General features: G+C 37.3%; 5 protein-coding genes across 10 annotated transcripts in view; 3 read left to right on the forward strand and 2 right to left on the reverse strand.

Annotated features, from left to right (window-relative positions):
• Window positions 1-12,757, reverse strand: part of LOC130081777 (NLR family CARD domain-containing protein 3) — an 18,825-nt gene extending 6,068 nt beyond the window's left edge. The window contains exons 1-3 of the mRNA XM_056246481.1: window positions 12,708-12,757; window positions 8,562-8,669; window positions 6,973-7,055 (exon numbers count right to left, since the gene is read on the reverse strand). Of these exons, the coding sequence (XP_056102456.1) occupies window positions 6,973-7,055; window positions 8,562-8,669; window positions 12,708-12,757 (241 nt within the window). The remainder of the gene's footprint in view (window positions 1-6,972; window positions 7,056-8,561; window positions 8,670-12,707) is intronic.
• A 6,990-nt stretch (window positions 12,758-19,747) lies between these two features.
• On the forward strand, window positions 19,748-25,074 carry tprg1l (tumor protein p63 regulated 1-like). The gene is made up of 6 exons (XM_056246522.1): window positions 19,748-20,072; window positions 22,550-22,641; window positions 23,123-23,173; window positions 23,259-23,384; window positions 24,055-24,208; window positions 24,718-25,074. Exons 1-6 carry the CDS (start codon window positions 19,872-19,874, stop codon window positions 24,910-24,912), a joined length of 819 nt encoding a protein of 272 aa, XP_056102497.1. The 5' UTR covers window positions 19,748-19,871; the 3' UTR covers window positions 24,913-25,074.
• Window positions 25,075-31,273: 6,199 nt separating this feature from the next.
• On the reverse strand, window positions 31,274-49,870 carry wrap73 (WD repeat containing, antisense to TP73). Its single transcript, XM_056246802.1, has 13 exons — window positions 49,737-49,870; window positions 48,686-48,755; window positions 48,375-48,527; window positions 46,833-46,949; window positions 41,972-42,044; window positions 40,110-40,213; window positions 39,459-39,545; window positions 38,932-39,066; window positions 38,762-38,839; window positions 36,711-36,813; window positions 34,461-34,586; window positions 32,813-33,004; window positions 31,274-31,647 (listed from the first exon to the last, which is right to left on the reverse strand). Exons 2-13 carry the CDS (start codon window positions 48,752-48,754, stop codon window positions 31,538-31,540), a joined length of 1,347 nt encoding a protein of 448 aa, XP_056102777.1. The 5' UTR covers window position 48,755; window positions 49,737-49,870; the 3' UTR covers window positions 31,274-31,537.
• Window positions 49,871-50,497: 627 nt separating this feature from the next.
• On the forward strand, window positions 50,498-102,995 carry tp73 (tumor protein p73). 3 transcript variants are annotated; one of them, XM_056246799.1, is made up of 14 exons: window positions 50,498-50,650; window positions 54,666-54,761; window positions 56,834-56,969; window positions 62,389-62,634; window positions 78,703-78,889; window positions 84,593-84,708; window positions 89,194-89,303; window positions 89,571-89,713; window positions 90,557-90,666; window positions 90,771-90,895; window positions 92,154-92,302; window positions 93,285-93,417; window positions 99,858-99,951; window positions 102,084-102,995. In XM_056246799.1, the coding sequence occupies exons 2-14, from the start codon at window positions 54,703-54,705 to the stop codon at window positions 102,396-102,398; spliced, it is 1,923 nt and encodes a 640-aa protein (XP_056102774.1). In that variant the 5' UTR covers window positions 50,498-50,650; window positions 54,666-54,702; the 3' UTR covers window positions 102,399-102,995. The 3 variants fall into 3 exon arrangements, with proteins under 3 accessions (XP_056102774.1, XP_056102775.1, XP_056102776.1); XM_056246800.1 differs by lacking the exon at window positions 50,498-50,650 and adding an exon at window positions 51,989-52,080 and having other exon boundaries at window positions 90,578-90,666; XM_056246801.1 differs by lacking the exons at window positions 50,498-50,650; window positions 54,666-54,761; window positions 56,834-56,969 and adding an exon at window positions 58,614-58,853.
• Window positions 102,996-109,037: 6,042 nt separating this feature from the next.
• Window positions 109,038-120,897, forward strand: rer1 (retention in endoplasmic reticulum sorting receptor 1). 4 transcript variants are annotated; one of them, XM_056246817.1, is made up of 8 exons: window positions 109,038-109,187; window positions 111,982-112,067; window positions 113,676-113,780; window positions 114,010-114,109; window positions 114,216-114,294; window positions 119,029-119,164; window positions 119,307-119,435; window positions 120,430-120,897. In XM_056246817.1, the coding sequence occupies exons 2-7, from the start codon at window positions 111,987-111,989 to the stop codon at window positions 119,394-119,396; spliced, it is 591 nt and encodes a 196-aa protein (XP_056102792.1). In that variant the 5' UTR covers window positions 109,038-109,187; window positions 111,982-111,986; the 3' UTR covers window positions 119,397-119,435; window positions 120,430-120,897. The 4 variants fall into 4 exon arrangements, with proteins under 4 accessions (XP_056102792.1, XP_056102794.1, XP_056102791.1 ...); XM_056246819.1 differs by having other exon boundaries at window positions 119,307-119,361; XM_056246816.1 differs by having other exon boundaries at window positions 119,307-120,897.
• The last annotated feature ends 999 nt before the right edge of the window (window positions 120,898-121,896 follow it).

Below are 121,896 nucleotides of genomic sequence, written 5' to 3' on the forward strand. Positions count from 1 at the left end.
ACAGAGTAGTTTTTGCCATGCCTTATATTTAAAGTGACTTACAATGCAAGGGGTACATTTAAAATCCTAAAAATCAAACACATGAACTTAGCATTTTTAGCAGCATGCTCTAACAGTCAGACTACTGCATTACTAAAAATCTAACTATGAGCCTACTTCTGAGGGGTATTCTAGAAAGCGAATCGGTTACCTAACGTAACCTCGGTTCTCTCTAGATGAGGGAACGAGTATTGCGTAAGCTAGCTTACGCTACAGGAAAGATTCATCTTTTCTGAAATATTGAAGCCAAAAAATTATCCTTAATTTTGTATCTATTGTCAACGCAGTGCAGCAGCTGCAGACCTTGAGCGGGCTAGCTAGCGAGCTCATTGGTCGCTCTGCGGCAACTGCTGCAGCCTATAGACCAGGGGTGCCCAACCCTGCTCCTGCCGATCGACTGTCCTGCACAGTTTATCTCTAACCCTAATTAAACACACCTGCCTTTAATTTTCAAGTGATCCTGAAGACCTTAATTGGTTGCTTCAGATCCTGAAGACCTTAATTGGTTGCTTCAGGTGTGTTTGATTAGGGTTGGAGATGAACTGTGCAGGACAGTCGATCGGCAGGAGCAGGGTTGGGCACACCTGCTATAGACGAACTGAATGAACTCGCGTCCAATGAGAGGCGCTCGCGCCTTCATCGCGTCACAGCCCGCCAAACTGGGCGTGGCTAGAGTGTATATTAGCGAGGTTTGAAGGCTGCATCCCTGGTTTTCATAGAATGAAGCGAAAAACGCTCGTGGCGCGAGCACGGCCGGCTACGCAATACTCGTTCCCTCATCTAGAGAGAACCGAGGTTACGTTAGGTAACCGATTCGTTCTCTTACGAGAGGTTCTCTCGTATTGCGTAAGCTAGCTTACGCTACGGGAACCCATTGTCAACGCCGTGCGCGCCAAGCATCCACAGCATGAGCCCAGGGGGAGAAAACCCAGAGGAGCCCTATGAGTGGGGAAAGCATTTTGGCCAGCAAGAGTGCGGGCCAGTGTGTATGTAATACATAAGCACATAGTGGGAAGAGAGACAGAGCGGCAGTGTCGGCCTGTGGAAAGTTTCCCATCAGTGCAGCTCACCAGGAGAGCTGTAGCGTATTAGACCGCTAGTAATTTTGCCTGCAGAGCGGGTACTTCCAGATTGTAAAATCTGACAAAGGTGGAGGGGGAAGCCCAGCCCGCTGCCACACATATGTCGTGAATGGAAAACCCGCTGGACCACGCCCACGAGGAGGCATGCCTCTAGTAGAGTGAGCCCTAATGCCTAACGGGCATGGCAGGTCTTTTGACGCGTACGCAGCAGCAATAGCGTCCACTATCCATCTAGACAGTGTCTGTTTCGAGACATGTGGACATGTGGTGCTGACAGACAGCGCATGAAGGTCTCCCACACGTTTAACTGATGACAAGGCAGTCAGAAAAACAGTTTTGAGTGAGAGGTATTTCACATCCACGGATTGAAGCGGTTCGAAAGGAGGGGCTTTCATAGCTTCGGGAACTATAGAAAGATCCCAGATAGGAACCGATGGGGGGCGCGGGGGGTTCATCCTTCTAGCTCCCCTGAGGAAGCGGATGACCAGCTCGTTTTTTTTTTTTTTTTAGTGACTGGCCGTGCAGGGGTTCAGCGAACGCCACGACGGCCGCCACGTATACTTTGAGCGTGGATGGGGACCTGCCCTTATCCAATAGCTCTTGTAGAAACACGAGCAGCGTTGAAACCCCACATGTCCGTGGGTCCAGATCTCTGTCGGTGCACCATTTTAAAAACACAGACCATTTGGACGCGTAGAGTCTTCTTGTGGAAGGAGCTCTAGAGTGTCTGATAGTGTTCATAACTTCCTCTGGCAAAGCGACGGGTAGTCATTGATCACCCACGCGTGCAGCGCCCAGCGCCCAGCGCTCTGGGTGGGGATGCCAGATCGTGCCGCGAGCTTGAGAGAGGAGATCTGATCTCACTGGAATGGGCCACGGGGCTGTCAGTGACAGCTGCGTAAGCTCCGGAAACCATGTCTGATTCTCCCAGCGCGGGGCTATGAGGAGCACCGAGCAGCGCGTTTCCCTGATCCTCTGCATTACCTGTGGCAATAGCGAGACGGGAGGGAAGGCGTAAAGCGGGCGGTTGGGCCAGTCCTGGGCCAGCGCGTCCTCGCTTTTCGAGAAAAATACTGGGCAGTGAGAGTTCTCCTCTGACGCAAAGAGGTCTTTCTCTGCTCTGTCGAATAGGTGCCATAACATCTGGACTGATAGAGCATGCAGGGACCATTCCCCTGGGGGAATATTGTCTCTGGACAGTCTGTCTGGGCCGTCGTTCAGGTGGCCTGGCACATGCGTCGCTCTCAGCGAGCGCAGATGGCGCTGGGACCAACTCAGTATGCGTTCTGTCAGATGGAAGAGGTTCCTGGACCTGACATCACCTTGACGGTTTAGATAGGATCCCACAGATCTGTTGTCCGAACGGACCAGGACGTGGTGACCCTGAATGACCGGGAGGAAGCGCACGAGCACGTACTCGACCGCTATCATTTCCAGACAATTTATGTGAAGGAGCTTTTCCTGCACTGACCATAGGCCAAACACCGGTAAGCCCTCGCAGACCGCGCCCCAACCCGTGTTGGACGCGTCTGTCGAGATGACTCTTCGGCAAGATACAGCTCCCATCATCACTCCCCGTTGATACCATTCGGCCACTGTCCAGGGCTGCAGAGCTCAGATACAGGTCTGAGTCACTCTGATCGGCTGGCGGCCTGTGGCCCAAGCCCGGCGAAACGCGCGGGTGTTTAGCCAATGTTGAAGCGGGCGCATGCGCAGTGAACCCAGCTGGAGTACTGCTGAGGCTGAGGCCATGTAACCTAGCATTTTCTAAAATTGTTTTAGAGGCGTGAGGTTGTTCATCTGAAAAGATGCGGCTAGTCGCTGAACACGGCGCGCGCGCTGTGTTGATAAGCGAGCCGTCATAGCCACGGAGTCCAGCTCTATTCCAAGGAAGGAAATCGCTCGACTGGGCTGAAGTGAGCTCTTGGTCCAATTGATTGTGAGACCCAAGCTGTTCAGATGACTGAGGAAAAACTGTCCTGTGAGACAGCAGCTCCGTGTGTGATTGTGCCAAAATCAGCCAATCGTCCAAATAGTTCAATATTCGCAAGCCCTGGCTCCGCAGGGGTGCGAGCGCCGCGTCCATGCACTTTGTGAAAGTACGGGGTGCTAGGGACAGGCCGAACGGAAGGACGGTGTATTGATAAACCTGACCGTCGAAGGTGAATCTCAAGAATGGCCTGTGACGGGGATTTATCTGAATCTGAAAATAGGCATCTTTCAGATCGAGAGAAATAAACCAGTCCCCCTGGCGCATGTGCGCGAGGAGTTTCCTGACTGTAAGAATTTTGAACGGTCTTTTCACAAGCACCCTGTTCAAAAAACTGAGATCCAAAATCGGTATGAGGCCGCCTTCTTTCTTGGGAACAAGAAAATAAAGGCTGTAAAACCCCGACTCGCTCAGAGAAGGCGGCACTCTCTCTATGGCCCTTTTGCACAGAAGGTTTGCTATTTCTGAACGAAGCATGCAGGCTGCTGCCGTGTTCACAGTCGTTTCGAGCCGCGCTCGGAAGCTGGGAGGGCGGTGATCGAGCTGTAGCAAATAACCTTGTTTTATCGTGCTTAACACCCATTTGGATATTCCTGGGATAGCTTACCACGCTTTGAAGTATAGTGCCAGAGGGTGGATGGCCAAATCGCCCTGATTGCCGCACACAGCGAGCTGAACAGAATGTGTGAGCGCGCTTACTGTGCTTATGCATGACGGCTCGCAAACAGCAGGAACAGGCTGTTCTGTGAGTGAATTCCCGATTGAGGTGAATGGGGAAAGAGTCACATCTGTTTAGTGATGCGCGAGCATAGTCACGGGCACGGGACTTACATACAGAGAAGTGATGGCTGGCCGTGTGACAGAGCGGGCAGAGAGGGGGGGGCTCGTTTATTGACTCTAACACTCGAGCGGGCTGTGCCCGCTTTATGGGAGTGGGCTCTGATAGGGACACGGGGAGCGTAATTGTCTATTAGTAAGCGTGAGCGCTTGTGTGCGGGCACGAGGCTTACATATGAGTGTGACGCCCCGATCGCTTTGGACGGGGAGCGTTTTTTTTTTTTTTTTTATCGTCTTGAGACACGAGCGCAGCGCTATGGGCAGAGTGTTTATTAGTAAGCATGAGTGCTTCTGAGCGGGCACAGGACTTACAGTTATAAGTGACGCCCCGATCGCTTGGGATGGGCGGCGTTTTATAGTCACTCTTAGATGCGTGGGCGGCGCTCGGGGAGAGGTATGTGCTAGTAAGCGTGAACGCTCGTGGGCGGGCACGTGACTTACATTCATAACCTGACTGATATGAGTCTTTAATGGCCGTGTGAGCGTTGCCAGTAAGCGTGTGCGCTCGTGAGCGGGCAGGTGACTTACATTCACAGCCCGACCAGTAATGAGCACTTGAGTACGGCGGCTCGCTGACAGCGACAGCTGGCTATTCTGCATGTGACGTCCCGGTTGCTTGAACGGGAAACGTTTTGTGAAAACATTGTAATGTGCGAGCAGCGCCGGAGGCGGTGTGTCTGCTTAGTAAGCGTGAGCGCTCGTGGGCGGGCACGTAACTTTCATTCATAGCCTTACCAATATGAGTACTCAAATACGGCGGCTCGCTGACAGCGACAGCTGGCTGTTCTGGCCGTGTGACAGAGCGGGCAGAAAATAGGCGTGAGCACAGAGTTGTGGGCACGTTTTCTACATCTAGCACTTGGACTCTGCGAGAGACACAAGGGGGGGGGGGGGGGGGGTGCTTGTGTGTAGGGGTGAACACCGAGATGTGGGCACATTTTCTACACTCAAGACACCAACGGCGTGAGCCGGATAACCAGACATTGTACTCACTTTGAGATTTTTCTGGGTCGCCGCGAGAACGGCGGATGTGTGCAGGCGAGCGGGTTGCATTACCGGCACGTTGGCTGCCGAATACACCGCTGCAGTAGCCTTTTCTAAGGGGACTGACAGGGCGAGACGAGACATTTCGACGGCGGCGCGCAAGCCCGTCCGGGTCATGCAGAGAGCTCGAGAGGGCTCTGCATGACGCGCGAAACGGGGACGCGAGGGTGGGGTAGCTCTCTTGTAACGTAAAGAGAGCTAGCCGCGTGCTCGTTGGTCGAGCAGTTACCGGGAATAGTGTTTGTATGAGGGCGCGTGCACTAGTAGTGGGCACGGGACCTACATGCGACATAGCTGATGCCCGTCCGGGTCATGCAGAGAGCTCGAGAGGGCTCTGCATGACGCGCAAAATGGGGGCGCGAGGGCGGGGTAGCTCTCTTGTAACGTAAAGAGAGCTAGCCGCGCGGGCGCTATGGTTAAAGACTTCGATTCGAGCCCGCAGGGTCGACATCGGAAGTTCCTCGCAGTGCTCGCATCCTCCACGAGAGGGTGTGTTCCTGGCCCAGGCAGAGAGCGCAGGTGACGGTCTCCAACGCTGAGCGGCTCTGCACGAGCCACAGGAAGTGCGAGACATCTTGAAAAAGACGTCTCGCTGCTCTTTTAGGAAGTGTAGAACACAGAATACAGAATATTTAGCTTAAAAGGATATGTCGCCGGATGGCGTAGCTCGCCCGATGGCTGAAGGTGGCGAAGACGGCCGGCTTCTTCAAGCGCTGTCCAAGCTCGCTAAAATGCCCCTCGGACGGCGACACGGCTTCTGCAGTTCAGAGATGCGAAGAGTTTCGCTGAAGAGATGAAAATCAGGGATGCAGCCTTCAAACCTCGCTAATATACACTCTAGCCACGCCCAGTTTGGCGGGCTGTGACGTGATGAAGGCACGAGCGCCTCTCATTGGACGCAAGTTCATTCAGTTCGTCTATAATAGGCTGCAGCAGTAGCCGCAGAGCGACCAATGAGCTCGCTAGCTAGCCCGCTCAAGGTCTGCAGCTGCTGCACTGCGTTGACAATGGATACAAAATTAAGGATAATTTTTTGGCTTCAATATTTCAGAAAAGATTAATCTTTCCCGTAGCGTAAGCTAGCTTACGCAATACGAGAGAACCTCTCGTAAGAGAACAGGTTATGTGATTTACCTGGGTAAGTTTGCACAGAGTAGGTGGATAAGGCAAGGCAAGTTTATTTATATAGCACATTTCATACACTATGGTAATTCAAAGTGCTTTACACAGAAAGGAATTAAAATAATCACAAAATAAAAGCAAGGAAAATTAAAAGAGTTTTAAAAGGAATTAAAAGAGTAAAAATATGATAAATAGATAAACTTCTCATCCGGCAAAACACTGGTGAATCATATTTTTACAGCTGCTTGTTTTACTTGATAACCTAACCTCATCATTTGGTTACAAAAAGTTTTGGGTTAATCAATCGAGAGAGTTTATGTGACATAAGTTATCCCTGCTTTCTGTAAATACCCCCTGACAAAATGTGTCTTTAATGTCAAACCAGCTCCGCCTTTTCTTCATTGATTATTATATACTATTAAATCACACTATGCTGTCTATAAATTGGTTGTTTCCAAGTTGCTATCAGCTCTAAGTTTGATCCCACTTATAGTAGATGTCTTTACCTACTATGTACTTACGTCAAAATAAAATCAATTGTTAACTACAATGTTGTTGTTGATGCTGAATTACAAAACACTTTTGCTGCTATTGAGGTGGGATAAGGATAGGTTTAAGGGTGGGTTAAGGTGTAAGGGAAGGGTCAAGAGTGTATTAGATGTAATTACAGAAATCAATTAAATGTGTAATTATATGCAGGTATTATTTAAATATAATTACAGTTTAAAAACATGCATGTACACAGCAAAGTGCATTGTTTCAAATAATTAATTTAAATGGTTGTACAATGTACTTAAAGACACTTAATATAAAGGGGTCTGTGAGGTTTTATATTATTTAACAGTTCCAAGCTCTTACTTGTCTGTAGCGTACTGCCGAGATCTGTCGGGTTCGTCTTCCTCTGGACAAGCAATTGAACCTCTTCCTTCTCATTGAGTTTTCTGGTAAAAAATAAATATATTAAGTTCACAACATCCATACCATTGATGAATGTCAATGTGAATGTGTGTATTTTTCAATAGTCCCATGGTTTTACAAGACACTTTAAAAAATTTTTTTTTAGCAGTGCACCAGTAGGCTATACCTTAAGTTTGATATCTTAAATCAGGATCTCAATATCCAACTCAACATTGTTTATTATGCAAAAATACATCGGGCCCTATCATACACCCGGCGCAATGCAGCACCAAGCGCGTTGCAAGTGTGTTTTGCTAGTTTCCGCCTGCATGACGCAGAGTGGAGCTCAGTCTTTCCCCTTGCAAAGTCTGTCATGCAAATAGCAATCTGCCATGGAGCGAGCGCAACTGGCCTTTAAAGGGAATGGGAGATGAGACTCTGGTTGGTTTATTTCACGTTACGCAAAACACACCCATTACTCATTAAGAGAAAATGGACAGCTCTTTCAGACCATGCGCCGCGCGCGCCGACCATTTTTCCCGACCACTTGCGCCCTGTGCTTTAGACCACGTGCTTAGATCGTTAAAATAGGGCCCATAATGTCTATAAACCATACATTAAAATGTATTTATAGCAGTTTCTCCTCATTAAAGTTGATAATCCCTTTTTCCTCTACTAACTATGCAGCATAATAGAAGTCTAAATCTAGTTGAATTGTAAAGAATTGTTTTCTTATGTTATCCCACGGGCTAAGGAAAAAGTAAACATTTTTGACCTTGGCCAACCTTTTGGATTCCAGAGTGATTTTAATTAATTAGTGTGTCTATGGTCGATTGCATTGGCTATAGAGCTCAGATCTTATGCCATTAGGCAAAGTTCTGGCTACACAAGGCTAGACTAGGTTGCACGTCTCTTTTATCCAATTGTGACGAGCAGGACGGGTGTGGTGGAGCGAGTGTTAATTGGCGATTCTTTTAACATACATTTTTTATTTTAAACTTTATTTTTTTAACCTAAAGAACCACATTGCAAACCAATAAAATATAGTCTCAAGCTAGCTAAGACCTATGGACCGTTGGCTGAATGTCTGATTTATAAGGCACACAAAATTGGAAACACTTTGGGAGCTTTTTGTCATCTGATTGGTTGAATTTTACAGATTTCCGGGAGACATTCTTTAACGGTACGTTGGAAACAAAGCTGTCATGAAGCCAAATCATCTCAAAGAAGAAGAAAGCGCTGTGTAACTGTGACAATGAGCACTTATCAGGATCAACGAAACGCTGGATTTTAGTGTGAAGTATGTGAAGTTCACGGCATAAACTCTTTAAAAGACATCCAAGATTTTTACACGCCGGTCTGTTATTGTAGGGACATCAACTTTTTCATGACGCTGAACAACACAAACTGCCATTGGTTGCTTTACATGTCAGTCAGACAGCCTCTTGGGAAGTCATTGGCCAATGAAAGCTGCTAGGGAGTCCAGACCTTCTGTTGTCAGTCTGAAGGTCTGGTTACACAAGACTAATGAACCATAACATTGTCCTTACCTCAGATCAGTAGAAGAGTCTCCTGAACTGAAGTTGATTACATCATCTCTTGACTGGTCACTCTTCATGGACACACAGCTGGGTTCAAGAGATTCTCCCTTATTTAGACTAAAACATAGCAGCAGTTAAACGCTGTTCGTAATGAAAAAATCCTCAAAACTCTGAGGAAAACACTCTTTTTGTCACTGTCACTCCACTTAAACTGTTTAAAGTTAAGTGGATGTTTCATGGAATCAATACTTTTCATTGACACGCAGTTTGTGGCCATTCTTTATGAATCAGAGGATGATTTTTCCATTTATTCATTTTCACAGCTTATAAAATGAACTTTACAGTTGGTTCAATCTACAGCATTTGTATCATAATGTTGATTACCACAAATATGCATTTCGACTCATCCCTCGTCTTTAAATAAAGCAAAATAGACATTACACTGACAATATTTACATGCACTGAAGAAAATGGCTTTTGGAGAAAGCTGTGTTATGAAATGTGTTATGAAATTCTTTTTTGTAAAATTATAGCCAAATTTCCATCCTGGTGACGTTAAGATGTCCACAAGAATATGTAGAAGGAGACTTGAATTTTTATGTTTGCATGAACAGGTAGTTTGTTGTTTTATGTCCATTATCTGCATAAATCAATATGTCTGACAACCAAATCCAGTTAGAAAAATAAGCTAGGCTATATTTACACTGGGGTCTGATTCCAAAAAACATTGTCAAATTACTGTAAAAACTGTTTCTGCCACAGAATAAGAAAAAAAAGGAAATAGCATTTTTTTTAAACTTTATTTCTTGAAATTTGGAATTTCTCTCACAATTTTAAGTAATTTTTCCCCACGGATTTGCAAGTTTACTGATGGTGGCTATTGGCCAACCAGGGGTGTGTTTCCCGAACAATGATGTAACTCGCTATACCATAGCACGATGCATCGTTGGAGAAACAAACCATGACTGTTTCCCGAAATCGTAGTAACATCGTCACACCTCTGTCGTTTGAATCATTATGGCTGCATCCGAAATCGGATACTTTCCTAGTACCTGTATATAATAGGTATAAGCAGTAGTATGTCCGAATTCACAGTACTCATAAAAAGTACCCGGATGACCTACTTCTTCTGGCGAGTGTGCATTCGATGGACTGCACACATTCCTACTACAGGTCCTTCTCAAAAAATTAGCATATTGTGATAAAGTTCATTATTTTCCATAATGTAATGATAAAAATTAAACTTTCATATATTTTAGATTCATTGCACACCAACTGAAATATTTCAGGTCTTTTATTGTTTTAATACTGATGATTTTGGCATACAGCTCATGAAAACCCAAAATTCCTGTCTAAAAAAATTAGCATATTTCATCTGACCAATAAAAGAGGTGTTTTTAATACAAAAAAAAAAGTCAACCTTCAAATAATTATGTTCAGTTATGCACTCAATAGTCAATACTTGGTCGGGAATCCTTTTGCAGAAATGACTGCTTCAATGCGGCGTGGCATGGAGGCAATCAGCCTGTGGCACTGCTGAGGTGTTATGGAGGCCCAGGATGCTTCGATAGCGGCCTTAAGAGTGTTGGGTCTTGCGTCTCTCAACTTTCTCTTCACAATATCCCACAGATTCTCTATGGGGTTCAGGTCAGGAGAGTTGGCAGGCCAATTGAGCACAGTAATACCATGGTCAGTAAACCATTTACCAGTGGTTTTGGCACTGTGAGCAGGTGCCAGGTCGTGCTGAAAAATGAAATCTTCATCTCCATAAAGCTTTTCAGCAGATGGAAGCATGAAGTGCTCCAAAATCTCCTGATAGCTAGCTACATTGACCCTGCCCTTGATAAAACACAGTGCACCAACACCAGCAGCTGACATGGCACCCCAGACCATAACTGACTGTGGGTACTTGACACTGGACTTCAGGCATTTTGGCATTTCCTTCTCCCCAGTCTTCCTCCAGACTCTGGCACCTTGATTTCCGAATGACATGCAAAACTGAGCAACAGTCCAGTGCTGCTTCTCTGTAGCCCAGGTCAGGCGCTTCTGCCGCTGTTTCTGGTTCAAAAGTGGCTTGACCTGGGGAATGTGGCGCCTGTAGCCCATTTCCTGCACACGCCTGTGCACAGTGGCTCTGGATGTTTCTACTCCAGACTCAGTCCACTGCTTCCGCAGGTCCCCCAAGGTCTGGAATCGGTCCTTCTCCACAATCTTCCTCAGGGTCCGGTCACCTCTTCTCGTTGTGCAGCGTTTTTTGCCACACTTTTTCCTTCCCACAGACTTCCCACTGAGGTGCCTTGATACAGCACTCTGGGAACAGCCTATTTGTTCAGAAATTTCTTTCTGTCTTACTCTCTTGCTTGAGGGTGTCAATGATGGCCTTCTGGACAGCAGTCAGGTCGGCAGTCTTACCCATGATTGTGGTTTTGAGTAATGAAACAGGCTGGGAGTTTTTAAAAGCCTCAGGAATCTTTTGCAGGTGTTTAGAGTTAATTAGTTGATTCAGATGATTAGGTTAATAGCTCGTTTAGAGACCCTTTTCATTATATGCAAATTTTTTGAGACAGGAATTTTGGGTTTTCATGAGCTGTATGCCAATATCATCAGTAATAAAACAATAAAAGACCTGAAATATTTCAGTTGGTGTGCAATGAATCTAAAATATATGAAAGTTTAATTTTTATCATTACATTATGTAAAATAATGAACTATCACAATATGCTAATTTTTTGAGAAGGACCTGTATATAGAACATACTTTTTTAGCGGTCATGGAGTAATTACACATTTAAAATAAGTAGAGTATATGCGATTTCAGATGCAGCCATTGGTTCAACAATATTAGACTGTCGGCAATGACGTCACGCACTTGTGTGGAGGAGTAATACATTCTAATAATTAATCTATTCAAGATCTCTGAGATGCTATACTGTAACAAACATGGCAGTGAGTAGCCTACTTCACTGTTTTTTTCCCCATGTCATTTTGCTTTATTTGATTTTTGATTCATCGCGGGTTCCTTCATACGGCATATTCTGGAGTACCCTTGCGGTTTATGCACATGCACACTTTTCAAAAAAGGCGCTGGTTGTTAACTTGACATGTAAAAATATATAGATTAAAAGTATATATATTAAATAGGATAAAAGATATAGAATGTGCTGAATGTTAGCTTGCTTACTGTGCCCAAGAGCACAATCTATTTAAGTCCACACATGAAATTTAACAGGAAACTATACTTCTAACCACAGTTCAAGCTGTTTGCGAATGTTCGTTTGAACTACGGTTTCCGGAAACGTCAAATTTGGTAACGACAGAACTTGCGACCATAGTTGGCTAGCGATGCTTTCGGGATACACATCCCTGAATACGTTATTTGCTTCTGCGAATAACACTGCAGTTGAGGCAGCAAATTTAGACCTTATGTAGCCCCGCCCCTTTCATTGATGCGCTCGTTGTGTTCTGTCTTCCGGTAAGTATTTCCACAGCATGAAGGTAAGATCTAACAGAATGAACCGCTCATTTAAAAATTTTCCCAGTCTACTGACATTTGTTAGAACATCTGCTTCAAACATTACAATGCTCATGATAACTTTCGCTAACTTTACAATAAGTAAATCCACTTCACCAGCGAATTACTCCTTGATGTTGATGCCAGAAATATACAGGGCTACCGCTAAAACGGAAGTTCAAACACAAAATTATAAAGCTGGCTGCGTGCTTGTTTCTCTGGCGCATAAGATCATGGATTTCCACAAGTTGACGTATCACAACTAATTTTCACAAACAGCAGTCAATGGCGCCTTGCCAGTGCGCTAGATCTGACTGTTGAAGTCAGTGGAGATTACAAGAAATCTACAAGATAATAAATACTGCAATGTTCCATAAAAAAAAAAAAAAAAAGATTTGTCAGTTTTGATTTTAAGGGGACTATAAATGCACACAAGTGACCCATGACTGTTGCTGCCGGTGATTAAACACTTGATAAGGTGTGTGACATTGTTGCTCTGGCAAACCCAATGCACACAAATATTACATAAGTGACAAATAACTAACAAATTAGTGAATGTGTTTTAAAGTAGTCCGCTGCCAAAACAACTGTACAGTTTAAACAACACAAATTTTAACATAATAAAAATTTGAGTTTTATTCTCACCTCTTGTCCATTATTTCATGCTCTCTATAGTGACTCTTTCTGGAGGTCATGACGGATATCTGTGATCAAACTGCAATTTTTTCAGTCATCTAAGAAGAGAACCTTTCTGTTACACAGTCCTTTGTCAAAACAGTCTTTATAAAGCAATTATCTCCACACTTATATTCACTTGGAAGATTAATTTGGTTTATTTTATGATTGATCGAACTGCAGTCAACCTGTCTGTCGACCACAGCATCACTCTTCAATTGGGTTCTATGACAGCAACAACAAGGATCTTTGGGATAGTGTTTGATGACCAGTTGAGCTTTATTATCCACATTGCAACAACAGCCTGGTCATTTGTACCGATTGTATGTTCACCATTTATAGTGCTTATATGATGGTTTCTAGAACCTTAAACCCTCCCTGTTTCAGTTCCTGGAACGAGCTGCCAACCTTTACCCAATCTGCTGATACCAACTTTCTGGAAAAACATACCCCGCCATAAACACTAATAACTTCCTACAAAAATGTTCTCTTTTACTTTTCTTTTCTAAATTTCACATCTGCTTTAGATTGTATACTAGAATACTTTTACTTGACATAGTGTACTGCAAATATTAAGGCTGCTAAATGAATGTAAATACATTAACAAATGTATTAGTCAAGACATTAAGGAATAATTTCATCTGTTGATTTCAAATAAAATGAGTCAGAGTCCAATGTTTTGCAGGCTGTACTGTTTTGTTCCTTGTTCTCCCTGATAGTGATTTTATTGCTAGGTTATATGTTTACTTTACTGCAGCTTGCTATACAGGCAATTTGAGTACTTTTCACTGAGAACAGAATCTTTTAAATATTTCTGATCTTTCTCTGTGCATCACTTTAACAAAGCATAAAAACAATCAAAATAAATCAATAAATCCTTACAATATGTGATCCAATGTTACCAAGTCTTGCTATTTTTACCATCAGAGTATTAAAACACACAATAAAATACACTTTCTGTTCCCAGAATTATGTGCTTTAAAGAGCATATAATAATCTGTTTTACATCAAATGAAATTAAAATAAATACATTAAAATACATTGTTTTACATTTAAGATGTTATAAATATTGTTAGTACATAGTGTACTAAATAGGGCTTTCTGTATTTTTTTGTACACCTTTGATAAACAGGAGAAAATAATTTAATCAATTGTGATACTTACTTTCTGAATGTGATTTATATTCCTCTCATGAGTAAATGAGTAAAATCCTGACTTCACTTCAGTATTTTCACGTGCACTGTCTAAAGACAAATGGCATTTTATGATCAAACAACTAGGAGGTGCCAAGGTATGTTTCAAAAGTCAAGCTCCACCTCTGTGGACCTAATGAATGGATCTTAATGTAATTAGATTTAGGGATATGTTTATAGGGTTAGGTTAGGGTTGGCTCAGCTGGATCTTCAAGTTCCACCCATTATGTCCAGAGAGGGAGGTCAAGCTAAATATCGAAACATTCTTAAATCAAGAAGCATTTCCTAGATGAGTAAAATGACATAAGAAATTCTATCTTGCTTTCCGATAAAAAAAAAAATCTAAATTAAGTGAGTTTTTGCTTAAAATAAGCAAAATTATCTGCCAATGGGGTAAAAAAAAAACTTAATTCAAATGGAAAACAAGAAAAATAATCTTAATTCAAATGGAAATAAGATTGTTTTTCTTAAAGCTGCAGTCCGTAGCTTTTTTAAGTTAAAAATAATCCCAAAAAAATATATTAAAAAAAACTTATTCTGCCAGTGGTCAAAACTATCTGCTTGCTTGCCATAGCTAGATTCAAAACGGTTAGCTTGAAATAATCTATCTATAAATTACAGGAACGTATGTCTGTCTGTGTGTGTGTGTGTGTGTGTCTGTGTGTGTGTCTGTCTGTCTGTTAATCGCATATCTCTCGAACCGTTAGTCCGATGGATCTCAAACTTGACAGGTGTCTTGCTACGGGCACGAGTAAGTGCAGTGCCGAGTTTGACGTTGTTTGGATTAGAAAAAATCTATAAATTACAGGAACGTATGTCTGTGTGTGTGTGTGTGTGTGTGTGTGTGTCTGTCTGTCTGTTAATCGCATATCTCTCGAACCGTTAGTCCGATGGATCTCAAACTTGACAGGTGTCTTGCTACGGGCACGAGTAAGTGCAGTGCCGAGTTTGACGTTGTTTGGATTAGAAATGCAAAAGATATCGCTAAATATATATGTTTTTACGGCTCTAGCCGCTGGCCACTCCCCCTCTCACACTGCACACTGAGTGAGCACAGCGCAGGACCAGGGACGAAGAAAGCAGATTTGCTCCCTGAATCGTCGCGCTTATTCATTTGTTAATCTGTCAGTCAGCTACGCTGTTTACTTCTTAATATTATATTTAATGCGTTCGCAGTCTCTTTCACGGCCATCATTTGTAGTAAATGCTATTAACATTATCTGTCATGCGCGCTGAAGTTAGCATGTATATGTTAACTATGTGATGTTTAATATGCTATGGTAAATAGTTGCCCTGTCTATTCAACAGTATATAGCAGGCTTTAACGAGCTTAACGAGTATAGTAATCCTCTTACCGATCATGTGACAGCATGTGCTATGTTAACTATGTGATGTTTAATATGCTATGGTAAATAGTTGCCCTGCCTATTCAACAGTATATAGCAGGCTTTAACGAGCTTAACGAGTATAGTAATCCTCTTACCGATCGTGTGACAGCATGTGCTATGTTAACTATGTGATGTTTAATATGCTATGGTAAATAGTTGCCCTGCCTATTCAACAGTATATAGCAGGCTTTAACGAGCTTAACGAGTATAGTAATCCTCTTACCGATCGTGTGACAGCAAATCTATGAAGGTAAAATTATGACATAAAGAATCGCATGCACAGGGTAAGATTTGTGAAAGCGTACATAAGATTGCAGGCGTAAATTAAATTTGCATGTGCAAGAGAAGATTTGTAAAGGTGTAAATCGCCCTTCAAGTGTAAGAAAAAAATATTTGCAGCATTTAACTCTTATTCGTAAGTGTAATTCATGCATTTTTAAGCTGCAGCTTCATGCGAATGCAAAATAAATAGGATCTGTATTCTTCAAACTTTCATTTTTCTGCTTAATATATTATTTAAGTCTGGTGCGCTTAACATTATCGCTATCTTTCACGGCCATGTAAATATATTACTGTGTCATGCTTAACATTATCACTATCTTTCACGGGCATGTATCTGTATCCACTCTAAATATATCCTCCAATGCATCATTATGTCAGTAGTATGCTTTCTACCATGCACAAATAAAAATGTCACTGAACTTTTGCTGTGTAATTGTAACAATGAGCACTCAAATACACCAAACCAACAATTGCTAAAAACACACACAAAAAAATTATTTTGCACTGCCATTTTGCACTAGTGATTTTAATTCCAGTGGTACTGGTGGGTTTCCGCGGGAAATTCGAGCATGTCTTTGAGTCATGACGTCACACCCGTACACATAAAGAAGGAGTTTCAGCTAGCCGGCTATACTGCGCGTGACGAGATGTTTAGATGTATAGGCTTTTCTGCAGCACTTTACATAATTAAACTTATGGCATCCAGAAAGATCCAAACAACAATCATCAGTATCAACTGGAGATTCAGCAGTTATAAAACCCAAAAGACTTCGTACTTCGGATTTAAGGTGGCTAGAGAAAGAGAAAGAAACCGTCTCATGCGAACACAAGGATTTAAACATCGGCGGGGCTTTTGAAAAGTGCGTGAACTCCGTGTTTTGAAGGGGTTCAAAACGGAAGAAGAGACGGCTTTTTTCTGCTGAACAAGTAAGACATTTCAATAGTTCAATCGTGTAACAGTACGTTTTCTTAATTCACACAGTTATGGAGTTTCCTTGGTTGTGCCTTTCTCGTTTTGCTATTATGGAGAATATGAATTCTGAACTACACAGGTAACCATAAAACACATTAAATTTAACATTAGTCACGCAATGCTGATGTTGTTAACATGAACAATTTGTGAACAAAGTAGGCTATAATTTGCACGGTTGCTGTAAATCGCGTTGATTAAATCTAACGAAGCTTATCATGTCGAATGCTTTTTCCCCCTTAGTTGGTCAGAACAAAAATGGATGTTACTTACTTGTTCAGAAGACATTTTCTTATGAAAATTCTTATGTTGGTCAAACTTTCAAAAAGTGAATCTGTGATTCTGAATGACAGTATCCACACAGCGCGGTGACTGACAGCAGCACTCGCCTCAAAGCACTGTGTTCATCCGCGCTGTTTCATGCCGATTTACAACCCACGTAAAGATGATAATTCCGCGAATCACTGCAGTTACAGATTTCGAAAAGAGAGATGGCGACAAAGAGGAAAAGCTACGGACTGTAGCTTTAACTTTAGTAAGATAAAGATTTAAACCAATTAAATGTTTTTTTATTTTATTTGTATCATTAGATATATAAGTCGAAACCCAATAATTTCATTTAAAAGTGCAATTTAACAATTTCTCTCTTAAAAAAAAAAATCCGGTACTTTCCTGTTATCCGGACCCCCACGATGGCCTACCTTACCCCTAACCCCGCCCCTAAACCTACCCGTCACCAGAGCCATATAGAGAGACGCAACTCTCTCTCTATATGGCTCTGATGCATAGACAGTAAAAGAAATGGACAGAGCGATCTCATTGGAACTCAGTTGAGACAGTTGAAGCCCACTTTTAGCGATTTTTGAGAACTTCCGTTCCTGACGCGCAGACTCAGACCGACTCAAACTAAGCTTGATGACGTGAGCAACCTGTCTGACAGACGTTAATCTTCTAGTAGCTGTGCGTGAAAACTGCCAACGTTAATCTTGCAGAGACGGGGAACTTGAGCAAAGAGTTCTTTGGCGTGAGTGAGCAGGAGTAAGAATTCCGTTGCTTTTATGGACTCATTATCTATGGGCTTCTCCCTTGACGGGACGTCCCCCCGATTGCCTGCGAGCTTCTCCTCTTGTCTGTACGGTAACTTCTGAACAGCGCGACAGAGAGTCGAGTGGTTATGACGCAATCGTTAGCCTATTTTTACTAAATCTGTTTCTACGGGGCCATAGTGTAACATAGAAGGTAATGGAGCCCTTTATACATTGTCGTGTTTCTTTAGAAATAAATAATGGACAAATGGAGTCTTTAAACGCCTCAGATGTAAAGTTATTCGCTGTCAAAGTGACGCAAAAATGAATGGGAGTCAATGGAAATGCTAACGCAAGTGAAGTTCTGCTACAACATGGCGGCACCCGGCCGGCTTCAACTTCCGGTCGATGGATTACCCCCTTGCTCTGGTGACGGGTAGGTTTAGGGGCGGGGTTAGGGGTAAGGTAGGCCATCGTGGGGGTCCGGATTTTACTGGGTGAGTGTCACTCTATATGGAGTGTCACTCTATATGGCTCTGCCCGTCACTAGGGTTAAGACCAATCAGGATATAGTTCCGAAATGGTATATGGTGGGGTCCGGAGAAGCACCTGGCTGCAGCCTGCAGATTTGGGCGGGGGTGCACCTGGGGCGGGGCTGCACGTGCAGCCCCGCGCACAATGCTTCTCATTGGTTAGTGGCAAAGTGATGACGTCGATCGAGGTGGGGCCGCGCCCGTGAACTCTTGACGTCGTTTTTTAACATGTTTGCATTTCCGCTGTTCATCGCTGCAAGGTAAATACAGGCTAACTACTCTTCTTCTTCTTCCTCTAATTTTATTTACAATTTTTAATTCTGAAGTGGCGTTTAGTGTGATGATAAAATGAAGTGGTGTAAAAATAAGATCGTGTAACTTTACTCACCATATCACACAAATAACTAGGGCAGGGTTTCCCAAAAGCATCGTAGGCCTGTGTGTGTGTGTGTGTGTGTGTATATATAGTGTGGTTTTGGTGCTTTTAGGATATAGTGTTAAAACAAGGCCCTTAAAAAGAAATACAGTGGCAAAACTGAACCAGGAGAAGAAAAATAGGATTTAAGAGTTAATACAATATACAAAGTTATATTGTAGGACTTTTTTTCTATAAATAAATTGGTTAAATGTAAACTATTTTGATATTATTGTTATTAATAAGTATACATTTATTTAATTGAACATAAAAACATTGGCATTGTCATCCCCATTTATATTCCCTGGGTACCACTTTTGCTATTTTAGCCTACTTTGTATATTTGTTAGTTTTGCTGTGTTAATTATTCTCTTACTCTAGTCCTCCATCTCTCTCACCTATTTTTGTTGTTGTTTACTTTATAACTCAAAGGCTCTTTTAAGAGCCATTCCCCCCTGCAAAAATGCACACAACTGTGTTAAGCCAGGGTAGTTATGAGCAGTATTTAAAGGGGTCATATAATGGTACATGCACTTTTACAAGTTGATTGTACTGAAATGTGTGTTGGCAGTGCCTGTACACAAACATCATATAATGATAAAAATCCATCCAGTGGTTTTGTTTTAATCTCCTTATATGTTTTCCCCTGCCTCAAATCAAGCCGTTCGTTTTTGTGACGTCAATAAAACGGACGCCCCTCCCACGATTGTTGATTGACGGGAGCGTTTCAACACAGACCCGCCCTCGCACATGAGGTAGCTGTCAATCATAGTCTGCGCGGCGCGGACCGGACCGGCCTCGTGCCAAACCAGTGTTTGGTTGTTGAAATAGTTGACAGGATATCTGCAGACATAAATTTAAAATAGAAATTAAATATTTTCTTATTTGAAAGAATTACATTTAAACTCAATCTATTTTATTCAGTATTTTGAACTCAAGACCCACTCACTTAAAAAAACACTGTAAAAAACGTAATTTAAGGGACATAAAGACAATTTAAAGCAAACTGGGAAAAAAAGTTGCATTACAAATATTGGTGTGAGAATTCTTTTAATGGATAAAATATATTTCTGAAGGCAATTGTTAGAAAAAATATATTATCAATGGACATGAAATGTACCCTAAATTATAGAACGACCCCCTGAACTGATTATTTAAACATCGTGATGACGCTGCTAACTCATAAACGGAACGGGTCCCTTTAAATCCGCTGAATAGTGGAGTAGGTGGGCGTTCCCCTGCGCAACACAGCGCTGCTGGAACTAAGCGGAATCTCTTCACTTCTCACAGATACTTTCAGCTTGTGCTCTGCTCGACGCTTTAGTGAAATGCTGCAGCTGAATGACAGTGTAGATCCAGAGAGCCCGGGTGCGGCTGTCTTACACCCGGGGGACTGTGATGATGGGCTGGAGGTGGTGGCCCGTGCTGGAGCTTCAGTGGCCTGCTGCACCCCGCTTCAGACCCTCACGCCTTTCCATGTTCACAACCCAACCATGCGAGCTAAAGTCAAAGACTACTTCGTCTTTAGGGTGAGCAAGTAAACCAGTATTTGCTATAAAACGTCCAAGGTTGTAATCTGTGGAAATGATTTGTTTGTTAGTGTGTTGATTTGACAGGGTTGTATGTCAAAACCTAGGAAGCTGCCTAACTAGACAGCATGGATGTGCGTCATACGCACGTCGATTGCGTTTATCGGGAGTGCAGTGACAAAATTCATAGTTTAAACGTTCAATTTTTTTTTAATTTGACACGTGTTGTAAGAACGCAAGAACGTGTCCTATATGGCCATAATGCCTATAATACACCTTCTTTGCCCGAAAATGCGATCTACGTAGGGAGAACGGCATGTTTTGTGACACCACCATTGATTTATGACTGTAGTCTCGTTTTAGCTGGAATGAAGTGCAGTGAAAATGCTGTACATACAGGGACATTATAACATATGAAACTAACTTTAATTATGACGCCCACCTAACATAACAAAACTCACTAGCTTTCACATAAAGTTTAAATTTTTTAACCAAAAAAAAGGCAAAGACAGTTTCTTAGGCTAGCTATACACAAGTTTATGAGCCGTTTCCGCTCTACATCCTAAACTCCTCCCGTCGATGCAACCCACTTCCGTTCTGGCGGGCTGGGTTTGTTTTGCTAGCTAGCTCCGACAAAGCGCTGATATCGCAGTGACATAACAATTACAACATGAAGAAATGTGGTTCGGGAACGATGTGTGTGATAGTTGGTTGTAAACACTCGAGAAAGCACCTGAACGAGTGGTTAGATAGAGAGTTCTACGACCGCAAACCAGCTACGAAGAGGTCCATGCGCTCCATTGTTTACACACAAACACACTCACACAGTATCGCGCCCGCGCCTCTCTCTCACACACAGTTCGATCGCCTAATTATTATCATCATGGCTCACACACACACACACACACTTTGCACTCTAGCTAAGAAGCCTATGATATAGTTCGGATCGTCAGGAGGACATTCACTGACAGCGCGTTCTCTTTTGTCTTGTCGCGCATGAGTGGTTAAAGCATTTGCGTGAATAAGAGAATGGTCATAACCCTAGCAAAAGGATGACAGAAAGAACAGATGTTGCGTTTGCATTAAATATTTTAACACGTTAAAGCTGGACAAAAATGAATCGGGAAAATATTTTTCTCACGGCCGCACGCCGGAGATCCGGCACGGTGCCGAAAAGTGATTGCATTATTTATTGCAATAAGTAGAGGCTTCAATCGTTTTGTTGTAAGTAGAATAGGCTACTGCATTTTAAGGGGTTAGTTTCGACATTTAAAGGTATTTTAACCGGTAAAATGGTTGGTTGGTACACAGCAGGTAAAACAATGCAGAGTCATAAGGATAATTGCAAAAGAGATCATGTCTTTATTTATAGCTCAGCAGTAAGTCATGTTATAGGTTACAGTCCGTTTTCCAAATACAAACACGTATTCCATCCGCAACAACATGCTTCTTTTATTTCCTATAATCATGTAAATGTCTTCCCTGATTAAGCTATAAACTGCAAACACTTATTTAGCCACAATTGTTGTTATTATGTTAAAAGAAACATTAAAGTAACACACAGATACATTTGCTATTACCACGGACATAAACTGATAGTTATTTGCACGTTATGTCTGTTTTATCTAGCTGTGTATGACATGACACAACCGACTTTGTTGCTGTGCAGATATTGATATGCCTCGACGGCTTTCAGTTTGTCCAATTGCTTTTCCATCTATTGCCATGGATTGCACGAAGTAGGAGCAAATCTCGCTGTACGTTATGCTGGGCCACGTCGTCATGTTAGTGTTCTGCACTGAATTCGGGTGGGGGATAGTAACGCCATCTCCAGTCGTGGAACCGTCGCTGTGTACACCGGCAGACGCTGTGTGCAAACCTCTTCCGGCGGAAATGAAGTGCATTTAAGTAGAGTTATGGCGGCGCCCATGATTTGGCGCGTAAACTTGTGTATACTATTTAATTTTTGGTAGACTTTCAGAATGAGAATTACCCCTTGATGAAAACTGACATTACTATGCTCATTGGATTATCGCTTCATCATCCTTGGACAGGACACTAAACGTCACACTAGGATTCACTAGGAACTAGGATTCCACTGTCTTAGAAAACATGAATTTATGCGGTAGCCCAATTAGAAAGGTGAGATTTTGAAACCTGGAAGAGTTATAAAATAAATTTTCCTAGAAATGCAAAGCTCTAAAATATTTTAACAGGTAGAAATTGAGGTTAAAAAATGCTTATCATTTAACCTTGCTCAGTAAACACACACAACAAGTCTTGGGGCTTTGAATATTGTTGTGGACAATGGGGGACCTTGAAGTCAAAAAGGTTGAGAACCCCTTTTAACTACATGGTAGACAATGTATGAGTTGTATCTTTCTTATAAGACTGTTGATGTATATTTTTTGACACCCATGCTAATTTGATGTTGTTTCAAGCATCTAAAATAGTTGCTCTGTTTGTTCTCGTCCCAGCCAGGAACCATAGAGCAGGCAGTCAATGATATCCGCACGGTTGCCTTGCCTTCAGAAGACGGAGAGGTTCTTAGTGTGTGGCTGCTCGCAGAGTGAGTCTATTGCTGCCCTTTCTTAGGACATCTACAGATTGAAGCATAATATCAACACCGCAAAAGCGGCACTAACCCTGTTTAGGAACCATATTTCATAACCCTGGGTAAAAAGTGGTGCAAACCCCACTTCTAAATTACAAGTGTGAAACGTCACTTTACCCAGGGTTATAAGCAGGGTTTAGAGCGACGATAACCCGGGGTTATGAGTATAAGTGCAGTGTGAAATGTAAATGTAATTAACGCAGTATTATGTAAGTACAATGGAATATCAATAATTGCCAGTACTATAACATACATCAAAATACTGTGATATCACCATCTAATAACATCATTGTTCCATGGTACCACTACACTATGGCATGTAGCAGAATTTGAGCTTGACAGTTGTATTGGGCTTTCAGAATGAGAATTACCCCTTGATGAAATCTGAGAGATATCCGTTCAACCAGATCCATGTCCTTTTTATATTTTACCACAGAATTGATTACTGGAACAATGAAAAAGAAAGATTGGTTCTTATAACAGAGAGGTAAGTATGTCATCATTGAAAATGATGTTTAATAGATTTGTAGCTGGAAACCAGTCATGAAAGAGCTGCTTCTGTTATGTCTTAGGTCTTTGTTGGTGTGCAAATATGACTTCATAAACCTCCAGTGTCACCAGGTCATCAGAATTTCCTTGAACGCTGTGGACACGATCTCTGTCGGCGAGTTTGAGTTTCCTCCAAAATCCCTCAACAAGTAAGAGGCTTTCATTCTCAAGCATTTTTGGCCCAGTATAGCTGCTCAACATCTAGACGCATATCTGAGGGTTTTCTCCACATTTTGTTAATTACCCAAAACATTGTTACATACTATACTGCCCGGACAAAAAAAAAAGTTGGATTTAAATAGGCAAATGCTTAAGAGTCTATGATTTGAACATTATTGCAGTGATTATTATGTTTCTAGCATGTTATATGTTTGGCACTGAGTCTAGACCAGTCTTTGAGAGACTTTACAGAGAGCTGGACTCTTGCATTGTCAATACAAGATCTTGACCAAAAATGTATGCACCTCTTGATGGAAATAACATCACAACATTTATTTCCATCAAGAGCTGCATCAATTTTTGGTGGAATATGGCCATGATGTGTCTTCCTACATGGTTGTTTGAGAAATGAAAAGCTACACACTCCATTAATTAGGGTTGGAAGAACTGTTGCCAAACATATAACATGCTAGAAACACAATAACCACTAGAAAAATGATCCAATCATTTATTTTTTGACAAATAAGCATTTGCCTATTTAAATCCAAACAGTGACTTTTTTTTTGGCCGGGCAGTGTGTAACAAACATGAAAAAAAGAAGAGAGATTTAGGTAGTATTATACGGTACGATCAGATGTGTGTGTGTGTGTGTGTGTGAAGGAGAGAGGGAACGGGAATCCGTGTCCAGTGGGATAAGCGACCAAGACCTTCGTTCATAAATCGCTGGAACCCCTGGTCCACTGACATACCCTTCGCCACCTTCACTAAACACCCCATGGCACACGCAGATGAAAAGGTGGCTTCCCTTTGCCAGGTAAATGTGTTTTAGTACTAGTGCTGTCAAAAATTTCATTTCCCCCCCCCTATATCATCAATACTGAAATGTTTGAAACGGTTTTAATACTCCTGTTCCGCATTATTGATACACTGATATCAGCTGTGTTCTCACTTTCTCTTCTCACCAATATCGAGCTGACACACACCTCAGTGTATTTTAAATTAATTAGAGGTTGACCGATTGTGAATTTTACCGATAACTCGATTGGCCCACCACGCTGGCCGATTAATAAACCGATAGTTTGTAGAAGGGATACTGAATGAAAACAAACATACCACATACAATAGTGCTGCACTTTATTACAAAAGCAATGTTGACAATGTTGTCATCTGTACGCAAAGGAAAAATGTTTCCGTTTTTAGTACATCATTGTCGAGTAAATGTACCCTTAATCTCAGAGGCTAAAATCGTTCAGTGTGCTCTTCATACTCCATACAGACTATATGCATAAGAAGTCAGATAAAGATTTATTTTCTCCATTTCAGCTTGAGAATTTCAAGACCCAGCTCATCCAGGCTGTGAAAAAAGCCCATAAAGAATTCCCCATCCCGGGACGAGCCAATGGCGTGCTGATACTGGAGCGGCCACTCCTTATCGAGACTTACCTGGGCATCATGTCCTTCATCAACAATGAAGCCAAACTGGGCTACGCCATGACAAGGGGAAAAATCGGCTTTTAACTACTGAAATCTCTCTCCATCTCTGTCATCTTCCAGTCAAGTGCTGTTTTTGAGTGATACTGCTTCACTTGAGTATGTGAGTTGAGTACATACTTGTTTTATTGTTTGGATGTATATAGCGTGTGAAATGTGCCAGGCAGCAAGACATGGTCACTGCGACAGGATGAACCTGATGCCAATCTACGTGCCCTCTTCTCTATTCACATTCAGTAAAGCAGCCTTTCTAATGTGGTCGAATGGTTTGGAGAGGCTGTTTCTGTTTTATGGGATGCTTTGATGACCATATAATATTTTCAACAAATATTGTGGCAGCCGATTAGTTTGTAGGTTGATTGAATGACTTACGGAAGTCTTTTTCAATTTAGATACGCTGAGGGTTCACCTTAACCCGCTCTGCTGACTTTCTTAGGGGGAAAGACACCTAGACTGTGTGCACTGGAATGAAATGCAATACCCATAGAAGTATGCTAAAAAAAAACACAAGATGTGAACGAAGACATCCATGCATGTGAATGACTATAGCGCAGTTTGAATAAAAAAAAATAAACTTCCAAAAGCGTTTTACCAAGCGAACAGTTAAAGCACAGTTTGCTAATTAAAGCATTGTCGCCAAAAATATAAACAATAAATTATAAAACCTTTCTGACCTCAGGGTTAGGGCTAAGACCTGTTGCGTTCATGATGTTGCAATTCTGAACATTTACTTTTAAATATAGGATTTCCAGTTGCGATGAAATGGGAGATCTTTTCTTTCATATTGTGACGTACATGGATATGGATTACCGAAAAGAAAAAATGTAAGGAGGGGACTTGCGTTCTATGCATAGGTTGTTGATTGGATGTTGAGATGTGGGTGTGGCAGATGAATTCGAGTTTGAGGGGGGCGGACTGACGCTGCGTCCGAAATGGCATACTGTATAGTAGACTACATCTGGTTTGAAACTTACTTTGCAAGCATAAAAAAGTACATTCAATATAATATGAATGTGCTTATTATGAATGAACTCGGATGTTTTCCGCCCTGTTTTCACTGTCATGTGACCTACGGCGTCAGTTGCGTCGCTTCACTGCCATTCATAAATCCTCTCCCGTGGCCTCATGGGACAGTAAAGGGTCCATCGAATGCGCTCTTCAGAATCTCAGCGGAAGTAGTAGGTCGTCTGTGTTATTTTCGCCTACTGTTTTTTGAATACTATGTATTTGGACATACTACTCTGTTGGGGTACTGTTTTTCGCATACTATGTAATATTGTTGTCAAAAATCGAGATATTCCGTTATGTATTGATGCTGCGATACCTCTCGCTCTCTCTCTTCTCTTAGTTGGTGACACACAGCCACCTACCCTCACTGACTCATCTCATTCGCTCCGGTTATATAGTTCTTGTATAGCACATAATTTGACTTATTCCAGCAGGTTTTGCGCTTACACCAAAAGCAGTGCATCACTGATCTATATAAGTGGCCCTCTCAAACGGCTCGCCAATACCAAATGGACTTCAACGGTCAAAGACATCTTGCTGGGTATTCAGGTAAACAGTCAGTTTTTGGAGAGAACGAGAAACCGCGTTGTGTAACAGTATATTGGACCTGTGCATTAGCTCCTAAAGTGACAGCAGCCTAATAAACCTGCTGTTTTCTGTCATGTTAATAAAAAGGAAAAAAGAAAAAGAAAATTACTCGCTGATCTTGACTGAATAACTTTTGTAACTTTAATTTGTAAGCATTAATTTGTCTTTAATTTTTACAATGAAAACTATCCAGTGTTGTTTGACATTTGATTAGTTTCATTTCTGAAATTTCTTACCTGAATACTGTTAGACCCACCTGAAAACGTAAAGCCATGTTTATTTCATTTCTCGTAATTCTATTGTCTTTATTTGTGCTATAGCTTGCAGTTTTCTTTTGTTTACTTGTCTTTTTTCCCCATAAATCTAGTTCAGCGATTCAAATAAAGCCTCCCTGTGCTGTGTGTAATCTATTACAACAAAATTATCACAACATTTAGAAATATTATCTGTATGGGGGTATGGCAGTTTTCCACGTGGTATCGAACTTTGATATTTTTCAAGGTATTGTATCGAAGTTGGAAATTCCAGTATCGTGACAACACTATTATATAATAGCAAAGTATTCGATTTCGGACGCAGTGTAAATGATCCGAGAATCCGGCATACGTTTTCACTTGAAGGTCCAGTTGTATATTTTTTTTGACATTGCATAGATGGATTGTTTACAATAAGGTTTGTAACATTAGAGAATAGGGTGAATTTTCATTTCAAATTTAAATACTATTGGAGTTTGGAGATTCGTCAATTTTAAAATGGTTTACTTCATTCATGAAACACAACCAGAATGAATTTTGTGATTTTTGTTTTCACTTTAATGTAACTTAACACATTTAATTAAAAGTTTACAATTTATCATAAATAGTTTTTACGAATCATTTAGACGGAAATTCATTGTTTATTTCATGAATGGGGTCCAGTGTGACTAAACAGGTTTCAAAGCTTTTCATAGAAAAACTGCATGCCTTCTGAACAGCACTAACCTGACTCCGCCAGATGGATTTGCTCCGCATATCCATCTGGAAACCTTCCGTTGAAGTAGTTTTGGTAAGGGGCGAAAATACTGGTTAGCTGATTGGCCTATGTTGGTGATAGACGGGCCAAATCAACCAATCAGATCAACGAAGCATATGACGTACTAACAGAGCGTATCTTTTCCTCTGAGAAAAGCCTCCAGAGCAGTGTTTTGCTCTTCTTTCAGTGAAGAAATACTCTGTAATTCCGATAAAACTTGCTCGATAGCCACGCTGATGCTAGTTTCATCCGCTGAAGCCGACATGTTCTTTAGACTGAACTGACGCGCTTCTCGTTGCGTCACACCTCAGCCCGCCTCAAAGCCAACGCTGATTGGACGTTCGTTTGGTGAACTGCTCCCAAATTTTCTTTAACGGAAAGTATCCAGGCTGATCTGCGAGTGAAACCTTGAAAGCTCGCGAGATCAGGATGGTCTCACGAGGCTAGAACAGCACTACTATCAAATTAAAATTAAGGCTTGAATTATGTAAAATGGATTTATTTTATTCTGTACTGCAGTGCTATGATAAGGTGCGAAACTCTTTGAATAAAGGTGATTTGGGGATCACCCATATATAGGGTGACCAGACGTCCCGAAATCTAAGCTGTTGTCCCGAATCCCGAATCCGGCCCTAATTGTCCCGAAAATTATACTTAAAGGAGAACTCCGGCGCAAAATGAACCTTTGGTCTAATTACACATTGTTACCTAGTCAACCGTTATCTGAGATTTGTTTTCATGATTATCGAATGTAAATAGTTTCATTTCTACAAACAGTTTAGCCTATAAAGCTAGTATATTGGGCATAGAGTAATGACAAATAAAAATCGCTTGTTAATACCACTAACAAGGCTCAAAATAGCCCCACACTAACACGGTATTATGCTACCGTGTTAGTGTGGGGCTATTTTCAGCCTTGTTAGTGGTATTAACAAGCGATTTTTATTTGTCATTACTCTATGCCCAATATACTAGCGTTATACTAGCTTTATAGGCTAAACTGTTTGTAGAAATAAAACTATTTACATTCGATAATCATGAAAACAAATCTCAGATAACGGTTGACTAGGTAACAATGTGTAATTAGACCAAAGGTTCATTTTGCGCCTGAGTTCTCCTTTAAGCAAAACCTTGAGTAGTTATTGTCTGATAAAACATTAAAAACTGTCCGTGGAGGTTGAGTCGTCCTGCAGCCCCCGCCGGCTGCTCATTGGCTGCAGCATCTTTTTTTTCTCTTTTTTTTTAAGTTCTACAAAGATACCGTAGGCGTGAATTTAGATTTAGACATTGATAAGCTCATTTTCATTCAAAATATGAATGACTATAGCCTGAAAGGTCTGATTTACACATTGTTACAACAGTCATTGTTTTTGTTTTTTCACAATGACATGTGAGTTCACGATTTTAATGTTGTTTTTTTGTGGCAGACTAAAGACTAATGGTTCAGGTTTGAAATTCATATTTTATTATAGGCTATGTAGTCTAATATCATAGTAGGCCTACCCCCCGTCCCCGTCCTGAATTTCAGCCAATCTCATCTGGTCACCCTACCCATATATATATATATATTCTTTAATATAATTTTTTTTTTTTTTTGGTCTAGACCCATATACCTTTTAAAATTCACATTCAGTAGCATTTGCTATGCCGTCTTGGCTAAATGTATTTTCACAAAGAAATGCCTGGGTCATATTTCACCTGCAAATCAAGTAAAAAACAAACAAAATGTTTTGCATACAGACAGTTAAGCGCAGTTCTCACTAATGTAATGTGTAACAAATTATTGAAAATAATTCTATGTGGACAATAATTAAAAATCAGACAGAATGGTCACTTCAGAAAAGTCTGATTTAATTCTGCTTGGAAAACCATGTTCTATCTGATTTTTAATGATTGTGTCCACACAGAATTATTTTCAATAATAATGGGGGGGGAAAAAACATGGTAAGATGTGTATTCTCAAATGTGTCCACAGGAAGCACCTGCCTGACATTTTATTTTCACACTCGAAATGTTCAAGTCCCGTGGCTGCATATTTCAAAGTGAATTTTCGGTCTTATTGTGGCTACTGTAAACTTCATGAATGTACTACTGTTACATGTTACACTCATTTTTGTGTGCTTTATTGATTATTCATGCCTTATTTCTTCAAACTTAATGTAGACAAGTTTTTTGTACCCTTCTTAAGTTACCGAAAATATGGATGTGACTGGATGCAACAACATTTAAAGCTAAAATGAAGTTATGCTTTAAATTTTTAAGCTGTTAATTCCTCAGGTGATGTTGGTCAACAGATTGGCTTTAAAAAACTGTTTGCTTAAGGATTCATGACATGGTGGAACATTCTGACCATGAAGGGTTCCCGCTGTTGAGCGATTACGGGTTCAGAGTATTTTTCATGCTTATGCACTTTTTTTGGCCAATGTCTGTTTGCTTTTTTGCTATGCATAAAGAAATAGTGGTATCCTTGTTGAAATGAAATATCTTGTTTGTTTGTTTTTAAACAGGCACCATATACAGTATATATTTTGTTTTAAATGTAATGCAAAATTGTGCATGAAGATTGTGCCTGCAACTTAATAGGTGTAAAATTTGTAGATCATAGCCACCAAAATGTAAGCACTTTTCCCTCTGTTTAAAAGCATGTCATTTTTTTGTGTGATAAAGTGATAAATTATTTGAATATCAATTCAACCATGTTATTACTTTAAAATACTGTTTCTATCACCCAAATAAAACCTCGCTCTGAACTCTTCCCCCAAGTTTCTGTTCAAAAATTGTTTTAGTTTATTCATTCTGGATTTACAGAATTTTTTTTTTTTTTTTTTGTAATAACTGATGTAATATAAACATGCTTGAAGTAAAATCATGGTTATTTTAACGCATTTCATTTGTTGGGAGTCTTTAATTTTTTTCAAAATAATTTTGTTGAATCTCAACCTGGCAAGAACACAAAATCAAAAGATTTTGATGACAATTAGGCACAATTCCACAAGAATTGTCATTAATTGGATGTAAACCCTTTTTTTTTAAAGTGTCCTTGTTTCACAATACATGTAGATCCTGTAGTACTAACTATAAATTATGCATAATTACATGCAACTAACCCTAAAACCAATCCTAACCCTATAATAAGTACATGTAGTTAATTATTATTAATCAGTACTTAAATTACATTATAACACGACACTTTAAAAGAGTGTCACTTTTAAAATAGTTTTAAACGACACTTTATTTTTTTTAAAGTATGTACGCATAGTACTAGTACTAGTGGCATTTACTGTATTGCTGATTTTAGATTTTAATTAAATTCTTATTGTAAATTTTAGATATATTACAGTAATCCTTTAGTAGTAGATTGCAGTAATAAGATTAATCACTAAGCAAAACCTTGAGGTAGACCATCCAGACAATATTCAGAGTAATAAGCATTTTTGTCAAATGTTCTTGTCAGGTGTTGTGAGACTCGCCTGTAATCTCTGTGAAAGAAAAACAATTATGGGAAACATCAATGTAGAAAACTTTATTACAAATAGATCTAAATTTGATAAAAAATAATTCTATTTTTTAAACATTTTCAGGAAAAACAATGAAATATAACAGACATTATTGTCATGAAGCAGAAGGCTTCACATTCACAACAACTCACATTCATCTAAAAATCACAGCAAATCTAAAGTGACAAGTTAGATTTTTGATTGTACAATATACTTGGTCCTTCACAGAGTGTGTGTAACATCTATTTAGCTTGTCTAAGGCCATAAGAAGCAGATCTGAGTGAAAGCAGTTCATTTGCACCAGGTTGGTGCGGTAGAATCACACATAACTGATAAATATTTGACTCATAGCATGTGCTGTTTAGACAATCAACATTTTGTGTCAAGATGAAAATATTATAAAAAAAAACCCTACCTGAAAACCACTAAAAAGTGCTGAGGTATATTTGCAGACACAGTGTTTTTGTCTAGAGTTCTTTGGGAGATCAGTCTCGGTGTTTTTTACATTGTAGCAACAGACTCTTGGGAGTGTGATGAAGTGCTTTGGTTTATTTCTCGTCCTCTGTTTCCATGTAACACAGGCAGAGCTGCTCTTTTGAGAGCAGGATGAGTGAGCTGCCACTGCAGTGCCAAAACACAGACTGGACCTGGAAACTGCCTGTGAGGAAACAGAGGAAGAAGTTAGACTTATCCACACAACTTCCTTTTATGCAAGCAGCTTCCTGTATAGCTTATGGGGTAACATTTCCGAAAACAACTATATATGATGATCAAAAGTTGTAAAAATGGCTGATTATACTCAAACCTGTGTCTGTATATCAGTTACATTTGATAGAATTGCTCAGGGATGCACTGATATAAAAAAATCTGGCCAATACGAAAAGTTGATAATTATGACTGATAATTTCATATTTGATTAACAAGTTATGGCATATAATACAAATATAAAATGTAAAAAATAACTACTTTGTCTGCATAATTTAAACACTACAAATTAAAATCAAACATCTGAAATTCTACAAGTAAACTTAGGCATCACAAAAATGGATATTTATTTTGAGATGTTAAAGATTACCTTTAAAAGCGTTAATAAATTGTAATAATAATTATATATAATAATAATAAAATAAAATTTAGATAAAGAATGTATAATTAAATATCCAATATTCAAGGATACCAATTAAATTACAGAAAAGAAAATCCAGATTTTTATTGATTGTGGTGATTAATAAATTAAATTATGGAACATTTTCATCATGCTGGCTTTGTTGGTATTTTATAAAGCATTAAGCAACGAGAGGTTGTACATTACAGTGATTTTTCCATGGTTAATGTGCAAAAATATCCGCATCTTTTGCGTCGGTGGAAATTTACCATCCTATGTTCAACTCCATGTGGTGAGACGTGTCAAATATATCACATCAAGCCACTTACAGCGAAAATATGAGAAATCATGATAGTTCGTCTTCAGGATTTTGTGACTGGTGCAGTACAGACTCATTTCGTTTATGATGCTGTGACATAATGCCACTAATATTGTGGGGAAAAAAACTGCTAAATAAATCTTGTCATGGAGATTTTTTTTTTACATATACAGCAAAACTGTTTTATGGCCAGTAAAATATATATTTATAGCAGGCAAATTTACCGACACTAGCAGGTTTGGCATAAAGTTCATTTTGGACAATATGTATATATAGCTTCTAACGGTCCTATTTGCTTTATTATAACACACAGAACTGTAAGTGTTGTTTAAGCAATAGTGTAAAAGCTTCTTTGAAAGTAACGTTGAGTCAAGAACTGCGGTGAAACTGGATCCATACCTTCAACTGGTACATTCACAGACACACAGCCAGCTGGCGACCACAGATAAACTTTGGTGTTTCCGGTGCAGAGAGCCAGCCGGGGTCTGTGTGGGTCCCAGACGAAGCAGCGCACAGGACCCGTCTGTTCCAGGACGGCCAGCAGACCGAGTCTCTGCATGTCCCACACCCACAGGCTCTGAGGCATGTTATCTGACAGAGGATGGACACAGCGTCAGCATCTCAACAACAACATGAAGCACAGTTGTTAGGACATCTGAACAGGAAGAGTAAAGTCTGTTTAATGCAGGGGACTTTCCCAGGAAGCCAGGGCACCAAATGGCTCTGAAAATGCGATTCAGGTTGGCACTGGCAGAATGTAATGCTTCTCATAATGGCTATTGTTGCCAAATGGAACAAGGGGCATGAAGATCAAGATGAACTACACAGAAAGATAAAAAGGAAACGTTTCTGTGAATTGTAAAATTGTCTCCGGGCCTGGAAAAGTAATGGAAATCAATAAAATCATAAAAAGTAGTCAAACCTTTTTAAGGCAAGACACTACAGGCAACACCACTGTTTTTTCAGGCACTGGTCAATTTTGAGATTTTGTGCTGTTTTGCTTCTTTCAGACTAATGAAAAGAAAACATCAAAAATATACATGTATGTGTTTATTCTATTACACTTTATCTGTTTACATCAGTACATTTCAACTACAATATACTCTTTAAAGGCCATTTTTGCATTATTTCAACTTTTTTCCCTGCACTGAGCCTGAAATCTCTACTTCCGTAGCCCTTACATAAAGCAAATTCTACATTCTAAATGTTTTTACAGGGTGCTATGTTCATATAACTATGGAAGCTTGTTTCCTCCACAGAATAAAAAATTAAAAAGGTAATTGTGACTTTTTATCTCACAATTCAGTCAGAATTGCATGATATAAAGTCATAATTGCAAGATATAAACTCGCAATTGCGAGAAAAAAGTCTGAATTGTGTGATATCTCTTCTTTTCTCAGAATTGCGAGTTTATAACTCGCAACTCTGACTTTTTTTCTCATGAAACTTGCAATTGTGAGATAAAAAGCCGCAATTATCTTCTAAAATGTTTTATTCTGTGGCGGAAAAAAGCTTCCATATATAACTAACCTGATATGTATTGAACATTTTATTCCTAAAAATGGTGAAAACTTTTTTTTTTTCTGATTTATGGAGTGATTAAAAGAGATTTCTAAAATCCATTCTGTAAAAAACGTCAACTTTAATATGTCGACAAAATGAACCAATGAATTTTAAACCTGGCTCTATTAAATGTTCCGATTTCTATTCTGAAAATGTATGCAAATTAGTGCATATTTAATTAGATAATGCCTCATATTTGAACAAAACATTTCAGAACAAAAGTACTGTGATTAATCAACTAGGGAAAGTATAGTGATATCTATTAGTTACATTTTGTAAATTAGTTACATCTGTAATGTCTTGCCTTGAGTGAATATGTTTGTAGTTATGCACAACTAGAAATAGCTCTTTGTGATCTATCAATGTGTATACCGTAAATCTGCACGTAGTAATCCAAGTCATGGAAATTCATAAGTCGAAAGGTGGGATCCCTGCTTGATTCACATTCAGGACTCATGATTGTTTCATGAATACACAGCCTCACCATTCTTCGTAGCAAGGTAGCGATTATCAGCACTGAAAGCCATAGCAGAGACGCCGATTTTAGGGTTGGCACGGTCCGGATCGGGCTTGATTACTAGCACCTGGGTCGGCAGTTGTGTGATCTCATCTGAAACAAGATATTGAAGTCTATCTGATCAAAATGTAATAGCATTATTTTCAGTTTATTACTATTTCCCCACCTCTGTCACTTAATTGTGTGCATTAATGCTTAAAGCATTTTTACAATTTTGTAGGTTTCTTACACCAACCATTGTCATATCTTCAGTGTTGGGGAAAGTAGCTTTTAAAAGTTATCCATTGCAATATCACATTCCTCCCTAAAACAGTAACTAATTGCGTACTTAGTTACTTTTTATGGAAAGTAATGCCATTTCTCTCAACATGGGTACAGGAGAGGTGTCAGTCAATAAATGGAAAAACAAGCATTACTTGTTTGAAAAAGTAACTCAGATATTTTGTTGCAAAAATGCGTTACTTTACTAGTTACTTGAAAAAAGTAATTGATTACGTAACTTGCTCTACTTGTGATGCATTACTCCCAACGCAGCATATCTTGATTTTTTATTACCATTTTCCACCTTCTCTATGATCAACATGCAAATCTATATAATAAATCCCAAATTTATAATTCTGAGAATAAAGTATTAACAATAAAAACAGTATATATATATAAATTAGGCTTACTGTGCTCAGAAATGACAAGAGCTATCCAAAATTGCTACAAAAGCTCCAATCTGATTGGCTGGCTTCAACAAAACTTCTGTGGTTAAAAAATTAAGTACACAAGTAATTAGTGCAGCAGTCTAAATACTAATTACCTATATATTTATCTAGGCTACTAAAAATAATAGTTACATAGTCTTAGGTCAATGACCAGAATCTAGTATAATGTATATATTAATAAAAATAGAAAATAAATGCAATTAATTTTTAGTCTTAAAGCTTTAGTACTATTTGTTGTACTACTTTTATGTCAATTTTAATTTTCAAATAATCACTGAATTTACTCTAAAATATATTCTGTTAATTACCAAAAAAATGTGGCTGAAATATAGCCTGGACATCTTTTCATGAAACATTAAGTCTTGTCATACGTGCTTGTCCTTCAGACAAGTAAATCGGTCATTCACTTTAAAAGTAAAAAAACGTAGCTTTTCCTGAAAAAATAGGATTTTCTGTGTTGTAAATATAATTTATTCTGAAGCAATATTCTCATCAGTGTTCTATCAGCACTGGCATATTTAAATCTGCCTATTTGTGCTATTTACCCAGAGGTGGGGTGTGACGAGATCTTGTGCCACGAGATCTCGTTATGAAAATGTGACGAGACGTCTCGCGATATCGCCATGATGGAGCGTGAGGGTGAAATTAGCATAGAATATGCCACCGCTACGATTACATTACCTCCACTGTCGTTTTGCAGAGTCATGTAATGTGATCAAATCACAGGCATGAAAACGGGTCAGGGGTAAAAACGGTGAGAAGGATATACACCCCCCCATTACAATATACCGCTCGTTTTATAACATTGAGGAAATGCAGAAATGATTTAGAAACACAACAGCAGCTACATATAGAAAATACCCAAACATTTTTTAACCATCACTTTTTATCTCAAATTCGTCAAAATCACTGTCTGTATCTGACAGGACAGTTAACATTGCAAGCTAACTTACTCAGGCTTGCTTTCCGACGTGCCGTAACTTCTTTGTTCGTTGGCATTGAATCCAGTTGTCAGACTCGCGGTGTAAAATACTTTTGAAAACAATTCTGCCCCACTCTGACTCGGATTGGCTGTCAGGTATCGGCATTAGGAATGATTGTTTTTTAAGTTTTTTTTTTAAAGCTGCGAAGTTTATAGAGATATAGCGGGTAAATGTTGACCACGTTATAGAGATATAACGGGTAAATGTTGACCCCCCCCCCCCCCCAAAAAAAAGAAAATTCTCATTGGATCTGCACAAATCACGTAGGTGACCCATTTTGGTTTTAAAACGGCGAATTTCGCCGAAAGGTGAGGAGTTTTCATGCCTGAAATCAGAGTCATTCTCGTGTTTTGGTGATTCCCTAGTCATTTTTTTGTTCTTGACAGTATAAATGGGCTACTTGTTCGGTTGGGCAAGTAAAATTCTCTTTCACTTGCCCCTTCAAAAGATCCACTTGTCCCACTCGACAAACGTTAACGTCGAGCCCTGCACAGTCATATGTTCATTTGCTCAATGAAACTTACACTTGCTCTGTGTGCTAAATAGTGAATTATCCACAGTCAGCTGATGAATAGAAAGATCTTCACTGCCCACAACAGGTCTTTTCTCCACTTCCTTAAATACCACCTAGAAAAAAAAACGGTATTCGATTATAAAAAAAAAGACAGATTTTTTTTCTAGTTCGCATAAATTTTAGACTTTGTAAATGTAAACTCAAAATCTAACATTTTCATAATGGTCTAGTGTGCAACCTAAGGCTTGTTGAAAAAAATATAAGCATGTGGCGACAGTTCTGCAAAATTAGATTACATTGCTTTGCATGTATTGTGACACTTTCAAAGTGTAATGTCCAGCGAGTGGCGCGAAAAGTATGTTGGTTGCAATGCAAACAAGTTTACTATGTCAGAAAAGTCATACATATGAAGCTGGTTATGTGATGCAAATGTTAAAATGTATTAAAATAATGCACTATGGTAAAAGTGTTTTGAGGTCATAACATAGTATTGTGCAAGGAACACATGAAAATAAGTGTTTTATTAATCGATCAACCTAACTAAAATATTGCAAAAATATAGGCAAATACATTTTCCAATGAGTTAAGCCTGTAAAAGTGCTGTTTAAAAGTGCCCCTCTTATGCTTTTTTTGGATTTTACCATTAATGCAGAGTTTGTGAATGTAAAAGGTCTGCAAAGTTTCATGCTACGTTATTGTCGCTCAAAAGGAAGAACCGTTTCTGAAATGCCTGAAACGAGTCAACAGTAATTCCAGTCTTAATTCTTGTGCGAACCTTTGTAGGTTTGTGACACATTTGCATAATGCCAGCCTATGGTCTTCACTGGCTGCCGGTGAACGTCATCTACTCAAACACAGTAGTTGTAGCTGAGGCCTGGAAGAGTTTGGTTCGTGTTGAGAAGACACTGTCTTCTGTGGTGCCAAAGCAAATCCACTTTGCATGCACTTTAAAAGGTTGAGGACAAGGGCTCGAATTAAAGGGATAGTTCACTTTGAAATTAATTTTTGATATGTTTTAGCTTACCTCAAGGGCATCCAAGATGTAGGTGTCTTTGTTTCCGCAGTAGTTTCAATTTTGATATTTTTAGGTCAAACCGTTCTTGTCTGTCAGTCATATAATGCAGGTCTATGGTGACTTCCTCAAAGAGCATGCCCAGAGAAGTCCAAATTAAACATGATCGAATGACTCGTAAATGTAAGTACACATTGATGGCCTAAGACACGAAACGAGCGGTTTGTGTGAGAAAACGAACAGTATTTATATCGTTTTTACCTCTTGTAACCACAGCCACGTCCAAGTGATCTGAGGGCGCGGGCGCTTCTGTCTGTGCGTTACAAGAGGTAAAAACGATATAAATACGGTTCGTTTTCTCACACAAACCGCTCGTTTCGTGTCTTAGGCCATCAATGTGTACTTACATTTACGAGTCATTAAATCATGTTTAATTTGGACTTCTCTGTGCATGCTCTTTGAGGAAGTGACCATAGACCTGCATTCTATAACTGACAGACAAGAACGGTTTGACCTAAAAATATCAAAATTGAAACTACTGTGGAAACAAAGACACCTACATCTTGGATGCCCTTGAGGTAAGCTAAAACATACCAAAAATTAATTTCAAAGTGAACTATCCCTTTAATGCTGTAAAATCGACGTCATCGTTACAGTTTGTGTATCAAGTGCTGAGGAAGTCTCCAGAGCTAAAATTCAAATATGGTAATGGCCGTTTCTTTTCTGATTCACGCTGTAAGCGGTTGACCAATCACAACAGACTAAGCCATCTGACCAATCAGAGCGGAGCAGGCTCTCGGAAAGAAGGGGTTTAGAGATAGGGACCGTTTATCGAACACAGTGAGAAAACAGGTGATGCTGCAATGTATATTATGAGAAAATGATTTTTTTTTTTTTTTTTTTACCTTGAATGCATATAAACCTATTGTAGGAGAACTCCAAAACAAAATAGCACAATAGGGGCACTTTAAAGTAAAGTTGAAAGTCCCCCCCCTCCCATATAACAGTCCTCCCACCCGCAGACATGCGCTCAGGAGAAAAACACCTACAGCTTTGGTGTTTACGATGGTGGCTGGATGCTCAAATTCTGTGATCTTCTTCCAGGTGATGTGATTCAGGATCCGAACCTGATGGAAAGCCCATCAAAACTCTCTTTTATACACATTATATAATATTAAACAAGATATTTTCCCATCTGTTTCTTTAATAGATTTCCTACCTTTTCATCATAGCTGCCAACAGCCAAGAACTGGCTGCTGGGACTCCACGAGACAGACTTTATGCCGAGAGACCACTCGTACGCACTGAAGGAAGACAGCAAGCGGCCATCCAGCGAATATAATAACATTTTATACTGCGGAGAGAAACCGATAGTTAATACTTCAGAATTGTATTAAACTAAATTGCTTCAATGATAAAAAGTCCAATTCTGTTTATCAATGATGAGAGGCATTCAAACCCCTGTCTGTGTCAGACAGTTTGAGCATCAGTCGTTCACAGAGCATTTGATGCTTATTGCGCTTACCAAAATTAAGCTCCAATTTGAGTGGCTGGATTTAACAAAAATTCTGTTTGAAATGACGTAGATTGCGCTCACAACTAATTAGTACATCAGTCCAAATGATAATTATAAAGAGTAAATCTGCACATCCAGGCTACAAATAATAATGAATGTTATGTAGTACAGTCAATGACCAGAATCTGTGAAAGAAATCTTTTGTGACCATGAGCATTGATTTTCTTTACCTCGAGACTGTTGTCCCACACCGCAAGCACACAGCCGTTCGGAGACCACTCCAGCCCTGCCAGATCTTGAGTCTCGCTCTCAAAATGCTACAGACAAAATGGAAAAAGTTTTTGCAATAATTGTAAAGTTTAAGTAATATTTGTTGTACTGCCTTTATGCTGATTTTAATTAAATAAACAATCTGTATTTACTATAAAATATATAGTTATTTAAAATTTAAATGTTTTCATGAATACCCAAAAAGGTTATTTACAAAAAGTGATAAAAATTAAATAATAATAATACTAAATTTCAACGAAAAAGTAGTAAATATTAAAATAATTGTGCCCCAAACAAAGGGTAGTTCTTTTAAAACATTACAAGAATGTTTAGTAACACTTTACAATATGGTTTTATTATTTAATGCATTAACTAACATAAACTAGTAATATACAGGTTTTTTGTTGTTGTTTTTTTTTTTACAGCATTTACTAACCTGAGACAAATAGACAAAAGGGCAGGAGATTTTAGGAGAAAGAAGGGTGTGAAAGATCAGCACCTGCTGTAGGCTGCTTTTAAACCTGCTTCTCCTGCTTTTCTGGAGCAAGTGTGCTAACCATTAGACCACAGCTTTGACACAATTGCATACTAGCTTAGATAACTGTACTCACTCTGAGAAGATGCCAGTCATCACACACAAACACACTGATGTAGTCTTTACACTCCCGTCTCTCCGCCAGAGCCATGTAACGGCCATCTGCAGTGAAGTCCATACCTGAAACACAATTATGCATTTAAAGCCTAAATAGTCAACCATATATTCTATAGATGTGTTTCATGAACTGACCGGGGCACTGTTATAGTATCCATAATATAGAGCTTCCTACATTCCATGACGCTTTGTGCGAATTATGGGAGTTACTTCCGTTAAACTGTAAACAATCAGCTAAACGTTCGCTCTATGAACACAATAATAAGGATTTTCAAAAACTGTGAACAATGAGATGACATTATTCTACTCACCCTTCAACCATCAAACATTAAAAGGAAATTTAAAAGTGTAAAAGCGTTAACAAATTACTACAACAGACCATGAATAACACCAAAAACTTGATTTCTGCAGCAATATTGCGGACGTGTTCAAATATAACGGATTAATAGATGTACATATTGTAAAATATAACATAACCTTAATCAAAAATGTTCATTAACTTTAGCATTTACTAGAAACATTCCAGTAAACACTGCTAATAGGGGTTAGAAGTGAAAAGGGGAGACAATTCATTTTTAAAGCATTCGTGAGGATTTGTGGAGAAAAACAAGAGATTCTTAGTGCATTCCAGTGAATTATTAATGGGATATATCGTAAATTAAATCGGGAAAGCAGACCACGAATGCGCAGTATAGCTATGTTGTCCTTTTTTATACTGTTAGAAAACAAAGGAAAGCCTGGTTTCAGTTACTGTAATAGCAAAAAATACATCATTTGACAGTTACACTGCCATTCAAAAAATTGGGGTCAATTAGATTCTTTAAAAATAAATTAATATTTTTATTCGCCAAGGGGTCAAGGATGCTTTAAATTGATCAAAAGTGACAGAAAAGACATTGTTACAAAACAATGCTATTTCAAATAAATGCCGTTCCTCTGAACTTTTCTATTCTATCAAAGAATCCTGAAAACGGTTCAAGTTTCCACAAAATATGAAGCAGCACAACCCTTTTCAACATTGATAATCTTAAGAAATGTTTCTTGAGCAGCAGATCAGGATATTAGAATGATTTCTGAAGGATCATGTAACACTGAAGACTGGGAGTAATGATGCTGAAAATTCAGCCATTTTAAAATATAACAGACAAGTCATTTTAAATTGTAATAATATTTCACAGTATTACTGTATTTTTAATCAAATACACTGAAAACACTTTACCCACCAAAACATTTGAACGTGTCTTAAGTGTAGTTAGCTCATTTTTGTTAGTAGCTTGTGGTGTAGCAAACTCCTTTTTCAAAAAGTACCATGATTGTTGTTGAACTACTTTACATGAGCTACATCGTCAACGTAGCTTCCCCAACACTGAACGGATGTCAATTATGTTATGAATGGAATTGTGGTCCATAACTTTGACCCATGACTGCACACAATAAATGGCTAAAATCGTCATAATTCACTCTGGTAGACTGACAACACAATGCTAGCACAGAAGCACCTTTCAACACAAGTTTTCCATCAGCTGATCTGAAGGTTACAGCTCATTCCACGAGCGACAGGGGTGACAGATGACTGAATCCACACATTATATGAACCTGAAGTGTTATGAGGACTTTGTGCCATTTACCAGCTGTCTGTGAGAGCTCACGCCTGGCTAGACGTCCAGGGACAAGACTTATATTACAGGTAAATATTCTCACATGATTCATGCTTCTGTGACCCTGTCCTTACATCTCCACTCCCACAAACAGTTTATAAAACTAGCTATACCCCAGACTAGTTCAGACACTCAATGTCTGCACTTACTCGCATGCACTCACCTTTCTGGCAGGCTTTAGGATACTTGATGTAGGATACGGATTTTGTGCATAGGGACCAGACGGTGACTCTTAACTGTGAAGATAAAGCAAAACGATGTACGTCAGACGTTGGGTCAGAAGTTTAATGGTGACCTGCCACTGGACTGCAGATGAAAATTCAAATTGGCTAACTCAGGTACATACATTAAATGGTCAAATGTGTTTAATATTTTACATGGTCCCTTACAAATATATATATATATATTCCATAAAACAAGGTGGATAGAGATTCACACTGTCGAGCTCTTACAGAAAAGTCCCAAAAAGTCAAAAAAAAAAAAAAAAAGAAAGACAAAGAAAATATAGCTGCTAGCCTAAGCATTTGCGTAAAAAGATATTATGTTTTAATTAGCAAGCATGTAACCACTCTGATAATAGATGGAAAAGACTAACATCAGAGAGGAAAAAGACCACTTTTTACACTTTCAGGCCATTTATCACTGAAATATAGCGTTTTTTGGGGGGTTTTTTTACCTTTTAAAGTGTAATAGCTCTACTTATGGGCCGTATCTATGATCGGTACGGTATGCTTGGAACCTCAACAGAGGTGGTACCATTTAAAGTGAGTCGAGCCGTACCATACCATTCAGTGGAAAAGCGCCATTAGAGACCATGAATCGAAATTGTTACTTTTTTTGATAATTATTGACTATCAGACTCCAGAGAATCTTGCTGCACTGGTAATATCAGACACTTGAGCCTACGCCTAACGGTTTAGGAGTTATTATGAGTGATTTCGTACTTTTCACTGCTGTAGTGCCAGTCAAGCCAATCGGGGGCAAGCCTTGGTGACATTGTAGAAGGTGTGAGTACTACCAGCCCTCACAAGTCTTCAAAACTCACGGTTTGGTCTGCCTGATCACTTTTAGGGGAGAATGCTGATCCTTGGAAAATTTAACAATGACAATGGGGTTTCAGTGCTACGCGCTTGAACCCCTAAAAAAGAATTCTTCATGCAACCTGTGCATAATTACAAATCTTCTATAGCCATACGAATGTTTTTTGTCTAAGAACAGACCAACAACTTAAAGGGATAGTTCACCCAAAAATGATAATTCTGTCATAATTCAGTAAACTGGCCTGGTGTGAACAATAAAGCTCTGCTCAAAGTCTGCTGATGCCAGCAGCACATACAGTATTAGAAATCTAGTATGTACTTGCCACCTTCATATTGTTCAGTTGGAATCCTTTAGGTGGCACCCTAGAAAAGCAAGCTGACTTGAATTGTCTGTGATTTCAGTCTTTGTCAAATTTTCAAACAAACAGCCATAAATATGTACCATTGCCTTTCCCAACTTTGATAAGCTGCTTTAAAAATGACCGTTGCAAAATGACTTTCATAAACACTGCATTGTGTTAACACTAGGGATGTGCACGAATATTCGAATTTTCGATCTGTAATTATTATTCGAAAAATAAAATACTATTCGAATTTTACTACGTTGCTTTGCTGGCCGTAAATGCAGTGAATCCATGAGAAATCCCAAGCACTAACTCGCAATTATAATTAAATGCACTGGGTGGCGCTGTGGAGTGTGTTAACAAGTTGTGTGTATTTGATCACACAATGTTGTCGTCTGCCTCGCGAAGTTTGGAATTACTTGAAAATGATCTTACTAAATGGAATTACTTTTGATCGAATTAACTAATTAATCTGAGTTATAATATCATCAACACAATGAGAAATCAAATCATGAAATCCAAACAGTCGAATGAGGAAAGATAGCTGTCTATCACTGCATTCACGACTGCAGGTAAGCGCAGCTGGACCCCGCGTGATCCGAAATGATAACTTATCTTATAGCAAAATGATTTTGAGACATATACTTCCTTTAGGTTTCGTTGAGGGAGACAGGTTTAAGAACAGAAAACGCAAAGTGCTGTTAGAAACTTAGAACACTGTTATCTTTGTGTCTGAAGCGTCTGTCAGCAAAGCGCCTTTTCTCACTCGAGCATAAATTGCTGGCGGCGCCCCTGCATGTGGATATCGTTTTTCTCAATAAAAACGTGAAACAATATAAACACGATAACCATATGCTGACTCGTGTGTGTGTGTGTGTGTGTGTGTGTGTGTGTGTGTGTGTGTGTGTGTGTGTGTGTGTACGTTCTGTACGATATCTGGCGCAATCTGCTTTATTAGGCGTTTTTTTCCGTTCGCGCTGCTTAAGCATGCTTTTATTAATGCTTTTGTTTTTTATATTTTTTGTTTACACATAGGCCTACTGTTTAATGTTTTCAACTAAAAGAAAACTTTAACATATATTGTAAGCTTGTTGTGTATATTGCCTAATTGTAAGCTTGTTCAGAAATGGTGACAAAAACGTGAAAAAAAATTTAACTTAAAAAATAACGTCTTTTTCATTAAACGTCATTTAAATAAACGAATATTCGAATATTCGATTTTTATGAGCCCGAATATTCGAATGCAATATTTTTGAAAAATGCCCATCCCTAGTTAACACAGACAGTGTACTGTTTATTTATGGAAGCCTGTAACAGAGACGTCAGACGGAAGACACAGACACGTGTCCAGTCATCATTCACCCTCACACACTCTAGACAAACAGCAAGAATTCCAGACACTTCATTCCAAGTGCATGGTGAACACACACAGCTGTCCATCATCTCAACACATGTCAGTAATTCTTGGAATCAAGTTTAGGCGACAGACGACTATGCTGGCACTCAGCCCAAGTGTAATCCAGACAAACAGACAGAAAGAGAGAAGAGAAAGAGATTTCATATTACACTACCATTTAATAGTTTGGGTTCAGTAAGGTTTTTTTATTAAAGAAATTAATACTTTTAATTAGTAATGATGCATTAAATTTAGGGTTGGGTAAAAAATATCGATTTCTCGATATTAATCGATTCTCATTTTTACGAACCGATATCGATTCTTAAATCTCAAGAATCGATTAGTCATCCTGTCTTCATTTGATGAATGAATGGAACATTGTAGCGCGCATCCCATCCAATAAATCGCAATAATCTTTGTGCTTTGTTACTATTGATACTAAATAAAGTCTCAAATTTCAAATTAAGTCCATTTTCTTACGAAATTCAAAAACACAAATACCGTTTTGGCGCTGTGGCGTGAGATCGCTCTGGCGCAGCTCAGCTCAAGAGAAGCAGCAGCGCGGAGCGCACATGATCTCCTCTTCTGCCTTAATAATACCAGTTACAGCGCCAAATAAACATGAACGAGCATCTGAAAGTGTGTTAAAAGATAGAGTACAACTTATCGAAATCCGTATCATGTCACATGGAATCGCTCAATCAGTGTTTCAACCGTGGAAAGACGTCAGTAAAACAACTTGTAAACAATGTCATGTAACGTCACATTTACCTCAGAAAAACCATATGTGACCATAAACTCGTTAGTCAGCTAGAAAAATGAACTCTAAAGAGGAGCATTTTGCTAAATATATGCACCATATTACATATTCATTATAATTTTTAATGTTCTTCGATATTTAAAGCATGTTTGAATAAATCTGGCAAGTTTTTATGACAGCCACCATTTAAATGTTTATATTTCATATAACTTTATTATTATAAAAATAAATAAAAGTGTAATTTAAGTGTTTGTATAGCTACAAATCAGTTAATTTTTACCTTCAATATTATAGTAGGCAATGAAGCCTAGTAGGCTACAACTGACTCCCATAGTATACACAGCATTATTTAGTTAAGAGATTTGTTTTCCTTGAGAAAATTTGCCATGTATTGTACCTGATATCCAAAATAATCAATATTGAATCGAAATCGAATCGAATTGCAAGCTTGTGAATCGAAATCGAATCGAATTGTGCAATTTGTGTCAATACCCAGCCCTAATTAAATTGATCATAAGCGACAGCTAAGACATTTATGTTACAAATATTTATATTTCAAAAATTGAAATATTTAGTTTTTTGGGGGGGAATTTCTATTCATCAAGTATCCTGAATTTTTTTTGTGTTTAAAAAAAAATAATAATAATTCTCCATAAAATTATTAAGCAGCACAACTGTTTTCAACATTGATAATGAGAAGAAATGTTTCTATCTTGAGCACCAAAAAACTATATTAAAATGATTTTTGAAAGATCATTTGACAAGACTAGAGTAACTGTAAAGGTCCTTGCACACTGAGTTCGAAATTTTCGCACGTTATAAATTAAAAACGACCTCTTGTTGTGTCAATCACATTTACACACTGTCCCCGAAACTTTCGTACGTTCTAAAAACTTTTGGATCGGGTTCGATTTTCTGCATTTTCCGCATCCGTAGCAAGAATTTTGAGAAGTGTTTTGACAATTCAAAGCCACCGAATGACGAATACAAAAATTTCGGACTCAGTGTGCAAGGACCTTAAAGCTGAATTTTCATCTCAAGAATTAATTATGATTTAAAATATATTCAAATAGAAAACAGTTATTTTAAATTGTAATAATGTTTCACAATATTACTGTTTTTTGTTTTGTTTTTTATCAAATTAATGCAGACTTCTTTAATCTTACCAACCCCAAATTTTTTAACAATAGTGAACACGGCCATTTTTAATTTATGTAGATAGAAACAATAACAAAAAATACCATGGTATTTGTCTATTGGTCCAAAATACAGTGGTATAATTTTTTTGTTCTTTTTGTATTTTGCTTCTCCGGTTTTGCATTATTAACCAGATCATAAGAACATTGTATTCTGACTGTCACCTCACAGAATTAACCAACAGAGTTGAACTCAGTCCATGGACTGTCTGTTATTTTCAGGTCTTCCTTTATGGGCAGCAACAGTTGACACGGTTCAGAACGGACTCCTCCTACCGCCATACTTACATTGAACTCAGTGGTGTTGAGTATGTGTCGCCCGTCAGGACTCCAGCGTGACGAGACTAGTCCAATCGAACCCTCGTCTATCTTACAATGCCAATCCGGCTGCTCTAGAGACCAAACCTGAGAGGGAATAGAGAGAAACACAAAGGCCCTTCACTAACAAACATATTTGAGTCCTGTTGCCTTGTTGAATAGCTCAACATGAAGGACTGGCGCTGGCTTCCTTTACAAAGGTAAGGTAATTTAGTATGTAAATTAAACTATAGAGGAAATTTGATCTGATTGTTGAAAAAGTGAAAATTAACATTATAACCTAATATTTAAAAGTTATTAGAGGAATTCTTAGGCTGAAGCATGGGTTATTTGAAACCCTAAGTTTTAAAATTGCTGTCTAGCCCGTACCATTTGTGCTCCAGACGTGAATGAGACCTCAAATCATGTGTCTTGTTTAAAAACTGTGATCTCGATTCAAACACATACGCGATGTTATTTCTAAATGACAACAAAATTGAACCTTTACAAGTATGAACACAGCGAACATTCAAATCTGCATTTATTATTTCTGTGCTACAATAATTCAAATTATCACATAAGTACTAGGATAAAAGTTTACCGTTCGGATATAAACACGGTAGCGGTATCAACATAGAGTAAATACCTTTTGAAAGAAACTAGATGCTTCAAATACGCCAGTAGGTGGAGACAAGTGACTGTTTAAAATGCATGTCATCGAATCATTCATTCAAGAGATTCGTTCAAATACACTAGCTATGTTTGAAATCGCCCGCCTATTCCCTGAATAATTATCACCAGAAGAGATGCCGCATTTGTATGTGCTTGCTGCTTAATAATCATTTGAAACTTAGCAAACTGGCAGCTCCAGTATGTATCTAGAACTCAGTCATGGAAACTAGCATGTATAAACCTTAATTAAACAATTTAATAATCAATTAAAAAGGAATGTATATATGATTGATATTATGCTGTATCCACATTGGACCAGCGGTTTGGTCTATCAAAAATCTATCAGATTAAGGTATCTCAGGAAGTGAAACTAACATTGGATTAGGACGTGCCTTGCGTCCTAATCCAAACGCCTAAACGTCCACTATGGTTTGGACACAAATACAAATGGCCGTCCCCTCAAATAGTGCCCTATTTAAGGGTATAAAGGGGTGATTTCGGACACAGCAACTGATTCATCCGGTAATGAAATGAAACAAATGAAGTCTTTATGAGTGAGACATTGAATCATTCACTCAAACCGATTTAAAAAAAAGAATTAATTCAAATTCATTAAACATTTTAAATAGACTGCAGCAATTAACATTTTGTCAGAACCTCTAGTAAATGACATGTAATTTCATAGAGTTGTCTATTCAGAATCGTGATCTCTATTTTAAACTAAACAAAATTTTGATTCTCAATTTATCCTGAATCGTGCAGCTCTAGGAGAGGTGTGATATTACTTAAAGACTGAACATACCCAGACTGAAAAGTAGAGGTAAAAGTGCATCAATAAATGCAATGGGCAACTTGACATACCTGCACGAGTCCTCTTTTGTACATGGCACAAAGGATGAAGAGGGAGTCAGAGGACCACTCCATGTGCATCACTTGGTCCAGGCACGTGTACAGGTGCACGATCTGAAGGGTGTTGATATCACGCACCACCAGGCGGTACTGAACACAGGTGGCCTACAAGCCCAAATTAAATGTGGTGATTAACAAGAAACAGTAAGATCAGTATAGACTATGATCAGAATAGTATACCACTGGTATACTATTCTGATCATAGTCATCATTTTCGATGTATCATCTGATAATGTTGACGGCTGTAAGAAAAACAACTTTACCAAATATTTCCCATCAGGAGAAACTTTGCACAATTGATTGGATTGCTTGAAGACCTCTGAGAAATTCATGCTATTGGAAACAACAATAAATTATTGATTACTCTGTGACTGGAAATACAAATATGAAAATATAACTATGAATTAAATATAAATATATTGACTACTGTGTTGTTGCATACTTTAAAATGCTGCCAGTAACATACTACCCAAATGTTAAGTTTGCACAAAGAGACACAAAGACTGTGCCAAAAACCTAGTGAAAAAGACCTCATTCTTCACCAAAAATCAAATCAAATAAAGTAAACATAATACATTTAGTAAAAAAAAAAAACTATTTAGAGAACATTAAGATTTTAAGATGTAGTTTTTACTTTTATTTGCAATTATCATTACTCCCAATGGTGATTGATTCTTATCAGATTCTCATTACTAAACTAAATCTAACATCAATCATCTGTCCAGACAGACATTTTATTATAATCAGTAATCACAATAAATCAACAGAAAGGCAGTAAATCTACATATTTTAAATGTACTACAAATAATACCATTATGCATAAATACTATAATGTTTTTTTTTTTTCACGGTACAGTACTGCAAATTCTATTTTTATTAATAATAGGGGGGTGGGCACATGAAAATGTCACAATGAAAAACAAATCTTAATGTAAAAACATTTTGCGTTGTGCTAAATATAGGCTATGTATTGATAATTCGGCACAACAACGGCTAACTTATAGTAATTCATGAGATTCACCCAGGTAACGTAAGCTGGTAGGAAGGTTGTGCTTTAAATATTTAAGACAAAACCTATTCTTACTTTTCGATCATGACAAATCCTGAGTTTACTACCGATATGAATATATTGATTACTTTGTAATGATGTTAGATATTTGGAAACGACTAGCATAATCATCCATTCATTATCTTTTGTCAGGCTTGGGAAACGTTAACGGCTCCGTATCAGTTTGCTCACTAAAGTTAAACACTGGTTACACGTCTAACGTCTAAGTTAACAGAAGACTCGTTATGTGCGTTTTAACAATTTACCTTTCAGAGTATTGTAAGTACTGATCCGAAGAGTTTATTGGTCAGTTATTAAAGACCTGTGCAGGATAAAAACAAAAAGACACTCATGAGAATCAACTGTCTCAGCCAAGGAGGAGCGCTAAAGAGGTCTCAACCGAATCCCTTAATGTTTCGGAAGTGACGTTTTCGAAAACGTCATTTTTGTTGTGCTGACGGCCAATCAGCGCCGCGCTTTATTGTAGGCGTAACAGTGGAATTGTGGGAAATGGTGTTTCACCTTGTCTATTTTCTAGTATGCACTAGAATTAACAATAAATATGGTTTACTGAGTAGTTTTATGACTTGTTTGTTTTGAACGACTTAATCATTGCCGTATGCATTTCAAAGCAAATGCTAAATCGTGTTTATTTATGCTGTCAGGAGAGGCGGGGAATTTAAATCGTCGTTTTCTACGATTTTGTTAGGGACAGTTGAAGTCTTTCTACAAGACTGACGCATCATAAGCACACATCTTTAAGTGCGAATGAAACGTCAAGCTTTAATCGCATTTTAGCGACCTCTTCATATGATATGAGTGTTTCCCGCTCATGTGAGCCCAAAAGGCGGCTAACGCCTCCTCCCGTCCCCCTCCAATTCCCCCAACCCAACCCAACCCTCCACAGCCAAGTGCACTCACACTCCGCGAGCCTATTTACCCTATAGGCTATACCTGCATAATCAGCCTCATCTGCCTCTCTCTCTTGTCTTGCTTTTTTTAACTATAAGGAATGATTCAAGTTGCGTTCTGTTGTTCAATGGCTTAATTCGGAGCTCATTTGCTACATGACAAGGGTGACAGTTTACAAGGGTCAGCTGCAGGTCAAGGAAAGTGATTTGGGGATCCAGAGAAAGAACATCGCCACAGTTTGTTCCAAGCCAGGGAAATAACTTGTTTGGTAAGTAAATCTATTATAAATATAGTATTTGTGGTTCGTTTGAACGCTTCGTGTCGTATGGGAAGTATTGAGCTCTCGCATTTCTGAAGGTGAGCATTTAAACCCACCCACTTTAAGTGAACATAAGATCTCCTCATGTTTTCATCATCCACTTCTATAGCTTCTTATTGACAAGATTTGTGTTAAAAAGTAGCATTCTAATTCTTTAACGTTATATATAATGCTAAAATTTATAAATATGTTTAAATCACTCCATTGATCGATTTATTTGTCAAATTATGTAACGTTAACCTAATTTAATTATTTTTTAACTATAAAAACACAAAACAATAAGTGTACTGTGGCGATTTAATTTGTTCCTTTTTGTCTATCAGTTAGAAAAATCGATGAGTGTCCTACAAAGGTGATGCAGTGGTCAGAGTTCACTATGATAAATGTCTGTCAACATATTACAGTAGACCTACCTGCTTGAAACATGAATTTCTGTTGAGAGCGATTATGTTTTGTTTTTCACAAGCCACTGTTATCTGTTTCTGTTTATCTAGCCTATACTAGCTTAGTTTTATAGATATATTATGTTATGTTATATTATATTATATTATATTATATTATATATGCACTTTAAAAATGCTGGGTTGTTTCACCCCATGGTTGGGTCAAATATGGACAAATAATATTAAATATTATTTCCAAACAATGGCCTATATATAGACGGGAAATAAAATTAAATAAATACATTAAAAGACCAATATTAATTAAAAAATGCTGGGTGTTTCAACCCAGGGTTGGGTCAAATATATTGACACATTATTTTCAAACAATAGGCCTATAGACGGCAAATAAAATGAAATAAATACATTAAAAATACCAAATGTTAATATAAAAAAATGCTGGGTTGTTTCAACCCAATGTTTGAGTCAAATATGGACAAACCTGACCGTTGGTTTAATTTTTATTTGAATTAGGCTACATTTTAAACCCAACCGTTGGGTTTTTCCATATATGACATAAAACAACTCTGCATTTTTTTTTAGAGTTTATATATAATTTCATCGATTTTAATTAAACAGCAAGCAGTGTAATGCAAGAGGTAAAGTGAAGGCAGGTGATGTGTGACGGCTTTTGTGTAATTCGTTGTCAAGGCTGCTGCTGCTGTATTAGTCCAGATAGCTGCTACTGCGCTGAATAGAGTAATGGTCGCTCGAAGGAGTTTGCTGTCTTTATGAATATTTTCGGAAAATGTCCTATGCCTTTTAGGCTATTCTGTTTTAATATATGCTATATTTTAAAATCCGGCCTGAAATTAAACGGTACAAAGGAAGAATTTTCCACTTTTGGTCCATGACGCATTAACCGGTGAAGTATAAGCTACTTCTAGTGTGCTGACTATGGCTGATAATTTTTTGGGGGGCTGTTCGGTATGAACATCGGTAAGATACAGCTTCATCAGTTCTAAAATACAAGGCCTTTGTTAAGTGATAATTCAATTCTCTGCTTGAATCCCTGTTGTGTGTGTATAATTGCTGGCAGAGCTTTAACTCCTCTCCAGGTGGCAGCTACCACGGGAATACAGGTCAAAATTAGTAAACACGATGTTGCCTCGTTCGTAAAACTACAGAGTTCGGACTTGTAAACGAAAACCTCCACTCATTTCAATTCGTTTTATTTATTTATTTAAAAACTATTTTGTTTTTGCTTTTAGCCTGCTAATGAGAACAGTGTCATTTATTGATTTGTTGAAAGTTAGTTAGCCTACATCCGAAATTAGGGAGAGTGGATTAAAATCCTCGCCGAAAAAGCATAATAGGACAAAAGATGGTTTTATGAGGTCCTTTTTATTTTTAAACGAGTTTGTTTGAGTAAAGCTTAATTTGGCTTATGCACTTTTCCAATAGGCCGTCTTTTGCACGCGCCGTTACCGAGGGAACAGCGCGTTGAGCAACACAGCAAAACATGCCTGATGCAACTTAATTGAAAGCGTTTTCTTTTCTTTTTCTTTTCTTTTTTATTATTATTTTTAAATGAGCACATTTAGATTTAGGTAACGTTACCTCTATTCTTTTTAAATTAAGAGGAGACCGGGCTAGTTGTCACAAGAATTATCTCAGTAATATCTTGCGTAAAAAATAAATGTGTTCTCTAGCAGAACGTTTCGAAAACCTTTCTAAAATCTCTTAAAATTATTTGTTTGATTTAAATTACAATTATAATATCATCTTTTTGTTTTGTAGCTATAACAAGTGAACAAAATCAAAAACCACAGAGTCAGTACTAGGCTTATTTAACTAAAATGCTAAACCTTTTTCTCACAACAAAAGTAGGCCTATTTGTTATTTTATATACATACATGCTATAAATGTATCCAATTGATTAGGCTAAGTTTAATTGCACATTTTTTTGTGTGTGTGTTTAACAGTTATTTTACTATTGAGATTTTGCTAAAGAACCTATAGGTTGTTTAATGCCAGGTTCAAAGTCAAAGTGTGTTTAATAAACTAAGCTTATACTTTATTTACAACAATTTTTTTTTCCTAGACTAAAATTTTGGGAATCTTCAGTCCCTTTTTTAGCCCATACTGAAATTGAATTTTAAATATAAATGAGAAATATTCACTGAAGTAAAAAAAAAAAAAAAAAGGCCTTTTATTGATTGCTTTGTTCCTATGAAAAATGATATATATTTTTTTTCAGTTTAAACCTATGTGGAAACAACAATGTATCAAAGAAGACTAGCATTGTGATTGTCATCTTCAAATTTATCTAATTTACATAAATATGTGTGAAATTAATCATGTTTAAAATAATTATTTTTGCAATAATAAATATTTATGGGTGTTTAATATGGTTATTTGGGTCCTTTATCTCTTTCTCTTTTCTTTTTCTAAAAAAAAAGTATTAGGCTAATGCGGTAGGCTAGTATTAGGCTATAAAATAATTTGATTGCAAAAATCATGACCAATATATTGCTAATTAAATGGCATAAACTATAACCACTGATCTTCGTTGTCTATGCAATTTGATATTTTTCTATTGGGTGTGTTACATGTTACAGTTTTGATGGTCCAAAACTGCAACAGACTCACTTTCTGTGTTGACTTGCTCTTGTGTGGTTAGTATACGCTCTTCTAGCCCTCATTTCCTGTGAGTAATATGATGGAGGAAGTATGTGGTCACTGTGGAACAGTGCCAGGCAGGTTTGGACACGTCAAGCCTGGCATCTTTATTCTGAATCTGTGCATCCAGCCTCAAATTCTGCTGGGATTCAAACTTCAGACGATGCATTGGGCAGCAGGGTGGAAATGACTTTAAAATCGAATCCTGTGTGTGTTCAATTTCTACACACTTTAGTGATTCATTTATTTTACAGAGCATGAGTTCAGAGCAGTTATAGTGTGCTCCTTTAATCAGGGTCCATTATAAAATGACTGGGTCCATTAATGCATAACGATTGTGATATTAAATATAATTGGGAGAACTATACTTTTTTTTTTTTATGTGTAATAATTTCAAATGTTAAACATTTGAATTAACCTTTTTTTTAGAGTATTCAGACCAATTTCAATCAAGATTCTGTAATAATTTATTCACCCTCATGCCATTTCAAACCTCCTTTTTTTCATGTAACAAGATGTTTTTCCCCCATACAATACAGTGGATGGTGATTCATTCAGTCAAGATCCTGTCCAGACAAAAATGTACTTCACTGTAAAATTTTGTGTAACCTGCAGAATTTGTTACCTTAAAAGCTGTTTAATTTGTTTTCTTGGTTTAACTTAATGAATTTAAGTTGATTCAGCAATATTAAATAATATTTTTTACTTAAATAAAACCAGTTAATTCCAATTTGTTCTGTGTACTATAGAAGTCCATGTGCGCTATATTGCATATTTAGCTCGTTTTATTTGCATGTATACTGTAACTGACTGCAACAGGTTATTTTACTGATGATTTTGTTTGTTACGGATGCTTTTATTTTATGCATGCTTGTAACCCTTGTTTGGTATGTGGTTTCCAGTGTGATCTGCCCTGCGGTGGATTGTTCAACATCCAAAATGTCCCAGTCATCCACCGCTGATGAGGGTACAACCTTTGAACATTTGTGGAGTACCCTGTGAGTTTAACCAGCAGTTACATGCATTTTTGTTGTGTTGTCATATGCAGTGTTGGGGGGATACATATTACAAATAATGTAAGCTACTTAATCAGATGACTTTTTTCAAGTAACTAAAGTAACGCATTACGTTTAAATTTACAATATATATATATCTGAGCTACTTTTTCAAATAAGTATAACGCAAGTTACTTTGTTTTCCCATTTATTGACAGACACTTCTCCTGTCCCAATGCAATGTGAGCATGCATTTACTCATCTTGCACAAAAACAGATTCAGTATTCCTCAAATTGAATAAAAACAGTGAAATGCAAACTCAGAAGATTATGCAAACCTGTAATAATTAAAAATGTTAAATCACACAAATATACTTTATGTATTTAATCTCACTTTATTAACCAATGTCTTTGCTGCTGACCTTTGATGATCCAACTCAACCATACTAATAAGCAAAATGACTTAAACTTAAACATCACATTTGTGTTTCATTTTGTTTTTATTGCTGAAGTAAGAGTGTTGAACTTTCTTCTCCTGCGTCCTATTCTTCTGCAATCCAGAATGGCAGCACAGCTGAAAGGTTTGTTTGAGCTGTACAGGCGTGGATTTGCATTTCCTTACATTTTCCAAAAATAGAACTTCTGTTTGTCATTAAAAAATAAACAAGCAAGCCCAGCCCAGGTGAGAAAAAGTAGCGCAACACATTACTTTCCATAAAAAGTAACTTTTTAGGGAGTAACTCAATATTGTAATGCATTACTTTTACTTTTAAAAGTAACATTGCAAGCTTTCGGTTGCGAAACTCAAAACAAAATACTCATAACACTTGAAAAGCAATAACCGATTAAAACATGACGAAGAGCAGACAACGATCAGAAAGAAACCCAGAGCTTAAAGTCCCCCTGTAGTCAATATTGTATCCCTTAAAACTCATCTTTGATGACAAAATGACATTTCTGTGAAAAACATTTCTTCATGCCTTAAAATAGCTTGTGTGTAACTACACCCTTGCTTCATTTGGTATACGCAAAACCATGAATATGCTAATTAGCCCCGCCTCCACTCACTCACTCCAGCTCAGAGATCCACTCGCTCTGTCAACTTACTGAGGTAAACGCTGCACAATGGTATCGCTCTTTACAACGTCGGACACATAACGGTAATTAATATGATTAGCATTTGCTTGACTATGTTATCAAACAGCAAATAATGTGTTGCTAGTGTTACACAAACCATGTGTTCGCCATCTCAGAGTCAAACAGCTGCCTTTTAAAAATCAGAACGTCAGTGAAGAAAGGCATATAGTTCAAAATATAGTTCATCGTAATATCCATCACATGCATAATTCACCCATTATATTGCTAAATGTACCCAATTTTTCATATCAACAAAAAAATAAAACCTGTCTTCTCTTGAGACTCCCCTGATTCAGAGCGGTTATAGTAATGAAATGCTGAAGCCCGACCCGCACGTTGACGTTGATTGGTTACAAGTTAGTTTGTGATTTAAGAAACACCGGCGATTTCAAACTGCGTTTTTGAGACTGTATTTGGTTGACTGGAGTTTTAAGGAGAAAATACTCAGCAATGGTGGGGTTTTTTTTTGCACATGGTTTGTCTTAAAGCATATTAAAAACATATAAACAACGTTAAAAACTTTATTTTCACCACAGGGGGACTTTAAATACACAGACAAACCAATCAACAAAACAGGTGCGAAAAATTAATCGAACCATAAAAACAAAACAAAAAAACCCCTGAAAACTAGGACACACAACTAAAACACGTGACAAACCCATCCAAAACAGAAACAAACCCAGACTATCCATTAGTCATATGTCTGGTAACATTTATCATTCAATGTATGTGATATCAGGAGCACGTTTGGATACTAGTAACAATTCATTTGTACTATTTCGAGATAAACTACTATTTGTTTTCTTTGAATTACAGGTAAAAAAAAACAAAAAAACAGATACACTATGGGAAATCTTTTACATGGCCTTTTAATATAAACTGGACCTGCTTATATAATCCAGTTTTGATTCCCGTACGGTCTCTGTGTCTTGTTACAGTGAGCCAGACAGCACATATTTTGAGCTTCCTCAGGCAGGACACTCAGGGGACCGGGCTTCTAGCAGCCTGCCCAGCAACCGCGCTGAAGTCTGCATGGACGTCTACCACATGAGAGACATGAACGACAATGTCATGGTAAGAAGCCGGTGGAAAATTCTATGAGTGCAGATTTGTGTCAAGCAAATACAGCTGCAATCTATTGATTCTCAAACATTCAATACATTCTCAGTAAAATCAGTCAGAGAAGTGAATCCAACTTGACAGGATGTGGTTTATGTTTGTTTATTGTATTTTGCTCATGATTTTTGGCTTGTTTGCAGTTGTGCAAATAGAATTAATATGAACTAATTCCTGTGTAAACTGAAAGTATAATAGTTGTAAAAAAATCACAAAAATGAAGTGAAGAGTTTTAGTTAGAATATAGCAAAGTCATTTCAACCTCGCATACACACACACACACACAAAACATCAGCCTGTAATACTGAACTTTATTGGTTTTCCCTCCTTATCCATCAGGATTCCCTCCTCAGTCCCTAGTTTCCCTCTCCTGCGCGGTTTTTTCCCTCCCTTCGGGCTCTGCAGGCTAGAGTATGTGAGTGGAGGGTGTAGTGGGAGGCTGTGATGCCTTAATTAGAGAGAAAAGCCAAGCCAGGAACACGACACCTGCTACTGCCTCCCATCTGGGGCGCACGTGCCGGGAGAGATGGATGGATAGATGGCGAAATCTCACAAGGTCACATTTCACCTCAAAATCAAAAAAAGAAAGAAAAATATATATAAAAAAAGGAACCCTATATTAGCACCCATATTTTTACAACACATATTTTAGGATGTTGTGACTTTAATTATATGACAATTATGCACATTTCCCACAGTTCTCATTACCATATTAATGCATACCGAACATTTGTCTTTTTTTGTGTGGAATTTTCATTATTCTAAGTTGTGAATCTCATTCTTATTACTGTATAATGATTGATCATACAATAATTTTAATTAAATCAGCAAAAATTAAAGTAGTACAACAAATACATAAAATATTTCATTACAAAATATAACATTATTTGAACTTAAATATTTTCAATTGATAATATAGTAATATTATTATACAATAAGATGAGATTTGTTTACATTATCTTAATGAGAATGGGGGAAATATGCTTAAAATGTTATGAAAATGTTGTAATGCATAAAAATGGTAATTGTACTTAGCATTAATAGCATTATATATAGGCTATATATATACCGGCATATATATATATATATATATATATATATATATATTTTTTTTTTAGGTGAAATATGATGTTTTTGCGAGATGAAGTCATTATATCTTGTACGTTGGTTTTGTGTCGGTTTTCTGCATCAGTGGTTCCAGAATTCTGTGAAATATCTCTTCTAGGGCATATGGATTTCCTTTGGTTGTTCGCTTTAGACTTGTACAAGCATTTTCAAAATTGTATTGATTTTCAAGTGTTTGTTTTTCACTTGGCCCTTATGGGAAATTGCTCTAACCAGTTGGTTATCTCTCTTTTGTGAGGTCTAGCAATTTAAAAAGATGTAGTTAATTTCACCATTAATTAAAAAAAATATCCCCCAAAAATTGTAAATGGAAAGCCTAAGCTATCTAACCATCCCCCTTGCAAAAAAAATGGTATAGTCTAAAAGACAAGTGGGCAAGTCTAGGCCTGCTTTTTTAGGTAATGAATAGTCATGAGGCCAAAAAGTGGGAGGGCCAAAGATTTGTTGTTGGCTGCATCTAGAAGCTGACAGGGCAAGGAGAACTGGCGGAAAATCAGAAAAAGCAACTCGCAGTGCGTTTACCTTTCCTGGAGTTGTTGTGTCAAGTTAGTTTCATTCAGAGCATCTAAAGTGAAGAGGTGAGACGTGCAGAACTCACCTGTGTATTCTGTGAGGTCACATGACCAGACCAGTGGGAGAATCTCCCCTGTCTTTTGCCTGCCTAGCGGGAACGTGACAATGCTGTGTGTCGGTGACCTGCCTCATTACTACAGCACGGTAGGTGAGCAGTTCCTGAACCATCCGAATGTTGTTTCTTTGCTCGCTGTCATTTAATTTTTTTTTTTTAATTTAATTTAATTTAATTTTTTATTATTTTTTATATATTATATTTTTAATTTAAAAATAATACTTTTTAATTTTGTATTTTATTTTATTATTTTATATTTTATTTCATTTTATTGATGACTTATTAATCATTATATTAACTTAAATGTATAAGTGAATCTTCTATTGCACCATATATTGATGTCAGTCTTTGGTAAGGCTCTTCAGTGTTAGCCTTATCTGTTATTGATTTTCAAATAATAATTTGATTATAATTGGTGAATATACATACTGTGATTATGTCCTATCTTGCTTGATAGAAAACCTTCAGCTATATTGATGCTGTAGTTTCAGCACATCTGTAAGATGGACACCTGTTGATGTTCCTTACTGTGGACTTTAGTATTGTGTTGATTCTTTTTTGAGGGATTTCAGAGATTTTGTTAGTTGAACTAAGCAAATGTAGAATTTGATTGTTTTGGTTTTAGTAATATTTTGCAGTTTAGCGTGGTCATCTCACACCTGTTTACGGAATCCAAAAAAAAAATCTTCATTAGGATAATGGCAATTCTTTCTGTTTTCAGCAGAGGGTGCTGTTTTTACATATTATCAGACAACACTTTTCCCACAGACACATCTGCATCTGCTTACTGTTACTGCACGATCTGACAGATATATCACACATAGTTCATGGAACACATGTTCTCACACTGTATGAGGAAAGTTGTCACAAGCAAAATATCATTTATTTAAAAGTAAATAAATAAATAAAAAGAAAAGATGTAAAATGCAACACACCATTGTTTTGACCAACAAATGTTTAATAAAATTAAATAAATATGTAATTACTAAATCAAATATAATATAATGTGTAACTTTTTAAACGAATGTGACAACTTGCCCTGTGTTTTCCGTCAAAATTTGCCTTCATTATAAAGTTGAATCTTGTCTGAATGAATGTCAGTTTGGTTTTATTTTGTACGTTTGTCAGTTATATCAAAAATATTAACCTATTTAATAAAAATATGATCATGTTGATATAGATTTTAGTTTAATGGGCAATTCATTCATTCATCATATATATTGAGAGAGAGAGAGAGAGAGAGAGAGAGAGAGAGAGAGAGAGAGAGAGAGAGAGAGAGAGAGAGAGAGAGAGAGACATTGCATGTGTGGCAAAAATTAAACATTGAATAATTTACTCACACACAGCACATGTCTCTCTCTCTCTCTCTCTCTCTCTCTCTCTCTCTCTCTCTCTCTCTCTCTCTCTCTCTCTCTCATTCACACACACACACACACGCACAAACACGCACACACACAACAATGCTTCTGTTCTGTTTCAACTTGCCACAGAACATGTTGAGACTTACTGATGAGGCACACCTGAGTATGTGTGTGTATGTGTGGTTTACTCTGAAACAGCGTTTCTCACATTTTCTTGTTCATTTTAAGAGATCCTTATGGAAAGCCCCCTATATTTGAGCCAAAAACGAAATAAAAAAAAACTAGGATGTATAGGATATACTGTAGGTACATGCTAAAGCAAGTATCACAATTACTGCTGAACATACTTAGGGTTATGGATTTGAACAAACCTTAAAGTTTTAAACTTAAGCATGTAACTGCACCTTTTGTGCTACAAGCATGTATAATTCCTCAAATCTTGCTACTTGTTGAGGAGAGATGCGGCTTGTAGTGGTCAGATACAGTTGCCTCCTGGAGGATGATAAAACAGTTTGAAATGTCCCATTGGCTTACATTGAAGGAGGGATATAAATCTTTGGACTGAGCTTTTTGGCTTGGGCCAGTAAATAATGACCCAGAACACCCTAGCAACCACTTAGCGACATCCTGGCAACACCCTAGGATTTTTATTGGTGAGTTTTGCACAGGAAGCATGACTTGGTTCTAGTTTTCAATTAATTGCATGCATGAAAACTCATCTCTCTACCTTTGAACCATTCGCTTTTCATTTCTCTTGTTCCCTTTTCTCATGTGCATGCTTGAATGGTGTTTTTCACACAGGCAGAGTCTTGAGAAAGTGTATACCGGCAAGTATATTCTTGTGCAGGCGTTGTCCGATATGCCATAATTAGGACAATATGTGGTTTCTGACCTCCGTCCCTTTGGACTCCACCTGCTCTCATTCACCACGTCCCACAAGGATCATGACTCCATAGAGGAGATTTCTTGAGGAGAGAGAGAGAACAGGTGATAAAGTCTCAGGTTGAGTTGAGTGAGAGAGATGAGTGTTTTACTCACTATGGTTTCTATGGATTCATCGGTGTGCCGTTTGACAGCAGAGGATATGTGATTCTGTTGGTTTGGACAATGTATTATCTGAAAAAAGAAGGTAAAGTCTTTTCCCTTTGCTTGACTTGTGTTGCAGTTTGGTTATCTAATTTCACAGGTCTCTGATTGGTCTAGAGGTTTTGTGGGAATCATTACCCATCATGCTTTTTTCCCGAACTTTGAGTCATTATATCAAGACTGCATGGGTCCTGATATAATCATGCTCTGCATGAGTCAAGTTATAATGGCAGCATTTTCATTTTTTTTTTTGAGGTTTTGAAGATAATTTTTATATCATATTTATGTAATTATAGCGTAATTTAGATTTTTACATTGGATTTCTGTGGAAAACGCAAGTGGTGCTTGTCCGCGAAAACCTCTGCAATGATGGTAGAGTGTTGGTGGTTTCTTGGATATTGCTATATGGTGGATAGAGTGTTCTGGCTGGTTGCTAGGGTGTTTCTAAGTTGTTTTGGGTTGTTTTTTGGTGGGTCCTCACTGGCCCAAGTCAAAAGATCCCACCCAAAGTGTCTTTGATATTATAATTTTTAGCTTCCAAGTCTATGAGTTTTTTCCCCCACATTTTATAGTCCGCCAGATGAAATCGAAAGTCTGATCACTTAGAAAAATAATAACACACCTTTCTTCAACAAACTGCACAATTTGAAATGTCACACAAATGGTATGGGATGATTCACTAACCCTATGAGTAATAGCAATGTTCATATTTATAAAGCTTGAAATATTAAAAATGCGTGGAATTAAATGAAAAAAAGAGAAAAGGTTTGGGGACTTTGAACTCTTCAAAAGCAAGTGAATACATCATTTGTGACCAAATTTGTCCAGCTGAGCTTTACTTTTATCACACCTGTTGAGGTACTACTAGCCCAACACATGGACACATAATTTATGAGTGGTGGGTTTTGTGTTTGTAAGTTAGAGAAGAGAATGGCAGGCAATTAGACATTGGACAGATTAAGGTTGTGTTTTACAACCTACCCTTTTCCTGGAGGCATGGCTCCCTCTCGTACGTCCCAACACGGTGTAACTGGAGCTGTAGAAGTGGAGTGGATGGAGTCTTATCTCCTCCCTCTTTCCTTCAATATCAACTTTTTTTTTGCCTACCTCCTTCACCTGTCTCCCTCCCACTCTCTTACCTGTCTCACCCTCCTTCACTTTCTGCCTTTTCACTCAGTCTCAGTACAGCCTACTGAGCAGCAGTATGGAACAAGGTTTGGGGAACAGACCAGCGTCTACCAGTCCCTACAGCTCAGAGACCACCTCCAACGTGCCAACGCCGTCACCCTACTCTCAGCCAAACTCAACCTTCGAGGCCATGTCTCCAGCCCCGGCCATCCCCTCCAACACTGACTACCCTGGGCCGCACAACTTCGAGGTCACCTTCCAGCAGTCTAGCACCGCCAAGTCAGCCACCTGGACGGTGAGTAGAGCAACTGTCTCACGTGTTTCTTTATGCACACATGCTTTTCCCACACTAACTGGCGATCTTCATTTCAAAATGCACGCAGAACTTTTACATTTCTTTGGTTGCTTTTGCCCTTTCTTCGATGACGACTTCTCTTATAGATTCTCATGTTGGCTGCATTCCCGCTTTGTTTTGTTTTTAAAATGTTTCTTAGAAGTAAACATCTGTATGGGTAGAAGCAGTGACAGCAGTGTCATGTGGTGTGACATGCTATGAATCTCCTTATCGCCTATACTAGCCTACCTTTAAAATGTTTGATTATGTTTTTGAAAAAAGGATCTTATGCTCACCAAGGCTGCATTTATTTAATTTAAAAAAAAAAAAACAGAAAAACATTAATACTGTGAAATATTGTATGTGCATTCCTGTGAAGACAAAGCTAAAAAATGTTGCAGCCATTAGTCCAGTCTTTCAGTGTCACATGATCCTTCAGAAACTGTGGAAACCGCAATATGTTTTTCTTGCTTCAGAAATATACGAATATAAAGTTCAAAAGAACAGCATTTAATTAAAATATAACAATTTTGTAACTATTTTGTTACTTTCAATTTTGATCAATGCATCCTTGCTGTATAAAAGTATTAATTTCTTTAAGAAAATTCTTAATTTTCAATCTTATTTTTCTATAATTATTATATATGCAGTATTATGACCACATTTTTGGAATATTTGCACTTCATTACAAAAAAATGTTAAAACACATTTTAATGCAAGCAGCAAACTGCTAAAAAATTGTGAAAATGTAATTGAAAATATGATGACAAGTAACAAAACCTGCAATATATTCCTTCCCGCTAACATCTGGTATGTTATTTGTCATCTATCCATAAATGTTTATTTTTTAAATAATTCAGTCTCTGTCAGGATTCTAGTACTTCGATTGTTGTTTTGAAAGTAAACTGCCACAGACAGTTCCTGATATACTGCTCTCTCTCTCTCTCTCTGAGAAACAATAATTCAAAAAGCTTTATCAAAAAAGCTTGCCTTATCAAAAAAACTTTTCTAATTCCCTGGTAAACCTTTCTAAATTACAGAAACATAAAGTTTAAATTCTTTAGTGTGTCTGAGTCCAACATGTTTTTTTTAATTTTATTTAGAAATTGTTCGAGCTCAAAGCAAGTTATTCACAAACTATAAAGATCAATATCATGATACTCTGCTCTGTTGCCATTACCAAATGGTTCTTCTTGAGTTTTAAGGAGACTAATGAAACTTAGGAGCTGAATTCCATCTTCTTTTTTTTATGTTGTTCAACATTTACCTTGTTAAGTCCGAAGTAGTTGCTCATGCAAATGTTGTTTAACTGATGCTAGGGTGTTCTGTTTAAAGTGGTTTCTACAGCATTGCTAGATGGTTACTGTAGTGTTCTGGTGGGTTGCTTACAGAATTATGCATCAACGTTTAATACTTAGGTTTAGATATTTAGCAAGAGAGATAGAGCTCATACTTTTTCCACCGAAGAAAATAAATCACAGTGATGAGAAATGAGAGCAGTCAATGTTTTCCCCAAAGTCCAGTGTCGCCCTGATGAAAGGTGCTACATCAGTCTGTCATGAAGATGACCCTCTGAAACAGGAGATGGGGCTCTTTCTTGTGTCGGTGGCTCTTAGGTTGTTTGTTGGAGGAAGTCAAGCGTGAGGCTTGGTCTCTGACTTGATGTGGATGTGTAAGGTGATAGCGGTTCCAGGAAGGTGAGTGCTATGGCCATCACTCAGTGTCAGCCTGTGAAGACTGTCACCTTTGACGCGCCACGTTCCGCTTCATTCTCAAAGACTAGGTCTCTGTGAACAACAATAACAGGAGGATAAGCTTCCAAAATGGCCATACGTGGAGTTTCCAGCACAGATTGCTGTTTATGTTTCAGGGTAAGAGAAGCAGGCTTTAAATTTGAGTGCGTTTGGTTCCTCAGTTACCGCCATGGCTAAATAATGATACTGGTATGCATGCTATTAGTCTTGTTTTCTTTATATTAAATCTGTGGAACTCTGTGTGAATATTCCTTCCCTGTTCAAAAAATCTTATCTTGTTTCACAAATTCCTGATTGGTCCAGATTACCCATCAGACTTCTCTGGACTTTGAGCTATCACCTCATGTTTTGGAGTGTTAAATGTGCATGAATATTAATATTAATGTTAGCATTTTCAGTCCAAAAAAACCCCTAAAAAATTTTAATGTGTTTTTAAGTAAATGTATATGTTCATCTTTGACATTTATTTTATCATATAGAAATAACTTTTAGAAATTATGTTATTAGCTTAACCCTAACCCATTCCAAACCTGTAAAACTTAACACAAGATATTTTGATTAAAATGTTTTTGTTTTTTTGTCTAAAGTCAATGGTGACCAAAACTACTTGATTGTCAACATTCTTAATTTTTCATTTAATTTTTAAAAATCGTTTGTGTTACACAAGAAAGAAAGTCATGCAGGTTTAAAATTACATGAGAGTGAGTAAATGATGACAGAATTGTTATTTTTTGCGTCAACTATCCCTTTAAAAATACACTCAATCATTTTCATGGTGTGAACAGTTTTGCGCTTAACAAAATATGAAAAAAGGTTGTAAAATAAAGATGACATGTTATTGGACACTTTTCTTACAGAATAAATGAACAATGGCTGACTGCAAATAGCATTACTTCAATTGCATCCATATTTGAAAGTTTTTTGGGTTTTTTTTTGCAAGATGCTACATGCAAATGATCCTCCATGCCACTAGGTGTCAGTATAAGTCCAAGATGACTGCTGTGCTGTATGATCCTGTGCAACCTAAACAAAAAGGGGAAATATTTTTGTTTATTTTGCACTACCCGATATCATACACTGAAGCAAATTTGGTGAAGGATTCACTCACACAATTTCACAAATATATCACATTGAATTAAATGTGAAATTCAGTAGAATGACTGAAATAGTTGTTTTTGTGTAAAACATATTCCAATAATAAAATCTATTTTTCAGTTTGGGATTTTAAAGTGACACTTACTGGTGTTGATGCAGCAAACAAAGTGGGTTACCAATATGCCACTGTAGACATACCTCATTGTCCAGTAATGGAAGGATTATCAAGATAAAGAAAGTACTATTCAGCTGATCATGTGACATCAACTTTCCGGCCTAAATTTTAGCGGCATCAACTTTTAGTATGAGTGTGTGTATGGATGCAATCCGGACATACTACATTCGCCATGTTGTCATTATCATGTGACCTACCAGCGTCAGTTACGTGGCTTCCCTGCCATTCACAAATCCACCGAATGCGCACTTCAGAATCTCGCTCGTCGTATTCTGGGTCCTTTTTGCCTACTCTTTTATGGGTGAATTCGGATGTACTTCTTTCAGATGCACCCCTTGTATTGGTTCTCCTATTTTAGGTAACATCTAAAGGTAGTGTTAGGGAGAGGAACGTTCGCATTCTTGCATTTGATTGTACAGAAATATCTATAAGATCTAAAAATGAGTGCAAGATGACTGACTATTATTCTTAGTCTGTGTTCCTGGTTGTAAATTTGGAGTATGTTTCTGCTAAAAGTTAAATTACATATTTAATGTCTTGTGGAAGTACACTAGCACATTAGTGTTTTAGCTTTAAATCTAAAATACATACAAAATGGCACAAAAGGTCTTTAAAGCCATATCTGTTTTTGAAATATTCAAAAATTATATTTCTTTAATGTTTTTCAGGGCAGGGACCCCCGATACAAAAAGTGTCAAAAAGAGTTACATATTAAGCATCCATATTAATAGAAAAAAAGAAAATTTTGATTTATGCATCATAACAAAATCACTATTCATTAATCGTTCACAGTTGTTGTAAATAATTTTAATGGATTTGCAGAGTCATGTACTAGTCAGATGGACATTTCAACATTTACCTGAACTTTATAGCTTAAAGGGATAGTTCACACAAAAACGAAAATTCTGTCATCATTTACTCACCCTCATGTTGTTCCAAACCCGCAAGACTTTCGTTCATTCTCATCTACCTAAACTGATGTGTGAGTTGATGATTAATTTAAAAAGAATTGAATCTGTTCATCATAAAGCGATCAAATCTCTTCAGAGAATTTGAAACTAAACCGCTTAATTCATGTGGATTAGTTTTACGATCTCTTTATTAACTTTTTGAAGCATCAAAGTGGTAGTTGCGTAGCTGTCAATGGAGGGAACCAAGATATTATAAATATCTTCATATGTGTCCCAAAGATGAACGTAAGTCTTACGGGTTTGGAATCTGAAATGGGTGAGGGTTCTCTAGTAAAGTGCAGATGCAATATGTAAGCAACGGCTCTACCAAAAGAGATTTTTTTGGGCCGTTTTTGTCTTTTATTAGGATAGGATAGTAGCTAGACAGGAAGTGAGGTGGGGGAGAGAGCGGGGGGGACGGGATTGGGAAAGGTCCACGAGCCGGGACTTGAACTCGGGTTGCCCGAAGCACAACGGCGCTACATGTCGGCACACTTGCCCACGAGGCTATCGGCACCGACTACAGTGAGACATTTAAGATTATTTAAGTCATTACTTTTACAAATAACTGAATATCAAAAATATATTGATATGAATATTTTTCTATTGATCAATTAGTCTGCATTGCGCGCATCTATTTTGTCCCATGCTAGTTATCACTATGTCAGTTGCAATTTCGAGAGTGAATCACTCATTTATGTGTAGATAAATTAAATTTTGCAGCCGGCAGCATGAAAAACAAAACTTTTATTCATGGATTATATATAGCCTCGAAAGCGTGCAAAGACTGCTAACGTTACAGAGTTCCATTAAAATCAATAAAGATGTGTGTACACTGCATAATGAATCTCTTACTTGTGTCTTTGTTTGTTAATGAGATGATTCGCGAGCGTACAGAACTCTGAACAAAAATTACGGTGTTTTGAGCGGTGAGTGGATTCTGATTAAATTAAACGCCTCTGATTGGCCATTGCGTTCAAGAGATCCACAAACATGACTGTGATTGGATACATGTCTCATCGCTGCAAAAAACACGTTGTAAACAGAAACATTTGACGTTCTCCAGAGCGCAAACACAAAACCGCACTGCGCGTTTGCCAAATCTGTTTCGCCAGTGTGATATTATTACAGTATCAACTGAGGGTTATGCTTTCATTTGAGAGGACTAATATTTAAATTTGACTTTGTGATTTTTTTTACCCATGTTTTAAAGGGGTCATATAATGCCATTTTTGTACAAGCTAATATTATTCTTTAGGGTCTAAATTAAAAGTTTGTAATATACTTTAATTAAAAATTCTCATTAGTATTGTAAGAAAACACTTATTTTACCTGGTCAAAAACAGCTCTGTTTTCAGCACGCCGTTTCAGTGTATATGACTTTAAATGATAATGAGCTTTGCTCACCCCGCCTCTCTGTTCTGCGCATACACCGTTTGTAACACAATAACCATAACGCGTTGTTCATTATAAACGTGGGATTATGAATTATATTGAGAACGTTGTACATAGAAAACATGCCGTAATGTACCCTGAGTGTAAACCGACGCATTCATCGTGAAGCGTGCAGCTGGCGATTTGCAAAGATTAATATAAATATTAATATAAAGATTAATAAAACGTTACACTCACTTTAGTTCTTCTGAAGGTTCAGCAGGAACACGAATAGGTTCCGATCCTTTATTCATGAGCAGCTTCTTAGCAAAACCAGCTTTACACTGATCCTCGTTTATAAAGCAGTCCACTGAGAAATGATTCGGCAAACATGAGAGCATTGACGTTGCTCGTGGGGAATATTCCCTTCGAAAACAAACACAGCCACTGCGTCTTCAGCGGTTCGGATTTAGGAACATTAAAATGACTGCTGTGTTCGTTATTGCACCCAAGAACAGAACACCACAATCGCTTAGACGCCATTCTGCTCATAGACAGTGCTCCAGCATATCAACAATGAGCGCGCCGATCCGCGCAGACTATGATTGACAGGACGAGCGAGGGCGGGTCTGTGTTGAATCACTGCTGTCAATCAACAATCGCGGGAGGGGCGTCCGTTTTATTGACGTCACAAAAACGAACGGCTCAATTTGAGGCAGGGGAAAACATATAAGGAGATTAAAACAAAACCACTGGATGGATTTTTATCATTATATGATGGTTGTGTACAGGCACTGCCAACACACATTTCAGTACAATCAACTTGTAAAAGTGCATGTACCATTATATGACCCCTTTAAAAAAAAGTTTGTGATTTGTGATCAAACATTAATCGGCGGACCCCCTAGTGGTTGCGGACCTCAGATTTAAGACCCCTACTTTACATAGTTTCATGTAAAGAATATCTATAAATAATAATAATAAATAAATAATAGATTCTAGTTATTGTTTGTAACTCAAACGCCTTTTTTGTAACTTCTACTGGATGTGAATGTCAGGAAGACAAGAAGCTGCTTGCCTTGCTACTTTTTTTTTTAACAACTTTCAGTTTCACTCCGCCACTCACTCTAAAGACCAGTAAACACTCATACTTTATCCTCCAAAAGAAACAGAGAAAGGTAAAAATGACTCGGGATTATTGTCATGATATGTGAAATCTCAATGTAACCTCAAATTCAGGGAATTTCCAGTCATAATACAAAGGCTTGCAGGGTGAGGATATCTGAGATTAGTGTGTAAGTGGGAAGTGACTCATTGTGTGTCGAACTGAAGGGTTAAGACATGATGCTCTTGGATTCGTGTAGCCTCGGGATGCTTTGGGAGAGGCATGGGGGCATTTTGACTGTAATCTACTTGATCCGCAGTGGGCTTCTCACCGCTACCTGAAACAACATTCCTCTTAGCCAAACTCATGGATGAACCATTTGTAAATCCGGAGTATTTCACAATTGACTGTTAGAATTCTAGGGGTAATGTTTCCTCTGGTTGTGATGTTTGCCAATAATTATGCTTGTATTCATTGTTTTAATTAAGCCACACCACATGATCAGGAATTGCACACGACCTGCTTAAAGGAGTTTGTGAGTTACATGTATAAATGTAAAATGTATAAATATGCAAAATGAGATGCTTTGCAGAATGTCTTGACTGCTCTTTTTCATATGTGGAACAGTGGGTTTTTTTTTATTCTTTTTTTTTTTTTAGCTTTTTAAAAAAATCTGTTTAACTTATTTCACATTTAGTTTTAGTAATTTCAGTTCTTCAGTTTAAATTTATTTTATTTCAGGTCATTTCTAATGTTTGCTTAAGTTTTCTATTTAAACTTTTTTTGTGTTTTTGTGTACTTTTTAATAGTTTTAGTTTTAGTTAAAACTGATAACACTGATGAGGACTGTAGCTGTCAGGTTTTAAAATGACACACAAAAAAAAATAATCATAAAAGTACCTTAAATTTAGTCCATACGACTTTTGCACTATATTCCAAGTACTCTGAAGTTGTACAATAGATTTGTGTTAGAAGCGACCAGAAGTTTTATTCTTTATTCCTTGAATATTTTTAGGGAATAACAAATTACATATAATCATCGCACATAGATCACATGACATTTACATTTACATTTAATCATTTAGCAGACGCTTTTATCCAAAGCGACTTACAAATGAGTAGAACAATAGAAGCAATCAGACCAACAAGAGGGCAACAGTATACAAGTGCTGTAACAAGTCTCAGTTAGTCTAGCACAGTACACATAGCAAGTTTTTTTTTTTAAAAATTCAGAAAACAACAACAAATAGAATAGAAAAGGTAAAGTGCTAGTGCTATTAATTGGTTAGTTGCTGACGAAAAAGATGGCTTAAAGACTCAGCTGCTCGAATTGAGATAGGCAGGTCATTCCACATGATATCAGAATATAGTATTTATGATACTTTATTGAGACCCCCCCCCCCCCCCCCCCCCATCACCATTCATTTGAATTAAAAACAGGCACAAGACATGCCACAAAACAACTACTTTTGTGTTGAATGGAAAAGAAAGTCATTCGGGTTTGGAATTAATTAAGGGTGAACAAACTATTGTTTGATAAAAAAAAAGACACTTTAACATTTGCAACTTGACATTTTTTGCTCACCGGCAGCCACTGTGGCCAGTGATTTTCCTAAGTTACTAGCCACTTAGCATTTTCACTAGCCACAATTTTGACATTGATAACATGGGGAAAAAACTGCCATATAGATATTTTTAATAATATCTCATAATTTGGCAGATGATATATTAGGCTGCAGTCACTTTAAGACCTGACGCACGGATCCATTATACTGTTACACGTGCGTTTTCTTTCTCAACTGTTTACGTTCCCTTAAAACATAACTGACTGTGTTTACGTGGATACTCGCCAAGACTGGCATTTTTTACATTATTTTGTGTGTATTTGTCTGTTTAAGCGCAATAAGCAGAGAAAAAGAACTCAATTTAGTGCTGAGAGGCGGCTTTATCTGCGCGCACTTTGGGTGTGAGAACAAAATATGTGTCAACTCGCTGTCAGAGAGATGAGAGAGAGAGAAAGCGCAGTATCTATTCTGCGGAAAATGAGTAATGGAAGCGTTCCAGATATTTCAGTATCGACATGTATCAAAAAAAGCTATATTTTTTGACAACACTACATAGCACTTAGTTTATTATTTCAGATGCCTTTTTAAAAGACTAAGATTGAATTTATATTTGTTATATATAAAATTCAACCCACCAAAGTGGCTAGTAGAAGTGACTGCGTTACACGCCACTGCTGAAATACACCCGCATTTGTCAGGTTGGCGGGTGTTAATGTCAAGTTCAGAGACCACGTCCCTGTCCTTGGTTCTGAACCCCTTCCGTTCATTCAGCTTTCTCGAATGACCTTGTGCAAGCTCCTAAAGGTGTTTTTTTTAGGGTCATTTGATGTTATCTTCCTAAATCATGTCTGTTTCTGCCTGGGCCGTAGCCTCTGTCTTCTTAGGTCCCAATTAAAGTATGATATCACTGAGTGAATCATAAAAACAAATTGTGTGTTAGGGATAACTGTTTAAAAGCTCCCTCTCAAACGCACATTATAGGCTTAAAGCATGAGCTGTCATAAGGGATGAAAATGAGTTCTGACACCTCAGCTTTTCCAATAAAGACCCCAACACTTTTTTTTTTCATTGTTTGGCATATAAGTAGGGCAAGCCTGAGCATGTTTTTGCTTCTGGAATATTTGAGGCCGCTCTTCTTAGTTTTTACCCTCATAGTCAGCTAGCGGGTCTAAACACGCCCCAAAGCCAGCGCATCCTTCCTCTCCAAATGACAAAACCTCCCAGCACACACAAAAGATGAGATTTCCTACAAATGTGCACATGCACTGCGTTCAAACTTTGTTCATTTTTAGATGTAAAATCAGGTTGGCCCATCATTCTTCTAGTTTGGTTTTGCCTTATTTGCAATGAAACTAGAGTGATAGTTCAGCTAAATATGGAAAATCATGCATTCAATTTTATGTTATTCCGAACCGCATGAGGTTTTTTTTCTTGCACAAAACACAAAAAGGGAAATGTAGCAGATTGTGCATGATGCTTTTTTTCCATACAGTGAAATTGAATGGGAACAATGGACAGCTGTTCACTTTCATTGCATGGAAAAGTACATCTTGGACATTCTGCTAAATATATCAGTAGCATCCTCCACAATATATATTTCTTACTTTTACACTTCTTTTTGCAATTATAGCCAATTTTATTTGAACCTTTTACTCTAACCTAAAATTTTGAGCAAAAATCTTATTTGTCGTCTACCCAGTTTCTGAATTCAGAGATCTTCTTATGTTGAACATTTTAACAAAACAATTACTGTTTTAAGAAAAAAAAGGTCTGCCCCTCCCTGTAAAGAATACTTGTTTCCACATGTCTGCAAACAGCAACTCCAAAATAAGTCCCTCCAAAAATATGGAAATAAGTTCAAGTGCTCTGAACTCAGACGAGGCTCAGATAGACGTTAAGTGAATCTGAAAAACTTGAGAATAAATGTGATCAGTCTGCTGTAAAAAGCCAGATATTAGTTTTGATATGACATGGAGAAAAACTAGAGGTGATTTTTAGAGATATTTCCTTGACAGGACCTTTTATTCAAGAACATCTGGATTATGTTAGAACTGCTTTTGTCCATACAATGAAAGTCAATGGGGTCCAAATATTCGAAGCCCCGCACTTGACATGCAGACAAAAATATATACAGTGGTGGCCAAAATTATTAGAACAGTAAGTTTTTTTAATGTTTTAAAAGAAGTCTCTTCTGCTCACCAAGGCTTCATTTATTTGATCCAAAATCCAGCAAAAACGGTAATATTGTGAAATATTTTTACAATTTAAAAGTTTTTTTGAATATATTTTAAAATGCAATTTATTCCTGTGATCAAAGCTGAACTTTCAGCATCATTACTCCAGTCTTCAGTGTCACATGATCCTTCAGAAATCATTCTAATATGCTGATTTGATGCTCAAGAAACAGTTATTGTATTATCAATGTTGAAAACAGTTGTGGACAATTTCTATTCAGGATTCTTTGATGAATAGAAAGTTCAAAAGAACAGTATTTATCTGAAAAAGACAGCTTTTGCAACATAATAGATGTCTATACCTTCACTTTTGATCAATTTAATGCATCCTTGCTGAATAAAATTATTAATTTCTTTAATTTCTTTCCAAAAAAAAAAGATTTCTGAAGGATCATGTGACACTGAAGACTGGAGTAATGATGTTGAAAATTCAGCTTTGATCACAGGAATAAATTGCATTTTAAAATATATTCAAAAAATTTTTTGCTGTGAAGCCTTGGTGAGCAGAAGAGACTTCTTTTAAAACATTTTTTTTTAAAATAGCGTTATAATAATTTTGGCCACCACTGTATATCAATGCCACAAATTAAGAATTAATTCCCACAATAATTTAGCAATTCGTTTCCTAATTTGATTTAACAAAAAAAAAAAAGGGAACAGGTCACGGTAAACCGAGGGAACAAATGCTTAATTCGTTGCCACGATATATATTTTCCCAGCATGATATATGCAGGGAACCGTACAAAACAACAATGGACATCAGACATTTAAAAAAAATATATATCTATTTTAATCTATTGTGACAACATGAGGGAAAGTAAATGATGACAGTTTTTTTGAATGATGTGTGGTTTTTCTTGCTAATGCAAGTCTTTATTACTATATAAAAAAGTTCTTTATTTGTGGAGTGCAACTATTTCTCCCAAGCATGTCCTTGGAGGGACTATGGAGCAGTATGTGATGCTGGCTGCAATTTCACAGCCGTTAGCATAGGCAGCACATTTGTGAATTTATCGACGGAGATGGGGAGTTGGCTGAATTTGCGGGTGGCATGCTGAAACATGTCCATCAGGCTGTCAGACTCGTCATTATCACTTAGGCCCGCGAGCCTGCCCGAACCTGTGCCTTTCCAATGCTCACCTTCCTCCAGCCCATCATCTTATTTTACCTTACATCACTTACACCGTCTCCACACTGCAGGCGAGCGATCCAGCGCTGCATTATAATCAAGCAGGATGCCTATAAAAGTGCACATTTCGTGCTTTGTTTCTTGTGCTTGCAGTGCAAATGGCTTTGTGTGTTTTTTGTTTGTTGCATTGCTTACAGTGTAGATGGGTTTTATCTTTATTCATGTAATGATGAACAAAGCCTTAGCCTTGATTTCTTCTTCAAATTAATAACTTCATTATATTATATTATATCATATTATTTATAAAAGTTCTTCAGGGTTATACATAACGGCAACAAGAATGGTTCTTTGCTAGAATGTTTTTGTGGAAAAAAGTTTTTTGAAAATGATCATGCAACCCTAAGCTGTTTTCAACAACACACTGTAACACACATTGTAAGCAATCATTGACCACTGAGCATTTCAGACAGTTGACTCCAGCTTTTGGAAATCCAGTTTATTGGATTCCCGCTTGATTTTGATCCCTCAACAATAACACCCTTTATGGATCGTTGCACAGATTTCATTGAATCAAAAAAAAAACTCTTAAAAATGAAGGCTCCAGTTAGAACCAAAAAGTTTGATTCTGAATATCTAATATACTATAAATAAAGTTTTTTCATGGTTCCATGAAGAGCCTTTAACATCCATGGACCTTTCGATTTCACAAAAGTTTCTTCATAGTAAAGTAAAATAGTATAGTAAAGATTTTTCAAATTATTAAAATGTTCTTCACACTTAGAAAAGTGGTTATTTTAAGAACTTAGTGGTTCTTTTGGGAACCCAAAATGGTTCTTCTATGACATTGCTATATGAAAATCCCCTTTTGGAATCTTTATTTCTAAGTGTGTAGCAGAAGCTTTCCAGCCAATAACTATTAATTCTCTGGTTCTTATAAAAGTTCTTTAAGAAAGAATCCAGAAACCAATACATTGATCTGGAGCACCTATAATGTAAAGTAGAATGATTAGCAACTCAAGAACCCAATGCAGCAAAAAAATGGTCCTTGATAAGAATTGTGTTCGTTGAAGATGTGCTACAAAGGAAAAATCTATAGAAGATAGATCAGCATCATTAAAAATAAAGGTTCTTTAGCACTTATGGTTCCATTAAGAATCGTTAACATTTCATTTGCACAAAAGGACCTTTTGACTATTTAAATGTTTTTCATACTAAGAAAAAAATGGTTGTTTTATATTCAACTGTTCACTAAAAGTTTTACCAAAATGGTTCTTCTGTAGCATCGTTGTGAAACCCACCTTTATCCATTAGCATCACTAATTGAGCTCTTCTTGTTCCTCTTTCAGTTGGTGGTATTACAACATTAATGTTCTTATCTTTAAATCAGTCTGCTTTTTAATTATCACTCTTCTTTCAACTCAACAATAATTCAATGAAACTCAATTCAAATGATAAATGTGGTGTATGTCCAAAGCAGATGGATTAAGTGTAAAACAGTGGCAAGATGATGTGAATAAGGGTGTGTGTGTCACATGGGCTTGTTGAGACGTCTCCCTGTGCTGACACATCTGCACCCAATGATCTATGCGGCTCTCTTATGTGTGTATGTGTGTTTATGTTACTCATTTACATAATCTCTCAGTGAAAGTTGTGCTGATCTTACAGTAAAATAACTGCAAAGTTAAACAATACTGCACAGAAAAGAGACTACGTCACTTTTACTGTATATTTATTAGGTTAGCAGGGGAATAAAATCACTTTGTGGTGTTTTTTATTATGATGGAAATTTTAGATAAAGGAATACAATAAAAAAATAACTCAGTTCAATTAGTGGTTCCTCATAATGGAAACATGTTATCCCTACTCGAATACCTTATGTATGATGAACTTAACTGAATTGAGTAAACTTAAACATTGATTCAATCAAGTTCATCCTACCTCAAGTATTTGAGTAGAAATAACATGTTTAAATCACAGGGATCATTATGACCATTTTTTAATTACAGTAAGATATTTTTTAGTGTAGCTGCTAATAATAACTCCTACTAACAAGCCAATCACAGCTTTTCTTGTATCACATCATGGTTACATCCATGGCATTTACATAGTTGTTGCTTTTTTTATTTTTAAAACAACTAAAGCTCTTAGCAGGTCCTCAACTTAAGCATTTTCTGTACACTTCACCACAGTGCTAAAAGCTGTCATGGATGTTTGCAAAATCTGACTGAACAAATATAGACCAGAAAATAACGGTAATTTTCGTTTGTTATTTTAGTAGTGCGATAAGATTTAATTTATTTGAATGAATTGGCTAGTTGATTTACAAAAAGAGTGAATGTTTTCACCTCATTGCTGAGAAATGGCCTGTAATGTAGCTTTCAGTAGCGAAGCTCTTTTATATTTTTTAAATCACGGGACAGAGGTTGGTCAGATGTCCAGATATTGGATATGTGTCTGATTTAAAGCCACATTTGGAAGTGGCTCAGAATGAATGTGAAAAAATCTGATTTTTGCAGATTTTTGTGTTTACACCAAGCGGCAACCTTCCGGTCTCTCTCTTGAAACCAACACGGAAGTGACTTAAACTGCAATTCATCGACTGGATGCAAAAGAGAGTCAATCCCATAGACACCCCCCCCCCCACCTCCATGTTAAAATGCCCAACTTTACAGCAGAAAAAAATTAGTTTACAGCCTGGTGCAAAAAGTGATTTTTGTCTATATAGCTAATTTTGCCATTCATGACAACTGTGAGGAGGGTGAATTTTTTTCAGAACTCATCCGTTTAAATTAAATTAAGCATTAAAGTTCTGCATAATTAAGGGCGTGGCCACTTGAGTGACAGGTGAATGGCCTCTGCTGTCACTACTAGCCGTTTGCCTGCTGTCTGTTAGTGTCACGTCACCTCAGCTAATCCCGCCTTTTTGCCCATTTCCGTTTATCCGGGAGTGACGCGCTACAAAGATGGCGACGGCCGGATCCGCCCACTTTGGGATTCAATAATGCTCTTCAGAAACCTACGGGTGACGTCACGGACACTACGTCCATATTTCTTTACAGTCTATGGTTTACACGTGCAACACATTTCGATCTGTGTCAGATGTGAGTTAAAAAATCGGATATTTTGTGCTAGTGTAAACTGCCTAAAATCATTTACCGGTAGTCAGTCTCTACATGAGTGATTTTAAGCTGTGTTTACACTGGCACAAAATATGTGATAACATCTCAAATGGATTAAGCAAAGTGGTTTATGTTGTGACAACATATTGAAAATATTGTGTTGGTTATCTTGTTTTAAGTAAATTGACCTACTCATGTTTGACCTATTTGATTGAAACATCATTTTCAAAATGAAATGTGAAAACATTAAATTAAGCCAAAAAGTCAGTTTAACACGAAGCAATCATGTAAACGAGAAAAATAAATCAATGGTCTGAAATCACAATGAATTGTTTAAATAAAGTGAACAGTCTCAAAAAAATATTTTTTTTTATAAAGTCATAATGACAATATGCCACAAATTACTATGCTATGTGTTTGCTAGGGTTTTTTGGGTGGTTGCTTTCTGACCCAAGTCAAATCTCTATAACAGTCTAACCCCCTAAATATGCCTCATATTTATATCATACATATTATAATTTATTATGATATTAACTAAAATATTATGAGATTATCAATTCATCATTCAGTATATGAAAATGGCAGATCTGGGCTGGACTTTTTTTAGGCAGCATTGAATTTTAGATAAAATGATGCTAAGATAAAAATATTTAGATAAAATGAATGTTTCTCTACCAGTATTAGAATGTGAGTTGTGAACAAAGTCAGTAAGTAATATAAATATGTCTAAATACTTTAAAAAATATATTTATAATTCGGGAGTTCCTTTTAGTCACAATTGACAACTGGAAAGTATTTGTTGACATTCATTTTATTTTTGGGGGTAATTCTGGCCTTGTTTGATTACTTACTACTAAATCAATATATATATATATATATATATATATAAAATTATTTATAACATATTTCTTAACATATTTTTTCCTTAAAAAAAAGAAGAAAAGTCACGATTTAATTGTTTTCCTGCTATTTTTCAAGTTCAGTCAACTATTTTGGTTTTACAATGCGGTTTCTGTTCAATTCTTGACACTTGTGACAGGTTTAAAGACGTCAGATGTCATTTGTAATATTTAAGTTACACAATAGTATAACTCGATGAACTCCATGAGTTCATGAGATACATTAAAGATATGAGTATGATTGCAACATCAGTAGCATTCAGCAAACAGTGCTCATCACATTTGTTCTTTTGCCGCACCTGGTATACAATCTCCCTTTCATAAAATCTGAATCACATTATTACAAGTCCGCACAAAGCAGGCCTGTACATTTGGTTTTTGAGGGAATATCTGGGATGTCTTTATAGTTTTAGACAAGCTCTGACATGTGTGTGTGTGTGTGTGTGTGTGTGTGTGTGAGTTATTTAGTGTAATGAAAGACCAACATTTTGCCAAGACGGACCCAGGACCAAATTCGTTTTCAGAAAGATTTGCATTTTTAACATTTTGTCTTGGCTTCACTGTTAAAGCAGTATTGATTCAAATGCTTATGCATAACCCATTGTTTATTTCCATTTTTCTTTTCTGCAGTACTCTCCGTTGCTGAAGAAACTGTACTGTCAGATTGCCAAGACCTGTCCGATTCAGATCAAGCTTGCTTCCTCGCCCCCAAACGGCAGCGTGATACGAGCCATGCCAATCTACAAGAAGGCTGAACACGTCACAGAGGTGGTCAAACGCTGTCCTAACCATGAACTTGGACGGGACTTCAATGAAAGTTTGTAAACTCCATTTTTGTTTGATATTGTGACATTTCATTGTTTAAATGCAATAACTTTTTATGTTGCTTGACTGTTCATGTTAGTGGGATAAAATGTAAATATGCTTTCTTTCAGTGAAAAATGGACCAAATTGGTTAACAAAGACATTTGAACAACTATTTAAATAAATTCTGGAGTCTTTTATTATTATCATTATTCACTCTAATATGAAAACTGCCCGGACAAAGAAAGTCACTGTTTGGATTTAAATAGGCAAATGCTTAAGAGTCTATGATTTGATCATTATTGCAGTGATTATTATGTTTCTAGCATATTATATGTTTGGCAACAGACCTTGACCAAAAATGTATGCAGTGCACCTCTTGATGGATATAACATCACAACATTTATTTCCATCAAGAGGTGCATCAATATTTGGTCAAGATCTTGTATTGATGACAATGCAAGAGTCCAGCACTCTGTAAAGTCTCCTCCAGCACATCTCTCACAGAAGACTTTCTGTGAATTTAAGATCTGGACATGTGTGAAATTATTCTTCATGCTCCTCTCAATCATTCTTTCACAATCTGAGCCTGATGAGTTGACATTTCCATCCTGGAATATGGCCATGATGCAGGGGCGTAGCAGCCATTATAAAAGTGGGGGGGACAAAATGGTGTGGTGATGTGACCCAAAGGTCAGTCCTTCCAGAAAAATGCAGAGTTTTTTTGTGATTGTTGCGGGCAAAAATCCTTGATTATGCGGCGATGGAATATGCAGGATATTTGCAATTTTATGTGATGAAATTGCGGGAACTTGCAAAAACTGCGGTTTGATGAAAAAGAGAGAAAAAGTGATTCCCCAACACCCTGTTCTCACTAGGCTACTACCTTAATGTAAAGAGCTATTTCTTATTACTTCCTATGATAAGCAAACATACTACATCACAGAAAGTGCTGGAATATTTAATCTTGTTTTATTTCAGACCTTAATAAACACATGGCTCAAACTTACAAAACATTGATGAGTCAAACAAGTTCTGTAGCTTTACAAAAGGAATATGCTACAACTTCTGTAAAAATGAATAAATAAAATATGAAAAAAAATGTTTCCTGTTTTACAGCTTTTTTTCCATTTTTTTTTCCAATGATGTTCATGTCGAGTAATTACGTCACTTCATAACGTTCCCATGGCAACCGGGGGAAACGGCTGCTCTCGTGTGAAGCAAACGCAACATTTTTCAACTTTCTGCTAAGATATATGTGACTTTTTTTTGCAACAAAAATGCGGGGATTATGAAATCATTCAAGCCCCGCATATTTTGCGTGGAAATCGGCAATTTATACGGCAAAAGTGCGGCGTATTTGAAAAAATGCCCCTGCATAAATATGCGGACTTTGGCTGATTATTGAATCATGCGATCGCATAATCGCGTTTTTCTGGAGGGACTGAAAGGTGATGTTCATAATAATAAATTCTAGATGGAATAGCAATTGGCATTTTACAGCACCCTAGTGCCAATTTTGGGAACATGCCATGATAGTTTACAGCAACCTATTTTTGTGAAATCATACTCGAAATAAAAAAAATATTGCAGGACTTGGGACTTTCAGACAACTGTGGACATCTATTAGGGCTGGGCGATATGGCTGAAAACTGTATCACGATATCAGTGTTTCATATCGGTCGATATCGATAATTATTGATTTTTTTTATGACCCATTTAAAATAAGGACCAGGAGAAAAAATATATATTACATTTAAACATTTTTATTTTAAACTTAACCTTCCTCTGATTACAATCCCAAGACAGAAATGTCAACACAACCATGGAAAACTCAACCAATTAAAATGTAAACATAAGTCTAAATTCACAATCAGACCTGCAAACTCCTCAGAGTAAAAAAGGTGGCAGTGGCGCGGCGGGACGTGGGTGAGGGGGGTTTGTGATCGTATGTGCCCCCTGCTTGATTTTTTTTTTTTTGAGACATCACGGTTCGGTACGATTTCGGTACAATGGAGTGAAAAGCAAAACAGAAATATAGAAGGCATTTTTATAAATGTCTTAAGCCTTGTATTTTTTAAATAAGTTTTATTAATAAAGGCATAGAACCAGTTTATTTATAGTGCACTGATAATAGTTTTATATAATTGGTTTATTAATTAAACTAATAAAAATATAGATATGAGATATGTTTGGTAATTGTACCTGAATGAATTTAAAATTAATTTGCTATATTTCAGATCAATAAATTTGTTTTCCTTAATTTTAATTAACCCTAACTTTATTCTCAGCAGAATTATAAATAATTGATTTCCATATAAAATAATCTACCAACACATTTCACTTTCTTTTTTAATCAACGTGTAACTTAAAAATAAACAGATTAGTGCTCTGTTTTGAGGACAAGAAATGAAAACCAATGCGATATGATGAATGTCCAAAAGATGGAACACACAGACTGTTTTACAAAGGGGTTGGATAAATATGTTTTGCTTTTAAAACGGTGTGTGACAGTTGTAGGTTACAGTTTGACAAGAAATACAGTGTGACAAAAGCACAATGTTGTGTTTTATTGCGAGTATAGGCCTACACAAATATAAGTAAACACTTTGCAGACTGAATGACGGAGTATGTTTTTATGTCTCCACTGTTCGATCGCGCCCGCGTGTCTCTCTCTCTCTCGCCACACACACACAGACACTCCAGCATTGCAATCTTGACATCGCAGCCTGTTCATTATGCTGTGTTCACATCAAACGCGAATAGAGCGAATTATCCAATAATGTTTCGCAATTCTAGCCTGCATGGCATGCAGATGAAGGGCACTCATTTTCTGCTTATCAATCGCCGGTTACTGAAGAAGAACGCAGCACGAGACAACGATGGCGCAACCAAACAGACACGTTACATGATTGCCTGAGCGCAGTGGCGGAGCCAGGATTTTTTCATAGGGGTGGCCAGGCAAGGGCCAGCGAACAGTCTGGGGTGGCATATAAATCTTAATTATTTTAACATAAAAATTAGTTTAAATAATGTATTGGACTGTTTTAGTGCCTTCCTACACAACTGAATACAGTTCACTTGTACTTAATTGTAATTGAGATAGTAGTGAAGGAATCATGGAATACTGAGTGAATTTGATCTTTTTTTTATTATTATTAGCTACTTACTACCTCCAGGCATATTAATAAAGAGTACACACACTATAGCTAAAGTTCAACTTGCTCAGTTAGCTTGGTTCTGGTTCTCAAAACCCCCAACACCTTCATGGATGAGACATGCAGATAACTACTGTAGTTCGAAGATTATTTAACCTTCATTGAATTTTATATAATCAATTAACTCTTCAACTTTCTATATTAGTTGTCAAAATAAAGAATCTAATCCGTTCTATCATACCTAAATTAAAAAGGGGGGAAAACATCTCTTAAATCTCTATGTCCAAGAATGTGAACAAGGCGGAAGTAAACAGCACATAAATACCAGAATGTAAAATTAGTTATTTTATGTGATTAAAAATGATAATTTTTTGTTTTGCCTTTACAAATTAACGCAAAATTACCGCCTATCTTCTAGTAGCTTACAAATGCACAGTGCTCACATTTATTTGAACATTAAAAAAAATCACATAGCCTGTCAGTTTGTGCCTTAAATTGTGATTTCACATGGCAGAATATTTTAGTCGAGACATATGTGACGCATATATAACAAATACATGCATGCATGCAGTTTTGACACAGATTTGATCGCCTTTTTGATTATTTCATGAGTTAGCTAATTGACGACAGAATTACTGCTACAGCACGCCACATTGCGCGTGATGTGCAAGTACAGTACAACGGCTGTCAGGACAGGAAAGTTAGTTTTACTGACATTTGTTGACCTTACAACATCTCATCTTACCACAGTTACTGATTCAGGACAACGCGCTTTTCTCCGCATCTGACAGAAGTGTCACAAGCTTTCACACAGATCTTTCATAATAGGAGTAGAGAGAGAATTACGTTGTTGTTTCTTTGACTGGACATATGCGACTCACTCAAAACGGTCTCGCAACCCACCAGTTGAGAAACATCGAATCTATATTTACTATGCTCCGATCACTGCTCAAGCTCATTCGGTACCCGTACATCTCCGCACTCGTTTGACTTGCGCCTGGCGCTGAGGTGAAGTTGGAGTGCGCGTCTGAAAAGTCTCACGTTTTTTGTGGTCTTAAAGCGACGGTTCTGTGTTTTAAAAACAAAATTCTTGTAAAAATTAGAGCGAGACAGAAACAGCAGTTGTGAGAGGGGTGGCCAAAGGGGTGGCCAAGCTTAAGCCAAGGGTGGCCATGGCCACCCCTGGCCACCCCCTGGCTCCGCCACTGCCTGAGCGTGTCACTCCCTACGTTGCTAGGTTACCAGAGAGCGAGTGCCTTTGATAATGCAACCAAACTTGCTTCGCAACCTGTGGTTTCTTCCGACGAAGAAAAAAAATATCGAACGTTTTATCAAACACATTTTTTATTGATATCGATCACGTGTCTATCGCGATACATATCGTTATCGTTTTATCGCCCAGCCCTAACATCTATACTTTATTTTTATGAAATAAAGATATTTTATGATATTTACAATATTTCAGTTAAACTACACTTGAACAATAACTTTTATTTTACTTCTTAACAGTTGGACCAAAAAAAAAGTGTTCAATGAGTATACAGATTACATCTAGCCTACAGTAATTTTATACAACAGACATTTTATAAAAATATATCAATAAAACCTAAATCAATGTATTCAGTATTGGACATCAATTTAACATTGACTTGTTGAATTTTACATTGAATTTTGGTCACCCGACGTCGCAACCAAAATTTAACCAAATATCAACGTCTTATGACGTTGTGTGCCTGCTGGGAATAATCTGTTATGTCTCATTTAACAGACGCTTTTATCCAAAGCAACAAGTAGGAGAGCATTTAACACACACTCGGCACAATCCGGCGCGACGTGAACCCATACGGGTTCTGTTGTCTTACACGTCTTACTGCGTTACAGTAGGTTAAATCATAACAAGGAAACTTGTGATTCATGTCATCGCGACATACTGTAACAGTGTGTGTTTGAAAAAAATGATGTAGTCCTCTGCTTTTTTTCTGGGGTGCATTAGACGGCCAAACAGCAAAGCGACTAAACAAACACGAAAATTCGCAAGAGCAACAAAAGATTTGAAGCTCATGGCAGACGTGCCCAATAGATGCTTCGCGCTGTGATTGGCTGAATGTTAGCTCACTCAAGTCTAAGTAACAAATCAGAGAACACGGGCGGAAATATTGGCGCTGAGTAAAAAATGCGGGGGACAGAATCACCTGTTTCTAAAAGTGGGGGGGACGTGTCCCCCCCGTCCCCCCCGGTTGCTACGCCCCTGCCATGATGTGTCTTCCTACATGGTTGTTTAAGAAATGAAAAGCTACACACTCCATCAATTAGGGTTAGAAGAACTTAACCAAACATATAACATGCTAGAAACATAATAATCACTTCAATAATGATCTAATCAATCATAGACTCTTAAGCATTTGCCTATTTAAATCCAGCGACAGTGCATTGTTCTTATTATTCACCTTGTTTTCCTGGTATGTTATTCCAAAGATTGTCAAACAGACAAACACAAACAGAAATATTCCTCTTGTCTCCTCTAATTGAGAAGCTTTGTTTTCCTGCTCTCTGTCCAGGTCAGACAGCTCCTGCCAGTCACTTGATACGGGTGGAGGGCAATAATTTGAGTCAGTATGTGGATGACCCTGTGACAGGCCGACAGAGTGTGCTAGTTCCCTATGAGAATCCACAGGTTAGTCGAACAGTTGCAGTTCTACAGTGTCTTGCACAATTGTTAAACAATTCTCAAACCTACTCAGAACGCATTAGCAACCCCACAGCAACACCCTGGCAACCAGGGTGAATCACAAAATGTATATCGTTTCTCACACTTACCCTTGTGAAAAACAAGTAGCATGCTTTTAACTCTTTCCCCGCCTGCATTTTTGATAATTTTCACAAAAATGTCATGGCTCCCAGAATATTTGTTGTTAAATATCTGAACATGCAATATATCATAAGAAAGAACAGACCCTCCACTTTTAAACAAAAAACCTGTTTTATTCTAGCTTCATGCATTCTTTTTTTTTAGCAACACTTGAATGTGGGTAAGTTTTAAAAAAAATCAACATTTTGAGCAAAAAGCTGAGAAAATCAGGTTTTTGTCAAACACTACATCCAGATGTGTTTCAGAACGATGATCAAAACACCTCGTCCTGGGTCGACATTTCATTCGGGAACATTAGGCAGTTTTGGTTTATGCTGTTTAATGTTGATGATCGTGTTATTTTACATTTGCATCTGCTTACATATGATATCGCTTCTTCTTCACATCTGCTTTGATCAGGAAATTCAGTACTCTTTCAGAAGATGTCATAGCGCACCCTAGCGTATAACAGTGAAAACACGGAAACACGGAAAATTCAGTGTTTGGCGGAGAAGCGTTTTTCTCACAAATAAAAGAAAAGTCTGTGTTTGGCGGGGAAATAGTTCAAAAGAGTGCTTATACGGAAATAATATACTTTAAAAGAATATACTTAAGTATGAACTAATTGCAATTATTTGCTAATTGTTATTTTCAATTAAATTAAAGTGTAATTTACTTAAAATTTTGATTAAATGCAGTTAGTTTATGTTAAGAGGGCTGTTTTTGACCCAGTTTAGAAGGACTTAAGTACATCTTAATCGCGATAATAAAACCTAACAGTACAGTTTTTTAAAATATATTTCTATATTTTAATAATTTAACATGTAATCTCCAAATTAACTTAGAAACAACGTAAAAATACAGTAGCCTATATTTTAAATAGTGGTTTAATGGCATCTTTTTATGAAAGAAGGCCAGTATCCCCAATACCAACACTGATGTCTCTATGAGTATGAAATGTATTAATTATAGGCATTCAGCATTACAGTATAATTTAAAAAGCTATCATTTATATCATCCAAGTGGATGCTGCACACTGGTGGTGGTTGAGGAGAGACCCCCTGATATGATTGTAAAGCGCTTTGGGTGTACAGTAGTACATATGAAAGCGCTATATAAATGCCTAATTCTATTCTATTCTATATCAGGGCTAAAAAAAATTCTATTGTTCCAGTCAGACCGGTTCAGATTTTTACTTCCCCTGTCAAAATGCATAAAAAGTGTTTTTGATTATGGTTGGGCATTTTTTTCCTGATCGTTTATAGGTCTAAAAAAAAGGTACTCGAGCCTGTCCGTCATGGAGATAATGAAAATATGACATGAAAACATGAACATATGCCTAGGAAAAATAACACTCCTAGATTATAATGCATCAATGCTTTTGAAAAAGAAACCTGTGTATCAGCGTTGTTGTTATGGGAAGAGCGAATCCACAACGGGAGTTACCCTTTCAAACTAGCACGGTCAAGTTCACGTGCGCATTCGCGTCCTTTTGTGCAGATGTAAGTTGTAATAGTATCTATCTGTATATATCTATATATATATACAGAGTATATATCTGATTAATCAAAATTAGGATTTTTAAGAGCAACTAAAGCACGAAGAATTTTCAACATTCTATTACAATCTCATTATAATGCTATGTATATGGGAGATTGTCGCTGCAAATCTTGTACTTAATTGTATTTTTTATGATCAAAGTGATTTCAGTCATCACTGCGCGTTTTCGCATTTATAAGCCATAACGAGAAACAAATTTAAATAAAGCAGGTCTACTGTTATAAAAATATGAGAACAAAATAATACTGCTAATTGCTAAAACACATTTCTTGAAACCATCACTCACTTTCTCAAAACCTTAAACACAAAACACAAATTTTCAAACCACATTCAGAGAATCTCTGACTCTTCTGGCAAAATCGAACAATTGCCTCAACCATTTTATCTGTGCTCAAAATCAAACAATGCTTTCAGATCATACACACATGAGTCAATATTATAAACACTACAGACCATACGTTAGACACTACATCAAAAAATGGAGAACACAGAATCCAAAGCATGCAGTTGCAGAAAAAAAGTATATTGAAACAAAGTAAACAAATTTTGCAATTACGTAAAAAAGTATAGTACTGAAAACTTACAGTAGTAAGGTGAATAAAATGTGTACTGTATGCACCGCAAGTACAGTATTGTACTGAATATTGTATAGTAGGCCTATTGAATGTCTGTATATTCAGCACTTGCATACTGTGAAAATACAGTGACCCAACTGCAAAAGCCAAAAAAGGTTACAGTAAAAAACACTAAATGAAAAGCATGTTACAGTACACTCAGAAGAGTTGTGCAACTGCAAAATCAAGATCAGTGAGAGAGATTTTATTCTGCTTCAGCATCATTCATGTCTTCATGTTGGTTTGGCCGGAGGACTTTGTCCACATCACAGACAATGTCAGCTCTGCAGGCAAAGGGAAAAACCCTAAAGCAGATCCAGCCTTGACAACACTCTCCACTCCTTGCTCTTCCTCATCCTCCTTGTTCACCACCTCTTTTACACATACTCCTCCTCCTCTCCCTCATATATTGTTTCCATTAACATTCAACTGAAACTGAAGAGTGAATGAACACCGGTAGGTAAACTTCTGCGCTTTGCTATAGCTGGTTAATATACTCAACCAAACATGTCCTAAATGAGATTAATCAGAGATAGACAACATAATAGTAATCTTACAACTTACATCTGCACAAAAGGACACGGATACGCACGCGCTAGTCTGATGTGTAACTCTCGTTGTGGATTAACAGCGCGCTGATATCAGTCAACTCAAGCATAAAGAATTTACAACATTCTAATCAATTACAATCGTGTTCTCATTATAATGCTATGTATATGACAGATTGGCGCTGCATATCTTGCACTTAACTTTATTTCAGGATCAAAGTGATTCCATGGGTCTATGCCTTTCAAATCCAGTTTCACTTTATTTCGCCGGTCTGCAAGGCGTGCTATAACGCTAACCTCAGGTATCGCCCAAAATGCTGAAATAACCAATCAGAAAAATATATTTTTTAAAGTCAGGTTTTTTTTCTGTCACGTCCGAGTAGTCGAGTACTTGTGCCATCCCTATTTCTGACCCATGTAACCTTGTTAACAGTGCTTTAAGATTAGAAATTGAATAAAGTTATCAAACACTTTACAGTCTTCACTGCATTAATTATAAATTAAATATAGATAAATCCTTCTTAAAGCTACAAATGTTATTCAGTCAAGAGTGATTTTCTCTCTTTTGTTCTTTGATTAACATTAATCACAGACATCACAGCACTGGTTTATAGGCTGCTGTCACTTTAAGACCTGACGCACATGACGGGGATCTTATTTTCTCACAACTCTTTACTAACTAATTTAACTGTCCTTGTGAGGATACTCTACAAAACAGCCATTTTGGCGTAAATTTGTGTGTTTTGTTCATTCAAGCGCTGTCTGAAGCGGCTTTCTGGTGCGCACGAGTGTGTGTGTGTCACACAAACAGGAGATTCACAGACGCGCCAATAGTAACACACTCTTTTGTGTCTTATCACGCATTAAAGCAATAAGCCCCAAGAAGCTGTGGTTTACAGTAAATTTATAACAGCTTGAAGTACACTACAAGAGAACACTTCAGAGAGAACATTTCTTTGGTTTTCTATGTGCAGTCACAAAAGCACACATACACAAACATACTGTGCATTTATGCACATACTCTCATAAAACAATCATAAGTGCACAAATTTACACATATACATGATTGATGGTTTAAAAATGTGTGAAACCATGCAATGATCACTCGGTTCAGGACGCTTAACATGTTCTGACTGGCTATAAATAGCCAAAGGATTATTCTCAGTAACAATACCTGTAGTTATTCCTCTGTTGCTCCGTTTTGTTGTGTTTAATGGCAAATTGGTGGCGCCACCTAGAGGTACATATTTCTTACGTTCTGTCAGTGCTGATGTTGGGTTAATAAATACATTTCTGGTTCTTTTTAATAATTTATTTAAATAAATTCGTTAAGTGTTCAAAAACAAAAAGTTTTTAACTAAAACTGCATTTAAAAAATGCATGTAAAATAAAAAAGGGACATCTTGAACATTATTGACTGATGACTCACTATATCAGTTTTTTGAACTGGTTAATTTCAGTGTTGCTGAGTGAAGCTAAATTAAATGATTAAAGTGAATTTGACTTTCCAATGCCGTACGATATGCTATATTTGCAATAATGCAATGCTAGAAACTGAATATGTTTCTCTTTGTCTCTCTTTCTCAAAGGTGGGGACTGAGTTCACAACCATTCTGTATAATTTCATGTGCAACAGCAGTTGTGTCGGTGGAATGAACCGCAGGCCTATCCTCATCATCATCACGCTGGAGACACGAGAGTGAGTGAACGCCTTTACTGTTTTCCTCAGCACTGAAAACTACTTGCTTGTCACATGCTGAAAAACAGTGATTTTCCACTTATTTTGCTTCAGACAAACAGAAGTCAACAAAATGTACTTAAAAATGAGCACTGAAATGTATTCATTTAACTGTGAACTGCATGACAACAACATGCAAATTATAAACATGACTAGGAAAACTGAATGGGTAGATTCAGTTTGGTGATGCCAAAAGTTAAAGCTGAACTCTACCATCTTTTCCCACAGTGGGCAGGTTCTCGGTAGGCGTTCGTTTGAGGGCCGGATTTGTGCGTGTCCGGGTCGTGACCGTAAAGCAGATGAGGATCATTTCAGGGAGCAACAGGCGCTAAATGATAGCGTGGCCAAAAATGGAAATGCCAATAAACGAAGTAAGCCATGAATGCATTTCTTTCTTCATATCATATTTAAAATAAGTTTCTAATCTTTTAAATGTTCTCATAGGGTGTTCACACTTGGCAGGTTTGGTTCGATTAAAACGAACCCTGGTGTGATTGCTCTGTTAGTGCCGTTCATTTGAATAAGTGTGAACACTGCCATCTGAACCCTGGTGCCACACCAAACAAGCGCACTGAAACCCCTGAAAAGAAAAGTCTCGGTCCACTTCCAAAAGAACTCTGCCGCGGTTCGACTGACATATGAACGCAACACGGACCAAAGACATGTAAAAGAACCCAAAACAGGACGTGATGTCACAAGATTCACAAAACAGGACGTGATGTCACAAGATTCACATCTTGTGACATCACGTCCTGTTTTGGGTTCGTTGACAGAATGCTCAAGAATGGATGGATTTAGGACAGAATGCCCCAAAAATGGCAGAATGCTCAAGCATACCTGCATACCTCCGTCATAGGAGCTACGTTGCCCATTACAGTTCGGTACAGGCATCAGAAACACAATCTTCTCGCAGCAGATCTTCGTTTGTGTGCAACAGAGGTATTCCTGTTGCTGGTTTGACTCCTTTACAGTTCTCAACTGGTAAAAATACCATCATATGTACGCACAAGATGTCCGTAGCAAAATACACATCATAAAAGATGTTTTTTTGTTTGGCATCTTTAGGTTTGTTGTTAAAAATGACAGTGTGAATGCTACATGAACCAAGACTAAATATATTATTTTCTGTTTTGGTCTGGACCAAAAGAACAAAGAGAACCAAACTGCAAGTGTGAACACACCCTTAGTTATTTTATCTCTGGTTAAAACTGGAGATTCTGTTTATGAATTTACAGATTTCAAGCAGACTCCAGCCAATATTACAGGGCCTTCCATCAACATCAAGAAGAGGCGGCATGGAGAAGAAGAGATGTATTACATACCAGTGAGTGTGGAAGCATGCAAAACATACTTGTTTAATTTTTTTTTAATTTTATGTCCAATAACAAATGTCTCAAGTTATTGTAATATTTTTGGATTGATTTGCAGGTGCGTGGTCGAGAGAATTTTGACATCCTGATGAAGATAAAGGACAGTCTGGAACTTGTGGAGTTTGTACCACAGCAGTTAGTGGACTCATACAGACAACAACAACAGCAGCTCCTACAGAGACAGTGAGTGTTTATATGCATCATATGCTGCCGTTTAAAAGTTCAGAGTCAAGTGACAGACAATCAGCATTTCAAACAAATACTGTTGAAGAATCGTTCCTGGAAGAATCCACATATTCTTTCCACAAAAATATGAAGCAGCACAACTATTTTCAACATTGATAATAATATGTTTCTTGAGCAGCACATCAGCGTATTAAAATGATTTCTGAAGGATCATGTGACACTGAAGACTGGAGTAATGATGCTGAAAATGTAGCTTTGCCAACACAGGAATAAATTGCATTTTAAAATATATTCAAATTGAAAACAGTTATTTTAAATTGTTATAATATTTCACAATATTACCATTTTACTGATCAAATAAATGCAGCCTAGGTGACTTTGAAAAACATTACCAACCTCAAATCTTACCGCACCCAAACTTTGAACAGTATACTTATACAACACTTCTCTGTTTTATTTTATATATTTTTAGTCAAATTTGTTTTGCTACTGTAACTTATAAGACACAGTATATTGAGTTACATTTTTGGACCATTCTTTTGACTTAGCCATATTTCTAACATGTAGTAAAAGGTGACACTCAACAAACCTAGCCAGTTCAGATATTTCATGTGTTCTAGCTCAAGCACACCTGGAGCAACTAATGAAGCCCTTGATTAGTTGCATCAGGTGTGCTTGAGACAACATCTGTTTTGCAGATTTGTGCTGTTGTGAGGGATTCAAGAGGTTGAAAACTTTTGAGACTGCAGAAGTCATTAAAAGTTGCATTTTCAGTTGAAATTGAAACATTTGTTGTGTTGAGCTATTTCAATTACTTTTGTTTGATTTGTTCATTGCAAACAGCTGAAAGTCTGTAAATTTTGCCAATAAACCTCATTTGCAATGAGGGTTGAATAACTGTATGTAAATGACCTCTGTTATGATTTGCTGACAAAATTGCATGTACAATCAGTAATATCATACCTACCAATTTGCTGAATACAGGCATTGGTTAGTAAATGAGTCAAAGTGTTGATTGTAATATCATAACTGCCATAACTAAAATGTCATACAAGCCAGCTCAGTTTCAGTACATGGCTTGGTGAACTGATGAGAGGGCTTTGCACTGTGAATAATAAAGTATGTCTACGTATCAGTAGAAAAGCATTTTCAGCTGACCATGATATGGCCTCTTTCAGCTCATTCTTCAGCATCTAGTATTGTAGTGTTCCACAGAGGGCCGTATATAATTGTGTTCCTCTCATGTGATTGACAGGAGTCATGTTACCTCTCCGTCTCCATATGGCACACTCAATAACATGAATAAGATGCACGGGTCAATCAGCAAGCTTCCCTCAGTGAATCAGCTGGTGACACAACAGACTCAGCAGAGCGCAGGACCCTCTGCATCCATGTCACATATGGGTAAGCTCCTCCTCAACATTTATATATATATATAATATATATATGTATATATATATATATAATATATATATATATATATATATATATATATATATTACAGTTTTTCTTTTATTTCATGTCATATACTCTTTTCATATACCAGTTCATCTCTAACCAACTCTTTAAAAAAAGTTATTGATTTTGTCTAGTTATTTTAGTCTAAATTATTATAGTTGAAACTTTTATTAAATGCAATTACTTTAATTAGAGTGTTGTTTTTTACCCACTCAAATAGGACTTGCAAGTACATCTTTATATGAAATTTCATAATTCTGTTGTCTTTAAAATGTGGTTATAGTGTACTGCCAACTGTACTGACAAGCATTTATTTTAAACTACAATACACTTTAATGTCATTTCTATTGAAACTTGTACTTCATGTGTTTAAATATATTTGTAATTGCGCATTTGTGATAATGTAGTTGCAATTTAGTACAATTAAAATATATTCACTTTAAATGTAATCTCAAATAACACTAGTTAAAATTATAATCAAGTACTTTACATGTGCTTTAGTGTACTTTAAAACACGGCAAAAGATTACTAAAACATACATTTAAAATATACATTAAAGTAACACTTTTAATTTAAAACTATTACAAAGTGCACTTTTTAAAAGTCTCTCACTCTTTAAGTAGACTTAAGTGACCTTTTTATTTCAGTAATATCTGCAAGTAGTTTTTAAGATTTGAAGGACACTACAATTGCACATTCAATACAATCAAGCGCACTTCTTTTTTACAAGGGTATTTTGATTTGCTTTCATTCAATGGAAGCGGGACTGTTGTTCTAGCAATGACATTTGCATTCATGAAAAGCTACCAGACATTTGGCTAATAGCAAAGTGTTATTTGATCTCTAAATCCCATGTGATGCTCATTTGATGTTTGGTGAGTGTTCATTTAGGTTTTGACGATTGGCTGTTGTGGATTTGTTCATGCAGGAACAAACATGCTGGGTGGACACCACATGCAGTCTAACGGCGACGTGAATGGAGCTCACCCGTCACAGTCTATAGTGTCCACCTCTCACTGTACCCCTCCCCCACCTTACAACCCCGACCCCAGCCTCGTCAGGTACTTCACCCTGCAGTAGCACCAACCTGACACACGCGTACACAGACTACAAATGATGTTCAGCTTCTTTCATATGGATTCTTACAGCAGTGCGACTGAAATTAGCCTCATGTGTCTCATCAAGAGTGGCTTCAGGTTGTCTTACTCTGTAGAGCAGGGGTGTCAGATTCAGTTTTAGAGGGCCAGTGTCCTGCAGCAGAGTTCAGCGCCTCCAATTAAACACACCTGAATCAGCTAATCAAGGTCTTCGGGATACTAGAAACTGGTGTTTTGGAGCTGGATGGAGCTGAACTCTGCAGGACAGTTGCCCTCCAAACTAGGGCTTTTTTACACCTAGTCACTTCATGCGTTTTTTCCTATCGGATAGACATCCGAGTGTAAATGCCCTACAAGACTAAATGATCCGACCAGCGCTGATGCCGCTCTTTCTCCTATTGCGGTCCTATTGATTCTATTGATAAATATAATGCAGCGTTTATCGGTTTCATTCGTTGACGTGAACTCCGTTAAATTTGCATATAGCACGGGAAATTGAAGATCGGATTTATATCCGTTTTGCGGAGACACATTTATGTGGCCATGTGTAAATGGAACCGTTTTAACAAATCAGATATCTATTCGATCAGTAAAAACGTATGAAGTGAACAGGTGTAAAAAGTAATCTAGACATAAAGAGCAACCTTAAATAATTCAAAGATGCATCTCCATTTCACCACGACTTGATCATCTATCTTTACATAGTTACAGTTGTCAAATTACAGTATACTGATAATTTTTTTTGTGCTAATGCACAAAAGAGGATTTTGATTGTAATGAAATCTTTGCTTTTTTAAAGAGGTTCCTATTTCAGACTTGTACATAAGAGTAATATCTTTTTTAAATATTTCTCTGCTGGTCAGAGAAACATTTTGACTTTAAATCACACCTTTTTCATTAATATGCATATTCAAATTTCAAACACTTGATGTGTTTAAATTTTACATCATTATACATACGGCCGATTACATGCAGTTATTTATCACATTGGGCTGGGTAGGGGGTGGTGAGGTGCCTAAATGGCCTGTGCAGTTTTCATCAGGTGAATCTCACAAAAACATGTCTGGTACACCCCAAAATCAAAAGGAAAAAACGGATAGTTTTAAACGGATAGTTCACCCAAAAATGAAGAAATTGTAATCAGTTACTCACCCTCATGTTGTTCCAAGCCCATAAGATTTTCATTCATATTCGGAACACAAATGAAGATCTTTTTAATGAAATCTGAGAGATTTATGTCCCTCCGTTGATATTGAAGCGTCAATGTGGTAGTTGCGTGTACTAAGTTCATTAAGAGATCATAAAACTAATCCATATGAATTGAGCGGATTAGCCCAAATTTTCTGAAGAGACGCAAACACTTTTTATGATGATCAGATTTAATTTAGGCTTTTATTCACATAAACAGAAGCTCAAACGAATTATCTTAATGCGCGAGATACATTGTTGAACCTCATTGGTTCTTGTTGAAGCTCAAACGTGCTGTGTAAACGAGAATGAACCTCATTGGTTCTCGTTGAAGCTCAAACATGCTGCGTAACACAAGAATGAACCTCATTGGTTCTCGTTGAAGCTCAAACATGCTGCGTAACACAAGAATGAACCTCATTGGTTCTCGTTGAAGCTCAAACATGCTGCGTAACACAAGAATGAACCTCATTGGTTCTCGTTGAAGCTCAAACGTGCTGCGTAACACAAGAATGAACCTCATTGGTTCTCGTTGAAGCTCAAACATGCTGCGTAACACAAGAATGAACCTCATTGGTTCTCGTTGAAGCTCAAACATGCTGCGTAACACAAGAATGAACCTCATTGGTTCTCGTTGAAGCTCAAACATGCTGCGTAACACAATAATGAACCCTTTATTGGTTCTCGTTGAAGCTCAAACATGCTGCGTAACACAAGAATGAACCTCATTGGTTCTCGTTGAAGCTCAAACATGCTGCGTAACACAAGAATTAACCTCATTGGTTCTCGTTGAAGCTCAAACGTACTGCGTAACACAAGAATGAACCTCATTGGTTCTCGTTGAAGCTCAAACATGCTGCGTAACACAAGAATGAACCTCATTGGTTCTCGTTGAAGCTCAAACATGCTGCGTAACACAATAATGAACCTCATTGGTTCTCGTTGAAGCTCAAACATGCTGCGTAACACAATAATGAACCTCATTGGTTCTCGTTGAAGCTCAAACATGCTGCGTAACACAAGAATGAACCTCATTGGTTCTCGCACTTAAGAAAGAATGCTTGAGCTTCCGTTTACCGATGGCCGTAGCCGGCTATGAGGTCACTGAGGTCCGGATCTCAATATTTTTCCGAGGTGTAGGCTATATAATAAATGTTGTGACATAATTGCCTAATATAGTATTATCACTACTTTAATGGTGCAAGGCTTTTGCACAGCACCAAGATCTTCTCATCTTCGCTGCTTCAGTGGACTAACATCGCTCGTCAATGTCAAAATATTTGAGATGACCAATCAAATCAAAGTAGGCGGGCTTAATGTTCACAGAAGCTGCTGAGCGCGAACTCCAGCACAACTCGACGCTTCAGTAAACAGTCATAAAATGTGAGATAAAATGCGAGATAAGATGTAAGTAGCTAAACTAAACTTTTCATATTTGACAGCGGTTTTAGGATGAAAGTGTTAAACTGACTGACAAAAATAATCAGGCAAACTAATACACTTTTTTCTAATGTCACCATTTTGAATTGAAAACAGGCCTATGTAATTTCATACAGGTCCTTCTCAAAAAATTAGCATATTGTGATAAAGTTCATTATTTTCCATAATGTAATGATAAAAATTAAACTTTCATATATTTTAGATTCATTGCACACCAACTGAAATATTTCAGGTCTTTTATTGCTTTAATACTGATGATTTTGGCATACAGCTCATTAAAACCCAAAATTCCTGTCTCAAAAAAATTGCATATTTCATCCGACCAATAAAAGAAGTGTTTTTAATACAAAAAAAAAAGTCAACCTTCAAATAATTATGTTCAGTTATGCACTCAATAGTCAATACTTGGTCGGGACATGGAGGCAATCAGCCTGTGGCACTGCTGAGGTGTTATGGAGGCCCAGGATGCTTCGATAGCGGCCTTAAGCTCATCCAGAGTGTTGGGTCTTGCGTCTCTCAACTTTCTCTTCACAATATCCCACAGATTCTCTATGGGGTTCAGGTCAGGAAAGTTGGCAGGCCAATTGAGCACAGTAATACCATGGTCAGTAAACCATTTACCAGTGGTTTTGGCACTGTGAGCAGGTGCCAGGTCGTGCTGAAAAATTAGATCTTCATCTCCATAAAGCTTTTCAGCAGATGGAAGCATGAAGTGCTCCAAAATCTCCTGATAGCTAGCTGCATTGACCCTGCCCTTGATAAAACACAGTGGACCAACACCAGCATCTGACATGGCACCCCAGACCATCACTGACTGTGGGTACTTGACACTGGACTTCAGGCATTTTGGCATTTCCTTCTCCCCAGTCTTCCTCCAGACTCTGGCACCTTGATTTCCGAATGACATGCAAAACTGAGCAACAGTCCAGTGCTGCTTCTCTGTTGCCCAGGTCAGGCGCTTCTGCCGCTATTTCTGGTTCAAAAGTGGCTTGACCTGGGGAATGTGGCACCTGTAGCCCATTTCCTGCACACGCCTGTGCACAGTGGCTCTGGATGTTTCTACTCCAGACTCAGTCCACTGCTTCCGCAGGTCCCCCAAGGTCTGGAATCGGTCCTTCTCCACAATCTTCCTCAGGGTCCGGTCACCTCTTCTCGTTGTGCAGCGTTTTATTGCCACACTTTTTCCTTCCCACAGACTTCCCACTGAGGTGCCTTGATACAGCACTCTGGGAACAGCCTATTTGTTCAGAAATTTCTTTCTGTCTTACCCTCTTGCTTGAGGGTGTCAATGATGGCCTTCTGGACAGCAGTCAGGTCGGCAGTCTTACCCATGATTGCGGTTTCGAGTAATGAAACAGGCTGGGAGTTTTTAAAAGCCTCAGGAATCTTTTGCAGGTATTTAGAGTTAATTAGTTGATTCAGATGATTAGGTTAATAGCTCGTTTAGAGACCCTTTTCATGATATGCTAATTTTTTGAGACAGGAATTTTGGGTTTTCATGAGCTGTATGTCAAAATCATCAGTATTAAAACAATAAAAGACCTGAAATATTTCAGTTGGTGTGCAATGAATCTAAAATATATTAAAGTTTAATTTTTATCATTACATTATGGAAAATAATGAACTTTATCACAATATGCAAATTTTTTGAGAAGGACCTGTATATTGTAATAATTAGTAACTGTCAATGTGAGGGAATAAGAAACATAAATCTCTCAGAATCTCTCTGGGGACAGAAATCTCTCAGATTTCATTAAAATATCTTAATTCATGTTTCGAAGAAGAGCGAAAGTCTTACGGGTTTGGAACGTCATGAGGGTGAGTAATTACTGACAGAATTTTCATTTTTGGATGAAGCACTGTTAATGGTCTGTGCATTGTGACAGATTTCCATGATAATTAAGCACATTTCCTCCATAAATACTCATTTCTGTCACAGATCTGGATTTTATTTTTGTAATTCTCATAATTTTTCATTAAATTCTCCCTACAGTATAAGCATTCATTAGAGACAGCACAACAAATACTACAATTGTATTTAAACTCATTTCTTTTTTTATTACAGTTTTATAATAAATTAGGAAAATATTATTAATAATTTATTATAATTAATGTTATTTAAAAAAAATATATTACACATTTTAATTATAACTAGGGCTGTCACGATTCCTTTATTAAATGTGAGTAATCTCGGTTTAAAAATTAAAAAATCCTCGATTGCAATTGATGAAGCAAACTATCATTTTTTTTTCTTTTCTTTTTTGATTAAAATATATGATGTATGATATATGTATGATATATTCCATTCAGTTTTTTTGAGATTCACTTTCACCCAGTTATGTGTTTTAGTCCATTGCCACCAACAACCTGTTTACATTATTAAATAAGTTAATAGCATTGTCATTTGTGCTACTCTGCCAACCATAAGTCTTATATATTGGCACCTAGAGTGATATTTATTTTAAACTAAATGTGTTTTAGTTGACAATTTTCCATGCACATTGCATTGTTTTACCGACTCCATTGTCAAAAATTTAATTTATTAATATCAATGTTCCATCTCATTTAATTATCAATGTATCAGGGTGAAAATTAAGGGCAGCATCTATAATTATGACAAAGCAACACATGTGTTCGAAACTTTGTTTAGTTTAAAATGACTAAAACTGCTTTATTAAATCAGATATTGTGATCATTAAGCCATTTCAAAACACTTTACAGTCAGATGTTGAATTTGCTACACATACTTTACTCACTTTCTTGTAGTTTTGTTTGTCTTATTTGCTCTGCCTTTAAAATAACTCTGTCGGCTTTAAATTTGCTGTTTTGATTGTATCAAGCAAATCTTTTTTTTTTTTTTTGGGTGAAATATTTATAATAAAAAGATCAATACACAATGAAAAACTTGTTATGCATCATTAATGTAATTGCATGTTTTGATTGCATTTTTTTATAAAATGAAATCCTATGCAAATTCTGAAAAGAAATTTGCATGCAGCATTTCATTTAACTACCATTCAAAAGTTTGTGGTCAATAAAACGTTTTCTTTTCTTTTTTTTAAAGAAATTAATACTTTTATTCAACAAGGATGCATTCAATTAAGAGTGACAGTTAAAACTTTTACATTCTTAAAAAAAATATATATATATTTCAAGTAAATGATTGTTCTTTTGTATTTTCTATTCATCAAAGTGTATCGCATGTTCCACAGAAATATTAAGCACCACAAGTGTATTTAACATTGATAATATAAAGAATTATTTGAATTAAGAATGATTTCTGAAGGATCATGTGACTGAAGACTGATGCTAAAAATCCAGCTTTGATCACAGGAATAAATTACATATAAAAACATTAAAATAGAAAACACTTCTTTTAAATAATTGTAATAATATTTCACAATATTACTGTTTTTACTGTATTTATATAACAAATAATGCAGCCTTGGTGAGCAAATGAGACTACATTTTACCAAACTTTTGAATGGTAGCAAATATTACATTCACTTGTAGCTGAACATTTCACCATATTTAACTGGTGCTTGTATAATCAAAGATTTGATCATAATTATGATTACAATACAAATGCTTTATTTTAATTAAGTATTTTGTTGCCTAAATACACTCACATTATTAATTCCATCAGTACTTGATAATAATCCCTGTGCAGATGCAAATGCCGTGGTGCTTTGCTTGTTATGTTCTCCATGGGTGAATATGTAATTCACAGGACGCAGCCGCTTGGTCTTAGTGGGGTTCCTTTTGTCTCTGAACAGTTTCTTAACCAGCCTGGGCTGCCAAAACTGTATCGACTACTTCACGTCCCAGGGACTCCAGAGTGTGTACCACCTTCAGACTCTTTCTATGGAGGTAAACCAACAGTTCGGCCTATATGGTGTTTGAATCATTTGTGTTTTATCCTTATAGAGTGCATTAGTGTCCAGCCAATTTTGGCCACTGTGATTTTGCCAAGTTAGACATGTTCCTGGGTCAACATATTTTGTTGATCCTGGAACAACCTTCCTGTCTGAAAATGTAATCCTAAACCTAACCCTGCATAACTCATCCCTAAAATGAATCAGAGGGAAATGATAGGTGAATAACACTGATGCCGAAGCATCTAACCCTGGTTGTAAGCCTGAACTTGACATAAACTGTAAACTTGTCCCTCAGATCTGATTGGTTGATTGGAATGTTTCTCCAGCATCAACAAAGATGTTGATCCAGGAACATGTTGCACTTGGTGAAATCAGATTTGAAATACTTGATTCTGATTGGTCAGGACTTTGTGGGCAAATATATTTGTATAACAACACAAAATTTAGTGGGATACATAGATTTGTCATGTAACAAGTGCAACAGTGTCCGCCCACTTTTTCAAAGAACTACAATCCCATGAAGCTTTGTGAACAGAATAATTGAATTAAACACGATTGAGAAATATTCAAGTATTTTGAGAGCGTAGAGACTCGATTATGTCATTTACAGTGGGCGGAGTAAAGAGCTCTTTTGGTGCGTTTGATTATCGTGACTCTCTGATTGGTGGAATTTTTGTAAAGGATCATGGGTAATGTAGTGTTTCACCACAATTTCCGGTATTATTTTAAAAATAAGCTAAAATAATGCAGTCTGAAGGCTTCAACAGAACCAAATACTTTCAATTAACTCTTTCCCAGCCATTGACAAAAATGTCCGGCTTTCTGTGTTTTCACTGTTCACTGGGTAGGGGGCGCTGTTAGACATCTTCTGAAAGAGTACTGAATCTCCTGATAAAAACACAGGTGAAGAAGAAGCAGAAACAAGCGATAGCATATGTAAGCAGATGCGTTATGTAAAATAACGCGATCATTAACATTAAACAGCATTTAAATCAAAACTGCCTAATGTTACCGAATGAAATGTCGACCCAGGACGAGCTACTGTGAGGCTTTAGGAGTGTTGATTGACTCGATCTACTCCATCTATGTTTTGATCATCGTTTTGAATTCGATCAAAGCCCGTCTACGGAAAGCCTTGGCACTTCCTATTAGCCCCGTTGTATCATCTTGGTTGCAGTTCCATTAGAATTCCACTGGAGGTGATCACGGGCGAGTGCAGAATGAATGGGAGTCTATGGGGCTAGACGGCTAAATGTATCTCTTTCTCCTGCTTGTCGTTGAATCAACATATATTTTATTGTTGATTCCACAAGTTCAATATAGATTATAGACCAAAAGTCGAATAAATGAGTACTTCTGTCCTTTCGATTTCTTACAGGTTAGGCCGTTGTTGGCCGGAACACGCTAGCATTCTGTTATTATGTGACGTTATCACATTTTTGAATGGATTTTTAGAACAGAAAAGTGATCTTAAAAATGCAGTTTTCAGCTGAGTGTATTATCTTAGTCCCTCCTTTTGAATGCAACTTTCAGATTACTTGACAAAAAATTACATCCTGAGAAAAGTGGATTTCTGGGGGTGAAACCCCATAGACTCCCATTCATTCTGCACTCGCCTGCGAGCGCCCCCGCATGGACAGAGACGTGTTACTGCAGCCAGTTCAGAACCCGGAAGTAACCAGAGCGTGCCAGTTCTCTCCTATTAGACATTCTCTGATTCGATCTGGATGTAGTCTTGACAAAAGACTTTTTTTGCTAAAAAAAAGAATGCATGAAGTTAGAATAAAACGTTTTTTTTTTTTGTTTAAAAGCAGAGGATCTGTTCGTTCTTTAGATAAATTGCATGTTCAGATATTCATACATATTCTGGGGGCCATGAAACTTTTGTGAAATTGTCAAAAAACGCTGGCGGAAAAGTTAACAACCTCGTAGCTCACTGCAGGCTTGTCTTTAAGTTATCGTTAAAAATTATCAAAAGAGTTTTAACTTCCGAAACCCGACTCTTGCACTCTATAGTAAGATATGATTGTCACGAAGGCCTGTTTTTTTCTACCGTGAACGTTCACAGCATGATGTTTACTGTGAGCACGATGTACTTACTACCTGTGATCTTGTGTTCCTCAGGATCTTGGGGCCCTGAAGATCCCTGAGCAGTTCCGGCTGGCGATCTGGAGGGGCCTGCAGGACATGAAGCAGGGCCACGACTACATCCGCTCCAGCAGTAACATGGCCACGATGGCCATCGGCCCCGGAGGAGAACTGCAGCGCCAGCGCGTCATGGAGGCCGTGCACTTCCGAGTGCGTCACACCATCACCATCCCGAACCGCAGCGGGGCCACGGGGGGAGACGAGTGGGCCGACTTCGGCTTCGACATGCCCGACTGCAGGATACACAAGCACTCCATCAAGGAGGAGTTCGCAGAAAGCGACCTTCGCTGAGAACTGGTTTCCATCTCTATGTTGTCCGTACTGGGTTCTTAAAACTGCAATGGACGGTTCATATTTTCCATATAGTCGCACTTCCATGTTTGACAACTAATGATTTGGCGAGTAGAAATTCCCTTTTTATGAGCTCCGGGGTTCAAGCGAATCATTTTATTAGATGGCCTTATGCTAATGTTACATCACACACACACAAAAAAAGTTAACTAAAATGAATGATATTATTAGGATGTAGTTATGAATGGTTAGAAGCGGTGTATGATTTCAAAACATTGCCTTATTTATTTTTTTTGGCTTGTTGTAAATTATAATTGTGCAATCATGTATGATAAAGGGGAAAAAAAAACAGTGTGAAGTAAAGTCCGTAGATAACGTGGATACTTTGACCCACTAAATCATACTTTATATTCACTTATTTTGACAAAGCTATATATGTATGGCTAGGTCAAAAGGCATTCTGTATTTGATTTATTGTTTCATTACAATGGCATACCTAACTATTATTTTTACGTTATCAAAGTTTCACAATGACAGTGATGAAGACCGCACCATTAAAGTGCAGGTAAATTTATAGGTAACAGATTATTATTATTATTTTTTTTATTATTTTTTTTACAGGACATCTTTTACTGCTTTTGAAGTGGTATTTTTTTATGCATTTGTTAAGTATTATGTTGTTGAAAGGGAGACACTGTATTACCATACGCATTTTTTTTTCAATGCCTTTACAGTCAGACTTTTAAAGTTCACCTGTTTCGTGGTATTAGCCTTGCAGGACAAGGTTTTATTTATCATGCTGTACTGTTATAATGTCTATTTTTTACTTTATTAGATGCCTTGTGTTATCGTTTTAATTGTCTCTAATTTTAGGATGTTTAATAGTAAAATTATGGCTCAGTCAAGGTACTAAGCTGAATCTTACAAACACAATTCCCGGTCACATTTCATCCCAGAATCAAAAGAAAAAATATACATTATAAATTATAATTTTGCATAGACATTAGGGCTATTCTAATTTTGACATTGTGCCATTATTTGAAAGATTTCTCATCATAGTAATGCATTTTTAAATCAACATAAAGCACGATAAATACTACCATGATGTATAAATACATAAATATTAATATTTTCTGCATTACCCCAATAAGAATTTTGGTGCTACAAATTGTAATTGCCTTAAAATTTTAAATTTGGTCTTTAATCAAAATATAAATAAATTTTATTTGTATGTTTTTATTTTGCGGCTGAAATATGACCTGAACCTCATTTTGTGATTCACCTGTCTCAAGACTTTACTTTAATATCACTACAACTAGTACTAAGAAGACAAAGTCTGAAGTACTTTTGTTCAGCTGACCCACACAATTATCATGATATGATCCCATCAAAAACCACTGCTCCTAATATAGAAAAGTGTTTCAGACAGAGCCTTCTTTAGAGGAGGACGTCCAGGAACATTGTCCTCTGTGGAAAATAAGGAATGTATTTATATTTCTTACTCCTATACAGTCTGTGTATAAAACTGAACTAAGAGCTGTCTTGAACATTAATAATTTGGTGGATTGTATAGTTAAAGGTGCATCTGTAACCTTTATTCAACAAGCTAATGCATTTGTAAATAACTAGTGTTAACTATATACTATTCACGTGATGATAACAGCACATCTTGAATTGGATGCCACTAAAGGGTCCCAAGAGGTTCATTGAGGACAAAATGAGGATTTTAAATTGGCCATGATGGTGAAACGCCATCATATAGATCCAAGCACTTTATGGCTTTAGGATATTGTAAACAATGTTATATTTGCAGTAAATATCAGTCAGTATTATGTCACGCTGTGTCATTTTGACAACTACAGATTTTAGAAATGTTTTTAAGAGTTAATATCTTGTGTTTTCATTAAAGAGCTGTTATGCTGTTTCTTTTTTTATATCGCCATGTTTGAATTATATTGTAAAGTGATTTCTTTTTCAAATAAATACTAAAGTGTGTAAAACTGAGGGTGTTTTAATTATGCAAGGTCAGTATTGGTTGAGGATCACCCACTAATGCATTGGTCTCTGCTGGACTTCAGTCATTCCAGACATTATATTTCATATTGGCCATCGATGAGACGACAGTGGAGAGCATCTGAAAGAGATCTTGACTTTTGCCAGTTATCTGAGAGAAGAATGTGCTCTTTTCGGCCTTTGGTCCATTTATCACCATGTAACACTAGTAAAACTGGTTATGCCCAGTAAACAATCATGGAATGCCTACACATTTTAGTGGGTTAAAAGTACATTTCAGACATATTTATTTATTAAAACCTATAGGCTATTCAATTTTAGTTAATATTACTGACATATATTTAATTAAAATATTGACAACTAAATATGTGTATATATTCATATGCCTCTAGGCCTCTAAGACATAGAATAATTGACATACCTTTCAGATTAATCTCTTTTACTTGGTCTGTCATCGCTTATTCAAAAGGTTAAATAATTGGCAAAACTAATTTTTAATTGATTTAGTGTTATATGATACTTTAAAACACACACACACGCACACACACACACATTATAGTGCGATCAATTCAATTAATTGCATCAAACATAAAAATTTGTAAATGTATAATACTTGTATATATATATATATATATATATATATATATAGCCTGTATATATATATTAGGGTGCATCAAAAAACACAATTCTTGAATTTTGATATGGCTGGGTGCTAAAAGTGTTCCAATATATGTAGAAACAACAAATGCAAAATATTTTTCCAGTACATGATGATTTAGGGGTGCCACCGTACATCTGTTTTTGTTGGATAAAGTGGTTAACAGTGCTCAATGGTCGCCATTGAGATCTACAGGTAAACAATACTACAGCTCAAGAAATCTGAGGTGATCTTTCTGTGTTTGGTATGTATTATTACATATTACTATCATATCTGGAATTGTATCTTTGTAGACTTATTTATCATAAGTCATTTAAGTCATATTTATAGGTATTTGGTGCTCATTACATCTAGCTAACGTTAAATAGCAACAGTTTGCTAACCACAGTTAGCTATCTATGTTAGCTAAACTATTAAGCTTAACATCAACAGGATTCTAGAGTGGACAATGTCATATTCACAGTATAGATGACTCATGTTTATTGAGAGTAGCATTGTAGTTGGTGGTAGACTTAGTCAATGCTAACAACAAGCTGCGGAAAATCGCCCAGGCCAATCGCTCCAGTGTGACTACAGCGAAACAATTGGAGAAAATGGAGTGCAGACTTGATGCCACATTTCCGCTGTGGCCTCCAAATGTTGAAAAGCTGATTGATAACCCAGAAGACCTAGCTTTCTTGGCCAGCATGAAGAATGAGAGAGTGGCCACATTTGGGGCCGGTTTCACAAAGCTATTTTAGACCGGTCTATAGTGTTAGACAAGTCTAAAATTTGCTCATAGACTAGTCTAATGCAAGTTAGACTGTTTCACAAAAATAAAGACTGACTTAATTTAGACCAAAAAAATGAGACGCCTTCCCCCCCCAGGCTAACTTAGGTCTAAGACTCTGTTACCTTGGCAACCAACAGTAACAATCAGTTACATTACAAACAGCCAAAAGCAAAGGGAAAATGGCCCTATCCAAATTAAACATTTCTTCTTGTTACTACATTCTCCGCTAAATTTCCCAAGTAAAATGTCCTTGTAACTGTTATACTCCTCCAACAAACATATATTTTCCGCTGGGGTAAACTGCACTCAGGGACGGACTGGGACTAAAAAACGGCCCTGGACTTTGACTAGGCCCGGCCCAAAGCAATCGGCGCGTGGAAACTGGACAACAACAACAACAATAACGCCTGCACAAATGAGTGTCACAAGACTTTAATTGTGGCTCATGATACTATACCATCCAAATTATAGCTAACAGCATACACTGTCAGAAATAGGGGTACAGTAGGAGTCCATTTCTGTCCCCCAAGGTACATATATGTACCTTTTTGAGGGTCAAAAAGGTACATATATGTCCCCAAGCATTAAAAGGTACATATATATACCGTTTCTTTTAAAGGTTAAGGTACAATATCAAAAGACAGCCTCTGCTAAGTAATTTTTTTTTTTGTAAAAAAGGTTTTAAGGTTTTAAGGATACCTTAATCATTTAAGGTAGATTTTAACTTATCACTATATTTGACTAGCCTTGAAATAGAGGAAATAAAAGTTTTGTAAGTCAATTTACTGATATTAAATCATTATAAAACAGCAAAAACTCCAGTGTTAAATTAACTCTCCTGGGAGTTTATATGGCTCCAGACTCAAGAGTGTTAAAGTGTTAAAATATGACTGTTAAATTAACAAAAGTTAATGAGCTAATTAAGTGATTCATTGAGTGATGATTGACCATTATTGAAGACACCTGATGTTAACAAGCAGAATCACTGAAGTAGAAAATAAAATAAAATTAAGACACCGCTATGGTGATCAGTGTTTGCTTTAGTTGGGCTCTTGACCCTTAAACTGATAACATTAGATTTTGTTTCTCTGTTGTGTCTGAGTTACAACTGCCAGATGAACAAAGAGAAAAGTTGATCAGGTGGTGTTGGTTATGTTTTGACAATCATAATTTGACCTGAATCACTGAACTCATTTGAAGTCTAATCTCTGACTTAAATGTATATTTTTGATTACAGCAGCCTGTGATTCAACAGAATAAGATCCATCATTTTCTAATCTAAAGGGTTTCTTAAAAGTTTATCTGATAAAACAAATCTTTCTTTTAGGCACACACAGACATCAAGAATCAGTGTATGAATCTCAACAATGGTGACAAAAAGAATATTCAATTAGGGAAAGGAAATTAGTAAAACAATTTGGATCATAATTTATTCATACCGCAATGCATGATGGGAGCCATGAATGAGTTTTGATTGGTGTCACCCAGAATGCACTGCAACATGCTTTATTATTGTCACCATTGTTGAGATTCACAGGCTGATTATTGATGTCAGTGTGTCAACATAAAACAATTTTTAAAAAAGTATTTTGATCAGAACAACTTTTAAGAAATATTTTGGATTATATGGAAATTGCTGGAAATCATTTGCTGTAGAATCACAGGCTGCTGTAATCAACAATATACATTTAAGACTGAGATTGAGAAAAAGAATGAGTTCAGTGATTCAGGCAAATTATGATTATGTCAAAACATAACCAACACCACCTGATCACCTTTTCGCTTTGTTCATCTGGCAGTTATAGCTCAGATACAACAGCCAAACAAAATCTAAAATTAATGTTTAAGGGTCAAGAGCCCAACTAAAGCAAACACTGATCACCATAACGGTGTCTTAAAAAATTATATTTTCTCCTTCAGTGATTCTGCTTGTTAACATCAGGTGTCTTCAATAATGGTCAATCATCACTCAATGAATCACGTAATTATCTCATTAACTTTAACATTCTTGAGTCTAGAGTCATATAAACTACCAGGAGAGTTCAATTAACACTGGAGTTTTTGCTGTTGGACCTCAAGGTGCATACATGTACCTTTTTGAGGGTCAAAAAGCATTAAAAGGTACATATATGTACCGTTTCTTTTAAAGGTTAAGGTACAATATTGTACCCTTGAGGGTACAGCCCCAGTGACAAGCCATTGTACCCCTAAAGGTACAATTATGTACTTTATTTTCTGAGACTGTATGTAGAGCCAGCCCTGATTGGCTGCTTGAATCTCAATTTAAAAGATTGTCCAGTTTGCGGTCTTTCTTTTTTTTGGCCATCGGTGGAGAAGAAGTCATAGCACGGTTACTCATGGTTCTTACAGTGTTTTTTAACCGAGGAGGTCCTTCAGAAAATATCAGAAGCAGGCATAGAAGTAACCAATGTTGAGGTGAAAGGAGATGAAATGGACTTTCAGGCAAATGACTCTTACTCAGATGATGATCATTTATATGTCACAGTTAAACATTGAGTTTAAAATGAAATGTTGGAAAATGTGAAAATTAAAAGGGTCTAATAAATTCTGATTTTAATTCAGCATGTGTGTAATATATATATATATATATATATATATATATATATGTACACACACACATTATCTAGTGCTATCAAATCGCATCTGATCTAACATAAAAGTTTGTAAATATATATATGTGTGTGTGTATATATATATATATATATATATATGCATAAATTCACATAACAACACACACACATATTATACATTTACAGACTTTTATGCTAGATGCTTATGCCATTAATTTGACAACACTATAATATGTGTATGTGTGTGTGTGTGTTTTAAAAGTGGAAAAGCTTCTTGCCCCAGGTAAAGAAATTAAATTTGTCACAATTTTAAAAGTAAAAGTAGATTGTTCTTAAGGGGGAATCTTCACCCATTTTACCCTACTTGGATTTTTGAACCCGTTCATATGGATTTGTGTTGATGGGCATAAAGATACTTCTTTCTTCTCTTTTTCTAAAAAAAAAAAAATCAATAAATCACATACCCATTTAAAAAAAATAGTATCAATGTAATCTGTAACAACTGTAACAAAAAGTATCGGTATCATATCGAATACAAAAAAAAGTTAGGTATAACTGGCGCTGAGTTTGGTTTGGATCTGCTGAACAGGGATCGATGTTGTCTACGCTCGGCTTATGTTGAACAGCGAGCGATGTTTTCTGCGCTCGGCTACTGCGGTCTGACGCGGCTGAATCTACAGAAGCACTGACGTGTTCACAGAGAAGCAGCGCGACGCGCGGATCGGCAGCCGAGAGTGACACAGCGGCACAACCGGGTAAGAGAAACAGATTTCCTGTCATCTCACTCATGTTATAAAGCTCTCACAGGCGATCCGACTCCTCGAATATGATAACTGTCCGCCTGGTTTTATTTGCCTCAAGTGGCATGACGATTGTAAAATTGGATTCTCTACAAGATGCAGTAAAAGGCAGTGCTAGCAAAGTTTACCACTCGCCTGCGTTCGGATTTCCCCGGAAGTGAGTTGTCCACTTTTCTGCGTGTCTGCTGGTCTTTGTAGTTCATTCTCGATGCCTCCCAAAGGTAGTGTCAATTACAAATTCGAAACTGAAAACTACAACCCTTGCGTTTCCGCCTTGTTGTATAGTAGAATGGGAAGTGTAGTTTATAAGTCGTCGTCCGTGTTGTGCGTCAAACGTAGAAGATCTGTTTTAGAAACTACATTAACCAGCATGCCTTACGCCTTAAAGGAATCAGCTACGGCTAACAAACCGATGCTAAATAGCAAATTAGCTTACAAGGTCTGACCACTAGCCTTCTAGTTAGGTGGTTACATTAACAGTGAGTTTATGAAATAAACATTGAGGTAAGTATCTGTCGCACTGGTTCGCTAATAACAACAGACTGAGAACAAATCTGTACCGGAACTTTAGCTAGTGTTCATTTGCATGCACTGTCCTGTTTGGTTCAGATGTCAGGAAATATGCTAGACGTATCTGGATCAAGAATCGCATGTTCTGCTTTGGGATAGTTTATTTAGCAAATAAATACACGTTAGTATTCACTACAATGAGGCATTCGATTCCACTGTAGCCGACAGCAGTGACTGAAAGATGAGGGAAATGAGCTGCTTCTACCTTTAGCAGAGAGACACCAAACCATTCATTTTATGCGCCGTTATACTGAAGGTGATCTTGATTTAGGTTGATTATTTTCCTCGAAGAACCTCTTGTTCATTGACGTGGTGGTTTTTTGGACTTTGCCTCAGATTACATCTGTAGGTTATCATCATCAGACGGAGGCTTCCCCTGTTTTACGACCAGGAAATCAATTCCTTTAAACGCGCTCGTGAGTGAATCGTATATTATTATTGACTGAAACGGGGGAAATGCACTGATCTGCAAGGTAGATAATTCAGTCAACAGTAATTTAGATTTTAAAACCTACGAACTTTAACGTAATACAACACCACCCATATCCCCGCCTGTGAAATGTCATTCAGTCAGTACAGAGCAAATCAGGTGATCTAGTGAAAGAAATCAAGGGATTCCTATTGGGATTTCTGGAAGCTGGGTGTCTTTTATAAGAAACGTCCCTTTTTCAGAATACAGTATATTAAATAATTATTGCACAATGTACTTGTGGAACAGTTCTTAAAGGATTAGTTCACTTCAGAATTAAAGTTTGCTGATAATTTACTCACCCCAGCCCGTGTCATCCAAGATGAAGATGTTTTTCTTTCTTCAGTCGAAAAGAAATTGTTTTTTGAGGAAAGCATTCCAGGATTTTTCTCTATATAGTCGACTTCAATGGTTTGAAGGTCCAAATTACAGTTTCAATGCGGCTTCAAAGGGCTCTACACGATCCCAGCCGAGGAATAAGGGTCTTATCTAGCGAAACGATCAGTTATTTTCTACAAAAAAAGAAATGTGTGTGTCACTGTGTGTTTTCTACAATGTGTTTTCTACAAAAAAAGAAACTAATCCTTTAAGACACTAACAGATTAATGGTGGTAGACAATTAAAGTCACAGTTCCAATAACTTGGGACACTAAAGAGACCTTTTTACTGATTGGGAAAAACAGCAGGAGAAAGATGGCCTGGGTCCCTGATCACCTGTGTGAACATGTCTTAGTCCTACTGCAGATGTGACCTGAGCTATAAACTGCAATATCCGTAATTTAAGACAGTGTTACAGGGAGACGGGAAGAACAGCTGACTGTCCTCGCGGTGCCAAACTACGAGTAACAAAAAAATTAAATCTCTAAACTAAACAGACTTACTTTAGATGACAACTTCTTGATTCTGTAATTGTATTGCAGTATTTTTTTCCCACAAATAAAGAAATGGTTAGAAATAATCTGAATAAAAAGGAAGTGAACCCTGTGACAAACAGGGAAATGTGTTCAGTTTATGTCTCAGTTGTTTTATCTTTTTATGTGAATCTTTTTAGAAATTCAGAAGAGATATAGAAAACCATACACAATGCAATAGGGCTGTAAAAAATTAGATAAGTATAAAATATCCTAAATGAATGTCAGATTTTCCAGTAGGATCATTTTTTTGGTAGGGTTTTATATGGTCTCAATAGGATTTATAGGAATCTATAATAAAAGAAGTGATTGCTTTAAAACACTATTTTAGGACTTTTTAATTAGGGAAAATTAGAAAATAATAATGATAAAAAACAAAATGAGAACTTTTCACATCCCATTTTATTAAATTAAGGCTCGATTTAGTCATACTAAATTTGCTGCAACTTAGAAACGAGTGCATCAGGTTGTAATTCTCCATGCTTTGAGCGCAAAACACTCTTAATTGTGTTGATGTGGCTGTTCAACACCATTATTATTATTATTATTATTATTATTAGCTATATGAACCGTTATAATGTACAAGCTTGCCTAGGAGACAGTAGGATGGAAATGTGCAGCTACACTCCTAAATGGTAGAATTATTTGCATGCAGTTTTGAATATATGTTTGAGTGAGCTCAATGAGGAGATTTATATTGTGTTATTTCTGGGTTGTTTGCTGTCGATATAAAAATAGCAAGCAAAAATAATCCTTTTTTTTGTCACTGTACCCTCATTATGTTACCCCTCATTCACAGACAGAATGCCAGAAGGAGACAGTGCTGGTGAATCCATCCATGGGAAACCATCAGCGATCGGAAACTTCTTTAAACGGCTCGGGCAGGTGAGGCTCTTGGAAATGACACTGTCTGACTATTTAAGCAATTTTAAGATTGTAAGAGTGTTAGACGTGTGACCAATATGACCAAGATCTTATATCACGATATGAGTAATTTTACTTCATGATAACGATATTGATCACGATTTTTGCATTTAAATATTTTTTTTATAACAAAATATGTAACTATCGATAATTCTTTTCACCAATTTCAATATCACAAAAACACCCCAATATTAGCCTACGTAAAAAGAAAACCTCTAAACAGTCTAAAACATGTAAACAGTCAGTGATTAAATAAGAACAAATAAATGAATTACAAGCAAGAGGACAATAAACTAAAATAGAACAAAGACTCAAATTAAATAGACATACCTGAAAAATATCAAGCACTAGAAATAAAAAATAATATATAAATGTATAAAAATGATTCTCTATGATTCGGTCAAGAGAAGTGATTTCTGTTGTTTGATTAGCATTCATTACACAGACGTCAGCAGGTATATTAGGCTTCCTTTTACATTAGATCCAATATACTGTTACACATGCGTTTTCTTTCTCAACTGTTTACTTTTACATAAGACATAAATGACTGTGTTTGAGGATACTTTCAAAGATGGGCATTTTGACATGCAAGTATGTGTATTTAACCGCTCAAGCCCAATTACGCAGCAAAAAGAACTCGATTCAGTACTCGCACGGTTTTATGTGCGCCAAAGTCTGGTTGGTTTGACTAGTGTGATTGCTGGGTGATGTGTACGCCGCACCATGCCCTGGCCTGCTTGAAGAGGTGGGCGCGGGCGCGGGTCGATTGGGCTCGAGTGCGGTACGCATGTATTGTTATCACTAACCGTGCCGGAGCAGCTACTGCTTTTGTGTGCGCTATTGTCATCTTTACCAAACATTTGGTATTACTACTACTTGGATGGTACACTTTTCAATTAATTTGAGTATATTTATATTTATAACGTGTCTGGTTCTCACCTTATTGACGAACAGGAATTGTAGTTTGCGAGTAAAGCTGCAAATTCCTCTATCAACGTCAGCTACCTCCGTAAAGATTCTTTTGATATGTGCAGTACAATTAAGTGAAAATCGCTGCATAAGTGATAAATCTATTAGACAGTCTATTAACGAAATTTCTTTTAAGTGAAAATGTCCATCGTAATGACGTAACTGTGCTCCGGCCCGTAATGTTAAAGAGAGAGTTCACCCAAAAATGAAAATTGTCATTATTTACTCAACCTCATGTTGAGTAAGGACTCAACCCGTAAGACTCCAGAATTAACCTCATTGGTTCTTGTTGAAACTCAAACGTGCTGCGTAACACTCGAGAATTAACCTCATTGGTTCTTGTTGAAACTCAAACGTGCTGCGTAACACGCGATAATGAACCTCATTGGTTCTTGTGGAAGCTCAAACGTGCTGCGTAACAAGAATGAACTGATAAAAAACTATAAGCTAACCATGCATTACAGCAGCGTCACATGAGTGTAACAGCAATAGAGACAATAGTCCAAAATCTCAACCTGTTAATCGTGTCTACTGGTATATCTTCCACCCCTACTGAGTGTTGTTGGATAATGAGAACTACTTTTTCTCTTTTAAATGCAGATTTATCAGTCATGGTTGGACAAGTCAACACCGTTCTCAGCATTCCGATGGGCAGCCACTCTTCTTCTAACGGCCATATATATGATCAGAGTATATATTCTACAGGTAAAAACACCATCTGTTTAGGAATGTTTGCAAAATACTTTCATTTTACCTATTTCATTTATGCTTGGCGCTAAGGGTAGAGTTATTATGCAGTTGTAGACTTATGATAATGTTCTTGTTGTGTAATTGCGTCTTTGCAGGTCTACAAAGTTCATTTGATTTGAGTAACTGTTGCAGTTTTCATCACAAAACATTAATCAAATGCACTGAATCATTTGTCTTTTATTAGGGCTGGTACATAGTCACATATGCTCTCGGGATCTACCACCTTAACCTCTTCATTGCTTTCCTCTCACCAAAAGTGGATCCCTCATTGCTTGATGATCCAGGTAAGACCGGCATTTGAAATGATCTTCTTATCATCAGTGACGTTTGCTTCGCTGAGGTGAATGTATATTTTTTTTTTAAATTTTAATTGATGTCTCCCTTCACTAGATGAGGGTCCAGCACTACCCACAAAACAGAATGAAGAGTTCCGGCCGTTCATTAGGAGGTTGCCAGAGTTCAAATTCTGGTGAGTTGTCACATTTCAAGATCCCATGGAATGGCTTGATGAGTGCAGTTTTCTCCAGAGAATAATGAGTGGATTGTCTTGATCCAGTGACATAGAGAAATGACCAGAAATAGAGCCCAATGATTTCCACCACGTGGTAAACATAGGCAGAATACAGTGATAAATGTGTAATTGTGTATAATACGTAATGTCGCAAAATTAGTATGAATAAAAAGTAGGGCTGTACACTTTATCATTATTAAAGGTGCATTGCGCAAGTCTCTGAGTTTTCGCAGAACTATGCCCCCTCTGGCGACAAGCGAAACTGAGGTGTGCAGGCTCATGGACCACACGCATACGCACGCTTGCACAAGTACAAGCTGTTCATAACCAAAGGAGTATCAGCCGCACAAATCTTTTGTTTACATTCATAATGTCTTCAGAGGTAATAAAGTTATGAATCTGCAAGTCATTTTAAATGAAAGGAAAGGCATTTGAGTAAATTACACACTTATGTGTGAGGGGGACACGGGGGTAGTAGAAAACTTCGGTTTTTGTTTCCATCTATCTCCATGTTGAACTGTTTTATGTGTTTACTGTATCCACTTATGATTGTATTATTATGGAAACACGTTCATGAACAATATAAGTTATTACTTTGTAAAAGCTCAAAATAATAATCCGGACCGGAGATCTCTCCATTTGTTGAAAACCTTCCCGATGTTGACTCTCGTCTTATTCCGACGCCTGTCTGACTCCAATTTGGCCCTTTTGGTGGCACTAGACAAAAGTTTTCTTTTCTTTGTCTTACGTGGAGTTTGCTTTGGGGTTTGGAATGAACTACAAGCCGGTCTCTTTGAATCCATCTTCTACTTTTGTCGAAAGTTGACTAAAGTTTTGTCGCTCGAGTTGTCTTCGCTGATGCGGAGAATGGCGGCGCCGGCGAATACACAAACCTGCCAGACATAGCCAGTTGAGCGTGAACGTGTGTGACGTCACACCCAGTCTCAAATTCCGTCCCGAATCCCTCATATTTATTTTACTGTACAGGATTATAGAGGCAATCGCAGTGATCAGAGAAGGGCTCATTCAGCCCATCAGGCAATTGTTTAAGCATGTATGGGTTAGAAAAACGGGTATTTTTAACATAAAATGTTGCGCAATGCACCTTTAAAGCTACTTAAGAAATTTAATTATGAATACATCTGGCATCTCACTATATGAGGATATGAACACATAAACACAGTCACTTCATGATGATTTCACCATTCCATTTGATAAAACAAAAATCATAATTGTCAACTTTTATTTAAACCGTAAAACTCTGTTCTTCGGAACTTTGTTTGCCAAAAATTTAAACTTGTTCAAATTTCATTTTATTGCATTTTGAAATTAAATTAAAATGTTCTGCATTAATTTGATTACCACCATTTTTTTTATCATCTCTATTTAATCATAAAAACACCAGAGAAATAAAGAGAAAATAAATTCTGGCACATTTCATAGGAATGAAAAAAGTAACAATAATGTGGTGATCTGTAAGATATTAAAAATGAATGTAAACAACAACTGCACAATATTTCTACAATAAATGTAATATTTAAATTACAATATCTTTAAACTTCTGGCAAGTTTTGTGGATAGAAATGGACATTTTGAGACATACAAATATGACATACCATCAACAGATTCAAGGCATAATTAATGCTGACACGCATGCACGTGGCCAGATGCTGTCCTTGTAGCCTATTCCTCAGGTCTGTCTTCACCTAGAAATAAAGCAAATACAAACACTGCATGAAGAGATTTCAGTGTGGCTGGAGCTGTATACAGATATCACGTCAATATGTCTTAATGAATGAATAATGGATCTGATTAAAATCACCCTATTCAGCGTGGAAAAGTCACGCTCACAGTTCACACTGGAGATTGGTATGCTGAGGGCGATGGCAGCCAGCTTACCGTATTTTCCGCACTATACGGCGCACCGGATTATAAGGCGCACCTTCAATGAATGACCTATTTTAGAACATTTTTCATATATAGGGCGCACCGGATTATAAAGCGCATAATATACTGCAGTCAAACGTTTGACTGGGTTTGCGTTATGCATCCACTAGATGTCAACAAATGTCAACAAAACAGTCAGATAAAGTCAAACTTTATTAAGCGTTCTGACAACTCCGTTCACTCCCATGGTAACGTTGTTCAAACGTTAAAGGAAAACTCCGGTCAATTTTAACATTGAGCTAATTTTTTGTAAATTTGGAGTGCTGTCAGTACAGATAACAACGACAAAAACCGGTGTTGCCTACACCGTGTTATCCTCTTTTTAAAATTTGCACCCTGTTGACTTAAACGGGACAAGTTTTAAACCTGCTTTTAGCCTCTTAACCTTAATGTGTCATTACAAGTGCACAGCCATGTGAGTGAACACGGTGAATCTGACTGCACATACCCGTATTTTCTTCCTGTTTTCGGTCGAAGTCCACAGTAGGCGATTGTCGAGTGCGTGCGCGCGATCATTGGTAACTAAGCAACAGTGGAGACTCAAACTGTCAGCTGTCAGCCGATGACGGTGCTGTGGTGTTCTGAGAATATCAGCTCAAATGGATAGTTCATCCGGATCAGATGTTGAACACACGGAGGAGGTTTGATCGCGCGCGCGAACTCGACAATCAACTACTGTGGACTTCGGCCGAAAACAGGAAGTAAATACGGGTATGTGAGCCGGCTGAATAAAGAGATTATTCCTGCATTCGTGAAAGCTCGGATCACAGTTAAGACTGATATATCAGCCCAGGCATCTACGATCCATTGGCAGATAGTGGCGTAAGTCGCCCGGCGCTGTCTCCCCGTCTTGGTGAACGTGTGTTCACCATCCATATATAAGGCGCTCCGGATTATAAGGCGCACTGTCGTTTTTTGAGAAAATTAAAGGCTTTTAAGTGCGCCTTATAGTGCGGAAAATACGGTACTTAAAGGGATACTCCACCCAAAAATTAAAATTCTGTCATCATATACTCACCCTCAAGTTGTTGCAAACCTGTATGAGTTTATTTCTTCTGCTGAACACAAAGGAAGATATTTTGAAGAACGATTGGAACCAAACAGTTGTTTGGCACCATTGACTTCCATAGTAAAAATACTATGGAAGTCAATGGTGCCCCACAACTGTTTGGTTATACATTTGAAATAATGAATTTGCACGCGCCATGTGAACGGCCCCTTATGCCAACGTGACATTAGCCTAATCGAAAATATTTCCATATGTGGCTCTTTCCTCCTTTCTTGTCAACAAGTGTATTCAGAGCCACCGCATTAGCAGCGCCGCCGATCCCCATGTCTCAGTGTTTTTAGGTGTGTAAGTGAATGTCGTGATATTACCGATCATGTGAAGATTTTGCAGCGCTGTGCCGCTGCTGAATACATTGTAGGGGAAACACTGACAAGAGTATGCAAGCAAGAGTTTGTTGTTAGTCGCCAGCAACACACAGATCTAGGCAAACAATGACACTCAGAACTGTCCTGTTACTAAAGCTAACATTACAACAACGCCATATCTTGGTTCTGTGAAACACAGCAAAAGCATGTTACTCGCATGGAGCAGAAACAACAAAACCTCAGCATCTGTTTTCAGGCCTTCCTGCTTCGGTCTCTCTAATGCTGGAAAGCTTTTCTAATATTAACGCGGCTCCTAAAGCTCTTGCCTGATCATAACCCTTCTTTGTTTGACCTTTTCTATTTTGTAATGTCTCTCAGCCATCTCTCTTTCTAGTCTTTCTTGAAATCTCCCTCTTGCTCACTCTCTCTCCTCCCCATCATGAGTGGACACGCCCCCTTCTGCTGACTGGCTACAAGTGTGTTGTGCTGCTCGGTCCGATCCACTTTCAACAGAACCTTTAAATATATCAGCACTTGCTGCACCTTTAAAGGGATACTCCACTTTTTTTGGAAATAGGCTCATTTTACAACTCCCCCAGAGTTAAACTGTTGAGTTTTACCGTTTTTGAATCCATTCAGCCGATCTCCGGTTCTGGCGGTACCACTTTTAGCATAGCTTAGCAAAAGAAAAAATAGTTCCGTTGTGTTGACGGAAGGTAGCCTATTTTCAGGCGCTGCGTCATATCATTACGCCTGCTGCTCTCATGGTACGGCAGTGAAGTTTCTTGATTATTACGCAGGAATGAGAGTATAGTTCCTAGCCATATCAGCCTAGAAAATCCCAACTTTACATTTTCCGTCGTTCTTAGTGCACGATGTCACTACAGAAGAGTCAAGTTTTAAATAGGAAAAATATCGAAACTCTTTGGTCATTTTTTTTTTTTAGAAATGCTAATGGTCTTGTCCACTTCAATGATGTATGCTAAAAGTGGTACCGCCAGAACCGGAGATCGGCTAAATGGATTCAAAACCGGTAAAACTCAACAGTTTAACTCTGGGGGAGTTGTAAAATGAGCCTATTTCCAAAGAAAGTTGAGTATCCCTTTAAATCTCATGAGCATCTGTGCTGGGATAAATCTTGCTTCCAACACAAATCGGCTAAACAGGAGAACTTGAATGCCAAACGTCTGCAGATGTATCGTGATTGCTAATATATCAGTTGTCCACCATATATCGTTCAATTAGTATGTTACAATAAGCTCACAGTAATGTTGTTTTTTTTTTTTGCATATTTAATTAATTTATTATTATATTCCTTCCAAGTGATTCAGTTTAAGTGTTTATGTTGTTGTTTTTTGGTTGATGTTTCAGGCATTCAGCGACGAAGGGCATCGTCATCGCTATGATTTGCACATTCTTCGACGCCTTTGACGTGCCGGTGTTCTGGCCCATCCTCGTAATGTATTTCATCATGCTGTTCTGCATCACCATGAAGCGGCAGATCAAGGTTCGCTTTTCTTTTGAGAGATTTCTGGTTCATATAGCTGAGCTGTTAAAAGCAGCGTTATCTAAAATTAGAGTTCCAGTGATGTAATGTACTAAACTGTTGTTAACTTGAGGTTTTGACACTGTTTGTGTTTCCTCTACAGCACATGATCAAGTATAGATACCTGCCCTTCACACATGGGAAGAGGACTTACAGAGGCAAGGAAGACGCAGCGAAAACCTTTGCTAGTTAAAATTCCCCTTCCTGAAATTAAAGTTATTGATGAAGAATGGTGCGTAACGGGGGTTGAGGTTTTTTTTTTTCTTTTTTTTCTTTTTTTCTCTTTTGCTTTTTCTGAGTAAGAAAAAGCCAAGCCTGTTGAAACTTTTGATCGACATTGAAACTGTAACGATGCCTTTAAGCGTTTGGGCCTTTGAGAAATGCTGTTGAGAGCTTCTACACTGGCAAATTTTAATATATTTGGACAACTAAGTATACGATTTGACAGATTTTTTGCTCAGTGGTCCCCATTCTTCGTCAAACCTAGAGGATTTGATACTCTTTTTCCGGTTTGTTTTTAAAAAGGAAATGCAAATTTCATCACCATTCACTCGTCCTCATGTCATTTCAAACCCGTATAACTTTTTCTCAGGGGAACACAAAAGGAGAAATTTTACAGAATGTCCCTGCTGCTCTTTTACATACTTTTTATTTTATGGAAAATGGCAGCATGAAAATTCTGCCGTGTGTGTTTAACTGATGAAAATAGTCATATTGATTTGGGCCCAAGTCATGATGAGAAACGAGTTTTGGTTGAACTATTTCCTGATTATTTACAAACATGGGAATATACTATAAAATAGTGGGAAGTTTAATATTCGAACCCTGGTACATTTGATGTCTTTCATAGATAATAACATTGGATTCAGACTAACGCAAGAAGCTTCCATGAAGAGAGAGGAGACATTATTGATCATAGGGACTTAGTGGATTTCCATCTTGCCACATGTTAATATTTGCCTTTTATGAACCTTTATAAATCTCTTAATGTGCTGTAGCATTGTATTTAATTTTTGTACATAGTTGTCCACCTTATTCACATCCAGTCGTGCTGTTTGTAAGTTATTCTTCAGTAGGTAAACCGTTTCAAACCCCCTCACTTTGTACGTCAGGATTTTTTAAAGCAAACGTGCATTCCATTAAAATGTTGATACAAAAATACTGGCTGTATGTTTTTATCGTTTAAGCATTCCCAATTAAAACTGTCTCTCTTTTTTCTTTTACAGAGGAAACATAAAGTTGAGTGCTTTAACTATTACAAATGGATGGCGAGGGTTGAAGGTTGTTCTTTGTTTTTGTTTTTTCTTTTCTGTTTTTTTTTTTCCTTCTTTTTTGAGCTGGGCCATAACTAGTATAGATTTTTTTATTTTTATGGGCAAATGGAGATAACTTCAATAAGCATTTGAGATGAGAATACATTTTTCCTATTAGATTGCAGTTTTTTTTGGAGGGGAGATATATATAAAAAATGTATAATTTTTTTTAATGGTTAGCATGTTTTTTTTTTTGAAAATGCCATTTTTAATGTATTAAATTAATCTTCATCAAAACAATAATAGGTTTGTTAATTCCTGATTAAAGACATTGCATGTTTTAGGTTTTCTTGTGCTGCTGGTTAAGAGAAAACGAGATGATTTTAATAACTAAGTGTACATTTTTCACTTCAAATGCTATTAAAAGGCTGTGTCCCTTCACTGCTTATTACTTTTTTGTTTTTTTTTATATATATAAGTTTAGTGAATAAATCAATTGAAGTCTGTTGATAATTCTGGTAACACTTTATTTTATTGTCCTTGTTACTCATGTTACATGTTATAGTAACAACAGTAAATTATGCATAATTACATGCAACTAAACCAAACCCTAACCTTATGTTAATTAATATTACAACGCACTTAATGCTATAATTACACTGTAACAAGGACACCTTAAAATAAAGGGTAACATATTTCTGTATTCTACTTGCAAGAGTGTTTGGTTGAGTCTGAATCGAAGATAAAGTGTAATGTATTAGATGCATTATAATTCTGTATGTACTATGAAAATTTGATAAACACGATCTTACAACATTTTGCATTTCCATTTACAGTACAGAAGCCCCTAAGAGACACTTGGGTTCCACCTAAAAATGCACGAATGTCATTGCATTAGATAACCAAACATCAAACCAGCTGGAATCTGCAAACATATGATGCGAGTGCTTTACTCAGAATTAGTGATAGTTATCTTTTGTTTCTGAACAGGAAGGGAGTGTCAAGTGTGGGATAAGATGTGTCGGCCGTTATGTGATGTGATGATATATTTAGAAAGGGCCCATCTAACAAACCCACAGATGCAGTTTGCTAAAAAAACATTTGCCTGTCAAAGGTTTGATGTGTAATTTGACAACGAATAAGATAAATCTAAAACTAAACAAAATAAAATAACAGTCAACTAGACAAACCGGTAATCTTGATAATCTTCCTCCCTTGCACTCATTGTTTAGTTTTGTGGTAATAAAGGTAAAAACATTTTCCTGTGGGGGGCAGCAATGCTACAGACATCATGTCCTTCTGGCAAGCGCATCATGTAATACAAACTTTTATTCCATTATGCATTTGCTATATGTTAGAAATCAAATTTGATGTTATGTTCCTGAGACCCAGATATATATTAGACTTTTTTCCTTTGTAAAGAACATGATATTTTAGTGA

This window comes from Rhinichthys klamathensis, unplaced genomic scaffold, assembly GCF_029890125.1.
Source record: "Rhinichthys klamathensis goyatoka isolate OS25496 unplaced genomic scaffold, OSU_Roscu_1.1 h1tg000040l_1, whole genome shotgun sequence".
Taxonomy (NCBI): Eukaryota; Metazoa; Chordata; class Actinopteri; order Cypriniformes; family Leuciscidae; genus Rhinichthys; species Rhinichthys klamathensis.

What these genes read in the sequence shown, in the direction of transcription:
- tprg1l (XM_056246522.1), top strand. Translation starts at nt 19,872, where the DNA reads ATGCTGCAGCTGAATGACAGTGTAGATCCAGAGAGCCCGGGTGCGGCT. An exon ending in AAGACTACTTCGTCTTTAGG is followed by an intron (nt 20,073 to 22,549) that starts GTGAGCAAGTAA and finishes TTCTCGTCCCAG; the next exon opens with CCAGGAACCATAGAGCAGGC. An exon ending in CCTCCAAAATCCCTCAACAA is followed by an intron (nt 23,385 to 24,054) that starts GTAAGAGGCTTT and finishes GTGTGTGTGAAG; the next exon opens with GAGAGAGGGAACGGGAATCC.
- wrap73 (XM_056246802.1), bottom strand. Translation starts at nt 48,754, where the DNA reads ATGAATTTCTCAGAGGTCTTCAAGCAATCCAATCAATTGTGCAAAGTT. An exon ending in ACAAAAGAGGACTCGTGCAG is followed by an intron (nt 46,950 to 48,374) that starts GTATGTCAAGTT and finishes ATTCCCTCTCAG; the next exon opens with GTTTGGTCTCTAGAGCAGCC. An exon ending in TCAACACCACTGAGTTCAAT is followed by an intron (nt 42,045 to 46,832) that starts GTAAGTATGGCG and finishes TTATCTTCACAG; the next exon opens with TTAAGAGTCACCGTCTGGTC.
- tp73 (XM_056246799.1), top strand. Translation starts at nt 54,703, where the DNA reads ATGTCCCAGTCATCCACCGCTGATGAGGGTACAACCTTTGAACATTTG. An exon ending in ATCACGCTGGAGACACGAGA is followed by an intron (nt 89,304 to 89,570) that starts GTGAGTGAACGC and finishes CTTTTCCCACAG; the next exon opens with TGGGCAGGTTCTCGGTAGGC. An exon ending in AAGAGATGTATTACATACCA is followed by an intron (nt 90,667 to 90,770) that starts GTGAGTGTGGAA and finishes ATTGATTTGCAG; the next exon opens with GTGCGTGGTCGAGAGAATTT.
- rer1 (XM_056246816.1), top strand. Translation starts at nt 111,987, where the DNA reads ATGCCAGAAGGAGACAGTGCTGGTGAATCCATCCATGGGAAACCATCA. An exon ending in TCTTTAAACGGCTCGGGCAG is followed by an intron (nt 112,068 to 113,675) that starts GTGAGGCTCTTG and finishes TTTTAAATGCAG; the next exon opens with ATTTATCAGTCATGGTTGGA. An exon ending in CCATGAAGCGGCAGATCAAG is followed by an intron (nt 119,165 to 119,306) that starts GTTCGCTTTTCT and finishes TTTCCTCTACAG; the next exon opens with CACATGATCAAGTATAGATA.